The sequence below is a fragment of the Macrotis lagotis genome, chromosome 2 (assembly GCF_037893015.1).
Source record: "Macrotis lagotis isolate mMagLag1 chromosome 2, bilby.v1.9.chrom.fasta, whole genome shotgun sequence".
NCBI lineage: Eukaryota > Metazoa > Chordata > Mammalia > Peramelemorphia > Peramelidae > Macrotis > Macrotis lagotis.
This window is the reverse complement of record NC_133659.1, coordinates 193232150-193376328: the sequence shown is the minus strand read 5'-3', so window position 1 is coordinate 193376328 and position 144179 is coordinate 193232150. Positions and strand designations below refer to the sequence as shown.

At 36.5% G+C, this 144179-nt stretch overlaps 1 protein-coding gene, 1 long non-coding RNA gene and 1 pseudogene across 3 annotated transcripts; 1 reads left to right on the top strand and 2 right to left on the bottom strand.

The window, feature by feature from the left end:
* Positions 1 to 38033: 38033 nt before the first annotated feature.
* Positions 38034 to 116316, bottom strand: LOC141513908 (beta-1,4 N-acetylgalactosaminyltransferase 2-like). 2 transcript variants are annotated; one of them, XM_074224210.1, is made up of 11 exons: positions 116226 to 116316; positions 111329 to 111532; positions 105295 to 105426; positions 103580 to 103686; positions 82143 to 82180; positions 81658 to 81838; positions 81045 to 81131; positions 56435 to 56622; positions 50961 to 51101; positions 47572 to 47791; positions 38035 to 46526 (listed from the first exon to the last, which is right to left on the bottom strand). In XM_074224210.1, the coding sequence occupies exons 1-11, from the start codon at positions 116237 to 116239 to the stop codon at positions 46315 to 46317; spliced, it is 1524 nt and encodes a 507-aa protein (XP_074080311.1). In that variant the 5' UTR covers positions 116240 to 116316; the 3' UTR covers positions 38035 to 46314. The 2 variants fall into 2 exon arrangements, with proteins under 2 accessions (XP_074080312.1, XP_074080311.1); XM_074224211.1 differs by lacking the exon at positions 111329 to 111532 and having other exon boundaries at positions 38034 to 46526; positions 116226 to 116304.
* On the bottom strand, positions 84856 to 85349 carry LOC141511374 (cofilin-1 pseudogene; annotated as a pseudogene).
* On the top strand, positions 115260 to 126637 carry LOC141513909 (uncharacterized). The gene is made up of 3 exons (XR_012475903.1): positions 115260 to 116799; positions 123048 to 123195; positions 126221 to 126637. It is a non-coding gene; the product is annotated as an uncharacterized LOC141513909 (long non-coding RNA).
* The last annotated feature ends 17542 nt before the right edge of the window (positions 126638 to 144179 follow it).

Below are 144179 nucleotides of genomic sequence, written 5' to 3'. Positions count from 1 at the left end.
TTTTGTGGTTTTGAAATATTGATTCCTGATTTCTGTTAAATTCATCAATCTCCTTGAATTCTATTCCTTGTCTGAAGGATTTGTTCTCCTCAGAGAGTTTTCTTATCTCTTTTTCCATCTGGCCAATTTTACTTTTTAAACTTTGATTTTTTGCTTAAATTTTGCTTTTTAACTTTTTTGAACTCTTTTATCCAATTGATCTAAGCTGGTTTTTAGCATGCTATTTTCTTCAGCAATTTTTTGGATTTCCTTGACTAGGCTGATGACTTCATTTTCATGTTTTTCCTGCATCTCTCTCATTTCTTTTCCCAGTTTTTCTTCTAACTCCCTCATTTGATTTTCAAAGTCTTTTTTTGAGCTCTGTCATTAGCCTGAGCCCAATTTCTGTTTTTCCTGGAGTCTTTAGATGCAGGAGCTTGTGCTTCCTCATCTTCAGACTGAGTGTTTTGATCCTTCTTGGGCTCATTTGCAAAATATTTCTCAGTGGTGTTCCTCTTTTTTCTCTGCTTGTTCATTTTCCCAGCCTTAGCCTGTTTTGGGGGTGCTTTCTGAGCTTTTGGGACACTCCCACAAGGGTCTCGGTATGTGAGGCTCTGTCCTCCCTCCTGGTCTGCGAATGACTATATGTGTCCCTCTATGCCACGGGGCTGAAGTGGAGGGGGCCTCTGCTGTTCTGTGGGGGGGCCTAGACTGCGATCAGGATCTGAATGTGGTCAGAACCCCAGAGTCCTGTTCCAGGGGCAGAGCTCTGAAGTTTCTCTCTCTTCACTCCCCTCCCTCAGCTCAATGGGTTCATGCCCTGGGGGCTCCTGCTTACTGGCTCCACCTGCTTCTGTTTCCTGGATCTGGGCTGCCTTGGCCACGCTGCTCTCTGCTCTGAGGGCTGGGCTTCACGTGCTCCCTCTGGCAGAGGTCTCCCTGCTGTTCCCCCAATTTGTGCCTGGTGCTCCCTGAGGTGTAGCTCAGGACACTCCCCCGCTGCTGTGAGCCGAGGCTCCCAGCACCCTGGCGCTGCCTCCGGGAGGCTGAAGTTCTTTTGCTCTGGCGGGCCACCGCTCTGGTGGGCCACCCCTCTGGCGGGTGCCCCTCCAACCCCGGGGGGCAGAGCCTTTCTACTCTTTTCTACTCTTTCTACTCTTTTCCAGGTTACCTTGAGTAGGAGAACTGCCTCACTGTGGGTTCTGTCTCTCAAAAATTTAGTTAGAGTCCTTAGCTTATGAGTTTTATGAGAGAGCGCCTAAGACACGATCCTTTCTTGTCACCATCTTGGCTCCACCCCTGAATTTCTTTTTTCTGAGATAGAGTTATTTAGGTATTTAATTTCTTCTTCATTTAACCTAGGCAAATTATATTTTTGTAAATATTCATCCATTCCGCTTAGATTGTCAAATTTATTGGCATAGAGCTGGGCAAAATAATTCGGATTATTACTTTAATTTCCTCCTCACTGGTAGTGAGTTCACCTTTTTCATTTATGATACTAGCAATTTGGTTTTCTTATTTCTTTTTTTTAAATCAAATTGATCAGATGTTTATCAATTTTATTGATTTTTTTATAAAACCAACTCTTGGTTTTGTTTATTGGTTCAATAGTTTTCTTGCTTTCAATTTTATTAATTTCACTTTTAATTTTTAGAGTTTCTAATTTGGTATTTAATTGAGGTTTTTAATTTGTTCTTTCTCTAATTTTTTTTGTTGCATATTTAGTTCATTGATTTTCTCTTTCTCTGATTTATTCATGTAAGCATTTAAAGGTATAGCATATCCTCTGACAGCTGCCTTGAGTGAATCCCATAGGTTTTGGTATGTTGTTTCATTATTGTCATTATCTAGGATGAAATAATTAATTTTTTCTATAATTTATTGTTTGATCCACTCATTCTTTAAAACGAGGTTATTTGCTTTCCAATTAGTTTGGGGTCTATATCTCCCTGGCCCAATATTGCATATGATTTTTATTGCATTATGATCTGAGAAAGATGTATTCACTCTTTCTGCCTTTCTACAATTGATCATTAGGTTTTTATGCCTTAGTACGTGGTCAATATTTGTGTAAGTGCCATGTACTGCAGGAAAAAAAGTATATTCGTTTCTATCCCCATTTAATGTCCTCCATAAGTCTGTCATATCTAGGTTTTCTCACAATCTATGTACCTCCTTAACTTCCTTCTTGTTTATTTTATGATTAGATTTATCTAAATCTGACAGCATGAGGTTGCTGTCTATGTCTTCCTGTAGCTCTTTCAACTTCTAAGAATTTGAATGCTATGCCATTGGGGGCATAAATATGCAGTATTGAAATTACTTTATTGTCTATAGTACCTTTTAGGAAGATATAGTTTCATTCCTTATCTCTTTTAATGCTATCTATTTTTGCAGCTGCTTTGTCTGAGTCTGAGATAAGGATTGCTACCCCTGCTGTTTTCACTTCAGCTGAAGCAAAATATATTTTGCTCCAACCTTTTCTCTGCTTCAAATAAGTATCTTGCAAGCAGCATATTGTAGGATTCTGGTTTTTAATCCAATCTGCTATTTGCTTATGTTTTAAGGGAGAGTTCATCCCAGTCACATTCTAAGTTATAATTACTAACTCTTTATTGCCTTCCATGCTATCTTCTCTCTGTTTGTATTATTCCCCTTTTTCACTTTATTCATATTCCCCAGTATTTTGCTTCTGAATACCGCCACCTTCAGTGTGTTTGCCCTCCTATGTCAACCCCCCTCCCCTTTCTTTCTCCTTTCACTTTTTCCCCTTCTTCCTCCATTCCTTCTGTTAGTTCCCCTTTTTCTCACTCTCCCTGCCCTCCTCCCCCTTTCCCCTTTTAATACTTGAAAGGTAAGATAAATTTCTTAACTGAGTGAGTGTGTGTAAGTTAACTTTAAGCCAAGTCTAATGAGAGGAAGATTTCAGGTGGTTCTCATCTCCTCTCCCTTCTCTATTACAATAGGTCTTTTGTACCTCCTAATATAATGAGATTTACCTCATTCAATCTTCTCCATCCTCCTATCTCCTTACTGTCCCCCATTTTAAGAAGGTATTGTTTTTTTTTTAATTTGTTTTAAATTGTGGGGTTTTTTTTTAGGTTTTTTGCAAGGCAAATGGGGTTAAGTGGCTTACCCAAGGCCGCACAGCTAGGTCATTATTAAGTGTCTGAGACTGGACTTGAACCCAGGTACTCCTGACTTCGGGACTGGTGCTTTATCCACTGCGCCACCTAGCTGCTCCATGAGAGTATTTTTTGTTTTGTTTTGTTTTGTTTGTAGGTTTTTGTGAGGCAAGTGGGGTTAAGTGTCTTGCCCAAGGCCACACAGCTAGGTAATTATTAAGTGTCTGAGACCAGATCTGAACCCAGGTACTTCTGACTCCAAGGCTGGTGCTTTATCCACTATGCCACCTAGCCGCCCCGAGGTATTGTTTTTAAATCATTCTGAGTCATAAAAAAGTCATGAGTGTCCATCACTTCTGGCTAAATATATTGTCTCTAATAGAGTTACATTTCTCAAGAGTCTTTCTCCCAGGTAGGGATATAGCCAGCTTCATCTTATTGCATAGCAAAATTTTTTTTCTTTGCCCTTTTTTTTTAACCTTTTCATGTGTCTCTTGAGGCTCCTGTTTGATGTCCAGATTTTCTATTTAGTTCTGGTCTTTCCATCAGGAAATGTTGGAAATCTCCCATTTCGTTAAATGTCCATCTTTTCCCCTGGAAGACAAGGCTCAGCTTTTTCGGACAGTGGATCCTTGGTTGCATTTCAAGCCCCCTTGAACTTCTGAATATCTCATTCCAGGCCCTTCAGTTCCTTAATGTTGATGCAGCCAGGTCCTGCATAATCCTTACTGTGGCTCCTTAGTATTTAAATTGTTTCTTTCTGGCTGCTTGCAGGATTTTCTCTTTTATCTGATACTTCTGGAATTTGGCCACAACATTCCTTGGTGTTTTATTTTAGGATCTCTTTTAGACAAACACACCAAAGGTGGCAGTATTAAGAAACAAAATATTGGGGAATATGAATAAAGTGAAAAAAGGGGAAAATACAAACAGAGGGAAGATGACATGGAATTTGTTTTCTTGTTGTGAGATGTTAATTTTCTCTTGCAATGGGTTAATTTTCCCTTGAGTTTCTTTTCCTAATTTTCTCAACTGATTTTTTAAACTCCTTCCTGATTCCTTCAAGGAAGTCTTTTTGGTTTTGTCAATAGAATTTCTGTTAAGAGGCTTCTTTCATGTGTTTTTTGGGGGGGGGATCCAGGAGCACTTAGAACAGTGCCATCTTGGCCGGAAGTCCTCCAGATGTTTGTAATGACTGATGCTTTATCAGGGCAATTTTCCATCACTAAATCCTGTAATATTAAGTTCAGGCTTTTGTTCTCTTCAACATTTTGAGGAAGATCTAAAATTCTCAGGTTGTCCCTTCTTGATGTATTCTTGAGTTCAGTGATTTTGCTGATAAGGTATTTTTACATTTTCTTCTGTTTTTTTTTTTATCTTTTGGTTTGTTTAACAGAGTCTTGTTGTCTCAAGAAGTCATTAGTTTCCACAGATTTCATTTTTTTTAGAGAAGAATTTTCTTCATTTACCTTTTGCAACTCCTTTTCCAATTGGTCAGTTCTATTTTTGAAGGAGTTTTCCATTTGCCCAAGTGTAGTTTTGAGAGAATTATTTTCTTTTTGCATTTGCCCAATTGAGGATCTGAGAGAATTGTTCTCATTTTGTATTTTCCAATTGTATTTTCCAAGAATTTGTTTTTCTTGTTGCAAGATGTTAATTTTCTCTTGCAACAATTAATTTTCTCTTGAATTTCTTTTCCCAATTTTTCCAATTGATTTTTTTTTAGGTTTTTTTCAAGGCAAATGGGGTTAAGTGGCTTGCCCAAGCCCACACAGCTAGGTAATTATTAAGTGTCTGAGACCGAATTTGAACTCAGGTACTCCTGACTCCAGGGCCGGTGCTTTACCACTGTGCCACCTAGCTGCCCCTCTAATTGATTTTTAAACTCCTTACTGATTTTTTTTTTTAGGTTTTTGCAAGGCAAATGGGGTTAAGTGGCTTGTCCAAGGCCACACAGCTAGGTAATTATTAAGTGACTGAGGGCAGATTTGAACTCAAGTACTCCTGACTCCAGGGCCTGTGCTCTATCCACTGCATCACCTAGCTGCTCTGCCAGACAGTTTTAATATGATGCTTTATAATATAATTTTAGATCTGTTATGAGTAGGCCTCCTTCCTTTTGCTTTCTTTTTTCCATTAATTCCTTTGATATTCTTGACAATTTGTTCCTCCATATGAATTTAGCTACTATTTTTTTCTAAAACTCACTAAAGTAATTTTTTTTGAAGTTTGGTATAGCACTAAATAAAAAAAAAATACTTGTTAATTGAAAATTTACACTGACAATTTACAGGAGACTAACTCCTTACTCCATACACCTGGCATGGATGGTATAAGCAGAAATTATGGGATGCTTCTTTGGATATGAAATGGATTAGCAGTCATCACAAACAGCTGGCACAGCTTTGGTGAAGATGTGTCCTGTGTAACTACAGCTAAGGACTAACTAGGAGGAATCCAAGGAAGATCTGAGAAAATGCAATAAATTCCAGGATTAAGGGATTTGAAAAAATACATAGTTATCACCTCATACAAGCTTATCATGTAAAAGAAAAGATGTGGATGAGAACAGTTAGACAGTGTCCTGAGGTTATGTTTCTGGGTGCTATTAGAAGTCTAAGAGACTGACTGTTGAGTTCAAAAGCCTCATTTTACAGGTGAGAATATTGTGACCCAGAGCAGGTTATTTCCCTCATTTCCTCATCTCATCTAATATATCATTATCTTTGTCTTGTTCTCATACTCTTACATATGTGTGCATGTATGTATGTTAAGTATTAATATTTTAACATTGCCCAAAGATTTTTGGAATGCTCTGTGTGTCTGTGTGTGTGTGTATAAATATATTTTATTTGTGTGTGTGTGTATATATATGTGTGTGTGTGTATAAATGGGGTGCTTTGGATAGAGCATCTGACCTGGAGTCAGGAAGATTTGAATTCAAATGTGACCTCAGACACTTACTAGCTGTGTGACCTTGAGCAAGTCATTTCACCTCTATTTACCTCAGTTCCTCATCTGTAAAATGGAGAACATTGGAGAAGAAAACAGAAAACCACTTCAATATTTTTGTCAAGAAAATCCCATGGTCAAAGTCTATAGGGTCCCATGGAATAGGACACATGACTTAGCAGCAATATTATACATATATCTATATCTCTATCTATCTATCTATATATATATATGGAGATTGGATTAGATGGGCTCTGATATCCTTTCTCATTCTAAATTGATGATGGTCATTATAAAACTTCACAAATGCTCAGCAAGGTCACCCCAAGTGTTTTTGTTGTTGAGTTGCTTCAGTTCTATAAGACTCTTTGGTATTTTCTTGGCAATGACATTGAAGTGGTTTACCATTTCTTTCTCTGGATCATTTTACAGATGAGGAAACTGAGGCATGCAGGGTTAAGTGACTTGCCCAGGGTCACCCAGCTAGTGTCTGAGGCCAGATTGGAACTCAGAAAGATAAATCTTCCTGAAGCCAAGCCTAGGGCTGTAACTACAGTGTCACCTAGGGAGAGAGCTGAAATTTGAACCCAAAATAAACTACAGATCCAGTACTGTACTCATCTGGTTCAATTCAATTTATTTCAGTATTAGAGTTACTCTATCAGGATCTGGGTATTCATTCCAAGGCATGATCTAAATGAAGTATCTGGCCTCAAGGACCTAGGTGGTGCATTGGGAAGAGTCCTGGACTTGGAGTCAGAAAGAAGGACTTCACATCTGACCTCAGGCTCTTTTAAATAGGATGGGAGTCAATTAAAGCTCAGTTTCCTTAACTGTAAAATGGGGCTAATAATAGCACCTGTGTCCCAAGATTGTGAGTTTCAAATGAGATATTTATAATATACTTCATACACACACATACACACACACACACACACACGTGGCCCAGTATGCAGTAGGTGATTAATAAATGCTCCTTTTTTTAAGGAGAGCATTTGGATAATATATCTAAAAAATAAATAAATATTATATAATTTGAGTAGAGAAGGAGGCTTAACTAGGCGAACCAGAAAGACCTTCTGCAAAAAGGTGACACCCAAGTTGTATCTTGAAGGATGCCAAGGATTCTTGAGTCAGAGGGTCAGAAGGCATCAAGTTTCAGGCCTAAGGTGTAGCCTGAACAGTCTAGAGATCAGGAAGAGTAAGCTAGCCAATGTGTCTGGGATGAACAGAAGGAAAAAAGAGAATATGTGTAATGTCTAAAATGGTAGATTGGATCTAGTCATGAGGGGTTTGAAATGCAATCTGAGGAGTCTCTGCCTTACAGATGGCATGAAACTAAGAAGTGTTTATTGAATTAGCCCGGAGGTTAGAGAGCTCAAGAACCACTTGCCCAGTCGGAATATGGCCAGACCTATATTTTATGGCAATCATTTCTGTGGCTGTGGGGAAGATGTTGTTGTCCTGCATTATTAATTATTAGACTCCTTTAAACCACTCATGGGACCTTGGGCAAAGTTTTATGAACGGCCCCCTTTTTAGGTTTTCCATTTTGATGTGTCCTCAAGCCTACCACAAGAGAAGAGTTACACTGATAGATCATTATTTTGAAGCAATAATTTACCTGTCTTATTATTCCCCAATTCACAGGCTTCAATTCCATATGTCTGGTTAAGCTTGCCAAGTGTGTCTGCATTCTCTTGTGCTCATTAGAGTAGCACTTGGGATTTGGAGACTTTGGAATGGAAAGAGGGGGAAGGGGCCCCGGGTAAGGTCAAGAGAGCCAGCCTTTGCTTCTGGAACTTGCTGTTTGACTTTGGACAAATTGCTTCCCCTCTCTGGACAGGTGTCCTCCCCTTTGAAGTGAAGGGGTGGGGTCAAGTGGCAGCTGAGATTCCTCATGGTTCTAAAGTTCTATTGTTCTATTTTTGGCTGTTGCAAAGTGTCTGATCCTCCGTTTTTGGCAAAGCTTATCCTGGCATCAGGAGTTGGTGTTGGACACATTTTTAGAGTCATGCTAAGAAAAGTGACTTAATTGCTGACTACCCAACAGATTTGATCACTGTGTACAAGAATTGTCTCCTACCTGCCTTTTAAAAAGAAAATTCATTGTTAAAGGCTTGTGTAAGTGTGGGGCTTAAACAGTTTCTGGCTCTTAAAATAGCTTTGCGATATAACCTGGGGCAACTAGGTGGCACAGTGGATAGATCACCCGGCTTGGAGTCAAGAAGATTTGAGTTCTAGTGTGGCCTCAGACACTTAGCTGTGTAACCCTGGGCAAATCACTTAACCCTGTTTGCCTCAGTTTCCTCCTCTTTAACATGAGCTGGAGAAGGAAATGGCAAACCACTCCAGTATTTCTGCCAAGAACACGCCAAAGAGGGGTGAATGAAAAGGGGGTTCCAGCTGAAACCACTGAACAGCAACAAAGCCTGTGTTCTTTTGGAGGGAGGTTCCTCAGCTGTAAAAATCAAGATAATACCTGCTACACCTGCCGCCTAGGGTTGTTGTGGAGCTCATATAAGATAAAGTATAACCTAAGAGTACTACTAATCTAATAGGGTTCAAGTGAGTGACTGAAGTCAATGGTAAGTCTTGAGCACTGTATCAGAGTGTCTGCAAAATAACTATAAGAGGAAAACCTAGTTTAGGAGATCTCAAGTATAGAAAATTTTGAAATGTTTGTATGAAATAGAACATAATGTCTCATAGTGTATGTATATAAATATGTATGTATATATAATTTGACTATAATATATAAATATTAATTTCACTAGCACTTTTTAGACATCTTATATCTATCTAAACATCTGTACTTAGCTTATGATTTCATTGATTTAGAGCATTCTTGATGAAGAGATGCCTTCTACTTATTTACATTACTAACTTCTACAAATCAAATAGAATATAACATGTCTTATTTATACATATTTTTATTTGTACATCTGTGTATATATGTTGTGTGTGTATATAATTTATCTATATTATCTTTAAAATAAAATCTGAGATTTAAAATTATATTATCTATAAAACATGTGGGCCCCAAATGTCCATTCTGCAATAAAAGCAACTGAGGCAGAGCTCTGATCCAATAGCAATTTATTAAAGAGGCCCAGTTCCCCTTAATGAATTGACCACAGATCTTTCCCACAGTCTAAACTGCCCTCTTTCTTTAGGGCCTTGGTTTTATAATGTTTCTCAAGATGATATAGAGATTGCACAGATGATGCAAAGTAAAATACAGGATTCCATTGATTGACAGACCTATACCATCATTTTCCAAGAGACTCTTCAGTCCAGTCCAGGGCTGATAAAGGCTGGGGCCAAAATAGGAGCAAGGCTGATAGTTATAGGATGGAAAAGGCAAGGGTCATCTGTTGACCAAATGTTCACGGTTATTTCCCCATGTTGGGCAATAGAGAGGAATGATGAAGGGATGGAGGGACAAAAAGAAACCAGGGGACTTTCCATATTATTAGGACATCTCAGTCACACTGGACTTGCTCAATCACTAGGCAAAAAGTGTGGAGGTCCTCTAGTTAACTTTCTGTGGTTAAGCACGTGAACTTCTAAGCTGTAGTTTAAAGTTCTGAGACCTAATATAAGAAAGAATCTAACATCCCTAAATATAAAATATGTAAAATATGCACTAATATTAGTTGACTCACTAAATGATATTAATAAAAAAAGTATAATAGAAATAATCCCTACTCCTATGGAATTATGCTAAACTGAAAAATAACGATTGGAATAAAATAGATTGAATTAATCACTTGCCATGAATATAAACCACATTAACACTTTTGTTTTTAGTTTTTGTAAGGCAATGGGGTGGGCCACACAGCTTGGTAATTATTAAATGTCTGAGGTCGGATTTGAACTCAGGTACTCCTGACTCCAGGGCCGGTGCTCTATCCACTGTACCACCTAGCCGCCCTACATTAATACTTTTGCAACACATTATATTTAGGCTCATGATTTCATTGATATAGGGCAGTCCTGATGAGGGGAATGCCTTCTAGTAATATAAATTAGTAACTTCTGCAAATTATAGTCTCAGAAAGCTAACACAGATAGGTGAAGTGACTTGCCCAAAGTTACTCAAACACTATGTGTTGGGGACAGGACTTGAATCCAAATCTTCCTGACCTAAATGTTGTCTCTCTTTTGCTTTCTCACTCTTACATGTATGTGTGTGTATTATATAGTTTTAAGCTTTAGAAGCATCATTACAATAAGATTTTTTGGAATATTCTGTATGTGTATATACTCTTATGTGTGTATATTTCACATAACATATACATGCATACTATGTGTGTGCATGTATAAAAATAGTAAATTGACTATGTAGCATATTACATATATACTATAAATGCCAGCATGTACATATATAACACATAAATACATATATGGTGTGTATATAGGCATGTGCATTTATAGATATTTTAAAAATATGTAGTCATATCTATCTACAAATTTAGATATTTCTATAGAACTTTATTATGCATATTTCATTATTTATGCAATGCATATATGTATATATCATTTATGCATGCCCTAATATAGATTAATATCATATCTATATTGTACACATGTGTATATATTATGTCTATATATGCATATATATGCCTACATATATATTATATCTTTCTCTATGTCCACATATAGCAGCTAGGTGGTACAGTGGATAAAGGACTGGACTTCTAATTAAGAAGACCTGAGTTCAAATCCAGATTCAGACACTTATTAGCTCAGTGACCTTGGGCTAGTCACTTAACCTCTGCCTGCCTCCAGGTCCTTGTCTGTAAAATGGAGATAATAATACCACCTATTCCTCAAGGTTGTTGTGAAGCTAGATTGAGCTTAATATTTATAAAGCACTTTGCAAATCTTAAAGTGCCATCTAAATGCTAATTGTTATAGTTGTATATTTCTTGAGTCTTTTTGTTCAACCCCGCTGCCCCACCTCCTGACCCCAGCACTGGACATCTATGTTGCTATGTGTTTGTATAAGATCATAGGCTCCATCAAACCATGTAAGGGAAGGTCCTTATGTGTCTGTCTCTTATCACTTAGAAGGATGTGGAAGCCACTGGTCCTTTTTCTGACCCCTGTTTTGCTCTTAGATGACCCTGGGGCATAGTTCTTGAAGCAGAGGAATGAAGATCCCATTTCAGAGGGAGGAGACCCTATGGGCATAAAGTCCTACTCTTTCCCCTTCTTTTTTGTGCTTACTTTGTGTTGACACTGAATAAAAATAGGCCTCTGGGGAAGATGGAAAACCAAAAATCCAGGCGACAGAAGCAGTCTCGTTCTAGATTAGACCATCCTGTCCTGGATATATATTCTTGACTTTTGTGGGGCAATTGGGTTAAGTGACTTGCTCAAGATCACATAGCTAGTAAGTGTCCAGTGTCTGAGGTTAGATTTGAACTCAGGTCCTCCTGACTCCAGGGCTGGTGCTTTATCCACTGTGCCACCTAGTAGCCCTGTGGGCATGTATTCTTATGGGTATCACTGAATAAAAGAGAAACTATGCTAAGAGCTTAACAAATATCTCATTTGAGATTCACAACAATCCTGTGAGATAGGTGCTTATTTTTATTCTCATTTTATGGTTGAGAAAACTGAGTCACATAGGACTTTAAGCATCTTGTTCAGGAGCATATAGTTCATAGCTGAGTCTAGATTTGAATTCATGTCTTCCTGATTCTACACCCAGCATTCTAATCACTAGACCACCAGTGATCTAGGTGTATAAATTATTAGGGTGCCGAGGAGAGTTTTTACTCCTTTTTATATTTTAAATGTAGAAAGGATTGGTCAGCCCAACCACCTTGGCAAATGTTGAGTTACAAACCTGTTGCCTCTTTCACTGCAATATATAATAATAAGGTGCTTTATGATCCTGTGAATCTGTGATCCTTATATGTATTATCTCATTTGATCCTCACAACAGCCCTTTGAAAATTGGTCCTCTTAGCACCCCCATTTTACAGATGAGGAAACTGAGGTTTAGAGATTAAGTGACTTGTCCAAGATCTCATGGTTTAAGATCTGGCCTCCCAGATTAGCTTCTCTTTGCCACCTAACTGCTCTTTCTAGTCCCAAATGAACACTGGCTTCTAGATCTCTTCCGTTAACCCATGGAGGGGATCAAACCCTTTTTGATTGTTATTTCCATTTTTCAATTACATGCATTTTGGAGTAACTCAGGATATAGATAATTAAAAAAGCAACAACAAATAACTCTAGATCTCTACTGGGCTAACAGGTTATGAACACACACACACACACACACACACACACACACACACACACACACACACACACACTTATCTTTTATAGACTATGGGGTTCTTATCCTAGCTACCACTCCTACTGATAAATTGGATCACCCTGAGCAAGGCTGTATGTTCCTCTCAGGCTTCTTCTAGGATTATCCCTGAGGAGTTGGGGGTATCTTTATCCAACTTTGATCCTGACTCAAGCCCTCATTTTGGTGTTAACTCCGTAATATCAATTGTCAGTTATAATTAATATCTCTAACAGGATGCTAATCTCAATAGATTACTTGATAGATGCTCGATATATTTGAATGTGAAGCCTGTAAATTTGAAGCTAAATGATCTTTGTTAAAAGTCCCATTTTAGGGGTGGCTAGGTGGTGCAGTGGATAGAGCACCGGCCCTGGAGTCAGGAGGACCTGAGTTCAAATCTGGCCTCAGACACTTAATAATTACCTAGCTATGTGGCCTTGGGCAAGCCACTTAACCCCCCATTGCCTTGCAAAAAAAAAAACCTAAAAAAAGAAAAGTACCATTTTATATTGAAACTTCTCTGATGGATTTATGATAAAGAATGTGATCCTTCCCAGAACTGATGCTATCTGAACACAAACTGAAGTACAATTTTTTTTCCTCTCATCTTATTTTTCGAGGAATTTCCCTGTCCTTGTGAGGGGAGGGGTTGTTAATTTTACTTTTGCCACAAGACTATTTTAGTAATGTGTAAATAAATAAAATTTAAAAATAAAGATAAAAAATAAAATAAGAAGTATCATTTTATTTGTTATATTTCTCAATGTTCATCTTACTACATATAGTGTAAAAAGCTAATCTCCCAAAAGACTGTAACTTTATAAAACTGAAATGATGCATAAATGATTGTGGAAAATGGTTTGAAATTAACAATTAAATTTAAATTTAATTGTCTTAAGTTTTTTTATTTTCTCATTTTTCTAAAAAAAAGTGAAATTGTGTTCCTTCATGATAGGCAAATGCATAATCAATTTGAAGGGGGAAAAAAATCACTGGAACAGAAATTTGTTCAAGTTAAAGCAATAGAGCAGAAGTACAGAAACACAAAGTAACAACCTAAATCCAGAAAATATAACCCAATATATTTATCACTGATAGTCACAGGTACTATTAGTGATGAAGAGAAAAATTTCATTGTTTGCTTTATCTGAAAATATTTTTATTAATTTATTTGACTATTTCCCTAGTAAGAAACATTTATTTTTCTTCTTCCCTCCTTTTCACCTTTTCAATGAACAATAAAAAAATAGAGGGGCAGCTAGGTGGCACAGTAGACTGAGCACTGGCCCTGGAGTCAGGAGGTCCTGAGTTCAAATTTGACCTCAGACACTTAATTACCTAATTGTGTGAGCCGTTGCCTTGCAAAAAATAAATAAATAGAAGAATAAAATCTAAAAACAAATATGTATAGTAAAACAAAACAAATTTCCAGCAGTGGCCATATGTAAAAATGTATATCTCATAAGTCCATCACCTCTGTTAGAAAGTTATTTGCATGCTTCATTCATTTTCAGTTCTTTGGAATCAGGGTCTGTTATTTTGTTTAGAAATCTAGTCTGTAAATGTTGTCATTGCATAAATTATCTTCTTGGTTCTGTTCATCTGAAACAATAAATTGAAATGACATCTTGAAAGTGTACATACAAAATACATTGTCAAAGGAAAATAATTATTTCTGAAAAAAATAGATGCTTTAAATTAAAAAAAACTGTCAGAAAACATGTCTGTGACTTGAAAAGAAAAGCTTACATTGTGTAAGAGAGTTTACAGAACCTTGAGTTGTATCAACCCTTATTCAATAAGAGCAAGGCTGGTATCACTTCAAACAAATGAAGGGGTCAAAATAATGGTTGTTGAACTCTTTGTTAAGCAACTTTGAAAGGTTCAACTTGCAAATTACATTGAGGAAAGAAGAATTATCTATTATGTTGTAATATCTTTTCTCTTAATTGAGAAACTACTTTTCTGTTTTGCAGGCAAATGAATGAAGCAACAAATGTGGTTAAAATGCTCATTCAATTACATATGTTTGATATGTTGTTGAAACTGACATTAGGGAAGATTTTTTTATTTTACAAATCTTACTTTGAGAAAAATTTTACTTTAATGAAAAGATTTAAAAATAAATATGATATAATGTAATTCTAAAAGCATGTTTAAAGTATCTCTTTTGCACATTTCGCTGTCACTTGTAATTAAGAAATATTAATGAGGAACTGCATACAGTTTTTCCAAGTCATTTTAAGATTGGTTTTATTAAAAACAATCCATTATAAGGAAGGTTCTTTGCAATATGATATGATATGACACCTCAGAGATATAGTGCTTCAATATTTTTTAAGCCTTCATGCTGTTATTGTGAAACACATTGTTTTCTTGTGGCAAAGTACTTCAAAGAGTGAACTAAAAGAAGAAATTGCAATTGTACTTCATGATAATAATAAAGAAGAAGCAAATTCATTTTGTAATAAACATTTCATTCTGAAATTGCATATGTGGCCAATTTTTTTGGGGGGGGGAACTCAGTCCTAAATAAATCAAGGCAAAACTGTCAAATTCTTACTCTGATACAAAAAAGATAAAATGAAAATGTAAAAGCATGGATAATAAATTTAACAAAAATATTAAATTAGTTAAAAATTAAAATAGAAAAAGTATATCTGCCTTAAATAAAATGGAACAAAGTAAAGTTTTACAAAATAAAACTGCTTTTAATCAGTTGTCAGGTCTGTTGAAGTAATTTTCACTTTACTTTAAAAAATCTCAATATTTGATTAGAAAAATGCAAATTTAAACAACTACCTCACATCTGGCAGATTGGCCAATATGGCAAAAAAGGAAAATGATAAAAGTTGATGGGGTTGTGGGAAAACTAGGACACTAATACATTGTTGGTGGGGTTATGAACTGATATAACATTCTGGAAAGGAATTCAGAACTATGCACAAAGGACTATAAAACTGTGCATACCCTTTGATCCAGCAAAATATCATGTTGAGGTTTCTATTCCAAAGACACTAAAAAAAAACCTAGTTGTACAAAAATACTTATAGCTCTTTTTTGATGTGGTTAAAAATTGGAAATTGAGAGAATAGCTAAATAAATTGTGGTATCTTATTGTGATGGAATATTTTATGCTATAAGAAATTACAAAGCAGGATAATTTTAGAAAAACCAGGAAAGCCTTACATGAACTGATGCAACGTGAAGCAAGCAGAGCCAGGACAAGAGCATACACAGTAACAGCAGTATTATATATCTAGTAATCAACTGTGAATGACTTCACTATTCTCCGTAATATAATGATCCAAGATAATACTATACATCTCCAGAGACAGAACTGACACTATAGGAATACAGATTGAAAGATAACATTTTTCTTTTTTCTTTCTTTCTTTTTGAGGCTTCTTATATAAAATGAGCGAATGGAAATGTTTTACTTTATTGCACATATAAACTATAACAGGTTGCTTTCCGTCTCCTGGAGGAGGGAAGGGAAAGAAAAAGGGGAAAAAAGATAGAATTTGGAACTCGAAACTTAAAAAAAGTTAACATATAATTGGATAAAAATAAGCAATGTAAAATAAAATCAAATTAATTCTAAATATGAATGGTTACTTTTATCTGAACTAAAATACTTAATGAATTTGAACTTGAAAATCTTGTTATGTTTGAATTGTATTGTTAGTATAGGTAAGCAAATGTTTCTCTGGTTTCTTAAATAGAATAGTGCAAATTTTACATGATTTTGGCATATTTTATAGAAAGTGATTTTCTGCTGTTGCTATTATAAAGTTAAAATATTTATCTTGACTTGTGGTTGAAAAAGGATCATAAGCCACATTTTCATCAATAGCATATTCTGAGAAATTTTATACTGATAAACTCAAGCCATAGCATTCATGTTGCTGTTATGGTTATTATTTTTTGTTACAAACACAAAATTTATAAATAGTTCTATGTTACATTATTTTTATTGTGTATTTAAGATTTCATGTGTTACAATTGTAATAAGGTGTTAGTTGTATTTGAAGTATAAATCAATTAAGAAAATGATTTGTTTAGATTGTTTTATGAAAAATGAAGAAAGAACATGTCAGTATTTGTTTTAATAAGAAAGACAAGGTATTTTATACAAATCTGAGAATCATGATCCCTAGGGCTCAGTTATATGAGATAGAAAAGCAAAGGAAAAGGCAAATTTAGCATTTGTTAGAATACTATTGTGGTGAAGAAATGATGAACTTGTTGATTTTAGGAAAAAACCATGGAAATATTTGCATGAAATAATAAAGAATGAAATGAGCAGAACCAGAAAGACAGTATATACAGAATCAATAACTTTGTGTGATCAACTATGAATGACTCAGCTCTTCTCAGTAACACAAGTGCAAAGGACCTTTGAAGGAAATCCAATCAACAAGGATGTTCATTCTTCATATTTGAAGAGGATCAGCGCCTGCTATAGACCAGTAATTGGACCAAGGATACAAATAAAGGCTTTAAAAATAGTCCCTGCTCAAACTAAATATACTCTTTCAGGGAAAAAGATGGAAGTTCAATGAAATAGGGGACTTTCCAACTTTCGTGTTGAAATGATCAGAGCTGAACAGAAAGTCTGATCTTCAAGTTCAGGACTCAGGTGAAGCACAGAGAGTGTGGATGAGAAGGGTAAATTATGAGGAACTTAATGATGTTGAACTGTTTGTTTTTCTGCATGGGAAGATGATACCGATAACTCATGAACCTTCCCATTTATTAGGGCAGTTAGAAGGAGCATATATAGATAAGGCATAGGAGAGAGATGAATATGAAGGTATAATATCTTATAAACATGGAGTTAATGCTCAAGAAAGGGAGAAAGGGAAAGGAAAAGTAGAATGGGCTAAGTTATTCCCATAAAAGAGCTTTTGCAATGGAGTGGAAGGTGGGGGGAAGGTGAGGGGGAGTGAGTAAGTCTTCATTGTCATCAGAAGTGGCTCAGAGAGGAAATAATGAACTCACTCAATTTGGTATAGAAATTTATCTTAACTTGGAGGAAAATAGGAGAATAAAGTGATGGGAGAAAGGGGATATAGGGAGGGAAGAGTTGGGATGCAGGGGATAGAAGAGAGAGATGAGGGTAGTCAGATACAACATACTTTTGAGGATGGACAGGGTGAAATGAGAGAGAATAGAATAAATGGGAGTGGGGAGGAATAGAATGGAGGGAAATAGAGCTGGTAATAGCAGCTGTGGGAAAAAATGTTGAAGCAGTTTCTGTGATGGATTTAACGGTAAAGAAAGGTATCCATCTCAAAGACAGAACTGGTGGTATCTAAATAAAAAAATTAATAAGAAAAAGCACACTTTTTTCTCTCACTTCATTATTCTTGAAATTTCTCTTTGTTTTTTTGTGGGGAGCTATGTTTATTTTTACCACATGATTATTGTAGTAATGTGAAAATAATTTTAAACCAAGCCATTTCTAGCTTAGAAAAGGAAATGTTCAAATTGACAAGTGTCCATCTATGCCTTCAGACAACTCTCTATACCGGGACTATTTAAGGCAATATTCATAGAAATCTTGAACACAGGTTATAATGCATAAAAAATATAATTTTTGGCTGACATTCCCGAACAATCATTAACCCAATTTCTGCCTTGACTTCTCCCCTTCCTGTAATCAGTTTCTTAATCTTTGAGTGGAAAAGAGGACACTGCCCTTAGGTGGGTCTTGGGACCCATTACTTTGGAGTGGGGAAAGGGCAATGATCTTATCTAGAATAGAAATGAGTTTAGTTGTCACTCTTTTTTCCTTTACCTTTTACACATGTTCAAATAGGGAAAAATCTAGAAAAGGTTTTTAGACCAGAGAAATATTATTTCTTAATATTTTTGGTTCAACTAAAAGGGTTTTAAAAACATGGTTCCACAACCAATGTCAAATTGTTCTGATGTTTACTACTTTGTAGATTATTTTGAAATCTTCTACACCCTATGTGTAGTAATGTATCCCATTCCTTCCACATCCCATTCCTTCCCACTTTCTACCTATATTGTTCCTTGAAATTCTTGATTTTTTGTTCCTCCAGATGATTGTTTAATGCATTCCATGGTTATTTTTAATCGAATTTCTTTCTTCTTGCTGGATTTTATTGAGAATTTTCAGAAAGGTAGGTGATTTTCTGGGTTTAGTCTATATGTTGTTACTTTTTTGAAATTATGAAGTGTTCCAATTAATTTTAAAGTAGACTCCAGGATTTTCTAAACAAACATTTTAGCATATGGAAAGTAACAATTTTCTTCCTTTCTGTCTATTTGTGGAACCATACTGAGGTCCTCCTCCTCACTCCTTTTCTTCTTTTTTTTCCCCCCTTAGGTTTTTGCAAGGTTGGGGTTAAGTGACTTGCCCAAGGTCACACAGCTAGATAATTAGTAAATGTCTGATACTGGATTTGAACTGAGGTCCTCCTGACTCCGGGGCTGGTGCTCTATTCATTGCACCACCTAGCTGCCCCTTCCACTTCTTTAAGTTACATATTAATATCAAGACAATTCTTTCATCTGAAGTCCTTTAATAATTTACCTGAATGAAAAAAATTTTATCAATACTCAGTCAAACTCCTGGGACAACAATGGCCTTCCTACACTATAATTTTTTTCTCTACAATCTTAATCAAAATTCTAATGTTTTCATCAAAGTAGAATGGGCTAAGTTATTCTCATAAAAGAGCTTTTGCAATGGAGTGTATCTATTGATACAAAAATGGAATTTTAATTGCTTTTATTAATACTGTCTATAATTTCTAGATATACACTGAACTTTTTATATTGTATAATATTTTAAATATGTTATATCCTATCTTATAATATTTTGTTGAATATTTTTTAGAATGATATTAAAGATAATGGCTTACAGTTTTCTTGGTTTTATCTCTTCCTGGTTTATGTATCAGGACCACATTTGAGAACAATAATAAACCAGAAATTCATCTTTCCTTTTTTGGGGGAGTAATTTATGTAATATCAGAATTTTTTTTTCCTTTTGAGTGTTAGGAAGATCTTCCACAGAATTAGGGAATGAGACCAATGAAGGAATCACTTGTCTAAGGTCACATACAGTAAGAATTAAAGATCTAGGGAGCCTATCTTCTAATTCAGGGCTCTGGTCCTCTTAATAGTTTCATACAGATCTTTAACATTCTTATAAACTCCTTGATGTCTTTCCATTTACATTTTTTCTCTTCCTCCCCACCATTCCTTGTCTTGTGAGAGCTATGAACCAGACAGAAACTGATACTCTTTCTTATTCATTTTTTTCAGAGCTTCTTCCTATTTCAATTCAAACACATTCAAGAACAAAAACAGTCAGAGAGCAACTTAGACTTATCAGAGGGAGGTGGTTACAGCAAAGAGCTAAGAATGCAAGAGATGGAAGGGACCTTAGAGGTCATCAAGCTCAATTTTCTTCCTTTTCCAAACTATCCAACAACTCCCTGAGTCTCTGTAGTAAGCCACTGGTAACTATAACATAGTAAGTAAATGTTTGTTGAATATTGCACTGAATTAAAATGTAATTCCTGCTTATGGCAAGGGAAGGTATTTCTCTGGCATGTACCTGAAGAGCAGAAGTATGTGCATAGAGGGTCAGGAGGGGTGCTCTGGTTGGAATTTAATAAGGGAATCCCTCTCTATTTTGGGAATCCTTGAAAGTATTTAAACTGTTATGGAGCATCAGCCTTTAGAAAATATGCCAGAAGGCAGCTTGAGCAATAAGTTAGCACTGTGAGTTTGGGTGGACCCCAGACCCAGAGTGATGTTGGAAATATCAGAAAAGCTGTCCCAAAGATCCATCAGGAGCAAAGAATGTTTGCCAGGATGCAGCTTCTATCTCTTATGAGTAGAAGTAGGAAATCACCATCTAATGCAAGGTAAGGCTTTCTTTCTGTGTGACTTGGAGAAAGGGGAAAAATCCTCAAAACATTTCTCTGAAACACCCTCACTAGTGAAAATGAAATTGGAAACCTGAGTAGCTGTAACTCTTGTAGAATTATTTAATTTCAGACCTCACTAGCAGAGGGAGATGTCTGCCACTAGGGAATTCTAACTTATCTTCCAGATTAGTAAAAGTAAATCCAATCTAGCCTATAAGGAGAAAGAGTGTAATCCATTTGATCATACAAGGTTGAGATGAAAATCTTAATAGGAATGAAGGCAAATACAGGCCAATATTACTATAATTGTTCTAATTTCAAACCTAGACTAAACAAGACAAATAAAACTTGGGCTGAATGCTAAGGCACTAGGAGGCTGGAAGCCAGAGAGAACCTGATAGGATCCTGTACTTATTTAGAAGTCCAGGTAAATAATAGTCCACATTCTTTCATGTACTGAAAAAACTGAAAGGATCGTGATCTCAGAGTGCCACCTGTTGACGTTTAGAGAAAGTGCACTTGGAGTAGCTGTCCATTTAAGGACTTCTGTGGAAGGGAGTTTTTGTATCTCTCAGAAGTATTTGAAAGACCATCACAAAGAAGAAAGATTAGTTTTGATCTGCTTGGCAGAAAGGTAGATTTAAATTTGATGTAAAAAGATATTTCCTAACAATTAGAATTGTTCAGAAGTGGATTAGGCTGCCTCAGGAGAGAGGGAAAGCTGGATGACCAATTTTCAAGGATATTGTAGAATGGAACAGGGTGGACCAGATGACCTCAAAACTAAGCGGCCCAGGGTATAAAACCTTGGGCCTGGAGTCAGGAAGATCTGAGTTCAAATGTGGCCTGAAATACCTCCTAGCTGGGTGACCCAACAAACAAATCACTTAATCTCTATCCACTTCGGTTTCTTCAACAAAACAGGAATATTATTAGTGCTTCTCATAAGCTTATTAAGAGCCTTAAATGAGAATATTTGTAGAAGACTAAGCAAAGTTTCTGGAACATCATAGATCCTGAACAAATACTTCTTTCCTCTTCTTCCTACATTGAATTTTTTTAGTTTCTTTTTTTCAATTTTAAATAAATATAAAATAAGAAAAAAAATTGTCATGTGCACAGCAAAACATGAGAGGATTCATAATATAAAGCAATAAATTCCATGTCAAGAAAACCTATATAATAAATACTTCACATTGTGTTCAGAATTGTTCATCTTTGCTTTTTTTTTTTTTTTTAGATTTTTGAAAGGCAATGGGGTTAAGTGGCTTGCCCAAGGCCACACAGCTAGGTAATTATTAAGTGTCTGAGGCCAGATTTGAACTCAGGTACTCCTGACTCCAGGGCTTGTGCTCTACCACTGCACAACCTAGCTGCCCCTCATCTTTGCTTCTTTATAGGTTTCTTCTGTTCTCTACTGTGCACTGTTTTTCCCCTGCTACCATAGCTACAATAAAGCTTAGAGATATATACATTTGATATATAAATATATATATACACACATATGCATATATACACATACACACATACATGTAAACACACTTAAACATATACATATTCACATACACACCCATATATAGACATTTTTACACATATATAATGTGCATGCATTCACTTAGATACATGTTTTTATACATGAATACATATTCATAGATACCTATGTATCTGGTTTGTGTGTATCTCTCATTTTTATAACATTTTATAACATTTTCTGAAAACAGCAATTCCTCTTCTACCTTGCCCTCCTATTCCTTAACCTAGTGTCTTTCCAAGAATCCTTTCCCTAGACATCTTTTTATATCCTCCTCTGATTTACACACCTTTCTAGATCTCACTTACCCTGTTTCTTTACCCTCAATTCAGTACCCACCTAATCACCTCTTATAATTTTTCCTGAATTTAGAAAGCTTTTACACACACACACACACACACACACTCTTTAATTCATTCCCAATGAAAGTAGGTTTCCAGAACTACCAGCTCTCCTTCCCCATCTAATTCCTCTATATCAGTTCTTAACATACTTCATTTGTATAAGATAATTTTAAAAATCTTTTCCTACATCATTTTATTTTTAAGAATCCCATCCTACTCAGCTCTATCCTGATTTTTTCTTTGAACTACCCAATTACTAATAACAATCTTGGAATATGGTTTACATTTCCATGTGTAGATAATAAACAATTTGTCTTTATTGAGTCCCTTGAAATTAGTTTATGATGCTTACCATTTATTTCTCTTGGTTTTTATATGTCAAATTTTCTATTAAGTTCAGATCCTTTTGCAACAAAGTCCTGAAAATTTGGCAATTCATTGAATATCCATTTCTTTTTTGGTTCAGGATTATGCTTAACTTTTCTGGGTATGATATTTTCTGCCACAGTCCCAGTTCTTTTGCTCTTTGAAATGTAGTATTCCAAGACCTGCAGTCTTTTAAAGTAGCTGCTGCTAGGTCTTGTGTAATTATGTTTATGCTGTATTTGAATTGTTATTTTTTTCTTTTTGCTCTTATTTTTTTTCCTTAACCTAGGGATTTCAGAATTAAGATATAATATTCCTATCAATTTTCCCCTAGTATCTCTTTCATGTGGTAATTGGTGAAAGATCTCTATTTCTACTTTCCCCTCTTGTTCTAACACTTCGGGACAATTTTTCTTTAATTATATGATTTTACCTATAACCTTCAGATTTCCCCTCTGGTGTGGAACCAAAACTGAGAACTCAGTTCTCTTGTAAGTGTCCTTAGCTAGTAGAGTCTTAGTGTCACTGCTTCTGTACTCACTGGGTTTGTACTGGTTCCTTCTTGCCCAGGACTATATCTCGCCTACACAGCTGTGCCTAGTGTCTCAAATCAGCAGAGGTTCCCTCTCTGCCCCCCTCAGACACCCAGCTCCTCACTTGCCAACTCTCCACCCTGACCAAGAGATAAAAAATTCCTGTGGCTCAGGTGAAGGCTACCTCCCAATCTGGCTATCCCTAGGGCTTTCAGGGAGCTAGCCTGGAGGTGTTTATACTTCACTCAATTTGAACCTCAGTCCCAGGATCTTTCTTAGGATCTTTTCCAGTTGAACCAGGAGGACCACTTTTCTGTGCCGAACCTTTTTTTTTTTTTATTTTTGCCCCTCTACATTCACCAAAAGGCACTTTTTAAAATTTATTTGTGGAAGAAATCCAGAGATCTTGAAGTTTTCTGATCTACTCTTCCATCTTCTCAGAATCTTCTCTTCTACATTGAGTTTTTTTGAAATTAAATTAAAATTTTAAATGAATATAAATTTACTTTCCCTCCCAAGAGGAAAAAAAAAACTTTTGTAATACATATGCATAGTAAATTACATATATACATATATAATACATATGCATGGTCTTTGACCATGTTAAAATATATTTCTCAATATGTATCCTCTAAATCTATCACCTATCAGTTGTGAGTACTCTGAAATCATGGCTGGTCATTAAGTTGATCAGAAGTCCCAGGGTGAACTGGAATGGGTGGAGATTTTTGACAGGCCAACTGAGCAGCAGGCTATTGCTGTGGTCCTAGAGTGAAATGATCAGATCCTGTGCCAGGATGATGGCAGTATCAGAGTAGTGAAGGGGAATAGGTGAGAGATGTTATATGATCAACAGACTTTGGTAATACACTGAATGTGAAAAGATATGAGAGATAGTGAGGAGAGAGAAACAGAGATGGTAAAAGCTGAGAGAAGAAAGAAAAGGGAGGAGGGAAGAGAGAAGGAACAAGGGGGAAGGAAACTAGGTGAAACTAGGTGACTAGTAGGATGGTGGTATCCTCAATAGTAACAGGGAAATTAGGACAAAGCAAGTTTTTTTTTGAAAGATAATGAGTTTAATTTTGAACATACTGAATTTAATTTGTGTGTGGGACATGCTGTTTGAGTTGTCTAATAGGAAGTTGGAGAGGCAAGGTTAGAGATCAGAAGAGAGGTCAGGGATTGGAGAAGTAGATTTGAGAATTATCAATATAGAAATGATATCCATGGGAGCTATTGAGATTGTCAAATGAAAATGAATAGAGAGAGAGAAGAGAAGAGGATCTAGGACAGAGATCAGATGGGTAGGATGATGATTATATATGATGTGTGTATATATATATATATATATATATACATATATGTATTTATATGTATATATAACAGAAACTTTCTGAATAGGGAAGGGATACCTACTGACATTAATTTTAAAAGTTATCAGAAGATTGGATTAGCCAGAAAGCAAAAACAAAAGATGAGCTAGTCACAGATTAAATGTTTGAGACTTGGGGAAGTTAGATGTTCATTGCTCAAGATAGGCCAAGCTAATAAAATAAAAATGACAATTCTACCTAAATTAAATTATTTTTCAAAAAATTACTTCAGTGAGCTAGAAAAAATCGTAACTAAATTCATATGGAAGACCAGAAGATCAAGAATATCAAGGTAATTGGGGCCAGCTTGATGATGCAGTGGATAGAGCACTGGCCCTGGAGTCAGGAGGACCTGAGTTCAAATTCAGCCTCAGACACTTGATAATTACTAAGCTGTGTGACCTTGGGCAAGTCACTTAATCCCATTGCCTTGCAAAGATTAAAAAGACCAGTATGAGACTTGGAATGATAAGAGAACTAGAGGGAGCCCCCCCCCCAAAAAAAAAACCCATTTAAGACAGGAAAGGGACAAGGGACAGACATTATGGGATGGGCAGGCATAGATTAGTTTTCATATGTATTTTTGGAAAGAGTTCTTGGAGTGGCTAGGTGGCGCAGTGGATAAAGCACTGGCCCTGGAGTCAGGAGTACCTGGGTTCAAATCTGGTCTCAGCCACTTACTAATTACCTAGCTGTGTGGCCTTGGGCAAGCCACTTAATCCTATTTGCCTTGCAAAAAAAACTAAAAAAATTCCCACAGGGATGAGATCATTAAACCTTTAGAAATCATCAGAATTTTTTTATTACAATGAAGTCACAAGAAATTAATTTACCTGAATTAAACTATAATCTCTTGAGTGCTGAGGCAGGGGGGAGAGAGAGAGAGAGAGAGAGAGAGAGAGAGAGAGAGAGAGAGAGAGAGAGAGAGAGAGAGAGAGAGAGAGAGAGAAACAGATGGTAAAAGCTGAGAGGAGAAAGAAAAGGGAGGAGGGAAGAGAAAAGGAACAAGGGGGAAGGAGGAAGGAAAAGAGAGAAACAGAAAGGCTGCTAAGACGGATAGAGAGATAGAGGGAGGGGAGAAGGGAAGGAGGATGAAAGAGAACAAGGGGAGAATGAGAAAGAAAGAGGAAGAGCAACAGAAAGACAGGAGGATAGAAACAATTTAAACCATACTGGTGATGTACCTACTACTATTACATCCAATATATGTTTACCTGGATTGAATTGATATGAATGGAAGATGCAAGTTATAAATCTTTTGGTGTTTAGTTGTTTCAGTCATGTCCAACTCTTTGGGACCCCATTTGGGGTTTTCTTGGCAAAGATATAGCTCATTTTTCAGGTTAGGAAATTAAGGCAAACTGGGTCAAATGACTTGTCCAAGGTCACACAGCTAGTAAGTCTGAGGTCAAATCTAAATTCACATCCTCTTGATGACAGGACTGGAAGTTTATTAACCAGGCTACTTAGCTGTCACAGTTATAGATTTTGTTAAAAAGTATAAGATTCTCAAAACTATAATCCCAGTAAAAAAGACTGATTTCTTTAGAGAGTACTCAGTCATATCAGTCACCTTGTCATCTTAATAAGAAATTAATAATCCGAGTGTCTTCCCCATGTTAATTACAAGCGCAGGAGGACAATGATCAGGATGCTGGGAGACTTGGTCCTGCCAAGAAGAGACAACAGGAGAACAGATAGTATTATATAAGGATGATAATCTTGGAGCAGTTTTGGGCAGAGATATTGTGCAATCTTCATTGTCAGGTCACACAAAAGAGGTTAATAATGTTCTTTTTTCTTTGTTTTTACATAAAAGATCAACTCTTTCCCAGTTGAAATGTGGTCATTTTCCTAAACCTTAAGGTTTAGATGGTAAATCCCAGAGAATAAAACTCCATGTCTAAACTACTTTCTGTCAATTTTGTTTTAACTTTATTTTAAAGATGTTTACAGATTTAGGGTTCAGTTTTTTTTTTTTGTGTGTGCTGAGACTCAGATGGACAGGAATTTTGAGGTCTTCAGTCTGTTCTCAGACATGCTTCTTGGAAGCCCCAGCTCTATTCCTAACCAGTGTTTTAGTTGACAGATATGAGTTTATAATTTTGACTTAGAAATGGGTTAGACTACCTTTTAACAATGCTGGATATGGGATCTCTTAAAAAAAAGAAGCTAGGACAGATTTTGAGACTAGCCAAATTGACTTTGAAATAAGAAGAGGCTACCACTTTTTCAACTCATACCTTTATTTTAAAACTATTCTCTGAATTTTACCCCTGGTTTTAGGGATTATTTAGGTCTGTTTTTGACCAGATGGGTGTTGAGGATTTGTTCCTAGACCTAAATATGACACTTTCCCCCCCCAGAAAGTGGCTTGATATATTAGATCTTTGGCACCTTAGTAGGGTGTCTGGGTAAGGGGTCTTCCCTGGCACCCTTTGTATTATGTTTTGGGGACCCTCTAGTGTAAGAGCAGAGTGGATTTTCCCTGGAGTCTCTGGCACCTTTCTGGTATGAGAATTTCTTTTGAAGTGCTCTGACTCGGTTTATGTGTTTTGTAGGTGTTTGTTTAAATTGTGTGTTCCACAGGCAGAATCAAACACTAAGCTGTTGCTGCCTGGTCAATTTGCTATCATGTCTCTGGGTCGTGATTGGCCAATCTCCACTCTCTCTTCTCACTCCCCTTCTCTCATGGACCAGCATCTCCCTGACTTCTTCTCCTCCTTTCTCTGTTTCACAGCATGGAAATTCTCCAAAAATTCACAGATTCTCTTGAAAAATCATATTGTTTCTGAAGGAAAAAAGGGTTCTGTTTTTCTCTTCCTAACTTTTGTTAAGTTTTGGTCTGACAGTCTTGTGACACTGTAAATTTCATCCCTCTTTCTTTTTCTCATTCTTTGCGTTTTGATTTAAGTAAACTAAATCTCTTTTGTATTATTGTAACTATATAAGTTAACTTGAATATTTAGTGTAGGATTTTTTCTAGTAATAAAGTTAATAATAATGGTTGTCCCTTTTTTTTTTGTTTTGCAAGGCAGTGGGATTAAAGTGACTTGCCCAAGGTCACACAGCTAGGTAATTATTAAGTATCTGAGGCTGGATTTGAACTCAGGTCCTTCTGACTCCAGAACCAGTGTGCTATCCACTGTACCACCTAGCTGGCCCATCTTTTGTTCTTGAAGAAGACCATGAGAACAAGGAGGTGATGTCATGACAATTTAATGAATTAGATTTGAGTGGGGGGGTGTGTGCTAAGTCACCAGCCTCACTTTTGCCTCTAGAGTCATCTGGATCCAATGACCAGATATGGATCAGGGTGACTGGAGATGGCTTTGGATAAGAGGCAATCACAGTCAAGTGACTTGCCCAAGGTCACTCAGCTAGTAAATGTCTGAGACTGTTCGAACTCTCATCCTCCTGACTCCACCACTAGTGCTCTAAGACAAAAAAGAAAGTATTGAGTGTTGTATTGGTGAATTTTGTCATTGGCTGTCTTCTCTCTAAAGCAAAGAGACTTTTCCTTTTGTAAAGACCTTTTGACTCAAAGAAAGTGGTATTTAAAAATGTTCAAATCAGTTAGTTATTTTTTTATTATTTATTTTAAAAAAAATTTAAATATTTTATTTATTTATGTTTTTCAACCACATGTATTTTTCACTAATCCTTTTTTTTTTTGCAAGGTTTTGGGTTTTACAGTTTTCTCCCTCCTTCCCTTCCTTCCTCTTCCCCATGACAGAAAATAATCCTTATAGGCTCCACATGTATAACTATACTAAGCATAGCTCCATATTGATCATGTTGTGAAAGAAGAATCAAATCCTAATGGAAGGAAAAAAATTAGAGAGAAAAAATGACATAATACATAAGGTAACTTTTAAAAATTGAAGATAGTAAACTTTGGTCTTCATTTAAATTGCACAGTTCCTTCTCCGGATAAGGATAGTATTTTCCATCACAAGTGTTTTAGAATTGTCTTTGATTATTGTACAGCTGGAATGAACAGGATCATCATCCCATGTTGTTAGTGTGTATAATGTTTTTCTGGCTCTGCTCATTTCACTCAGTATCAATTCATTCAAGTATTTCCAGGCTTTTCTGAAGTTCTGTCCTTCATAGTTTTTTTTAAGATAATTTATTTGTTTTTCCAATTATATGCAATGGTAGTTTTTACCAATCATTTTTTACAAGGTTTTGAGTTTTACAATTTTTCCCTCCCCTCCCTCCCCTCCCCCTTCCCCTTGACAGAAAGTAATCTGATATAAGCTCTATATTTATAACCATACTAAACATGGATCAATATTGAACATAAGAGAAGAATCAGATTCAAATGGAAGAAAGAAAACATTAGAGAGAGAGAGAGAGAGATAAGACATAAAATAACTTTTAAAAATTGAACATAAAAAAGTTTTGGTCTTCATTTAAATTCCACAGTTCCATCTCTGAATAAGGATAATATTTTCTATTACAAGTCTTTTAGAATTGTCTTTTATTACTGTACTGCTGGAATGAACAGGATCATCACCCCATGTTGTTGTTATTGTCTATAATGTTTTTCTGTTTTTGTTCATTTCACTCAGCAACAATTCATGCAAATTTTTTCCAGGCTTTTCTGAAATTCCATCCCTTGTGATTTGTTATGGAACAATAAATAGTGTTCCATCATATACATATACCACAATTTATTCAGCCATTCTCCAATTGATGGGCAGCCTCTCAATTTCCAATTCTTTGCTACTACAAAAAGAAATACTATGAATATTTTTGTACATAATTCCAAAATTGCTCTCCAGAAAATTCACAACTCCACCAATAGGCATTGGTGTCCCAGTTTTCCCACATTCCCTCCAACATTTCCTTTTTCATCATATTGGTCAATCTGAGAGGTGTGAGGTTACCTCAGAGATGTTTTAATTTACATTCCTCTCATCAGTAATGATTTGGAGCAATTTTTCATATGACTATCAGTAGCTTTGATTTCTTCAAATGAGAATTGACTTTCCATATTCTTTGACCATTTGTCAATTGTGGAATCACTTGTTTTCTTATAAATTTGACTCAGTTCTCTCTATATTTTAGATATGAGTCCTTTGTCATATTACCTATTCTAATTCCTTCAATTTCTTTTTCTTCTCTTATTGCTAAAGTTAACATTTCTAGTACAATATTGTATGATAGTGATGATAACAGACATCCTTGTTTCATCCCTGATCTTATTCAAAATGCTTCTAGATTATTCCCATTTCATATAATGTGTGCTGATGATTTTAGTGAGATACTGCTTATTACTTTAAGGAACATTCCATTTATTGCTAGTGTTTTTTAATAGGAATGGGTGTTGTATTTTGTTGAAAGCTTTTTCAGCACCTATAGAAATAATCATATAATTGTTTTTAGGTTTCTTATTGATATGGTCAATTATGCTGGTAGTTTTCCTAAAATTGAACCAATTCTGCATTCCTAGTATATATCCTACTTGATCATAATGTAGGATCACTACACTTTGCTATAATTGCTTTGCTAAAATTTTATTTAAAAGTTTTACATCCATCTTCATTAGGGAAATTGGTCTATAATTTTCTGTTTTGACTCTTTTTTGGATTAGGTATCAGCACTAAATTGGTGTCATAGAAGGAATTTGGCAGAATTCCATCATCATCTATTTTTTCAGTGGTCTATATAGAATTGGAACTAATTGTTACTTGAAAATTTGGTTGAATTCCCTTGTGAATCCATATGGCCCTGGAGATTTTTTCTTAGGAAGTTCATTAATGGCTTGTTCAATTTCTTTTTCTGAGATGGGGTTATTTAATTTCCTCTTCTTTCAATTTGGGCAATTTATATTTTTGTAAATATTCATCCATTTCACTTAGATTATCAAATTTATTGGTGTATAGTTGGGCTAAATATCTTTGAATTATACTTCAATTTCCTCTTCATTGATGGTGACTTCCCTTTTTTGATTTTTGATATTGGTAATTTGGTTTTCTTCTTTCTTTTTTTTATATCAAATCAACCAACAATTTATAAACTAATTTATTGTAATAATGTGATGATATTGCTTATAGCTGTTATGGAAAAGTTTCTAGTTTTCAAGGAAATAAAAGTAAAAATTTACTATTTGTGAAACATTTTGTCATTAGATAAAATTATTTAAATTTACTGTAATAATTGTAAGTGGAAAGGCTTTTGTTGTTTTGATCTAAATTTGTTGCCATTTCGTGGCATAAGGAAGAGTTATATTGATATTTAGAAATTTCCACATACATAAGATTAAATTCCTGAACAATCTCATTTTCTTTTTGAGATTGATATGAGTTTATTTGGGTAGAAGTGAATAAACCTATGAACCAAAATGTAAAATTCATTAAGATAATGTTAAAGTGAAGAAAACCTCTTTGTTGCTTTGTTCATTCTATGAAAACTTATGAAAATAATTCATGTGACATCTTATTTGGAATTTAATGTATTTTATGTGGTTTGTTACATATGGAATTTAAAATATCTGTTGAACTATATGCAATTTATTTGAAATTCACCTAAAGATGTTCTAAATGTTTTTAAAAGAATTCTTGAAGCAATGGTTTATTGGTCATGTTTTATTTGAATATGGATAAAATAATTTGTGATATTCTCTTGCGCCAATATGATGTTATAATCAGTGTTTGATCTTGTGAGTTGAACTCATCTAAAGTTCTAATTATTTGGAATTTGCTCTTTAAGAGCTTTCAGGACTGATGAATTCACATTATGCTGTTTGCCTGCAGGATCAGTAAAGGAAAGGCTGATGGGCTAATCTTCTATTGATGCCAGTAACCCTATGGGGTTTGGGGAGATGGTACTGCAGATGACAGGCTCATTGGGACAAGGCTGAAAGAACAGCTGTTCAGCATGAACTGAAGTTGCACTCTTTTGATTTGATTTTTCAAATATGATATTTGGAAATATCTCCCTGATAGACATAAAGTGTGGCTTCAGGCATTTGGCCAGCCACATGTCCTCCGCCTGGAGACTGACATCTAAATAAATGAAACAATTTTTCCTTTTCTTATGTCTCTGATTTTTTGTGATAATTTTATAACCATTCCAGGTGATTAATATTAAGATCAAGCCATGTTCTAATAGCCAACAAGGTTAATGTAAAGTTTTGGCATCTGTTGTCAGTTGTTGTAGCCTATTTTAAAATATTTTAAAGAGAAAATACATTTTCAGTTAAGGATTTTTGATTCATTTTTAAATACTAGCAAAAGGTTAAAACTGTTTTATTTGTAAATTGCTTATTGGATACTTTCTGTTCTAAAGTGATTATCAAATGGATATGTTATAAGCTCAAAATTAATTTAGTAGATCTTAATTCTCTTTTGCTTTGGAATCCTTATTTTAAGGAAGTTTGTTAAGTGGAATATCAATCTCTAAATGGGGGAATGAATGATTAAAAGAAAAAAGATAATATCAAACACAAAACTTAGGTTAATTTCTATTTGTAATTGAATTGTCTGTGATGATCAACATGATAATGGGCAAGTCAAAATGTAAGTTGTTGTGATCTAAGAAGTTCTAGAGTTTTATTTCCTAGTGATGAAATATGTTTGACCTGTTTAAAAGCAGGGTTAAGAAGTTCTTCTAGAAAGGAAGTTCTCTTCAAGTAACCGGAACTGAAGAGGACCTCTGGAAGTCTTTTCTGAAGTCACAGAGCTGCATCAAGAGGACTCCAAGAGACATGGACCTGAATTCTCCTTTTTTGTCTTGTGTTATTTGTACAGGTCACTTAAACAAAGGGAACTGCCCCCTTTTGATTTCTGTAACTTTCCCCTTGATTCTGTAAATGCATCATCCATCCTTTTGCCTCCTGCCCTCCCTCTCCCCCTGCCATAGACAGACCTCATGCCTGTTGTCTGCCCATTCTTCTAGCAATCTTAGGTCTCTAAGAGATACTCTCTCTCCCTCCAAAATGTTCCTCCCTTTTTTTCTGTATATCTTTAGTTGATTGATAGCTGTCATAATGACATCAGCTGTGATCAAAATGGGGGAAAATATTAAAAAGCATAAGATTCTTAAAACTAATCCTGGTAAAATACTGGTAAAAAGATTGATTTCTTTAGAGAGTACTAACTCTTCACCCATCATTCACCTTGTCATCTTAATAAGAAATTAAAAATTCTGAGCATCTTCTCCTATGTTTATTACAAACTTGGGAGGACAATGATCAGGATGCTGGGAGACTTGTCCTGCCAGGAAGAGACAACAAGAGATCAGATAGTAATGTATAAGGTTGTACTCTTTGAGGAGCAGTTTTGGGCAGAGACTGTTCAATCTTCATTGTCAAGCCACATAAAAGTAGTTAATAATTTTCTTTATTCTCTCTTTTTGCATAAAAAATTAACTTTTCCAATTGAAGGGTTGTCAGTTTCTGAATGACTATCACCTATAGGTTAGAGGTAAGATCTTAGAGAATAAAACTTAAAATTGTCTAATCTATATTTTCTGTCATTTTATTTTAACCCCATAAATTTTTTTGCAGTTTATTCCACTTTATTTGGAAGGATTTCTATTTTTTTTCACTTTTTATTTTTTTAAGAAAGATTTTATATATTTTGAGTTTTACAATTTTTCCCCTAATCTTGCTTCCCCATCCCCCCACAAAGAAGGCAGTCTGTTAATCTTTACATTGTTTCCATGGTATACATTGTTCTAAGTTGAATGTGATGAGAGAGAAATCATATCCTTAAGGAAGAAAAATAAAGTATAAGAGATAGAAAAATTACATAATAAGATAATTTTTTTCTAAATTAAAGGCCTTTGGTCTTTGTTCAAACTCCACAATTCTTTCTCTGAATACAGATGATATTCTCCATCTCAGATACACGAAAATTGTCCCTGACTGTTGCACTGATGGAATGAGCAAGTCCATCAAGTTTGATCATCACCCCCAGGTTGCTGTTAGGGTGTATAATGTTTTCCTGGTTCTGCTCATCTCGCTCAGCATCAGTTCATGCAAATTCTTCCAGATTTCCCTGAATTCCCATCCCTCCTGGTTTCTAATTGCACAATAGTGTTCCATGACATACATATAATCACAGTTTGTTAAGCCATTCCCCAACTGAAGGACATTAACTTAATTTCTGATTCTTTGCCACCACAAACAGGGCTGCTATGAATATTTTTGTATAAGTGATGTTTCTACCCTTTTTCATAATCTCTTCAGGGTATAGACCCAGTAGTGGTATTGCTGGATCAAAGATTGGAAGGATTTTTTAACACAGCTATATAACCCTATATTTTTAAGGTTTTTACAGTTTAAGGTTTAGCAGAAGGTTTGAACTGGTAAACTTTTTTGCTTGTATTGTATCTCCATGAGATGAAAAAATAACCTTATCTAGTCCTAAGCTTTTCTTGGAGAAATTTACCACTTGGGGTAAAAGCTTTGGGATGATAATTGATTTTATTTTGAGGTTTAAATTCCAGTATAGTCCTCTCATGGATTGTTGTCAATAATCTACCATTTGAGAGAAATGCCATAAGCCATTCAGAGAGAATTGTTACAGGTGGAGGCAAAAATAAAAAAAAATTAAAAAAAAGAATTGGTTTTTGGCCTTAGGCCAAGGCAGTAGCCTCTGGTTTAATTTTCCTATTGTGGTTTTTTGAAAGGAATGTTTCCCATTTACTTATTTCCCAAGACTGACTTTGAGTTAGTATTGTTACTGCTTACTTTAGTACCTAAAGATGTGACTTTTCTATATTTGACTTGTTTCCCAGTTATTGGAATTGCAATTTAAAAAAAATTAAAACTTTCCCATCTTTCACCCAAGTTGTCTGCCTTGATAACAGATGATTTGAGGAGGGAAAATTCATGTTAACAAGTATTTGTTAAGCACCTACTATGTACTCGGGATTGTGAGAAGCACTTCGATTCAAAGGAAGACAAAAGATGAGTCTTCTCCTTTAACAGTAGAGGCAACATGCACAGAGCTTTGTACAAACAAACTTAAAAAAAAGGATAAACTGATCAGGAAGGATAATGATCATTGTTGGAAGGGATGTGGGAAATCTGGGACACTATTACACTGTTGGTGGAGCTGTGAACTCATCCAACCCTTCTGGAGAGCTATTTGGAGCTATGCCCAAAGGGCAACAAAAATGTGCATACCCTTTGACCCAGCAATACCACTACTGGGTCTATACCCTAAAGAGATGAGGAAAAAGGGTAAAAACATTACTTGTACAAAAATATTTATAGCAGCCCTGTTTGTGGTGGCAAAGAATTGGAAATCCAGTAAATGTCCTTCAATTGGGGAATGGTTTAGCAAACTGTGGTATATATATGTCATGGAATACTATTGTTCTATTAGAAATCAGGAGGGACGGGATTTCAGGGAAACCTGGAGGGATTTGCATGAACTGATGCTGAGTGAGATGAGCAGAACCAGAAAAACACTGTACACCCTAACAGCAACATGGGAGTGATGTTCAACCTTGAAGGACTTGCTCATTCCATCAACGCAACAATTGGGAACAATTTTTGGCTGTCTGCAAAGGAGAGTACCATCTGTATCCAGATAAGGAGCTGTGGAGTTTGAACAAAGTACAAGGACTATTCCCTTTAATTCGGAAAAAAGAAACCCAGATGTCTTATGGTTTGATCTGGTTACCTTTGAGAATTCTGTTCTCTTTAAGGATATGATTTCTCTCTCATCACACCCAATTTGGATCGAGGTACAACATGGAAACAAAGTAAAGACTGACGGAGTGCTACCCGTGAGGTGGGGGTGGGGGGAGGGAAGCAAGATTGGGGGAAAACTGTAAAACTCAAATAATATCTTTAATAAAAATTTAAAAAAAAAACAGATAAACTGGGGTCATCCCAGAGGGAAGAAACCATCAAGGACTAGTGGGTTTTTTTTTTTAGGTTTTTGTAAGGCAAATGGGGTTAAGTGGCTTGCCCAAGGCCACACAGCTAGATAATTATTAAGTGTTTGAGACCGGATTTGAATCCAGGTACTCCTGACTCCAGGGCTGGTGCTTTATCCACTGCACCACCTAGCCTCCCCCTAGTTTCTTTTTTTTAATTGATATTTTATTTTTCCAGTTACATGTTATAAAAGATTTTCAACATTCATCCACATGTGTATTCATACTTTTAAGTTACATAATTTCCTTCCAGTTTCTCTTCTTACTTTCCTCCCCTCAGTGGTGAACTATCCGGTAAATATTATATATATTTGTGTTTAAAATGTTTACCGATTAGTCATTTTCCGTATGAGGAGTTAGGATTAAAGGAGAAGAAAGGAAATCATGAGAGAGGAAAGAAATACATAAGAGAAATTTTTAAAAAGTGAATGTAGTATTCATTCAGATTCTGAAGGGTTTTTGTTTTGTTTTTCTTCCTCTGGGTGGGAATAGCATTGTCCATAGCTGGTCTAATATGGTTGTCCTACTCTCTGACCTGCTGAAAGGAGCTCATCTCATGATGTTGTTGATGTGTACATTGTTTGTTCTCTTGGTTCTGCTCCCTTTGTTCAGCATAGTTCCTGTAAGTCATTCCGTGCTTCTCTAGGGTCTGACCATTCATGGTTTCTTATGGAACAATAGTTTTCCATATCATTCATATACCATAACTTGTTCAGCCATTCCCCAATTGATGGGCATCCCCAATTTCCAATTCTTTGCCACTACAAAAAGCTGCTATGAATATTTTGGAACATATGGGGCTTTTCCCATTTGTTATGATTTCTTCTGAATATAGACCTAGTATTGGAATTGCTGGATCAAAGGCTATGGTAAGGACCAGTTTCTTGGAAAAAAGTGGGGCTTGAGAAGAGATGACATCATATTGACTCTGTATCTCCTGTGCATAGTACAGGACTCAGTTTGTTTGTTTATTCAGTCTTGCCTGACTCTTCATGGCCTCATGGACCACAGAACTCTAATACTGTCCATGGGATTTTCTTGATACTAGAGTGGTTTGCCGTTTTCTTCTCCATAGGAGTAAAGCAAGTACTGTTAAGGGTGTATTCTAGGAAGATTTAATACTTCTGATGTAGGTTACTAACCCCTTTTGGGGGCTGCTTTCCACCTTTCCTCTACCTGATCCACCTCACCTGTAACTCCAGTCTGTAACCAGTCTCACCTGTAACTCCAACAAGCTGGAGTTTGCACCAGTGACCCTATCTCACAAGACCATTTAGGAAGACAGGCTAAACCACATCGAGGGTAACTGAGGAGCCTCAAACCCTTTGGTGAGTTAGGGGGGTGTCTACCCCAAGCATGAGAAAACTTCCTGACGGAATGAGTAGATGAGAATGATTTGTCTCTGTGATAATAAAGGCAACTAAAGCAGGTATATGGAGCACTTAGAGCTTGATGAGACATTCCATTGCATCCCTAGTCATCATCTGTCATCTTGACTATCCTGCCACTGGACCATGATGACTTTGGAAAAGAGATTGAGCCCAATGACTTCTTTGAGTAAGTGCCTCACTTAAATCATTTTTTAACATGGTTTACATACAAATCAAAAGATATCACTTTTACCATGTTGTATTGATCTGATCAGCCACAGTCAGACTCACTGTAGCTTGATTCTGATGTCGGGATGTTATATTGTTCCTCTTTAAGTGAAGGACAATGACTAACCAATCAAAGCAAACATGGCTTAAGTGACTTGCTCAGGGATCACACAGCCCATCTAGTTTGAACTCAGTTCTTTATAACTCTAGGTCCAGCCCTCTATTCACTGAGCAACATAACTATCATCTTGGACTCAGTTGATAGATAATACATGTCTGTTGAATTAATGTATGCAACGTTGAGAAAATCACTTGCCTTCTTTGAGCCCTAGTTCAACACCTGTAAAATAAGAGCTTTTGTTGAGATGATCTCTAAGGTCTCTTCCAGCTTTATATTTATAATCCTATGCCTAGGTGAGTAGGTGGTTAGAAAGACCTGTGTTCAAGTCCTGTTTCTGTCACATAGGGCAAACCATTTAACCTTTCAGTGTCCTAGGCAGCCCTTTAGACTGTAAGATGGAATGTGTCAATCTTCATTGGAAGAGGAGTTTTCCTCATCTGGGAATTCCATATTTCTTGAACTCAAAGGTCCAGTTCCTACTCAGTTCTTTGATCCTAAGACTTTGGCTCCAGTTCAGTTCTACTATGTTAATTAGACATAACTTTGCTCTTGGCCCTTAGAAAAGACACCCATATCAAAGGATGTTCTATAGCTGCAGTTCAACAAGAGTCCAGGAGATGGAGAAAGTCCCCCATAAAAAGAGACTGGGGTTTTGTTTCTACCCTCTCCCTTCTCTTTTTTTTAGGCTGGAGAAGTCATTTGACTGGGCACAGTGAAGAAAGTTGGGAACCTCTGACTAATGAGAAATTATATAGTAGCCATTCCCACTCAGAGTTTTCTGTGGCATATTGTTGTAATGGTTTTCTCATGACCCAGCTACCTAAAACCACAAGTTTTCTCTTGGAATGAGTCCTTACTACAATGATTCTTGAATGTACAGTGGTAACAGATATTTCCAAGACTTTATCTTTGAAATAATCAAAATAGCTGATAGTACAGAAATAATAGCTAATAAGAAGAGCAGACAATTATATGGTACTTAAAGGTTTACGCAGCACTTTGTTTCATATATATATGTATATACATATTTACACACATTTGTATTCATATAAATACACACACACACACACATTGTTGTTTGTTGTTCAGTAGTTTTCTGTCATCTCTGACTCTTCATGATCCCATTTGAAATTTTCCTGGCAAAGATAGGTAATTATTAAGTGTCTGAGGCTGGATTTGACTCCGATACTCCTGACTCCAGGGCCGGTGCTCTATCCACTGCGCCACCTAGCTGCCTCTCCCTAGCCCATTTTTAACACATGAGGAAACTAAGGTAAATGGGTTTAAGTGACTTGTCCAGGGTCACGCAGCTAATAGTTTTTCTGAGGCCAGATTTGAACTTAGGAAATGAGTCTTTCTGACTCCAGGCCACTACTCTATCCACTGTATCACCTAGCTGCCCCTTATATACATACATATAAATAAATCTCTCTCCCCCCTCCCCCTCTCTATCTGTCTGAAATTTCATTTGAAACACAGCACAGCTCTGTAAGGTGGGTGCAATTATTCTTCCCATTTTTATAGAGGAGGAAACTGAGGTTGACAGAGATTAGATGATATGCCTAAAGACACAAAACTAACAAAATATTAGAGGCTGTCTGACATCCATTTCTAATATGCTATCCACTAAGCCACCTGTCTCACTCTCTATTTGGACTAATCGGGGTCTCAAAAGGCACTGATGAGCATGCAAATGTAAAATGAGTAACTTTGATAAACCTGTTTTTAATATTACAAATAAAAGAAATCAAATTTCTTAGATTACCAAGAGCAGTGAAAAGCATTTTATTTGTGTTCTTGCCCATAGTAAATGCTTAAAAAATGCATGTTGAGTTAAATTGTCCTGACTTAGTTTCCAAAAATTACAGTGCTCTACAAAGACCACTTCCACATATCCCAACAACATACTTGGTTAGAGAACTCTTTTAAAAGTACTTGATGGGGGTGGCTAGGTGGTGTAGTGGATAAAGCACCAGCCTTGGAGTCAGGAGTACCTGAGTATCCAGCCTCAGACACTTAATAATTACCTAGCTGTGTAGTTTGGGCTTTAACCCCCATTTGCCTTGCAAAAACCTAAAAAAATAAAAAGTACTTGAGGCACTGATTTAATTTTTTTTAACCCTAAATCTCTAGAAAGAACAAATATAGCTAACACCCTTAAGGGAAATTATCAGGACTTGTTAATGCTAATGACTGAGATGTTCTTCATACTGATTATCTGTTTGGAATTCTAAGTTTCTAAGAATTCAGCAAAAAAAAAACCTGTCTCTGAATGGGAATGAATTCTGTAGGGTAACAAAGTTTTTTCCCCTAGAGATTAATATAAATGTAATGGGAGAACTTGGTCAAGTCTAACTGCCACAAACATGCACAGTGTGTTTGTCTGTTTTATCTCCACATGGGCTTCAGAGCTAAAGGGCTTCAGGTAGTCTATGGTTATTGTTTTATCAGATTTTCTAATCATATGGAAAATAAATGAACTTTTGATCGGCTAATAAATTGGAAGCTGACATGCATTCAAAAGGCACTAACAACTGAAGTGATTCTTTCTTGCTTTTGCTATTGGCTGTGTTCCATGAGAGGGTAACTTCTCTAAGACTCTGGGTTGGGGAAAGAACTAGCACCAATATCCTATCCTTCCTATTCACACCTATCTGGAATGATGAGAATATGACTTTACTGTTGCCTCTGTCTCTGTCATGTCTATCCTTTCATACTTTCTATATGAAGGAATGTTAGGGAGATAAAAGACTAGGCTGGGACCTTGTGAATTCAGATCAGAAGAGGGAGCCATCAAAAATTCAGCAACAGGAGTCCAAGACAAACCTGGTCTTTCAGTATAGCCCAAGGAAAGAGATCTAGTCACCAAATAATAGATTGATCCCACAGCCATGATGTCTGATCTTACAAGCAAATGATTGAATCTGTTCATCATTTATACTGAATTTGGAAGCAAACTGGTGGAATAAATATTTTGTAGCAGCCTAAGATTGAGCCTACTCTCCCTAATGACTAAGGAGGAATAAGAGAGAGTGGGACCCTGGGGGTTTTGAGAAAAATATTTGTTCTACCTTAGGATTTATCCCTTTGCAAAAGTTAGTTGATATTAACTGATTAAAGGATACTGACATGTTAATCATTGGAGATAAAAGGGAGATAGTAACTATAACTTCTTTTTTTTTTTTAGGTTTTTGCAAGGCAATGGGGTTAAGTGGCTTGCCCAAGGCCACATGGCTAGGTAATTATTAAGTGTCTGAGACCAGATTTGAACCCAGGTACTCCTGACTCCAGGGCTTTATCCACTGCTCCACCTAACCTCCCATAACTTCTGAATGATATTACTCATTGATTACTATGTTGATATAACTCATACCTTGAGGATATGAGTTAATAGTATTCAAGAAGAATCCACATTGCAAATTAGGTTATACAAGTAGCAAGCATCAAAGGTCGTACAACCTAGATCATCTGTCTTTAGAGACAATGATATTTTCATTGCATCATGCTGTTTTTTTAATCTAGCCATCAGGGAAAAGCATGGAGATGAAGAATGTCATGCACGAGAGATGACAAACAGATTCAGTTGACTGGACCATAGAATGTATGAAGGAGAATAATGCTAATAAGTCTGGAAAGGTATCACGGACTCTGAGAACTGGAATGAATTTCAGGAACTATCAAGTCCAACTCACACTGGAAAGGCATTCTGATTATAGTGTATTTGACAAATAGTCATCTAGCCTCTTGTGGAAGATCTCCAAGAAAGCTCTTTCCTGTTAGTGAGTGAATGAATACAGAGGGACTTATCAACTCCATTCCTGGAAAGTATACTTTTCAATGTAGCTATTTTGCCTGTCATATCATACTTAGCATTTTAAGAGCTAGCCCATTCCATTTTTTCTTTATTGGATACCTCTAATTATTAGGAACTAAGTCTTCCACAATTTCAACCATTATTCTTGGTTTTACCCTATAGATTGAAATAGATTAAATCTAATCCTTTTTCCACCACTCTTTTTTTTTCTCCTCCAGGATAAATATTGACAATTCTTTCAACATCTTCATATGATATAGACACAAAGGCTCTTTGACAAGTTACCTTCTTCTGGACACTATTCAGCTTATTGTTGTCTTTTAGCGATGGTGCCCAGAACTGATCAAAATATTCCCCATGTGGTCTGAACAAAGAGGGGTACAGAAGGACTTTCATCTCCTCATCCTTTAAAATCTGCTTCTCTTTATATGGCTTTTCTCTTACTATATCATAATTAACTCTGTCTACTGAAATTCCTAGATTTTTTTTCACTTTTATAGCTTAACTTTTTTAAATTAAAAAGCATCTTAAATTAATCTTTCTTTCCAATAATCTTCTCCTAGTTCTACTCTGCTCACTTTTCTTTGTATCAGTTCTAGAAGTCCTCCCAGTTTCCTCTGAAATTGTCTTATGGCACCATAATATTTTATGACACAATAATCTCCTACTGCAATCATATAGTACACATAAATTATTATCCAATAATTTACAGTTGAGGGCTACTACAAAAATTGTCTTATGATACCATAATATTTTATGGCACAGTAATATCCTACTGCAATCATATAGCACACATAAATTATTATCCAATAATTTATAGTTGAGGGCTACCACAAAAAAGCACTTTTATATTTTTCTACATTTTTTTTCTTCTTTGATTTTTTTTGAGGTGGGGGAGGGTGATGGAGAGAATAGAGAGCATTGAGTGATATGGCTGGGTCAGAGTGTGGAGAGTTTGGTAACTTTTGGGGTATAGGTGCTGCAGGAATAACAAAAACACAGATTATCAAACTTGTCTTGGGGTTAATTGAATCCTCCAGCAAGGAAGCCCCATAAACATGTAAACTCCCCCGAAGTGAATTTACATGGGTCTTACAAATATTCCAATCACAAAAGAAGGGGAAGGCTTTAGGGAAAAGGAATTCGGGAAGAGAATGTTACAAGAGCCAGATGATTGGATAAGATAGTTATAACAGAATGATCAAGTTGATCCCTAAAATCTGTAAAGCTTTGAAGATATCACAAAAGATGTTCAGGGAGTCAAGGAGATCTTCAATTGGAGAGCTAATGCTTAACACTAGATAGAGTTGTGACACTTCACCAAGATGGAGGGAGTAGTGCTCAGTTTGTGATCCAAATGGATATAGTTTCAAATTGCTTTCCAAAATGGCTGGCCAAAATCTACAATTTATAGTTCTATCAACAGTGCATTATTGCACCTGTTTCTCCCAGTCCTCTCAAAAGTTATTATTTTTGCTAGTCTGAGAAAGGTCAGTTGGGATTTCTCCAATTATTAGTGATTCAGAACATTTGCTTTTATATTTTTTTCTTATTTTTTTTTTATTTAAGGCAATGGGGTTAAGTGAGTTGCCCAAGGTCACATAGCTAGGTAATGATTAAGTATCTGAGGTCTGATTTGGACTCAAGTCCTCTGACTCCAGGGCAAGTGTGCTATCCACTGTGCCACCTAGCTGCCCTAGAACTTTTTAAAAATGATTTTAATGTATTTCTTCTTTTGAAAACTGCTTGTTCATATCTTTTGACTATCTCTTGGGGAGACTGACTCTGTCATAATTTGAATCAGGTACTTATATATCTTGAATATAAGATCTTGATTAGTTAAACTTGTTGCAAGGATTTTCTTTCCCCAGTCAGTTTCTTGTCTAATTTTTATTACTTTTGGTTAATGCAAAAAAATTTTCAAATTATATAAAAGATAAAAATGTCTTTTATCTTATGTTATTTTCTCACCTATTGTGTCCTGATTGGAAAGGTAATTTATTTCATTCTCATTTAATCTTTTTATGATATGACCTTCTATTTCCAGGTCATGTATCCACTATTTTGGGTATATGGTATAAGGTGTTGGTCTTAATCTAATTTCTGTCAGACAGTAGTTAAGTTTTCTCAACAATATTTATTGAATAGAGGTCCTTCTGCCAAAAGTGGGGCTTTAGGTTTAACAAACACTATGCTACTTTGTCTGCTTCTGTATATTCACACCTAATGAGTTCCACAGATAACCTCTCATTGTCTGTTTCTCTGTCTCTTTCTCTCTACTATCAAATCATTTGAATGATTACTTTTTTGTAATATAGTTTGAAATCTGGAATTGATAGCCTCATTTTCTTTCTGCTTTAAAAAAATGTCCTTGATATTTTTGAACTTTTGTTCAAAATTTTATTATTTTTCTAGCTTTATAAAATATCTTAAAGAGTTCCATTGCTTTCATATTACCTAGATTTCCCAACATAACCTTCCCCTCACTGTCCTCACCAGTCATTTTTTATAATAAAGAATAAAAAAGGAGGAAAAAATTCAAATAAAAAAATAAAGAAATCTGATGTTATATGTGAAAATCTCTACTCCTCTATGATGACCAGCCTCTATAAAGAAGAGAGGTATCTTCTCATATTTCTACTATTGTTTTCCTTGTTCTGCTTGCTTCACTTTGAATTCATTCAAATAAGTCTTCCTCACTATGGTCATCATTTAGTACTTTAGTACTTTAGTACTCAAGCACATTTAGGAATGTTCTATTACATTATGGAACATAATTTGTTTATCCATTTCCCTGTCAGTGGGCATCTACTTTAATTTTCTATCATAATATATCTGCTATAAATAGTTTTGAATATGTGATACTTTCCTTTTGTCATTGACTTTCCTGGAGAATGTGAAATCTAGTAGTGGAATCTCTGGGCCAAAAGATAATAGTTACTTTAGTAACTGTCTTGCAAAATTCCAAATTGTGTTTGGACCAGTTCAATAATACTTTAAGAAGCTCAACATTCCACAACTCCACCAACATTGATTATTTCCATCATCTTATGGGGTTAAGTGACTTGCCCAAGGTCACACAAGTAGATATTAAGTGTCTGAGGACAGATTTGAATTCAGGTCCTCCTGACTCCAGGGCCAGTGCTTTATCCACTGTGTCACCTAGCTTCCTCTTATGTTACCTTTTGATAATTTTTCTGGGTATGATTTTTATTCTCTTTTTAGTGATTTGGAATATTCTTTCATATGGCTGCTAATTATTTTTAATTCTTTTGAGAACTGTTTTGTTTACATCTTGGCTACTGGAGAATAAATCTTGGTTTTATATTTTGCTGTTTTCTTCTAGATTGATTTCATTTAAAAATCCTTTTTTTAATGACCACTTCTGCAATCCTTGTGACCAAGCCTTTTTTCCTCCTGAGGTTCTACATGTATTTTTAAGGAGTTACTCTTTCTCCTGGGTGTCCTTAACTCTTAATATTTCTTTACTGTGTTTGGTGTTTTCTCTTTATTCATTTTTCCCCAGCCTTGGTTTCTGTATTGGGACCTTGTGCCAATGCCACACTCAGCTGCTGAGTGCACTCTTAGATGAAGGGAACACACTCTAGTCCCGCTCCTTCTCTAGTCTGAATGTCACTGGTACTCTGGGAGTCTTTACCATAGCTTGTGCTGTTTTCCACCTCCCAGGCAAAACTCAGCCAGCAACCTGTGTTTCCCCTCATCTTTTTCGGCAGTCCTGGACTGAGTAGAGAGATTTACTTATTTGATTTGGTGCCCTTTACATCTTTACATATGGAGAACTTGGGCTCCTTCATGACCTTTGGCTTTATCACCTTAACCAGAAGTCCTTGTTCTTTGTTCTTAAAAACTTAGCACCTGGAACTGAGTACTTCCAGATCCAGTAGCCAATTAATTTGAGAAAACAAGGCAAGGGAAATTTTTTTTTATTGGCTTAAGGGCAAAGATTTTTTTGCTTTTTCTAAAAGATATTCTGAAAAACTTGTGGATTTTATTTAATCTGAAAGAGCAAAACATCTACATTTTTGCCTAAGATTTTTAAAAATTAAAGACATAGTTTAGAATTAAAGAAGGTCATTAAGATGATCTTTATAGAACCAAACAGGAAAAACAACTTTAAAAAGATTCTACATCTTCCTTGATTAAGGAATTACTCACTCCCACCCTCTGGATCTACAATAATTGAGAAAGTTCTCAAGAGTTGTCCTTGAAAAGTCTAAAGTAAGGAGCTCTAAAGCTTGGGGATTCAGAAAATTTTTTAAATGAATAACTTCATTTCAATTTGATTGATTTTCTTTACAATCTTACATGTTTTCTTTTATGCATTTGAAAACATTACCCTAGATTTCATCATACTACCTGAGGATCTGGACTTGAGACCATTGAAAAATTTCTTAAGACTAACAGGTATACTTTCAGCTGATTTTTAAAAAGTGTTCATGTAATTAGAAATATTTCTTTAAGAAGAAGCCATTGCTTGAGAAATTATTCAAGTAGCATAAAATTGTCTTTACTACATAAAATTATTACAATGGCTCAAATTGTGTCCAGTAAATATTATATCAAACTTTATGCCAACATAGTTGGGTTTCTGGCATGTTGCAAATATGGGTCATGTAGTGGATACTCAATAATATTCTGTTGCAATCATTTTATATTATCTATAAAAGAAATCTTAGAACATTGTCTGTTTATTCTTACTACCTTTAAGAGAAGCCAACTTTTGGGGGTTTTTTGGTTTGTTTTTAGGTTTTTGCAAGGTGATAGGGTTAAGTGGCTTGCCCAAGGCCACACAATTAGGTAATTATTAAGTGTCTGAGGCTGGATTTGAACTCAGGTGCTCCTGATTCCAGGGCCTGTGCTCTATCCAACTGTGCCACCTAGCCGCCCCAAGAAGCCAACTTTTGAGAGGTCATCTTGATTGTATGAACTATTGGTATTAGTATTAGCATTGTGGCTGACATGTTAATAATTTTATCAATAAGTCTGATGTGGTTCAAATCAAAGATAAGGTAACTATCACTCATCTTTCTCATGTATAAAATGGGGACAATAATGATTCTACTGTTTATCTCACAGGATTGCTGTGATAAAAAACTTCATACTATATATATATATATATATATTAAATATATATATATATATATATATTAAATCTCCATATCAGTATCAACATTACTGTTATATTCCATGTTAAACCTTAACCACTAACCAATGATTGCTCTTAACTCAGCTGCCCTTCCTACCAAATCACCCATTCCCTCATTAATTTTTTTTTAAATGAATTAGTTCATGTCTCTGGCAGTCAATTTGGGCCATTCTGTTTTTCATACTGATTAGTCCATTCTGTGCCCTCTTTCTTGACTGGGGGAAGATGTATGGAAGAGTTCCGTTGGCCCATTCCATTACCCACAGCCTCATCTCTGAGTGTAGCACTGGAGATGGTTCTTAAAGTAGTGGAGAGCCAACTTGAACTTGATCTGATACTGAGTGTTAGTTCGGAACTTATTGTAGGCTTCAACCATGGCAGCTTGATCTGGGTTTGAGGCTTGAGTGTGGGGCTGGTGATTCACAATCACATTTGAGCATGATCCAACACGAAGACTTCCTAAACCATCGATGAAAAACTCTGTTAAGGGAGGGGAAATAGAAAGAGGAGATGGTGTGAACTTTGTGCCAGAAGCCTCTCTGCTCAGTTCCCAACCTTTATTAACACTTGGCTTACCAAAATCCTATGCTGAACTCTGGGTGAGACACAGTGTTGCCCTCAGTGAGTTCCTCTTTCTTACCACAAGACACAGCCTCCTAGTCTTATTCTTCCCACCTTTGAGACGAAGTATTGTCTCCCTTCTTTCTCTTCTCCTTCCCCACTTCCTTCCTCCCCCCTTCTCTCTCTCTTCCTTCTCTTTAAGGACCTCCCCAGTCTGAAGAAGGAAGAACATAAAACACTATGACAAAGACCTAGAGACACAAATAGATGCTTCTAGCTGTACAGAGCACTATACATTACACCTAAGGAATGGGGAAATGGAGACTAAATGAAATTAGTAGTGACCTTGGATGCAGTGAGTACAGATTTTCTGAAAGAAAGGGGTGGGGTGGTTCAGAGGGAAGGGCAGAGTCGATATAAATGTTCTTTTTGAAATTCGGTGGCCCAAAATGAATATAATTTTCCAGATGTGTACTGGTAAGAGAGGAGGATAGTGTTTCAAGAGAACTTGGATGAGTCACTTTACCCTACTGCCTTGCAAAAAAAAATTGTCCCAAGATGGAAAAGAGCCATTGTCAAGACTCAGAATGAGAATGGGTAAAGAGGGAAATGAAAAATCATAGGTTCACAGATTTAAGAGTTGGAAGGGACCTTAGAGGTCATTGTTCAACCCCACCCCCAATAGCTTCATTCAGTATTTCAAATGAGGAAACTGAGGCACTGACAGGTTGAAAGTTTTCCCAGGATCACCTTGCTTGTAAGTATCTGAGGCAGAATTTGAATCTGGGTCCTCCTGACATCAATTTTGGTGCCCTTTTGACTACATGACATTGTTTTGGAGTATTTTTGAAGATGTTTTGTAATAAAATATGGTGGGAAAGGTGGATGTGTTGGAAGAGAAACCTCAGCTGAATGAGGTTTAATCTGAGGTGACTCTTGCCCTCCCAGTGACTAGCCTTCTTACCTGTGTGTGCCACTCTTTGTAATCGGGGATCGAATCCAACTCTTTGGAGGCTCTCAGTGTGGGCCAAGAAGAAATTGGTCACAACACTGGTCACCACACAGCTGGGGAAGCCATCCAGGGCCTGGAAATAGCCTGGTCTCCGGTGTATGCAGTCCCCATCCTCACCTTGTTCCATCAGTAGCTTGAACTGGAACAGGTTCCCAGACATGCTGCCACCCACCTGGGAGGAGGAGAGATCAGAGAACATCTCCATCAGGAAATTCCCATTTTGCCTCTCTTGGGAAGCTTTCTCATGTTGTATTTCCATGTTGAACTATTCCCCATATGAGTCTATCTACCCACTTGTCTAAACCCTCTCAATTTTCTTTCTCCCACTGCATCGCCTCTTTCTCCACAGCCTTATCCTCCCTCTAGAAAAGCCAAACACTTTTTTCTGTTGCACTACCACCCCTAAACCATTGTTGACTGCTTTTCAGTTTCAACCCCTCCAGGGACTATCTCAGCACTCCTAGTCTGAGCTACAGGGACAAAATTCAGAGGGCTCCAGGGACCATGGAATAATAAAAGACTTGGAGAGATCTCAGACTGCACCTGCTCCACTTGAGCAGGAACAACCTCTACAGTATCTCTGATAAGTGGTCACCAAGGCTGAGGGAGAGGTTACTATCTCCTGAGACAGCTCATTCCATTCTACTTTTGGCCTGCAGTAATTGGAAGTTTCTCCTAAGACTAAGTCTAAATTTTAGTCTTTGTATTTCTCTCTGAGGTTCCAGCTCTGTAGCAGGCTCCATTATCTGGAGCAAGAATCCTTTCCTGGTACCCCATAAAATGTTGGACAATTTCCTTTCATTTGTTCTGAAAGGATTTTGTTTGTACAGAGCTGTTTGCTTGCTCTCTTCTCCATTAGACTATAAACTCCTTGATACCTTGGACTGGTTTTGTTTTGTTTGTTTTTGTCTTTATATATTCAGTACCTTATTATAGTGCCAGGACATGGTAGGAAGTTAATAAATACTTAGTGATCTTTAATTTATATCATGTTAACTTGATCCCATCCTCAGTCTTGTTCAAACTGGCCTCCCTTCAGTTACATTAAAATAGATTTAGAATCTCCAATTTGCCTTCATCCACCTTTTTGTGAAGTTGAGTTTCAGTGATTTCTACATCATCTGATCTTGGAGAAGACACAATTTTACTTACTACCCAAAGGTCACTTGACTTAAAGAATGTCACAAGACTATTGAACCTTTCCCCCTCTCATATCAGGGTCTCTCAATTCCCTCCACCAATAAGAAACCAGGCATCTCATTCCCTATGTCTTTCATTCTCTCCACATTATATATTTACTCATAGAAACTGATATTTGAGTCCTTGGAGGACTGAGAGAGCTTGGACCAGATAAGCTTCTGCATTACTAAAGAAATCATTGTCTGGATGTAACTTCTCAGTTTCTTTGACTCCACTATCACAAAAACCTGTGTTAGCACAGTGAGGAAGACAATTCACTGGAAAGGAGAGGACATGGCTGTTGCATTATCAAGGTTTTCATCTCTTCTTGGCGGATCTTACATTAGAGTATTTAATCAGGAAGAAGCAGTATTTGATAAGCCCTTTATAATTCTACCAGAAAGCTACCATGTGAGAAGAGCCAGGGAAGACTCTGTCTGCTCTAGATTATAGATGAGTTTGGGTTCCTGAGCCCTTATGTGCTGGAAGGTATCCAGGATAGGAGGTGGTAGCTTATACCTGCAAAGTGCTCTACATATATCTCACTTTATCCTTCAATTTATTTTACATATGAAGAAACTGAGGCAGCTAGCCTGCCCAGGGTATCTGAGTACCTGGTCCTCCTAACTACATGTCCAGTACTCTGTGCCCTCTGGTGCCACCTAGCTGCCAACATTACTAATGGTTCATTACCTCCATTGCTAAACCTCTATTATGATCTTTTTGTGGCAATGTTTCTATCGTGAAATAGATGCCATTCTGTGTTCTCCATATTGATTCTCTTGACCATTCCTTGCAGTAAATGTTCTAAAACCTTTATACTCCTTTGGCCTCACCCTTCTGCACTCCTTACACATTACTTAAAGCAATGATTTAAGCTCTATTTCAATGAGGAAACTGAAATCATATTCTTTAACCTCCTTGAGCTCCCTCCTCTTGTCCATTCCTTTAAATATTCTTTATCTGAGGAACTAGGATTTGCCTTTTAAAAATACTCTAATAAATCTTTTATCATAATTGGTTTCCTTTATAATTCTACTTATTTAATGTATTCAAAATCATTATTCTGAGGAGTCCAGTGGTTTCACCAGCCTTCCAAAGTCATAACAGAAAAGGTTAAGAATCTTTGCTTTAAAACTTCTGGCCATCATTAACCTTTTTCTTCTTTTTCTCTAGTCATAAATGAGGGTCCTCACTAATGTGGATCCCTCTATTAGCACTCATAATGCCATCCCTTCAACTTCCTCCCAAATCTTGCATGTTCAAGTCTTCCCAATCCTTTCCCTTGACTCTTTCTACCCCATCCAGCTACTCTTCTATTCCTCCCTTTCCTTGGAGTGAATCCTGGGGCAGAGTTGACATGAATGAGGCAAATATGCCTCACACCTCCATAGGCAATCTCTTCTCATACTCCACTTGATTTGTCTTGACCATTAGGCATGTCTTTGTCCACTGGACATTTTCCTTGCTGCTGTGTGTTTACTCTTTGTCCTTATTCCTACCCTCTTCCACCTCTTTCTTAAGGATTAATAATCAAGTCAACATTTTCAAAAGTGTTCTGAAAGTCATAATAATTTACTTCCTCATAGTTAGGTTGTCTATGTTGATATTGATCATTACTTTTTGCCCCCTCATCTTCATCCATATCAGCTCTATTTCTATGTTTTCTACCATTCCATCATGCTCTCTGAAATCTGTTTTATGGTTAGTAAAATGTTCTTTATACTAAATCTGTCCCTTCCCTTAAAAATCTCTCCATATAAACTTTATTTACTTATATTTTGCATATTATTTCCCTCTTTGAATGCAAGCTCTTTGAGGTTAGGGACTATTTTGTTTTGTCTTTGTTTTTAGCAGATATTTGATAAAGACTTGTTGAATTGAAATTAATTTATCCACATCCTGTTCAGGTGAAATAGGGCAGATGCATTATTGTCCCATTTTAGGGATGGAATAAGAGGCACAGAAAAATTAAATTATTTTCTCAAGATCTCAAGATGAATCTGTGATAGAAACAAGACTCACATCCAATTCTTCTGACCCTACCTTCAGTTTAGATTTTTCCCCACCAAACCAAATCCTCCCATCTTCCACATTGTGTACCCCTTTCTTCCCAGACCCTAGTGGTGGATAAGAGGGATGAAATAGTAAATACTACTTGCCACATCCAGGTCTGTTTTCTCTAGGATATCTACTAGTGTCTCAATCTTGGTCATTTTTGTGAAAAGAAAGTCATCATCCACCCACAGCACATACTTTGTGCTGACCTGAGACACAGCCAAATTCCTGCCAGCAAACCAACCCTGTGAATGAGAAGATACATGAATCACAAATACATGAGTCTTTCCAAAAGAAAGCATGAAGATGGGGATGATGCCTGCACTTTCACTGAACTGGAAAAAGAATCCTTTGATTGGTAATGTAGAGCTAGAAGGGACATAAGAGGATATCTGTACTATAGATAGGTACACAAACTAAACAAAACACTTTACACAAATAAAGTCAGATTTAAATAATTGGAGAAATAGTCATTGTTCATTGGCAAATAATGCTGGTATAATAAAAATAACAACTTTACCTACCCATTTATTCATCCCAATTAAATTACTTAAATATTATTTTATAGAGTCAAAAAAATGACAAAATTCATTTGGAAGACCAAAAAGTTGAGAATTTCAAAGAAACTATAGCAAAATATAAAGGAAGAAGAACCAAGAGTCCTAGATCTTAAACTGTATTATAAGGCAAGAGCATTTTTTGAAGTGTAAAATGGATAATTTCAATTATTTTAAATTAAAATTTTCTTTTATAAATAAAACCAATGTAGTCAAAAGTAGAAAATTGGGAAAACATTCATAGACAATCTCTCAGATAGATATATTAAATGATGAAATGATTAGTTTAGAAAAATATGGAAAGACTTGGAACTATGAAGGAAGATGCTATTGACCTCCAGAGAATGAAATGACAAATAGAAATAAGCATAGTATAGTTTTACATATATGTTTATGTGTGTTTATATATCTATGTATACATATATGTATATTATTATTCAATTGTAGGGGAGAGGAGTACAAAACACTAAGAAGGAAGCACCAAAAAGACTGGGTTGCTTTAAAAACAATATATGATTTATTATACAGATTTTTAAGAAATGGAAATTTATTGTTATTGTTTTATATTGATTCCTCTCATGTTCTGCTGTGTACATGGAAATGTTCTTTCCCCCCCTCATTTTATAATTAAGTTTAAAATGAATAAAAAAAATTTTGAAAATGATGAGCAGGATACTTTCCAAAAAACTTAGACTTACATGACTTGTTACAAAGTAAAGTAAATAGAACCATAACATTGTACACAGTAGCAGAAATATTGTATAAAGAACAACTATGAGTGACCTAGCCATTATCAACACTACAATGATCCAAGACAATTTTGAAGGTCTTATATTGAAAAATACTATCTAACTCCAGAGAAAGAACTGATGGGGGGGGGGGCGGAGCCCAAAATGACGACAAGAAGGGATCGAGTCTTAGGAGCTCTCTGATAAAATTCATCAGTTAAGGACTCTAACTAAACTTTCGAGAGACAGAACCCACAAAGGGACCCAGTGAGGCAGTTCTCCTACTCAAGGTAACCTGGAAAAGAGCAGAAAGGCTCTGCTCCCCGGGATTGGAGGGACGACCCGCCAGACGGGTGGCCCGCCAGAGCCAAAGAACCTCAGCCTCCCGGAGGCAGCCCCAGGGCGCTGAGGGTCTCAGCTCACAGCAGCGGGGGAGTCTCCTGAGCTGCACCCTGAGGAGCACCAGGCACAAAGTGGGGGAACAGCGGGGGACCTCTGCCAGAGCCAGCACCAGGAGCCCAGCCCTCAGGGCACACAGCAAGCAGCATCCTCTTTCCCCAGCCCTGATCCAGGAAACAGAAGCAGGTGGAGCTGGTAAACAGGAGCCCCCAGGGCATGAGCCCATTGAGCTGAGGGAGGGGAGTGAAGAGAGACTGCCTAGCTCTGTCCTCTGCCCCTGAAACAGGACTCTGGGGCTCTGACCACATTCAGATCCTGACCACAGTCTAGGCCCCCCCATAGAACAGCAGCCCCTCCCCACATCAGCCCCTTGGCAGAGGGGAACACTTATGGTCATTCACAGACCAGGAGGAAGGACAGAACCTCACACACTGAGACCCTTGTGGGAGTATCCCAAAAGCTCAAGAAACACCCCAAACCAGGCCCAGGCTGGGAAAATGAGCAAGCAGAGAAACAAAAGGAAGACTATTGAGAAATATTTTGCATATGAGCACAAGAAGGATCAAAATACTCAGTCTGAAGATGAGGAAGCACAAGCTCCTGCATCTAAAGACTCCAAGAAAAACAGAAATTGGGCTCAGGCTATGATAGAGCTCAAAAAAGACTTTGAAAATCAAATGAGGGAGTTGGAAGAAAAACTGGGAAAAGAAAGGAGAGAGATGCAGGAAAAACATGAAAATGAAGTCAGCAGCTTAGTCAAGGAAATCCAAAAAAATGCTGAAGAAAATAGCATGCTAAAAACCAGCTTAGGTCAAATGGATAGAACAGTTCAAAAAGTTATTGAGGAGAAGAATGCTTTAAAAAGCAAAATTGGCCAGATGGAAAAAGAGATAAGAAAACTCTCTGAGGAGAACAAATCCTTCAGACAAAGAATAGAATTCAGGGAGATTGATGAATTTACCAGAAATCAGGAATCAATACTTCAAAACCAAAAAAATGAAAAATTAGAAGAAAATGTGAAATATCTCATTGAAAAAACAACTGATATGGAAAACAGACTTAGGAAAGATAATTTAAAAATTATTGGAATACCTGAAAGTCATGATCAGGAAAAGAGCCTTGACATCATTTTCAAAGAATTACTACAGGAAAATTGCCCTGATATTCTAGAAGCAGAGGGCAAAATAGAAATGGGGAGAATCCACTGATCCCCCAGAGAAAGAGATCCTAAAAAACCAACCCCTAGGAATATTATAGCCAAGTTCCAGAACTCCCAAGTCAAAGAGAAAATATTACAAGCAGCCAGAAGGACACAGTTCAAATATCGTGGAGCTGCAGTCAGGATCACACAGGACTTAGCAGCAGCTACATTGCAAGCTCGTAGGGCTTGGAATACAATATACTGGAAGGCAAGAGAGCTTAGAATGCAGCCAAGAATGAACTACCTAGCAAGGCTGAATGTCTTCTTCCAGGGAAAAAGATGGAATTTCAATGAACCAGGGGAATTTCAAAGGTTCCTGTTAGAATGGCCAGAGCTGAACAGAAGGTTTGATCTTCAGATACAGGACTCAAGTGCAGCATGGAGATTGGAGGAGAGGGGGGAAATATGAGGGACATAATGAGGATGAACTGCATGTATTCCTGCATAGAAAAATGACACTGATAATACTCATATGAACCGTCTCAGTTAATAGAGTAGGTAGAGAGAGCTTTTATAGTTGAAGCACAGGAGAAAGCTGAATTCGAAGATAAAATATGGTGTAAAAATGGAGTCAATAGAAAAAAAGGGAAATGGAAGGGGAGAAAGAAAAAGGAGAGGGGGAATAGTCCAAGATATTTCACATAAGGTTTTTTTTTTATTACAATGAGCTATTGCAATGATATGGAAAGGGGGAGGCAAGGGGGAATGAGGGAAACTTTGCTGTCATCAGAGATGGCTAGGAGAGGAAACAGCAAATATACTCAATGGGGTATAGACATCTGGAGTAAGAAGGAGGGGGGGGAGCAGGGGGAAGGGGTGGGGATGTGAATAAAGGAGGAGAGGATGGACCATGGTGGGAGAGTGGCCAGATATAACACATTTTCTTTCTTACTTCTTGCAAGGGGCTGGGAATGGAAGGCCTGCCCAGGACCACAGGGCCAGGTGGATTCTGGGCCTAAGCGGTGGTATGGGGGCTCAGGGCTTCTTGGCCCCAGGACCAGGGATCTGTCTGCTGCACCACTCAGCTACCCTACAGCAGAGTCATAGTGAAAGGAGAGAGAAAATAGAGTACATGGTAGTGGAGAAATAAGAAAGGAGGGAGTTGCGATCAGCAATGGCAATGGTGGAAAAATATGGAAATAACTTTTGTGATGGACTTATCATAAAGAATGAGATCCACCCCCCCCCAAAAAAAAAGCATTCTCACTTCTTTTTCACAGTTGGGCATTTTGGGGGGAAAATTATAAAATTCAAAATAAATAAAACCTTTCTAAAATTAAAAAAATAAATAAAAACATCTCTTTTCTTTTTTCTTCTTCTTTCTTCTTTTACTCCTCCTACTCCTTCTTCTTCTTTCTTCTTTTGCCTAATTAGAAATTTAATGTACTCAAGCAAACAGAGTTCAGTGTATATATCTGTTCAATCAGTTATTCTCTCTTTTGTTTCTTTGGCATGAAACTTTCACTGTAGATGAAAGTGAATTCATTTTTTTCTATTCTACTGATTATTTCTGCTGTGAAGATCATAAATTCTGCCTTTGTAATTCTTGTTTCTCTTTAAACTATTCAAGAACATCTCACTGTGGTTCTAAATTGTGTTGGGAATCCAGAGAGTCCCGTATTTCATCAGTTATCAATTCATTTTCATGTCTTATAATAAGTTTTCATAGATGCTTGAACCCTTTTAAATATCTGGAGAAAATAATTCCATTCTTTTAATAATATTTTCTCTGTTGGTTTATTTTGATTAACTTAAGATTTTTAATTAAATTGTTTTATTTTGTTTTGTTTAAAAAAAGAAAGAACTGATGGAATCTGAATGCAGATTGAAATAATTTTTTTACTTTGTTTCTTTGATTTTTTTTAGTCTGTTTTTTCTTTTACAACATGACTAATGTGAAAATAAATTTTGTATTAATGCATATGTATAACTTGCTTGCCTTCTCAATGAGGGGGCAGAGGAAAGAGGGAGGAAGCGAGAAAATTTTAATTCAAAATTTAAAAAATGAATGTTAAAAATTGTTTTTATAAGAAATTGGGGAAAATGAAATTTTAAAAAATAAAAAAGAAAAGGCCTAGCTAAAAAAAGATCTGTAAGGATTGAATATGATTGATAATCTTTGACAAATGAATTCTCTATTCCTTTGATGGGGAGGGGGCTCTTTCCCCAGATTTTTCTAACTCTTCTCAGTACCCAGGGAAAGTCTTGGGCTGGCCTTTGAGCTTAGAGAAAGGATAACTGCTAAGGATGGAGCTATGTCCAAGCAAATAATGATGCCATCCAATTCTCCACAGAGAGGAAAAAGAATAAAGTGGGAGGCAGGCAATGAAAATAGTTTTCCATCCTGCTCTCCAGACACAAATCTTATTAGCATCTCTCTAGACTTCACTTCTTTGAATGCACAAAACATTAGATATCCAGAGTCAAACACCTGGACTAAAATGAATTCTACAGACCAAGAGGAGAGAGACCTTAAATTAAGCACATGATTAATGCAGATTTGGGAGTGATCTTTTACTCAATCTTTGAAGGGTGGGAAGAGGGAGAAAAGAACCAGAATTTAGGCTAGAAATAGTCTTCAGTTTCTTCTGTCTCTATAACCTTAACTTTGTCTCTCATCAAAAAGACAGTTATATTATTCCTATTTATGGTGAGATTTGGAGATTCAAAGGTCTGGTGCCTTGGATCTGTACCTTTCCAAAGGGCATGATGTAGTGCTCCACATAAATGTCATCAATTTTCTCTGGATTCTCACTGTCATCAGCCACAATCACAGTAATATCTGGGTAATATTCTCGAATACTCTTAAGTAAAATCCGTAGTTTGTGGGGACGGAGGAAAGTCTTAGTAGCAATGGTCACCAGGTTCCTGAGCTTTCTCTCTGGAGAAAGAAAAAGAGAAAGAATTCAGTACATTTTCTTATTCCTCTGCTGCACATCTCTTCAATAATCTCCATCCTCTTGTGGTGGTAGAGTTGAATAACCATAGGATGTGGTCTCCCTCATACCAGATTTCATCTCTCATCTCTACACCTTTGCCCTGATTGTGTCTCATACCTAGAATGTCCTTCTCCCTCACTTATACTTATTATATCATGACCTTCCTTCAAAGTTCAGGTTAAGTGTGGTTTTATGCATGAGCCTTTTTAAAATTTCCCATTAGAGTCAGAATTGCTTCATTTTTCTGTATTTTTATCTTTGTTCTTGGTATGTCATAGAAGCTTAATAAAGATGCTCCTTTTTTGTAAGCGCTTACCCTTCTCCCCTCAAATGATGTCCTTATGAAATGACTATTGATTGATTGAAGTTGGAGTCAAGAAATGGTTCTAATCCCAGATGTTAATTATTAGACATGTGACCTTCATCAAGGTTCATAAAATCTCAAGACCTCAGTTCGCAGATTTATAAAATGAAGGGTTTGAGCTAGATGATATCTAAGGTACCTTCCATATATAATTCCCAGCTTACTGTGACCTTTCTTGATCTGGAAACGATGCTTCTGTTAATGATGCATAATTATGACAGCCAGTCTTGGCTTGGGAGAAGAAATGAGGAAATGTATCCTCTTCCTTTTCAAATCAATGAAAATTTATAAAACACCTACTAGTTGAACTTCCGGCCAAGATGGCAGAGAGGAGACAGGCACAGTTCTAAAGTCTCCTGATCTCTTCCCCATCTATCACATGAAACAAACCTCTTAAAAGAAATCGGAACCAGGAAACCCAGAAAGAAAAGCCAGGAGAGGAAAATCTACCTCAGGATTTGTCTCCCGCAGCAGCCTTGGCTGAGTACCGGCAGGTGAGTCTGAGCTCCCAGGGAAGATCAGCCAGATCAACAGCTGAATCGGAACTGGGAGTATGAGGGCCCCAGAGCTGGACCTGCTGGATCAGCGGTGGGGCTGGACAAAGGGGGCTTGGGTCCGCAGGGAAGCAGAGGCGCTGGTGTTGGTGCTATCCCCCTGGAGCTTGGGGAAGGGGCTGCGGGGAGAGGTCTGGTGCAGGAGAGCTGCAGACACCATCCCTGGGCTCCTCAGGTCTGAGAAACTCTGAGCCCACACCTCCATTGCACTGAGGCCTCCTCCCAAACAAATGCAAATTACTTCTGCCTCAGGCCCAGGTGTGTGAGCAAAAGAACCAGCCCAGCTGAGGAATCACCTCAGGCCAGGGTAAAGCCCACCATTGATTGAAGGCAAAAGAATTCAATAGCTCCAATTCCCTCCCTCAAGCAAAGGGAGAAGGCCGCCCAACCAAGGTCACAGACACTCCAGAGAAAGCAACCAGCACCTCCTACTGGCCAGCCAGAGAAACTGCACTCAGTAAAGCCTTTAGAGATCCCAAGCCCAGGTGAACCAGCCCCACCCAACTCAAGGTCTTAGCATAATGAAGAAGGGTCGGCGGAAAGGTGGATCCATAGAAAAATTCCTGGAAGGGAAAGAACCCAACCTAGAGAGACCTGGAACATCTGAGGAGAATACAATCTGGTCTCCAGCACAGAAAGACTTCCTTGAAGAAATAAGGAGTTTAAAAATCAACTGGAAAATTTGGGGGAGACAATTAATACCTTGCAACAAGAAAACAAAACCTTAGAAAGTAGAATTGAACAAACACAAAAGGAGAATAAATCTCTCAGATCATCAATTGGACAATTACAAAATGAGAATAATTCTCTCAGATCCTCAAATGAGCAAATGCAAAAAGAAATGAATTCTCTCAAAACCTCAATTGGTCAAATGGAAAGCTCTTTCAAAAGTAGAATTGACCAATTGGAAAAGGTTAATGAAGAAAACTCCTCCCCCCCCCCAAAAAAATAATGGAGTCTACAGAAACTAATGACTCCATGAGACAGCAAGAGTCAGTTAAACAAAATCAAAAAATAGAAAAAATAGAAGCAAATGTGAAATACCTCATCCACAAAACCACTGACCTCAAGAATAGATCAAGGAGGGGAAACCTGAAAATTATAGGACTTCCTGAAAACATTGAAGAGAAAAAAAGCCTGGACTTAATATTACAGGATCTAGTGATGGAAAACTGCCCTGACATCATCGAATCGGAGGGCAAAGTAGTTATTGAAAGAGTACATCGATCCCCACCAGAAAAAGATCCTAAAATGAAAACACCAAGGAATGTTGTGGCCAAACTCCAGAACTATCAGATAAAAGAGAAAATCCTGCAAGCAGCCAGAAAGAAACAATTTAACTATCAAGGAACCACAGTAAGGATCACGCAGGACCTGGCTGCATCAACTTTAAGGGATCGAAGGGCCTGGAACGAGATATTTCGAAGAGCACGGGAGCTTGGAATGCAGCCAAGAATCTACTTTCCTGCAAAGCTGGGCCTTCTCTTCCAGGGAAAAAGATGGACATTTAACGAAATGGAAGAATTCCAAAAATTTCTCAGAAAATTTGGATATCAAACAGGAGGTTCAAGAGACACATGAAAAGGTAAAAAAAAAAAGGGGGGGGGGCGGTAAAAGGAAAAAAATGCAATCCAGCAAGTTGAAACTGGCTATATCCGAGCATGGGGGCAGGAGTAGAGACTCTCATAAATCCTGAGAAATGTAACTCTAACAGAGAGAATATACCTAGCCAGAAATGATGGACATCCATGACCTATCCATGAGACTGATATCTAATGGGATGTAACTGGCTTTAACTCCACTGGGGAGAAAGACTCTAATAACTCTCAGGAATTTTGATTCTATTCAACAGAATATACTGAACTAGAAGGGACAGACACTCAGAATTTTCTATGACTTAGATAGAATCATCTAAAAAAAATACACTACCTCCCTAAAAAGGGGGACAGGAAAGAGACGGGAGGAGGGAGGGGATTGAATGGGACAAATCTCATTACACTAATCGGTACAAAAAACCTATGGTAATAGAGGGGAAGAAGGGAGTAGAGGAGAAACACCTGAATCTTCTTCTCATCAGACTTGGCTTAAAGTCAACCTACAAATACTCAGTTAACTTATAAAACATCTAACCTTTCAAGAAGTAAAAGGGGAAAAGGGGAGGGGGAACAGAGAAAGGGAAGGGGAATGGGGGAAATAAAGAGAAATAACAAAAGGAAGGGAAGGGAAAAGGGAAAAAGGGAAAGGGGAAAGAGTGATATAGGAGGGCAAACACACTGAAGGGGGTGGTATTCAAAAACAAAATACTGGGGAATATGGATAAAAGGGGGGAAAGGGGGAAAAATACAAACAGAGGGAAGATAGCACAGAGGGCAATAAAGAATTAGTAATCATAACCTTGAATGGGAATGGGATGAACTCTCCCTTAAAATGTAAGCAAATAGCAGAGTGGATTAAAAACCAGAATCCTACAATATGCTGCTTACAAGAAACTCATTTGAAGCAGAGAGATACATATAGAATAAAGGTAAAAGGTTCGAGCAAAATATATTTTGCTTCAGCTGAAGTAAAAAAAAAGCAGGGGTATCCATCCTTATCTCAGACAAAGCAGCAGCAAAAATAGATAGCGTTAAAAGAGATAAGGAAGGAAACTTTATCCTCCTAAAAGGTACCATAGACAATAAAGTCATTTCAATATTGAATATATATGCACCCAGTGGGACAGCACCCAAATTCTTAGAGGAGAAGCTGAAAGAATTACAGGAAGACATAGACAGCAAAACTCTACTAGTAGGAGACCTCAACCTCCCGCTATCAGATCTAGATAAATCAAATCATAAAACAAACAAGAAAGAAATTAGGGAGGTAAATAGATTGTTAGAAAAATTAGATATGGTAGACTTATGGAGGAAACTGAATGGGGATAGGAAGGGATATACCTTTTTCTCTGCAGTACATGGAATTTATACAAAAATTGACCATGTACTAGGACATAAAAACCTAATGATCAACTGCAGAAAGGCAGAAATAGTGAATACATCTTTCTCAGATCACAATGCAATAAAAGTCATATGCAATACTGGGCCAAGGAGATATAGACCCAGAGCAAATTGGAAACTGAATAACCTCATCTTAAAAAATGAGTGGACCAAAAAACAAATTATAGAAAGAATTAACCATTTTATCCTAGATAATGATAATAATGAAACAACATACCAAAACCTATGGGATTCATTCAAAGCAACTCTCAGGGGATATATTATAGCTCTAAATGCTTACATGAATAAATTGGAGAAAGAGGAAATCAATGAACTAAACATGCAACTAAAAAAATTAGAGAAAGAATGAATCAAAAATCCCCAAATACCAAATTAGAAATTTTAAAAATTAAAGGAGAAATTAATAAAATTGAATGCAAAAAACTATTGAATTAATAAATAAAACCAAAAGTTGGTATTATGAAAAAACCAATAAAATTGATAAACCTCTGGTCAATTTGATTTAAAAAAAGAAAGAAGAAAACCAAATTACTAGTATTATAAATGAAAAAGGTGAACTCACCACCAATGAGGAGGAAATTAAAGTAATAATTCAAAATTATTTTGCCCAACTTTATGCCAATAAATTTGATAATCTAAGTGGAATGGATGAATATTTACAAAAATATAAGTTGCCCAGGTTAAATGAAGAAGAGATTAAATACCTGAACAACCCTATCTCAGAAAAAGAAATTCAACAAGGCATTATTGAACTCCCTAAAAAAAATCTCCAGGGCCTGAATGATTCACAAGTGAATTCTACCAAACATTTAAGGAACAATTGGTTCCAATCCTATATAAACTCTTTGGAAAATAGGGAAAGATGGAACTCTGCCTAACTCTTTCTATTAAACCAATATGGTACTGTTACCTAAACCAGGAAGAGTTAAAACAGAGAAAGAAAATTATAGACCTATTTCCCTGATGAATATAGATGCAAAAATCCTAAATAAAACCTTAGCAAAATGACTACAACAAGTCATCACTAGGATAATACATTATGATCAAGTAGGATTTATTCCAGGAATGCAGGGTTGGTTCAATATTGGGAAAACTGTTAGTATACTCAATTATATCAATAACAAACCTATCAGAAACCATATGATCATATCAATAGATGCTGAAAAAGCTTTTGGCAAAATACAGCATCCATTCCTATTAAAAACACTAGAGAGTGTAGGAATAAATGGACTGTTCCTTAAAATAATTAGCAGCATCTATCTGAAACCATCAACAAGCATTATACTCAATGGGGAGAGGCTAGAGGCATTCCCAATAAGATCAGGGGTTAAGCAAGGGTGCCCATTATCACCACTACTATTCAATATTGTATTAGAAATGTTAGCATCAGCAATTAGAGAAGAAAAAGAAATTAAAGGAATTAGAATTGGGAAGGAAGAGACAAAACTCTCACTATTCGCAGATGACATGATGGTCTACCTAGAGAATCCCAAGAAATCATCTAAAAAAACTACTGGAAACAATTAGCAATTTTAGCAAAGTTGCAGGTTATAAAATAAACCCCCATAAATCCTCAACTTTCCTATATATGACTAGCAAGAAACAGCAGGAAGAGCTAGAAAGAGAAATTCCATTCAAAGTAACCCCAGACAGTGTAAAATACTTGGGAGTCTATTTGCCAAGACAGACTCAGAATCTTTTTGAAAACAATTATAAAACACTTCTCACACAAATTAAATCAGATTTAAATAACTGGGCAAATATCAACTGCTCATGGATAGGTAGAGCTAATATAATAAAAATGACAATTCTACCAAAACTAAACTATCTATTTAGTGCCCTACCAATCAAAATTCCAAAAAATTACTTTAATGAGCTAGAAAAAATTGTAAGTAAATTCATATGGAGAAATAAAAAGTCAAGAATTGCCAGGAGCTTAATGAAAAAAAAGAGCAAAAGAATGTGGCTTAGCACTACCTGATCTAAAATTATATTATAAAGCATCAGTCATCAAAACTGTTTGGTATTGGCTAAGAAATAGAGTGGTGGACCAGTGGAATAGACTAGGTGTAAAAGCAGGAGAGGATTATAGTAATCTGCTGTTTGATAAACCCAAAGAGTCAGGCCACTGGGATAAAAACTCCCTCTTTGATAAAAACTGCCAGGATAATTGGAAGTTAGTATGGAAGAAACTTAGATTAGACCAACACCTCACACCCTTTACCAAGATAAGATCCAAATGGTTACAGGACATAGACATAAAAAACAATACTATAAGCAAATTAGAAGATCAAGGACTAGTCTACCTGTCAGATCTATGGAAAGGGGAACAGTTTATGACTAAGGAAGAGTTGGAGAACATCACTAAAAACCAATTAGATGATTTCGATTACATTAAATTAAAAAGGTTTTGCACAGATAAAACCAATGTAATCAAGATCAAAAGAAAAGTAGTAAATTGGGAAACAATCTTTACAACTAATGATTCTGACAAAGGACTCATTTCTAAAATATACAGAGAACTGAGTCATATTTTTAAAACAAAAAGCCATTCCCCAATTGACAAATGGTCAAAGGATATGCAAAGGCAATTTACAGATGAGGAGATCAAAGCAATCCATAGCCATATGAAAAAATGCTCTAAATCATTAATTATTAGAGAAATGCAAATTAAAGCTTCTCTGAGGTACCACCTCACACCTCTCAGATTGGCCAGTATGACCAGGAAGGATAATGATCATTGTTGGAAGGGATGTGGGAAATCTGGGACACTATTACACTGTTGGTGGAGCTGTGAACTCATCCAACCCTTCTGGAGAGCTATTTGGAACTATGCCCAAAGGGCAACAAAAATGTGCATACCCTTTGACCCAGCAATACCACTACTGGGTCTATACCCTGAAGAGATGAGGAAAAAGGGTAAAAACATTACTTGTACAAAAATATTTATAGCAGCCCTGTTTGTGGTGGCAAAGAATTGGAAATCCAGTAAATGTCCTTCAATTGGGGAATGGTTTAGCAAACTGTGGTATATGTATGTCATGGAACACTATTGTTCTATTAGAAACCAGGAGGGACGGGATTTCAGGGAAACCTGGAGGGATTTGCATGAACTGATGCTGAGTGAGATGAGCAGAACCAGAAAAACACTGTATACCCTAACAGCAACATGGGATTGATGTTCAGCCTTGAAGGACTTGCTCATTCCATCAGCGCAACAATTGGGAACAATTTTTGGCTGTCTGCAAAGGAGAGTACCATCTGTATCCAGATAAGGAGCTGTGGAGTTTGAACAAAGTACAAGGACTATTCCCTTTAATTCGGAAAAAGAAACCCAGATGTCTTATGGTTTGATCTGGTTACCTCTGAGAATTCTGTTCTCTTTAAGGATATGATTTCTCTCTCATCACACCCAATTTGGATCGAGGTACAACATGGAAACAAAGTAAAGACTGACGGAGTGCTATCTGTGGGGTGGGGGTGGGGGAGAGAAGCAAGATTGGGGGAAAACTGTAAAACTCAAATCATATCTTTAATAAAAATTTAAAAAAAAAGAAAAACAAAACAAAACACATAGGAAAAAAACCCCAAACCTTCCAAATCTGATGAACACTTGATAAAAATTACCTTTTATCTACTCTTTCCCTTAATCCTAATTCCTCGTGACCAAAATTACTAATTTGTAAACATGTTTATCAAAATATGTATGGAAAATGCCAACCTAACTTCCCTTCTGAGGGGAGGGTGGTGGGAAGGGAGGGTAGAAGGAAATTTGTAACTTGGAAATATGCATGTGCATATGGATGAAAATAAACAAGTTTTAAAAAAAACAAACAAAAAACACCTACTAGTTGTTAATGGCTATGTTATGCCCTGGGGTTTACAAAAAAAGAGAAATCCTTCTTCCTATCCTCCTCCCCATCACCAAACCCTATCCATATCCTGTTCTCAAGAAACTCACAATCTACTGGGGTGACAACTCTCAAACCACTAGGTCCAAATAGATATATTTAGGATACTGTATTTCCTCACATATGAGACATACCCTTTTTCAAAAAATTTTGGGTCTAAAAACTGGGAGTGTCTGATACAGTGGTTATAGATTTTTTACTTGCATTTTCTGCTTTTATTTCAAATTTATTTATTTATTTTCATCCATTTGCACATGTATATTTTTAAGTTACAAAATTTCCTTCCACCTTCCCTTCCCACTTCCCTTACTGGTGAACAGCCAGGTTAGCATTTTACATATATATATTTATATGTGTGTGTGTGTGTATATTGGATAAACATGTTTACATATTAGTCATTTTTGGTATGAGGAATTAGGATTAAAGGGAAAGAGAAACATTAGAGATTTTTTTTAAAGAAAGATTTTATTTATTCTGAATTTTACAATTTTCCCCCTAATCTTGCTTCCCTCTCCCCATCCCCACAGAAGGCAGTCTGTTAGTCTTTGCATTGTTGCCATGGAATTTATACATTGATCTAAGTTGAATGTGATGAGAGGGAAATCATATCCTTAAGGAAGAAACATAAGGTATAAGAGATAACAAAATTACATAAGATAATGGGGGTTTTTTTTAAATTAAAGGTAATAATCTTTGGTCTTTGTTCAAACTCCAAAATTCTGTCTCTGGGTACAGATGGTATTCTCCATTGCAGATACCCCCAAATTGTGCCTGATTGTTGCACTGATGGAATGAGCAAGTCCATTAAGGTTGATCATCATCTCCATGCTGCTGTTAGGGTATACAATGTTCTTCTGGTTCTGCTCATCTCACTCGGCATCAGTTCATGCCAATCCTTCCAGACTTTCCTGAATTCCCATCCCTCCTGACTTCTAATAGCACAATAGTGTTCCATCACATACATATACCACAGTTTGTTAAGACATTCCCCAATTGAAGGACATTCACTTAATTTCCAATTCTTTGCCATCACAAACTGGGCTGCTATGAATATTTTTGTATAAGTGATATTTTTACCCTTTTTCATAATCTCTTCAGGGTATAGACCCAGTAGAGGTATTGCTGGATCAAAGGGTATGCAATTTTTGTTGCCCTTTGGGCATAATTGCTCTCCAGAAAGGTTGGATGAGTTCACATCTCCACCAACAATGCATTAGTGTCCCAGATTTCCCACATCCTTTCCAACATTGATTATCCTTTCTGGTCATATTGACCAGTCTGAGAGTTGTGAGGTGGTACCTCAGAGATGCTTTAGTTTGCATTTCTCTAATAAGTAGAGGTTTAGAGCAATTTTTCATATGATTATTGATCACTTTGATTTCCTCATCTGTAAATTGCCTTTGCATATCCTTTGACCATTTGCCAATTGGGAAATGGCTTGTTTTTTTTTAAAAAAAATTTGATTCAGTTCTCTGTGTATTTTAGAAATGAGTCCTTTGTCAGAAATACTGATTGTAAAAATTGTTTCCCAATTTCTTTTGATCTTGGTTACAGTGGTTTTATCTGTGGAAAAGCTTTTAAATTTAATGTAATCAGAATTATCTAGTTTGTTTTTAATGGTATTCTCCATCTTTTCCTTGGTCATAAACTGCTTCCCTTTCCAGAGATCTGACAGGTAAACTATTCCTTGATCTCCTATATAAGAGATAATTTTTATAAAGTGTTCATCAGATTCTGAATGGTTGGTTTTACTTTTTTCTTTTCTTTTTTGTTTTGTTTTTCTTCCTCTGGATGGGGATAACATTATCCATAGAGGATCTAATAGGGGGTTCCTAGCTCTCTGAACTGCTGAGAGGATCTGCTTCCATTAAGGGTGATCATCTCACAATGTTGTTGTTTATGTGTACATTGTTCTCTTGTTTCCTGCTGCCTTCACTCAGCATCAGATCCTATAAGTCATTCCATGCCTCTCTAGAGTCTGATCATTTATGGTTTCTTATAGAACAATAATGTTCTATTGTATTCATGTACTATAATTTGTTTAGCCATTCCCCAATTGATGGGCATCCCCTCAATTTCCAATTCTTTGCCACTACAAAAAGAGCTGCTGTGAATATTTTGTAATATTTGTAGGACTTTTCTCAATTTTTTATAATTTCTTCTGGATATAGACCTAGTATTGGAATTTCTAGGTCAAAGGAATTGCACTTCAAATTAGTTGGATTCATTTACAACTCCACCAGCAATCCTCCCACAATCTCTTCAACATTGATCATTTTCCTTTTTTCTCATCTTGGCCAATTTGATAGGTGTGAAGTGATACGTCATTGATTTTTAATTTGCATTTCTCTAATCAATAATGATTTGGAACATTTTTTCATATAATTATATATAGCTTTAATTTTTTCATTTGAAAATTGTCTATTCATATCCTATGAACATTTATCAATTGGGGGATGACTCATAACCTTATAAATTTTCTGCAATTCTCTATAAATTTTAGAAATGAGATCTTTATCAGAACTCCAGGTTGTGAAGATTGTTTCCCAGCTTTCTGTTTTCCTTCTAATTTTAGCAGCATTGATTTTATTAGAGTAAACCCTTTTAACTTAATATAGTCAAAATCATTAATTTTGTAGTTTATCAATGTACTTTAATTCTTCTTTGATCATAAATTTATCCCCCTTTCTATAGATCCAATAGCTAGAGTATTGCTTGGTCTATTAATATATCTAAGGTGTCCTTTATGTCTAAATCCTGTACCCATTTTGACCTTATTTTGGTATAGGGTGAGATGTGGGTCTATGTCAAGTTTTTACCATACTTTTTTCCAATTTTCCCAACAATTTTTGTCAAATAGTGAGTTCTTATCCCAGAAGATGATGTCTTTGGGTTTGTCAAATAGTAGATTGCTGTAGTCATTTACTGGGGTTTCTTTTGAACCTGTCTAATCCTCTCATCCATTACTCTATTTCTTAACCAGTACCAGGCAGTTTTGATGACTGCTGCTTTATAGTATAGTTTTTAGATCTGGTAGATCTAGGCCACCTTCCTTTACATTTTTTTCATCAGTTCCCTTGCTATTCTTGCCCTTTTATTTTTCCAGATGAGTTTTGTTACTATATTTTCTAGCTCGGTAAAATACTTATTTGGTAGTTTGATTGGTATGCACTGAATAAGTAATTTAATTTGGGTACAATTATCATTTTTATTATATTAGTTTGACCTAACCATGAGCAATTGACATTTTTTCCATTTATTTAGGTCTGACTTTATTTGAGTAAGAAGTGCTTCATAATTGTGTTCATACAGTTTCTGGGTTTCTTTTGGGAGGTAGATTCCCAAGTATTTAATGCTGTCTGTAGTTACTTTAAATGGAATTTCTCTTTCTATCTCTTGCTCATGGGGATTTTTTATTCATATATAGAAATGCTGATGATTTATTGGGTTTATTTAATATCCTGCTACTTTGCTGAATTTGTTAATTGTTTCAAGCAGTTTTTAAGGTGACCTTTCTCAGGTTCTCTAAGTATACCATCATATCATCTGCAAAGAGCAAAAGCTTTGCTTTCTCATTGCCAATTCTGATTCCTTCAATTTCTTTTTCTTCTCATTGCTACAGCTAGCATTTCTTATATTATATTAAATAGTAATGGCAATAATGGGCATCCTTGTTTCATCCCTGTTTTACTGGAAATACTCTGTTTATTCCCATTACATATAATATTTGTTGATGGTTTTAGATAGATACTATTTATTATTTTAATGAAAACTCTATTTGTTCCTAAACTTTCTAGTATTTTTATTAGGAATGGATGTTGTATTTGTCAAAGGCTTTTTCAGCATCTATTGAAATAATCATATGATTTGTTGGGTTTTTTATTGATATATTTAATTATATAGTGTTTTCCTAATATTGAACCATCCCTGTTATTCTGTGCAGTTTGTATTTTTGTAAATATTCATTCATTTCACTCAAGTTATCCAATTTATTGGCATACAGTTCAGCAAAGTAGCTCTGAATTATCTCTGTAACTTCCTCTTCATTGATGATTAGTTCACCCTTTTCATTTTTGATACTGGTAATTTGGTTATCTTCTTTCTTTTTTAAAATCAGATTAACCAAAGGTTTGTCTATTTTATTGGCTTTTTCATAAAACCAACTCTTAGTTTTATTTATGAGATCAATGGTTTTCTTGCTTTCAATATTATTAATCTCTCACTTGATTTTCAGCATTTCTAATCTGATATTTAATTGAGAATCTTTAATTTGTTCTTTTTCTAGGTTTTTTAATTGTATACCCAATTCATTGATCTCCTTTTTTCTCTATTTCATTCATATAGGCATTTAGAGATATAAAGTTTGTCTTCAAAACTGCCTTGGATGCATCCCATAAATTTTGGTATGATGTCATTAGTATCATTTTCTTGGATATAATTATTGCTATTATTTGCTGTTTGATCACCCATTGTTTAAGATGAAGTTATTTAATTTCCAATTAATTTTTGGTTTATCTTTCCATGATCCTTTATTACATGTAATTTTTATTGTATCATGGTCTGAAATGTGTGTATTATTTCTGCCTTTCTGCATTTAATTAAAAGGTTTTTGAGCCCTAGCATATGGTCAATTTTGGTATAGGTGCTATGTAATGCTGAGAAAATGATATATTCTTTTCTATCCTCATTAAGTTTTCTCCAGAGGTCTATCATATCTAACTTTAATAAGATTTCATTCATCTTCTTAACTTCCTTCTTGTTTATTTTGTGGTTAGATTTATCTAGTTCTGAGAGGGAGATTGAGGCCCCCCAATATAAAGTTTTGCTGCCTTGTAATTCACTCAGCTTTTCATCTAGGAATTTGGATGCTTATACCAGTAGGTGCATACATGTTTAGTAATGATAAAACTTCATTACCAATGGTGCCTTTTAAGAAGATGTAGTTTACTTCCTTATCCCTTTTAATGAGATTGAGTTTTGCTTTCACTTTATCTGAAATCAGGATCACTACCCCTGATTTTTTTTTACTTCAGCTGAGGCATAATATATTTTGCTCCAACCTTTTACATTTACCCTGTGTGTATCTCTATGCTTCAAATGTGTTTCTTATAAACAACATATTGTAAGATTCAGGTTTTTAATCCATTCTGCTATCCACTTCTGTTTTACAGGACAGTTCATTCCATTCACATTTACAGTTAAGATTACTAATTCTGTATTTCCCTACATGCTATCTTTCTCCAATTATTTTTTTCCTTTCTTTTCCTCTTATTCCTCCTCACCGAAATTTTATTCCCTTTTCCCTTTGACTTTCCTTTTTACAATTTAACTTTCAGTTTATTTTCACTTTTACCTTCACTTTCCCTTTTATCAGTTCCTTTTTCCTTTATCTTTCCCTTCTTCCCCCTCCCTCCCCCCCAGTAGATTAGGATAAAGTTTTTAAACCCAAGTAAGAATGTATCTTATTCCCTCTCTGGGCAAATCTACTGAATCGAATTTATTCAGAGTTCACACTCTTCCTTCTTTCCCTCTAAAATTATAAATCTTTGTGCCTCTTCACCTGGTGTTATTTATTGCTCTAGTACTATTAATCAGGTATTATCAATCACAGTTTGATTATTTGATTGCTTGATAACTCATAATGTTATCAAAGTATCATCACAGATTGCTTGCTTGATAAGCAGCATTGTCTCAAGTTATATCCAATTATATTTTAATCATTTTTTGTCTTACCCCCTTTACAAGAACTCTCCAAGTACATATAGTCGTCCCCATAAGCCAAAATAACATCCAAAGCCAAATCATTTCTTGAATTATTTGTTCCCCCTGACCCCCTCTATTTTCTCTTACATTTTCCCCACCCCTCCACCCCCAGGGTACTTAACCCCTTTTTAAGTGATACAGGGCCTATTTTTTCTCCCCCCCCCCCCAATCCAGGGTACTTAACTCCTTGTTAAGTTATTGATGGCTTACTTTCACACCTTACCCCCCCCCCCAGACACACACCCAGGGTATTTAATCCCTAGTTAAGTGAAGCAGGGACTATTTTTTTCTCTCACACTTTACCTCTCCCCCTCCCTCCACTTAACTCCTTGTTAAATAAAGCAGGGCCTATTTTCTCTCACATTTTACTCCATCCCCACCAGGGTATTTAATTCCTTATTAAGTGAAGGTTGGATTAGGTCAAACATCGATCTATTTAACTACAAGAATCTTAAAAGACTCCATGTATTGGGAGGCTCTGGAGGTCCTCTCACCTGAGAACTTCACAAATGATTGTAAGTTATAGAGACACTGACTCAGGACCACTCAGCTTATGATGTCCCCATTAGACAAGGTGCTAAGCTTTGTCAGCACAGCAGAATTGAAGTGGGTCAAAGGATAATGAGACACTTAAAGTTAACACCCCTGCTTTTCATCAGGGCTTTTTGTCTCAAAGATAAGGAAGTCATCTTGGACCTCTTCACTGCAGAAAGAAGACCCAGCTATACTCTTATCCTTTTTTTTAGATGATTCAACATTCTTTTTGTTTTCCAATTATATACAATAGTAATATGTACCCATCATTTTTGCAAGGCTTTGAATTCTACAATTCCCCCACACACAAGGCTGTCTGATAGTCTCTACCTTGTTTCCATGCCATACATTGATGTAAATTGGATATATTATAAGAGTAAACATAAGAATAAACATAAACCCCTCCCCTCCCCAAGAAGATGAGAAACCTCACGAATAGAGAGAGAAAGAGAAAAAATTGTACTTCAGTCTGTGTTCAGATTTCAATGACTCTGTCTCTGGGGTGAGATGCTTTCTTTATCATAAGTCCACCAGAGAAGTTGCTTCAATATTTTTCCCACAGTTGCTATTACCATCTGTACTTCCACTCTATTTCTCCCCACTCTCATTTATTCTATTCCCTCTTTCCTTTCATCTTGGTCCTGTCCAAAAGTGTGTTGAATCTGAGTACCTGCTCCCTCAGTCTTCCCCCTATTCTATCATCTATCCCCCCCTTTCCTCCCCCCATTCCCCCTTATCCTATCCCTTTCTTCTTATTTTTCTCTAGGGTAAGAGAGATTTCCTCACCCTATTAAGTGTGTATGTTATTTCCTCTCTGAGCCATTTCTGATGAGAATGAAGGCTCACTCACCCTTGCCTTCCCCCTTTCCACTCCATTGAAAAAGTTTTCTCTTGACTTTTATGTGAAATTTCTTAGCTTCTTCTTCATCTCCTTTTCCTTCCTCCCAGTACTTTCCTTTATCACCCATTGACTCCATCTTTTTACTATATTATACCATTATATTCCGCTCCTTCCTGTGTCCTGTCTATATATATGCTCCTTCTAACATTTCTTATAAGACAGTTCATATGAGTTATCAGTATCTTCTTCCTATGCAGGAATACAAACAGTTCAATATCATTAAGTTTCTCATAGTTAGTCCTTCTCATCTATGGTTCACCAGAGTCCTGTATTTAGAGATCACATTTTCTGTTCAGCTCTGGTTGTTTCAATAGGAAAGTTTGAAAGTCCCCTGTTTCATTGAAAGCCCATCTTTTCCCCTGAAAGAGAATGTTCAGTTTTTCTCAGTTGTAAACCAAGATCTTTTGCCTTCTGGAATATCATATGCCAATCCCTAAGAGCCCTTAATGTAGATGCTGCTAGATCCTGTGTAATCTTGACTGTGGAACCTCAGTAGTGGAATTGCTTGTTTCTGGAAGCTTTTAGAATTTTCTCTTTGATTTGGGAGTTTTGGAATTTGACTATAATATTCCTGGAAATTTTTCTTTTGGAATCTCTTTCAGGAGGTGACAGATAGATTCTCTCAATTTCTATTTTACCCTCAGCTTCTAGGGTTTCAGGGCAATTTTGCTGTATTATTTCTTGAAAAATGAAGTCTAGGCTCTTCTCTTGGTCATGGCTTTCAGATAGCCCAATAATTTTTAGATTATTTCTCTGGATCTGTTTTTGAGGTTGGTTGTTTTTCCAATGAGATATTTCACATTTTTTGGCTTTTTTTCTAAGTTTGTAAGTTTTATTTCTTCCTGCTTTCTTGCAAAGTCATCAGCTTCCTTTAGTTCCATTTTGCATTTGAAGGAGTTATTTTCTTCAAAGAGCTTTTTTTATCTCCTTTTCCAGCTGGCCAGTTCTGCTTTTTAAAGTATTCTCATTTGCCTTTTGTTTTGCTTTTTCCATTAGGCCTACACTATTTTTAACATATTATTTTCTTCAATTTTTTTGTATATCTTTCACCAAGCTTTTGATTTGGTTTTCATGATTTTTCTGCACCACTCTCATTTCTACTCCCAATATTTCCTCCACCTCCCTTAATTGCTTTTCAAAGTCTTTTTTGAGCTCATCCATAGTCTGAGCCCATTTTCTATTTCTCTTGGAGGTTTTGGATATGGAAGCTTTGATTTTGTCATCATCTGAGTATATGTTTTGATCTTCCATGGGACTAAAGTAATTCTGTATGGTCAGAGCCTTCTTTTTTCTGTTGTTTGCCAATTTCCTCAGCTCAAGACTAATTTACAGCACTTCCAAGGCTTTGGGTTTTTTTTTGGGGGGAGACACCCCCACTGGGACCTTTATTCTTCCAAGGTCTCATGCTGTCTTTCCTGTGCTTTGATATGTAGATGGTCTCCATACTTCCCTCTGCCCTTGGGCTATAAGGAGGGATCCAGCTTGGTTATTTAATATGGAAGCCCAAACTGCAATATCTGAGTATAGGTAAACAGCAGAGTCCTACCCCAGGGAGAGCAGAGAAATCTCTGCAGACTTCCCTTACCATCTCTGGGGGTGCAGGCTACTTTCTCCAGATTCTCACTGCAGATTCTGCGGCCTGTGCTCCTCATTCCATACTCATTCTGGTGGAACAGAGTTCTCTCACAGCCCCTTCAAACTGGTGCTGGTGATCTCTGGGTTAGACTGGGCTGGACTGAGCTGTGGCCATGGCCTCGGCTTTTTTCCCAACCCCTGGTTCTGGTGAAACACACCTTTCCTGCGGAACTTCTAAGTTATCTTGGACTGGGAAAATGTATCACTCAGTCTTTTTGTGGGTTCTGCTCCTCAATTTTTGGCTAGAGCCATCCTTTGCTTGTGTTTTTAGAGTTTTATATCCTTATCCTTTAAGTTCAATCTTTTCAATTAGATTCAGCCCTTTAATTATTTTAAGAGAAGTAAAGTTCTCAAGAATTGGGAGTGTTGTATCTTCCCTTTTAGGGTTGTATATAATTCTATGGTCTTGAGTAACATTTTTTTGTTTTGTTTTGTTTTTACCATCTCCTTTTCATTTACCTTTTTATGCAACTCTTGAGTAGTGTATTTGGTGATTGAATTTTCTGTTCAGTTCTGATCTTTGTGACAGGAAATTCTAGAAGTTCTCTATTTTGCTGAATATCCATCTTTCCCCTAACAGTATATGCTAAATTTTGCATTCTGGGTTGAAATCCCAGGTCCTTTGCTCTCCAGTATACATTATTCCATGTCTTCTGATCCTTCAATATTATGGCAGATAGGTTCTATGTGAGTCTGATTGTGTTTCCTTTCTATGTGAATTGTTTTCTTTCTGTTGCTTGCGATATTCTCTCTTTTATTTGAGAGTTCTGGAATTTGGCTATTACAGTCATTGGAGTTTTTATCTTGGAGTTTCTTTCTGGAGGGGTTCTGTGGATTGCTTCAATGGTTATATCGTAATCTTGTTCTGGTAGATTTGGACAGTTTTCCCTTATAATTTCCTGCATGATGTTTATCAGGTTCTTTTGTTGGTACAGGCTTTCTGGTAGTCTGACAATTTGTAGATTGTCTCTTCTGGATCTATTTTCCAGGTCATTTGTTTTCCCCTTACATTTTTACTTTACATTTTCTTCAATTTTTTTTCAGCCTTTTTATTCTGTTTGATGGAATCTTGTAGACTTGTAGATTCATTGATTTCCTCTTTGTTCAATTCTAATTTTTAGGGTTTTATTTTCTTCAATTAGCTTTTGTGTTTCCTTTTCCAGTTGGCTATTTTTATGTTTAATGAGATGATTTCTTTGGTTAATTTTTCATAATTTTCCTGCATGACTCTTGCTTCTTTTTTCCATTTTCTTCTTCCTCTCTTCTTTGGTTTTCAAATTCTTTTTCAAGCTCTTCAATGAACTTTTATATTTGAGTCCAATTTATAGGCTATTTTGATACTTCCCCTGTGGGTGATTTTTTTCACTAATTTCTTCTTCAGACATGGCATTGCTGTCATTTTTATCTATAAAATAGTTTTCTATAATGAATGCTCTTTTAGCTTTTCTGCTCATTTTAGTTGTTTTAGCTCTGTTCCTGGGGTATAGGAAGTATAGATCCAATTTTTTTTGTTGGGGCTGGGGTCTAATCCCTGGCTTGTTATTGGCCAAGATGTTGCTTATACAGTCCAGGCCTTGCCTTTGCAGAGGTTTGTTTCCTCCTTATGTTCAGGTTCTGACTTAGCAGTGGTTTGTTCCTGACCCAATCCTGTCTTTTACCCTGGTGTTCCCAGGTTTCAGACTTTGTTGGGGTTGGGATCCTCCTGGCTGGCTTGCTATCTTGCTGCCTGGACCTCTGCTGTTACCAAGCTGTTGGGACCTGAATTGCTCTGTGGCTAAAAGCCTCCTGCTGGCTTTCCAGCTCTCCTGACTCCTGAACTTTACTTCTCCTTTACCCCCAAAGAAATAGACCTTCACTGAAGATCCTCCATGATGTCTACAATTAAAAACTTCTTTGAATCCTCCCCTTTTCTTGTTGGTATCTATAGCTTGGATGTCATAATAGAGGCTTATCTTTGGTAGGGAAAAGCTCCAGAAGTCCTTTCATACTTGTTTTTCCACCCATTGTTGTAGATATTTTATTTGCATCTCTGCTTTGTTATGCTTGTTGTATTTATGCTCATTGTTTTACATTTGTTATTAGTATATTAGGTTATGTTTTTACCATGTTCTTCCCAACAATGGCTCAGAAAACATTTTCTACAGTGCTGAATTCAAGTTCAAAGTGATCCAGTTTGCAAAAGTGAATAGAAATCATGCTGCTGAATATCAGTTAGATCCTCCTCTAACTGAAAAAACAATCTGAGACTGACTCCAGGAAGAAAAAACTCTACTGAAAATGCCATGGCAAAAGAAGACCATGAGAGGTAAGTCTGCAAAATGATCTGATTTAGAGAAGGAATTGAAGAGATGAATTGAAGAGCAGAGGGCCATTGGAATTCCTGTGTCCACAAAGATGGTTCATCAGGAGGCAAAGAAAAATTGCTGATGAAAAAAGAAGTTGCTGATTTCTTTTTGTTTGTTTGTTTTCAAGGCAGTGGGGTTAAGTGACTTGCCCAGAGTCACAGAGCTAGGCAATTATTAAGTGTCTGAGGCCAGATTTGAACTCAGGTTCTTCTGACTCCAGGGCTGCTGCTCCATCCACTGTGCCACCTAGCCACCCCAAAGTTGCTGATTTCAAAGGACACAATTGATGCTTCAGTTTCATGAAACAGAATGGACTAAGCATGTGTCCAATTAAGGACATTCACAGAGCAAAAGCACTAAGATGAAAACTTTCTGAAGAAGATCACCCTTTAGATGATGTTTGAAGGAAGCCAGGAGGTAGAGCTGAGGAGGGGGAGAGTTTCAGGGATGTACAGTCAATGAAAATGCTGGGAGTAGGGGCAGTTAGGTAGTACTGTGGTTAGAGCACCGGCCCTGGAGTCAGGAGGACCTGAGTTCAAATCTGGCCTCAGACACTTAATAATTGCCTGTGTGACCCTGGGCAAGTCACTAAACCCCATAACTTTGCAAAAAAAAAGAAAGAAAGAAAATGCTTGGAGTCCAGAGATGGAGTGTGGGGTTTGAGAACCATCAAAGTCAGTGTCACTAGACAGCAGAATCTATACAGTCAGGTAAGGTGTAAGAAGACAGAAAGATAGGAAACAGTTGAGTTATGATGTGTTTTTAAAAACCAAACAGAAGGGGCGGCTAGGTGGAGCAGTAGATAGAGCACTAGCCTTGGAGTCAGGAGTACCTGAGTTCAAATCCAGCCTCAGACACTTAATAATTACCTAGCTGTGTGGCCTTGGGCAAGCCACTTAACCCCATTGCCTAGCAAAAACTTTAAAAAAAAAACAAACAGAAGATTTTACTTTTGATTCTGGAGATAAATAGGGAGTCATTAGGAAGATTCAGTCAATTGCTAAGTGAAGGTTGGACTGGATGAGTAAGACCTTTTGGTTGTACTGCTGGTTTTGATTAATATTCCCTGTGGTGATGAGTATATTAAAAATGCTATGATCTGAAAATGAAATACATCAATAATGCTTTAAAAATGAATAAATGAATGAATGAAGGAGGTCAAGTGTTGCTATTAAGATACCCAGGAAAAAGAAAGCAAAACACTGCTTTCTTAATTGAATAAATTGGGGAAAGATCATATGATCAGTTCAAGAACACTTCCTGGAACCCCCCAGAATAATCTATCAATATTCTTGCACCCTTGACTGGACCTCAATCAATCAACAAAGATTTGCTGAGCAATTAGTAAATTCTAGGCACTTTCTTAAGTGCTGGAGTTACAAATAGAAATAAAACCTAGCCCCTGTTCTCAAAAAGCTTACATCCTAATGAGGGAGGTGACTTGAACATAAATTGGTACATTTAAGATAAATGCAGAGTAGATGGAAAGTATCTCAGAGGGGAATGCTTCACCACAGGTTGGGCACAAAGAGTTCATTTAAACATTTGGGGTGGATTCTCTAAATTTGTTTATCTTATGTTTCTTTTGAGATTTTTTGCTAATAGAGCATAGCATCTCTGATGAGGGCATATCATGCTAGTAATCTCTCTTGTCAGGCAATCAATTCCAAAGTTCTTAAGAGACACCTTGAGAGTATCCTTGTATCACTTTTCCTGACAATCATGTGAGTACTTCATAAAATAGTATTTTAGGTAAAAGCATATTTGGTATTTGAATAAAGTGGACAGTCCATCCGTTGTGCTCTCTGTAGTAGAATTTGAATGCTTAGCAGTTTAGCTTGAGAAAAGACCTAAGTGTCTGGTAACTTATCCTTCCAGGTGATTTTTCAGAATCTTCATAAGATAATTTAAATGGAATTAAAGCTTTCCTGGCATGATATTGGTATCTACCAAGATTAGCACAACAGCTCTTCAATTTGGTAGTCAATCAAATACCTTTTCTCTCCCATAGCTTCCTTTGGAGCCTCTTATGTGTAGGTCCCTCCCTGGAAGTAAACTGCCATGTTAATTCAAAACTTCTTGTAACTGAGGGTTACCTATATGGATGGTGTGGTGCTGCCTGATGGAATATCTGTGTTTTCTTGGTATTAACTGTTAGGCCAAAATTAGCACAAGTAGCAGAGAATAAGTTCATACTTTGCAGCATCTCAGTTTTAGAGACTGTTTTGAATGCACAATCTTCTAAGAAAAATCATACATCAGTACTCCCTCCACTTTTGTCATGGCTTGTGGCCTTTTCAAGTTCAGTGTGGGAGCTGACCTACCATGTTCATCCTCATTGAAAGTGTTTGCCAACATGGTTGAAAATATCTTGTTAAAAATGAGAGCAAGCCCACAGGTTTGTTTCACTCCACTGGTGACTGGGAAAGAGGGAGAGCATTTCTATTAACCTGAACAAGCACACCATCATGAAATTGACATACAACACAGGTGAACTTCTCTGGATCTATGATATCACTGATCCTCTTTGAAGGACAAACAACAAAAACTCACATTGTTTCTCAGAAGTACAAATACCAGAATGTCAGTCAGTTCTCAAACATCTATTTCAATAGGGAAGGATCAGGTTGCAGAAAGGGCAAACAAATGAGTTTCTATATCCTAAGGATAATGGGGACACCAGCATTGGTGTGGCAAATGAATGGATGAGATGGGGATAAGCTCTGATATAGTACCATTGTATTATATATAGTCTGAATGAGAGGTGATAAAGTCCTGACCTAGCCTGTATATGAGAGATATACATTCTTTCAAGGATGTAGGGGTGGGTATGAGGTATATTCCTTCAAAATTTTGCCATTAGAGATGAGGCTCAGTTCTGTCTCACTTGCAGTCTCTTTATTGCATGTCCCTGTTTTGAGCAACCCAAATGTCAAGATTGAGGCAATAGGTCTTGCTAGAACTTAAACTGCTATAGTTAATACTGCCAGAGTAGTAGTACAATTTCTCATAGAATATCTAGAGGGTTTCTCTAATTATAACACTAACAACTCTCCGGTTACCCCAAGCACTAGAATTTGGTGTCTTAAATGCTCACACAATCCCTCCCACAGAAATGTGAACTCCTTGATGGCAGAGGAAAAAGTATCAGTTCAAGGGAGGATTTAGAGGTAGAAGGAATCCTAGAGATCATATATTCCTGTTCACAGATTGTTGTTTTTGAAAAGAATCAATGGGGGCAGCTAGGTGGTGCAGTGGCTAGAGCACTGGCGCTGGAGTCAGGAGAAACTGAGTTCAAGTTCAAATCTGACCTCAGACACTTAACAATTTCCTACCTGTGTGACCTTGGGCAAGTCACTTAACCCCATTGCCTTGCAAAAAAAGAAAAAAGAAAAGAATCAATGACATCAAAAGGGTGATGTCTTGACTTGCAAGTGAATTGGATTTAAGTGAGCATAGTTCTGCAGAGTCATCAACTTCACTCTCTCCTCCAGAATCATTGGAGTACAGTTGCAAAACCAAACAACATACAAAAAAAAGTCTGACATCTTATGCAGGACCCCAAATTCATGAGTCCCCATTTCTGCAAAGCAGCAAGGGAAGGAGGTACCTTCTCTTATCTCTTCTTTGGGGCCAAGTTTGATCATTACAATTCTGCTGCTTCCAATCAGTTCATATGCCTTTCTATGTATGTCTATACTTTTTAAATGCTATTTTTCCCAATTATATGCAAAGATAGTTTTCAATATTCATCTTTTTATAAGTTTCTGAGTTCCATATTTTTTCTATTTCCCTCCCTTCCTTCCTATGAGAGCAAGTAATCTGATCTAGGTTATACACATCCAATTTAACATATTTCCGTATTAGAAATGTTGTAAAAGAAGAATCCAAACTAAAGAGAAAAAAGCTTGAGGAAGAAAAAAAACCCCATAAAACAAGTTTTAAGAAGTGAAAATAGTATGCTTTGGTCTGCAATTAGACTCCATAGTTTAATCTGTGTATGTGGTTGACATTTTCCATCACAAATGGCACAGTAATAATTCATTACATGAATGTGCTATAGTTTTGCTACCATAGGGTATTGTTATAAATATTTAGTGTATTTGGGTCCTTACTTTTTGTCAATGACCTTATTGGGAGAATATATCTAACCATGAAATTCTGGAGTGATTGCTTTCCAGGATAGTTGTATCAAAACACAGTTCTCATATCAATGCATTTGTGTGCCTGTCTTTCCACAACTCCTCCAATACTGACTATTCCTATCTTTTGTCATTTATACCAATTGCTGTGGTGAAGTGACATTCCAGAGTGGTTTTAATATGAAATTCTCCTTATAAGTGATTGGCAGCATTCTTTTACATGATTTTTAACAATATAAAAGTCTTTTGAGAAATGCTTTTTCTCTACTTTGACCATTTATCTATTTGGAAAAGCCTATAACTTTTTAATTCTTGGTGGCCTTTTTTGGTTCTCATGTTCCTTGATCTGACTACCCCATCTCATAGATACTTTTCATTTGGTTTTTGCAACTGCTCTGTGCTGATTGCCCCCTTGCCTTTCTGATCATTCCTCATTCTTCTTTGCTGAATAATAACAACAAAAACAACAATAATCACTTCACACATGCTAACTCATTTGATCCCCACCACAACTGCAGGAAGTATATACTCTTATTTTTACAGATAAGGAAATAAAAGCACAGAAATTCTTTGACTCACCCAGGGTCAAAGAGCTAGCAAAATTCTGAGTTAGGTTTTGGACTCCGGTTTTCTTGACTCCAGTTCCACTGTCTACTTAAGCCATCCATCTTCTTCCTCCCCCCCAAAAACTGGGTAACCTTCAATCTTATACTCTTTCCTGGGTCCCTTTTTCTATAATCTTTCCCCTTCTATAACCTTTCCCCTTCATGTACTCTATTCTAAGATGGACTACTAAGTGTTCTTGGAATGCTCTCTTTCTAACTTCTGTCCTTCAGATTTCTTCCTTATAATTTTTCAAAATTCAGTCAAATGACACCTCATTCTAGGGACTTTGCTTGACTGGCCCATATGTTATTTTTTTTTCTTCAAACAGACCTACAGCACTTTGTTTAGCTCTCCTGTGTTACCTTTATTCCCCTTTATTCATATCCTATGTTGACTGTAAGCTCCTTGGTACTTTTTTGCTTTTGTAATCTCCACTATCTAGCAGAGTAGATTAATAGATCAATAAATAATACATGAAATAATAAAACTGAAGATGAGTAGCAACCTGTAAATGAGTTTAGATATTTAAACTACATGATCTAGAATATTTCCACACCATTTCTGGGGTGCCATTCTACATATCTCCAAGGAGTTAAATGGACATAGGACTTACCTGGTCCAGGGTCAAATAACTTGGGGATGCGGGGCTGGTTGATTTTCACAGGAAACTTAGCCACTGAGCTCCCAAACTCAATACTCACTGAAAGGAGAAAGAGGAGGTCAGTGTAAGATCCCTTTCTTTAGCCTTGGGGAGCAGCATCCTACTCTATCTCAGGGAAGTCTGATTGATAAGGGAAGAAAAGATATGAAGAATGAGCCCATGTTTGAGATTCAAGACTCCTGACTTCATTTTGCCAGCAGTTTGTCTTATGATCTTGAGAGGATGGCTTAACCTTATAGGTCTCTGTTTCATTCCGTATACAGATCATGACAGAATTCATCTCATGGCAAAAAAGATGATGTAAGAAAGCTCTCCTTCCCCTTCAGCAGGTATTAGGAGATATCATTCTTCCTTCTCTCTAGAGTTTGACTTGTGAGCACTGTGCCTTGTGGACAGCATAAAGTGGGAAAAGCCACCTGTACAACAGGTGGAACATGTCTTGCTAGCCAAAGAAAAATCATTCCCTCTCTCTGCCTACATATTTCCTCAAGGAGAGTCTTTGAGAGAGTCCTAATGGTGGCTTTTCTTTTCTGAAGAGTCCTGGGATCAAATGATGGGTTCTCACCAATGTCCACAGCTCCTGACTGGTAGATAGTGCTGGTATATGTCACATGCTTCAGGATGAAATTCAGGTGATTTTGGGAAACTGTCAATATAGTCAGCTGCTTCTGTCCTCTACCCAGCACCTCCTCATCTTTGGTGTCAGCAAGAGTATTTAGGGTCCCTAATAAGGCCTTCAAGGTAACCTGGGGGTGAGATAAACCAACAGTGAATTTGATTATTGTATAACCTCCTTTCAAAGAGATGGGCAAATCCCCAGGATATTCTTGTAATGGGATCTGAAGGCGTGGACCTGGAAATATAGATACATAATGTCTTCTGAATCCTGAAGGCCACTTGGTTCATATCTGAGTAGACAACTTGTAATTTGGCTTTCTTTAGCCCTGAGATAGTGAGAAGATAATAAAAAAGAACATGAGATGAAGACAAGGGACAAAGAGATGAAAGGGTTTGGTGCTATAGGATGTGGGGAGGGATAATGATACTGACCTTGTACAATGGTACTTCTGTGCCATCAAACTGTAGGCCTTGGAAACAGAGAAGAGGAGACAGAGACATCAGAACAAGTACTGTGGGTTCTTCAGACCTAGTTCAACTTATAGTTAGATGGTGTGGTACTGAAGGACACTTAGGCTCAAGCACTTCTCTGATTGTCCATAGAATTTCTCATTCTTTGAACATATCCTGTGCTCCCCATACTTTTGCTCAATCCATTCCCCTTCAATCTGGAATGTCCTTACCATGTCAAGGAATATAAAAATCCTGCTCATCTTCCAAGACTCCTCCCTCCTCCACCCCTTAAACACCACAGATTTTGGTATAGAATGGAAGGAAAAATTACTTTGTATGGAAAAGAAAGAGAAAGTATCCCTGTGAAGCTTGGAGTCCCAGCAGCTGTATAAAAGTAGTTTAGTTTGAAGGAGAATGAATTGCTAAAACAAGTGTGGAGACTACTGCATCCCAACTTGTGCACTAAGATCAAAAGAGATACTGTACTAGATCTTACTGTCCTTGCAGGAAGAAATACAAACATCTGGTACTGAGATGATAGGGTCCTATATTAAATGTAAAATTCTGTATTATGCTTAAATACTAAGTTTCTAAATTCCCTGTCATTACTATAGAGGAAAAAGAGTATAGGGTTTTGGTTGAGATTCAAAAGGACTTTGAATTTGGGTATGGGGATAGGAGGTGGGGAGAAGGTTACATGGAGAGTGGGGGTGGGGAGGGTGAATCATTGATATGTTTGTAGGCAATAATGAAAGGAGGAAGTGTTTCCTTTCTTAACAGGGAGAAATAATTATGAATCTAAAGGGAATGTGACAAGAGTAAAGGAGATTTCTAGGCAAAATGCTATGAGAAACTGAAGGAGGAAGAAATTACCTTCAACTTAGAGAAAAGGGAAGCCTTATGGAAGAGATGGTGCCTGAGAAGATTCCTGGAAGACAGGAGGGACTCGTCAGGTAGAAATGGAGAGGAATTCATTGCAGACATGAAAGAGAGTGTAAGAAGAGACCTGGAGAAGGCAAGAAAAGAATAGGAGAGAAGGATGAGGTCAGAACAAGAAGCAGGAACGGTTCATGGTTCACTTTATCTTCAGTGTAGAGTACATGAATGGAGAGATAGTATGAAATAAGGCTGAAAAGGTCTGTTGGATTTTATCCCCAAATGCCAGATTAGGAAGCAGTGGGATGGGAGGGATAGAAATGTTAACTATTTTAGGCAATGAAAGGCACCCAAAACTTTTATTGAAAGTTTCTGAGTTGAAAAGAGAAAATTATACAGGGAACACTTGTAAGGACAGATTAGATGGTAGGTAGGCAGATAATTTAATAGGTTATTATAATATGCTAAGCAAGAGGAGTTGAAATCCTAAACTAAGATGGTTAAATAGGAATGGAAATGACAGGATGGATTTGAGAGTTATTTCAGGGGTAGACCTGACAGCACCAAAACACTGATTGGATATGGGAAAGGGAGAAGAGAAAGATAAGAGGCAAAAATGACTCAAAGATTATGAGCCTAGGTTGAATAAAATCATAAAAAAAAGAAAATTGATTAATATTAGAGAGGATGAAGGAAAACTGGGACACTGATGTACTATTGTTGCAATTGTGAACTTTTCTAACCATTCTGGAGAACAATTTGGAACTATTCCAAAAGGGCAATAAAATCCAAAAAGGTCAATAAACATGCCAAAAAGGCATACCCTTTGATCCAGCAACCCCACTACTAAGTCTATACCTCAAAGAGATTACAAGAAAGGGGAAAAGACCCACATGTACAAAAATATTTGTAGCAGTTCTTTTTGTAGGGGCAAAGAATTGGAAATTGGAAAAATGGCTAAACAAATTATAATATATAAATGTGATGGAGTACTATTGTTCTGAAAGAAATCATGGACAGCTGGACTTCAAAAAATTCTGGGAAGACTTGCATACTGAGTGAAGTAGGCAGAACCAGGAGAACACTGTACACATTAACAGCAACATTGTGAGATGAGCAACTATGATGGCTGCAACTCCTCTCAGCAGTTCTGTAATCAAGGACAATTCAAGAAGACCTGTTATGGAGAATGCCATCTATGACCAGAAAGAGAACTGTGGAGTCTGAATGTAGAGCAAAGTATACTATATTCACTTTTTTTTGTTGTTGTTGCAGCTCACCTTTTATTTTATTTGTCCTTTTTTAAAAATTGAACTTTCTTTTTTACTGGTGCTGTAACTTTCCTTTTACTGGCCACATGAGTTACTTGGGGGTGGGGTGGGGTGGTGGTGAGGAGAGCCGGCTGTGTAGGGGAGGAGGGGGGTCTCCACAACATTCCATTTATACACAAAACTAACAACAAGCACAAAGCCACTATTGCGGTTAGAAGTTGGCAGCACCGGGGAAGGGGAAAAACCTGGGGATGTCAGTTAAAAAAAATACTGGAGAATACTGGCCTTCCCCCCATCTGGGAGTCCGGGAGGTGCTTGGTCTGCTACAACTCATGAGGAATGAGAAGAACCAATACGGTTTGGGAAGGCCAGGGCCATCGGGTGAAGTGGGGGAGGTCAGGGGTCGGGGCGGTTTGGCAAACGGGTGAAGGGATTTGCCCTGCCCCTGCAAGGATCCCCCCCAGCCCCTCGGGTCTGGCAGGCCGGGGGCAGCCTGCTCCCCCACCGGGCTCGGGCGGCCTCGGGGCCCCAGCAGGAGAGCCGGAGGTGGGAGACTCACAAGGGCTTCCCCTCCAAGGAGATCACGGCATTGCCCCCCAGCTTCTCGGCCAGGGTCAGCGATCCTTCACCTCCTCTTAACAGTTGGCTTGTAACTCGTGTTTGATTCCTGTCAGTTTCTTCTTGATGGCGTCCTTGGAGCTCGCGTACATCATTTTGCTCTTGATGGGGGCACACTCGGGAGCGCAGAAGATGAAAACCAGGTCCTCCTTCTTGCTCTCCTTGGTCTCGTAGGTGGTGTCGTAGAGGGCGTAGCGGCAAGTCCTTGTCCGGCAGCATCTTGACGAAGGTGGGTGGTGTAGGGGTCGCCCACGGTCTGGCCCACGTCGCCCACCAGGATCTCCTTGCCCTCCTGCAGCACGATGTTCTTCTTGTCCTCGCTCAGGCAGAACAGCACCGCCTTCTTGCGCTTCTTCACCTCCTCGGGGGTCGACGACTTGCGCACCTTCATGTTGAACACCTTGATCACCCCGTCCGAGACAGCCACCGGGAGGGAGCGAGCGAGGGAGGGAGGGTGAGGGTGGAACGAGGGCCACAGGAGAGGAAGGGAGCCGCTGCTCCGCCGCCGCCACCGCCTGGAGCCGACTGAACCTATATTCACTTTTTTAAACTTCTTTTATATTTTTTCTTTCTTCCTCATTCTTTCCCCCCTTAGTTCTGGTTCTTATTTCACAGCATGGCTAATATGATGATATGTTCAACACAACTATACATGTACAACCTGTACTGGATTGCTCCCTGTCATGGGAGCATTGGGAAGGGAAGGGAGGGTGTGTGGTAGAAAAATGTGAAATCTCAAAAGCTTGCAAAAGGATGAATATTGAAAATTATTTTTGCATGTAATTGGAAAAAATAAAACAAAAAATTAAAATGTAGGGAGAGAGAAAAAATGAAGATAGAAGAGAAATGGAAGACTACTTTTAAAGATTTCTTTTTTTTTAATTAAAGTTAAGGATTAAAGGCAAAAAAAAAAAGATTGTGAGCCTGAGTGAATATCAGAATGTTGATGTCCTTTGGGACTTTAGTTTCCTTATCTTTATGGAATGGGAGGGACTTAGGGATATTTTAGCAAAAAAAAAAACCCGAAAACTATAGATCTATAGAGAGATCAAAAGATAAAGAAGAAAGTTTTCAGATTTAAAAAAATGGACATTCCCCAAATGCTGTATAAGGTTGAACATCTTAATTGCTTAGGAAGAAATCAAGAAGACAATGAACTGCCTCCAGGACATAGACTACATCTCAATTTTCTCTAGCCTCTCATCTACATAAGATTTCCAAAGGAGCATGGGTGGTAAAAAATACTCATCACCTTAAGGAAACATGGAGTCACAGAAGTAAAAAGTTTTTGATAAGGAAGAATTACAGAGCAAAACCAATGCCCTCATTTCTTGTCTAGAAGTGATTTTAACAATCCCACAACTTGGGATATGAGTGAGTTCAAAGGAAGGATTTTTTCCCTAGCTTTAAGGTAAGAACCATTGCTTTAGCTGAAAAAACAAAAACAAAAAATATTTTTGCTGTGCTCCAGTTGAAAGTGTATAATACAAAAAAAAAAAAAGAAAGTGTATAATACTCCTGTCTAGGATAGTGCAGTGGATAGAGCACTGGTACTGGAGCCAAATAGACCTGTAGCTCAAATCCATCCTCAGAATTTATTATCTATGAACCTGGGCAAGTCACTTAACCCTGTTTACCTCAGTTACCTCATCTGTAAAATGAATTGGAGAAGGAAATGGCAAAACACTTCAGGATCTCCGCCAAGAAAACCTCAAATGGGGTCATGAAGAGTCAAACACAACTAAAAAGGACTGAACAACAATGTACCAAGCAATATTTTTAAGTGCTTTTTCACAAACAAACCTCATATTACTGTTGAGAAAACTGAAGGAAAAGAAGTTAAGTGACTTGCTATGGATCAGAGGACTAGAAAATGTCAGGGGTCAGATTTGAGCTCAGGTCTTTCTGATTTCAGGCTCACTGTTCTATCCAATGCAGAACCTGCTGAATCTAGGACATGGAAAAGAGTTGAACAACATGAAAAGGCATGAACAGATTGCAAAATAAACCTAATAGGATGGGGACTGTGTGCTTTTTTATGACATTACAGATCCTTTGACATATCTATATCTATCATCTATTTATCTATAGATATACCTATATAGATATATAGATAGATAGATTGATTGATTGATTGATTGATTGATAGATATATCTATATATAACATTAGTGGCATTGGTTCCCCTGAGTTGTGGGGAACAATGATCTTTGCTTTTATGAGGGGTGCAAGAGGTAGGGTAGAGTAGGCAAGAGAGGGAGAGAGGAGAGTTCTGCTCCCTTTGAACTCTCTTTGAGTTTTGAAGCACATTTCAGGAGTTTCTGACTTCTAGCTTCAGGAGATAAGAAAGCCAAGTGGATGAAGGGAGAAAAAAATTTGGGAAACAAGCTAACATGATAGAAGCCATCTGCCTTTATCATGCTCTTCTCCCCAGCTAGCTACACTAGTGACTTTAGGGGAGTATCTTCTTTTGAGTAAGATCTGGATAGATCTCTCTAGGTTTATGTACTTTATATATTTCATTCTTTATGGTGTATTTTCTTATGTATACTTTCTATGATTTTTGGTTTTTTATCAACTTGGATAAATGTGTTGCATTATTATTTGATCTGTGTGTTCATTGTGGAACTAGTATTTGGTGTGGAGGAAATCAAGTCTTGGATTTAAAGATTGGGTCTTTCTTTCCCCATTTAGAACTAATGATCAGGAGCAGCTAAGTAGCACAGTGGATAGGGCCCTGGAGTCAGGAGGACCTGAGTTCAAATCCAGCCTCACTTAATAATTGCCTAGCCGTGTGACCTTGGGCAAGTCACTTTTAACCCTATTGCCTTAAATAATTTTTTTAAAAAAAGAACTAATGATCAGCAGGAGAATCAAGATGGTGGAGTTGGACCAAGAACTAACACAAACTCTCCCAATTTTCCATCCAAACTACTTCAAAATAATGCCTCAAATCAAATTCTGGAGTGGCAGAACCCCCAAAAGTTTGGGTGAAATGATATTCCAGCCTAAAACAGCTTAGGGAGTTGGCAGTATTTGGTCTGGAGTGCAGTGTAGGCTGTAGTTTGGTCTTGGAGTTAGTTGCATTAGCATCATCAATAGAGTGAAGAGTTCTCAGCCAACTGATGGTAAAAAAAAAGTCAAACAACTAGTCAGAGCGTAGAGGGGACCCATTGCTGATGCTGAGTTCAGGACCCTGATGCATTGCCCATAAACAGTTCTGAGTCACAGTTCCAAATAGAAGAGCATTACTTATACATGTGACTACAAAAGAATTCTCAGTTCTAAGGCAATTCAGCAGGGGACCTGGTTACAGGTTCAAAAGAACTACTAACACTTGTGACTACAAGGGAACGAAGTCCCTTCCTGGGTAAAGTCTAGAGAACAGACAAGGAAATCAGGACCTACACCTCTCCTTCAATCATACCACCTTGGAAGTACTGAAAAGTCAGAGATCCCCAGAACTAATTCTGAAAAAAGCTGAAGCTTGAGACAGTGCTTCTTTCATTCCTGGAAAAGATGAGCAAATGACTACAAAAAAAGAACCAGACCATAAAGATTTACTACAATGGCAGGGAAGAACAAGACAAAAACTTCCAAAGAAAACAAAGATGTCAAAACAGCTATAAGAGAAGCCTCAAAGAAAAAAATAAGAATTAGACACAATGTCCAATAAAAATTTCTGGAAGAGCTCAAAAAGGAGTTTAAAAATCAATTAAGAAATGTCAGGAAAAAATTGGGAAAAGAAATCAGAATGGTGCAAGATCATGAGAAAAGAGTCAACACAAAAAAATACTGAAGAAAATAATTTTTTATAGGTTTTTGCAAGGCAAAGGGGGTTAAGTGGCTTGCCCAAGGCCACATGGCTAGGTAATTATTAAGTGTCTGAGACCATATTTGAACCCAGGTACTCCTGACTCCAAGGCTGGTGCTTTATCCACTACGTCACCTACCTGCCCCTTCTCAGGAATATTATAACCACATTCCAGAGTCCTCTGGTCAAGAAGAAAATATTGCAAGCAGATAAAAAAGAAATAATTCAGTCAGGATCACACAAGATTTAGTAACTTTCACATTAAAACAATTAGAGGACATGGAAAAGGAGTTAGGATTACAATCAAGACTAGTTTACCCAGAAAAACTGAATATAATTTTTGGTGGGGTAGGGGGAGGGAATGAATATATTATGAAAGAAAGGACTTCAAGGTATTTCTGGTGAAAAGAGTAGCGCTGAATAGAAAAATTGACTGTCAAATATAAGACTCAAGAGAAGCATAAAAAGGTAAATATGAAAGAAAAGTCATAAGAAATTCAATAAGATTAAATTGTTTATATTCTTATGTGAGAAGATGATAATTATAATTCCTAAAAACTTTCTTTGTGGCAGAGTATACATAGACAGGGCTTAAATATGAATTGATGATGATAGAATGATTGAAAAAATAAAATCAATGGGTGCTCAAGAGAAATGCACTGGGAGAAGTGGGAAGGGAGAGGAAGGATTGGGATAATTATCTAATATGGAAGAAGTATGAAAGGAAGAAAGTAGAGTGGAAGATGGAAGTAAACCCTTATTCTCATTAGAATTGACTCAGAGAAGAAATAATATAGACATTTATTTAAGCATAGAAATATATTTTTCCCTACAGAGAAGTAGAAGAGTAAAAGGAAAGAGAGGAGGGGGTAGGACTGATAAAAGGAAGAGTACATTAAGGGAGTCAGTGGTCAGAAGCAAAGCAGACTTAAGGAGGGACAGGGTTGACCAAAAAAGAGGGAGAAGGATAAACAAGGTAAAAAAATAGGATGCAAGGAAATATACAGTAATCATAATTGTGAACGTGAATGGAATCAATTGATCCATAAAAAAGAAATGCATAGAAGAATGGCTTAAAAATTAGAATCCAATAATATGTTGTATACAATAAACATACCTGAAACAGAGAGACACACAGTGAAAGTAAGAGGCCAGAGCAAAATCTGTTATGCTTCAGTTGAAGATTTAAAAAAAGGGATAAAAATCACAATCTCAGACAAAAGAAAAGCAAAATAGACCCAATTAAGAGATAAGCAGGGAAGGTACATTTACTAAAATGTATTGTAAACAATGAAATAAAACCAGTCCTAAATATATATGCAACAAATGGCATAGCCATTTCACATTCTTAAAAAAAGTTAAATGGAATCATAGGAGGAAATTGACAGTAAAAATATACTAGTGAAGGAATGTAACTTTCTTTTTTTTATAAATAGATAAATCTAACTACAAAAATAAAGAAGAAAGGAGTTAAGAAGATGAATAAAAATTTAGAACAGTTAGAAATGGTAGACCTCTGGAGAAAATTGAATAAAGATGAAAAGGATTATACCTTTTCCTCAGTGGTACATGATACCTACACAAAAACTGACCATGTATTAGGGCATTAAAAAAAAACACAATCAAATGAAGAAAAGCAGAAATATTAAATTCATTCTTTTCAGATCATAATACAATAAAATTATATGTAATAAAGGGTTATGGAAATTTAGATTGAAAATTAATTGGAAACTAAATAATCTCATACTAAAGAATGAGTGGATCAAAAAACAAATCATAGAGACAGTCAATTTCATTAAAGAGAATAGTAACATACCAAATGAGACAACATGTCAAAATTTATGGGATAAAGCCAAAGCAATCCTTCAGGGAAAAATTATATTTTTAAAAACTTACATTAATAAAATAGAGAAAAAAGCTCTTCAAAAAATTCAGCATGCAACTAAAAAGCTAAATTAGAAAAAGAAAAAATTTAAAATTTCTAATTAAATGCCAAATTGGAAATCCTAAAAACATCTAAGGAAAGATGCATAGAATTGAAAGTAAGAAAACCATTAAACTAATAAATAAAACTGGGAATTGGTTTATGAAAAAACCCAATAAAATTGATAAACCATTGGTTAATTTGATTTTAAAAATTTATCTTTTCACATTACTACAATAGTCTTCTTGTAAAAGTAAACATACCCCACCCCGAAGATAGAGAAACCTCAAGAAAAATAAAGTTAGAGGGGGGAAAAAGTGTGCTTCAGTCTGTAAGCTCTGTCTTTGGGATGGATAGTATTATAAGTCCATCAGAGAAGTTGCTACTGCTATAAATTCCTTTATTTTCCTCCATCCTACTCCTCCCCACACTCATCTATTCTATTCTCTCTCCCCTTTCACCCTGTCCCTCCTCAAAAATGTCTTGGATCTGACTACCCTCTCCCACAATCTTCCCTCTCTTCTATCATCTACACCTGCTCCTATCCCCCTGTCCCCTTTCTCTCATCCCTTTCCTCTCTTCTTTTCCTCTAGGGTAAGATGGATTTCTATACTCTTTTGAGTGGGTATGTTATTTCTTCTGTGAACCACTCATTCCCCCTCACCTGCCCCCCTTCCACTCCACCGCAAAAGCTTTTTCCTTGCCTCCTTTATTTTTTTTTATTTTTATTTTTTGCAAGGCAATGGGGTTAAGTGGCTTGCCCAAGGCCACATGTCTAGGTAATTATTAAGTGTCTGAGGCCAGATTTGAACTCAGGTACTCCTGACTCCAAGGCCAGTGCTCTATCCACTGTGTCACCTAACTGCCCCTTCTTGCCTCCTTTATGTGAAATATCTTAGCTCCTTCTACCTTTCCATTCCCTTTCTCCCAGTACATTCCTTTTGTGCACATTAACTCCATCTTTATAAAAAAAAATCAAAACTTCATATTCAGCTCCCTCCTATACCTTATCTAGATATAATCCTTCTATCTACCCTAATAAATGAGAAGATTCATATGAGTTATCATTTCATTCAGTATTCAACATCAATCAAATCTCTCATAATTTTCCCTTCCCATCCACCCTCTGAGTCCTGAACTTGAAGATCAAACTTTCTATTCAGCTCTGATCATTTCAACAGCAAAGTCTGAAAGTTCCCTATTTCATTGAATGTCCATCCTATCTCCCTGAAAGAGGATGTTTAGTTTTGCTGGCTAGTTAATTCTCAGTTATAATCCAGTCTTTTTTGTTTTCCAGAATATCATATTCCAAGCCCTACAATCCCTTAATGTAAATGCTGCTAAATCCTGTGCAATCTTGACTGTAGCTCCATGATATATAAATTGTTTCTTTCTGGCTGCCTGTAACATTTTTCTCCTTGACTTGGGTGTTCTTCCTGGGTGTTTTTATTTTGGGATCTCTTTCAGGAGATGATAGGTGGATTCCCTCAATTTCTATTATACCCTCTGCTTCTAGGGCATCAGGGCAATTTACCTGGAGAATTTCTTGAAAAATGAAGTCAAGGCTGTTTTCCTTGTCATAACTTTCTGGTAGCATGTAATAATTTTTAAATTATCTCTCCTGGATTAGTTTTCCAGGTCAGTTGTTTTTCCAATGAGATATTTTTCATTTTCTTCTAGTTTTTCATTATTTTGGTTTTGTTTTTATTGTTTCTTAATTTCTCACAAAGTCATCAGCTTCCCTTAGCTCCATCCTATATTTGAAGGAATTATTTTCTTCAGAGAGCTTTTTATATCTCCTTTTCCATCTGGCTAGTTCTTTTTAAGGCATTCTTCTCCTCATTGACCTTTTGGACTGCTTTTTCCATTTGATTTAAACTGGTTTTTAAGATGTTATTTTCTTCAGTATTTTTTATATCTTCTTCACCAAGCTGATAACTTGTTTTTTCTGCTAACCTTCCAAGTTATCCTTGGCAATCCCTGGAGGTCTGGAAACTGCCCACTGCCATAGATCCAGTTGCCCCCAGGGACCCAGACACACCATGGGCTGTTCCTAGATGACTAGAACCAATTTGCTCTGGTGGCCTTGGCTGCACTGTGGCCATTTCCAACCTGGTGAAGCAGAACCTTCTTGAGAATCTTCCAAATTGTCTTGGGCAGGAAAATTGTTTCACTCAGTCTTTCTATTGGTTCCACCTTCTAGAATTTGGCTAAAGTCATAATTTAAAGGCATTTGGAGTAGTCTGGGAGAAAACTTTTGGAATTTTCTGCCTTCACTCTGTCATCTTGGCTCTGATTCCCCCCACTATTACTTTGATTTTAAAAAAGAAAGAAGAAAAACAAATTACCAGTATCAAAAATGAAAAGTATAAATTTACTACCAAAGAAGCTGAACTTCAAACAGTTATTAGGAGATGTTTTGTCCAACTATATGTCATAAATTTAATAATCTAAGTGAAATGAATGCATATGTACAAAATTATATATGTCTAGAATCATATAACAGGAAATATGAAAACAATTAGAAAAAGAAATCGAATAAACCCAAAATGAGCTTTCTATGAAAAAAAATCTCCAAGATGAAATGACTTTACATGTGAATTCTTTGAAATTCTAATAGAATATGGGTCAGCTAGGTGGCTCAGTGGATAAAGCACCAGCCCTGGAGTCAGGAGTACGTGGGTCCAAATCCAGTCTCAGACACTTAATAATTACCTAGCTGTGTGGCCTTGGGCAAGCCACTTAACCCCACATGCCTTGCAAAAAACCTAAAAAAAAAAAGAAATTCTAAGAGAATAACTAATTCCAATACTGTATATAAACTATTTGGAAAACTAGCCAAAGTGGTTCTACCAAATTCCTTTTATGGCAAAAAAGTATGGTGGTAATAGCTAAACCAGAAAGAACAAAAACAGGAAAAAAACTTCCAACCAATTTCCCTAATAAATATTGATGAATAAATAGTAGCAGGGAAACTATAGCATTAAATGACAAAGTTCACACACTTTAACCAGATGAAATTTATATTAGAAATTCATGCCGGTTCAATATTAGGAAAACTATCAGCATAATTGACCATCTATCAATAACAAACCAACAGAGATTATATGATTATCTCAATAGATGCTGAAAAAACTTTTTGACAAAAAAACAACATTCATTCTTATTAAAAAACACTAGAAAGCATAAGAATTAAATGATGTTTTCCTTAAAATGATAAGTAGTATCTATCTAAACTATCAGCAAGTATTAACTGTAATGGGGATAAGCTAGATGTTTTTCCAATTAAGAATTGGGACGAAGCAAAGATGCCCATTATCACCACTATTATTCAAAATTGTGCTAGAAATGCTAGCTATAGAAATAAGAGAAGAAAATGAAATTGAAGCAATTAGCATAGCAATGAGGAAAAAAATTATTATTCTTTGCAGATGATAAGATGGTTTGCTTGGGAAATTTTAGAGAATCGACTAAAAAAACTAACTGAAGAAATTCGTAACTTTAGTAAAGTTCAGGTTGTAAAATAAAACCACACAAACCATCAGCATTTCTCTATATTGACAACAAAACACTGCAGCAAGAATTAGAAAATTTTCATTTAAAATAATTGTAGGCACACTAACTGCAATATGAATAATGAGCGTTCTGACTCCTCTTAGCAGTTCAGTGATCAAGGACATTTAGAAAATGTCATCCAGCAGAGAAAAAACGATGAAATGCAGATTGAAGCATACTATTTCTACTTTTTAAAACTCGTCTTTCTCATCCCTTTTGCTCTGATTCTTCCTTCACAATATAACTAATATGGAAATTTGTTAAACACAATTGCACATGCATAACTTATATCAGATTATTTTCTATCATGGGAGAGGGAAGGGAAGGGAGAAAGAGAGAGAAATGTGGAACTCAAAAACTTAAAAAAAGGTAAATATTGAAAAATCTTTGCATGTAATTAGAAAAAATACATTAAAAATAAAATAAAATAACTGTAGACAATATAAAATACTTGGGAGTCTACCAATAAAGATAAACCCAAGACGTATATGAATACAATTACAAAGCAGTTTTCTCACACATAAAGTCAGATCTAAACAATTGGAAAAATAGTAATTGCCTATGGATTATTGTTCATTTGTCTCAGGTGTGTCTGGCTCTTCATGACTCCATTTGAGATTTTCTTGGCAAAGATACTAGAGTGGTTTTCTATTTCCCTCTCTAGGTCATTTTATAGATGAAGAAACTAATTCAAACAAGTTTGAATAACTTGTCCAGGGTCACACAGCTAATAAGTCTAAGGTTAGATTTGAATTCAGGTCAGGAGACTCCAGGACATTATGTCATCTAGCTGTCCTTACTCATGAGAATGTCAAGTCAATATAGTAAAAATGATAAGTCTACTTAAATTAATTTACTTATTTTGTGCTACACCAATCAAACAACCAAAAATTACCATATAGAGCTAAAAAAAATAACAAAATTCATTTGGAAGAACAAAAAGTCAAGAATATTAAAGGAATCAATAAAAAAGGGAGAAAAGTGGCCCGATTATAAAACAGTAATCATCAAAACAATCTGGTGTTGGTTAAGAAATAGAATAGTGAATCAATGTAATAGATTAGGTACACAAGATGCAGTACTAAATGACCATAGTAATTTAGTATTTGATAAATGCAAAGATCCAAGCTTTTTGGAGAAAAAAAAATCGCTATTTGAGAAAAAAAGTTGGGAAACTGAAGAAGTTTGACAGAAATTAGCTAAAGATCAAATCCTTACACTATATACCAAGATAAGGTCAACATGGGTATATGATTTAAACATAAAGGGCGATATCACTAACAAATTAGGGGAGCATGGAATAGTTAACTTGTCAAATTTATGCAAAAAAAATTATGACCAAAACAAGAGTATTATCAAATGAAAAATGAATAATTTTGATTGCATTAAATTAAAAAGGGTTTGCATAAACAAAATGAATGCATTCAAGATTTGAAGAAATCTGCTGGGGGGTGGGGGAGGATCTAAAGCAAGTTTCTTCAATAAAGATTTCATTTTTCTTTAAGAACTTTTTCATATCACTTTTTTAGATGAAACTACAAATTTATTATGTTTGACTTGCTATTTCTTTTAAATATATAATAAGGCTATTGTGTAGCTTTCCTTTTTTTTTCTTCTCCCCCACCCTATAGATGGCTACCATTAGACACAAATATGTTTACATATGGAAAACCATTCTATATATATTTCTATTTATCAGTTCTTTCTTGGGACTCAAAGCACATCTTCCTTCACATGTCCTTTGTAGTTAATTGGGGTTATTAGTCAAAATGATTTAGTCATTCAAGGTTGTTCTTATAACTATTGTTTCTAGTGTTTATAATATTCTCTTGGTTCTGTTCATTTCACTCTTCATCATTTTGTGTAAGTTTATCCATGTTTTTCTAAAATCGTTGAACAACCGAGTCAAATTTATAAGAATACAAGTCATGTCTCCATTGACAAGTGGTCAAAGAATATGAATGGACAGTTTTCAGAAGAAATAATCAAAGCTATCTATAGTCATATGAAGAAATATTCTAAATCACTATTAGAGAAATGAAAAAATATAAACAACTCTGACAGCTAACACCTCATATCTACCAGACTGGCTATTATGACAGAAAAGGAAAATGACAAATGTCAGAGGAGATATGGGAAAATTGAGATACTAAAGCACCATTGGTGAAATGATGAACGAATTAATGATCGCTGGAGAACAATTTGGAACTATACCCAAAGGGCTATAAAACTGTGCCTACCCTTTGATCCAATAGTATCACTCCTAGGTCTATATCCCAAAGAGATATGAGGAAAAGGAACTATGTATTCAAAAATATTTATATAATACAAAAAGCAGTTCTTTTTGTGGTGACAAAGAATTGAAATTAAGGGGATGTCAATCAAATGGAGAATATAAATGTATGTGAGTACTATTGTGCTATAAGAAATGATGTGTAGGATACTTTTAGCAAATCCTGAAAAAACTTACATGAGTGAAGCGAATAGAACCAGAATGTTGTACACAGTAACAGCAATATAGATGAAGATCAAATGTGAATGACTTGAGCAATAATTATACAATGCTCCAAGACAATTCCAAAGGACTTATAATTAATAATGTTATCTACCTCTCTGTGGATCCACCTCTTTTGTGCCACTCTATAAGCTTACTGTCCAACATCAATGATGCTTATTAGCTAAATGGGTTTGTATGGACACAGGGAAGGCTTGAATAGCAGTGGGCTATGTCTTTTGGCTGTCTAGACATGTCTCAGAAGCCCCTGAAGCTCCATGGCACCTCCTGGGCCCTTACTTCATTAAATGATGAATGATTCTCTTCATTTTTCACCTTCAACTATTTTCTGTGCTACTCCCATCTGACTTCCTGATAAAATCAAAATTTGTTACTGGTGAATGCATCTTATCCACGCTATCCTTTGCCCTACCCCACCCCCTTTTTTTTCTGCTACAGATTATTTCATTGGCACAAATCAGGACTTGGAACTCAAAATGCTTCATTGAGTACCTGGATTCCACCAACTCCCAATATGTTATTGGCTTGAATATTCCTTACCTCTTTTCCTCCCACTATCCATGAGAGATTTATCAAGGTCTTTTGATCTTCCAAGTTAATGAAGAGCATTAGCAAGCTGACCTACAAGCCTGTAGCTATATTTGAAGGACTAGACAATGTGGTTTGTCCCCTGAAAAGGAACAGCAGGAATTCCTAGCAGTGAATCAGTGGTATTTCTTACCTTTGTTCAAATTAACACTCTTATTCTCTATGATTTCCTTGTGTTTTCTCAGGGTAAATGTCAAAAGACACTGGTGTTCCTGGGGAATATGTATCAATCTCACACACAGATTTGGAGTCAAAAGGGGTAGAAATCAGGTTCTGCCCCTTTCTAACCATGGGACCTTGAGTAAATCAAAATTGAGAAGAGGGGTTGAAATTGTTGATCTCTACAAGCCCTTCTGCTTTAAACTCATGATCCTATTGATGGGGGTTCCAGTTAATGAGCTCCCCAACATTCAGATCTGCTCTGAGTGTTCTTCTGGATGTGGTTCAGGAATTCTGGCTATGATTTAATTACTGGCTACACAGTCCTTATATCTGCTTTTGCCCAAGGCCTTTTTGTCTTCTGATAATCTATTATCAGTGCCCTTGGCTTAGGGTCATCCTTGCCCTTTTACCTTTTAAGTGAGTATGGGGATTGATCTGTCTAGAGTTTTAATCAGTTATTATCAGCACTAGGGATCTTCTTTGATGTCCAAAAGTCCTCCTTAACAAGCACATTTATGACTTAATTATAAATTCTGTCCCTTCTAATTGTCCCTTGGTGACCTTAACTTCTGACATCCAGATCTACTTCAAAAGTATTTATCTGAGATTATTTTTTTCCTTCTTCCTTCTTTTCTCCCTATATAAATGAGAATATGTCAGATCCCTCTTTGATAGAATATTTCCCAACTCTCAATTTACTGGCCATCACAGTGCTCAATAAAATGGCAACTTGCCTGCACCTCATGAATTCTTTCTCAGACACCCAACACTGAACCCCAATATTTTAGAGATGTGAACTCCAACACTGATCTTTCTACCACTTTTTGGCCTGAAAAATGGCCAGAAAAAAATTATGATCTGAATTCTAGTGAAGGCCCAAGCACAAGTAATACCTGGTCTAATTCAGTGATACTGGACTTCTTGATGATCTCCAGACACTACATTCTATCTTCTGCTGCCTTTTTTTTCACTGACCAAACCCAAACCTGAAACACTCTTCCCTTTTTAACTCTGCCTCCTGCTTCCCTGAAATTCAAGACTCAGATCAAATTTCATTTTTTACAAGAGGTTTTTCTTGGCTTCTTCCACTACTAGTGCTTTCTCCTCTAAAATAACCTCTACCAGAAACTCCATGCCCCAGGTCCAAAAGCCTGGCAGCAGTAGATCTCTTTATAACTATGATGGTGGGGTTATAGATCTAGAGCCAGACATCCCGGAGAATGAAGGCAAGTGGGCTTTAGGAAGCATTGCTAACAATAAGGCTGGTGGAGGTGATAGAATTCCAACTGAGCTAATTACAATTCTAAAAAATGATACTGTTGGGGTGGTTAGGTGGCACAGTGGATAGAGCACTGGCCTTGGAGTCAGTGTACCTGAGTTCAAATCTGGCCTCAGACACTTAATAATTACCTAGCTGTGTGGCCTTGGGCAAGCTACTTAACCCCATTGCCTTGAAAAAAAAATCTAATAAATAAATAAATGAATGAATGAATGAATGAATGAATGAATGAATGAATAAGCAAATAAATAAGCAAATAAGCAAATAAATAAATAATGATACTGTTAAAGTTTTCCTGGTAAATTTAGAAAATTCACCAGTGACTATTGGTTTAGAAAAGATCAATCTGCATCTCAGTCCTAAAGAAGAGCAATACCAGAGAAGGTATATTACACTTTTCCCACATGGCAAGAGACAAATGTAATCTTTTCCTTTCTTTGTATTGTTCCTTACAAGCAAACCCCTTATAAACAAGGAATGTACCTAAGGCAAATAGGTACTCTGTTAATCTTTTGACTCTGTACTAGTCAACTATGTAATCTTATGTAAGCTAGTGTCTCCAAGTTATCTCACAAGTCTCCTAGTTATACTTCATAAATTCCTTAAGGCTACTTTGTGTTAACAAAGCTCCGAACTCCCAGTCAGCTGACACCTTCAGCTAAAATATTATAAATTCATTTTTGGTTTCGTTTTGTTTTGTTTTTGCAAGGCAGTGGCAGGGGGTAGTCCAGGGCTAGTGCTCTCTCCATTAGGCCACCTCGCTGCCCCCTGTACTACAAATTCTTAACCTTAATTTAAGAATTTAAAGTTAATCTATAACCTCGAACTCCTGCAGAACTTTGTAGGGACACAACCTTATGTTATGTAATAAATCACTCCTTAATCTGTCTAGTACCACTCTAATCCCTCCCCTAACTCCTCCTTGCATAGGAGGTGGGCTTCATTTTCTATAAGAGCTCTCTGTACAGCTTCTCCAAATTGCTGAATTTAGTTGATTTTAGTTAATCAGTCTGGCTGTTTAGTTACAGTTGTATTTCTTTCCCCTCCCCCCCCTTCCCCATACTTATCTGATCAAAGTTCTCACCAACCCAGTTTGTAGTTGTTTCTTTCTTTGCTTTAATTTACAATCTTCTTAAAAATTCACCCTCTTTACCTTGCTAAAGAACTTGTCTGTGTCAGATTGAGCTGGATACTGGAATGTTCTGAAGATAGAAGTGAGACAATGGAGAATTCATATCTCTAAGATGTGGGCTACAGACAGCATGACAAAGAGTATTAAATAAGAGGAAATAGAAGAGAGGCCTTTATTGACAAAAGACTTAACAAAGAAAGAACTGAAAAGAAGACATCTTCAATTCAAAGCAAAAGCTAATTCCTTAAACCAAAAGGGAGAGCAGAAACACATTTTCCACATGTTTTGACTTCTGGAAGTTTGTCAGTTCCCTTTCCATCTATATGGTAAAAGGCATGTACAATTTTTTGCATGTTCCTCCACTGTCTTCCTCCATTAGAATGGGAACATCTATCTGCTCCACGTCTGAGTTTTCACCTTCCTTTGTATCCCCAGCACTTTAGTACAGTGCCTCACACATACTAAGTATTTTATACTGCTGCTCTTCCCCTAACCCTAGATAATAAAAGGAAAAATGACATCTCCAAGACTTCTAGGTCAGAGGCTATCTAGAAATTTCTAGTGAGAGTGAATGATGACTGGATTAATAAGTGAAGAGTGATTAAATGTATGTAGCCAGACCTAGTTTTTCACCCAAGCATTGATCCCAAATCACAAACAGTCAATTGGACATTTTGAACTCAGGGTGTTCAAAGCATTTCAAATTCAACATGTCTAAAACAGAATGAATGCCTCATTTTTTTTATTGCTCATCATCTTCCCCTCTTCCAAACTTTTCTATTTTTAGGCTACCATAATTTTCCCAGTTACTCAGATTTACAACCTTGGAACCATTCTTAATTCTTCACTGTCACTTACCCCACAATCCAGTTTCCAAATTTAGCTTTTTCTATCCCTGAAACACCTTTGAAACACCTTCTCTCTACTCACATAGCCATTCCTTTCATTTGGACTCTCATAATCTCATAACTGGCCTACTGAAATAGCCTCCTAATTGGTTTCCCTGCCTCAAATCTCTTCCTATTCCAACCAATCCTCTGTATGGTAGCTAAGATGATTTTCTTGAACTGTAGGTCTGATTTTGTTATCCCCATATCCAACAAACTGCACAGGTTCCCTATAATATCTAATATCAAATATACATTTCCTCTGCTTGGCATTTAAACACTTCACAATCTGATGCCATCTTTTTTTTTTCACTTATTACTCCATTTTCTGTCTCCATACTTTTGCATACCATGCCTGTAATACATTCTCCATCTCCACTTGATGAAATCCCTGGTTCCCTTCCCAAACTAACTTAAGTGATACCTTTTACATGAGACCATTCCTGCTGCCTCCATCTTCTGGTACTTCCCTCCACCACAAGTTTATATGTGTTTGTCCTTAATTTTTGAAGACCACCACATCAGGGAAGTGATGCCATGACAAGCACATGAATTTGGATTTGAACGAAGGAGGTTGTGCTAAGTCACCAGCCTCATTTTCTCTTCCAGAACCATCTGGGTCCAGTGGCCAGAAATGAATCAGGAGACTGGATGCAAGGCAATCAGGATTAAGTGACTTGCCCAAAGTTACATAGCTAATAAGTGGTAAGTGTCTGAGGTTGGATTCAAACTCCCATACTCCTGAATCTAAGGCCAATGCTCTATCCACTGCACCCCCTAGCTACTCCCACCACAAGATTAACTTATTTCTTTCTGTGTATATGAAAGAGAGACATAAATCTTTTTGTGAAAATCAGTTGCTGAGTTGTCTGCATTGGGACAAAGGTTGACACAGAATTCAAAGAGAAGCAGTTATAAGTTGAATCTGATGGAGTTCTGATACAACAGTTGCTTATTTTAATAGGACAAACTATAGAGTGCTGTAGTGAATGAAGAAGAATGCAGAATGCTTCAGTTAGCTGCTGCATATGAAGAATTAAAGAATTAGATCACTTTTAGGATGTATGGATGTCAGAACTGTTCTTTGCTTAAAGGACAAATATACTTTGCTTGATCAAAGACAGCAGAAAATCATTTTTTACTAACTATTCGTTAAGGTGGGGTAAATCACAGGAAACCCAGCAAGATTAAAAAAAGTGAAAGGAAAAATTGTGTTAGAGACCATAACCCCATCTCTGTACTGACACTAGATGCTAAGCCAATTAATTTACCAATTAGAGTCAGACTCCTCTCCACAGTTACATAATGCTGAAAGGATGAAGGAAGAGAGAAAATGTACTATGTTCTCTATTATAATTTGCTGCTAGAAAGATGGATAATAAGGAGTAGGGAGCATATACTTTGCTACTTAGTTGTGTTTTTCTGCTGAGACTAAGAAGTAAAAAAGGTCAGAATCTATTACTCTGCATTGCTACTTGTTGCTCAGAGGTAGAAGAGAATAATCCTGAGAAATCAGTTTTCTTTTTTTCTAAACATAATTCTAAAAGTCATTGCCTTTTTCTAAAAGAGTGTAACATGTGGCAGCTAGGTGGCGTAGTGGATAAAGCACCGGCCTTGGAGTCAGGAGTACCTGGGTTCAAATCCGGTCTCAGACACTTAATAATTACCTAGCTGTGTGGCCTTGGGCAAGCCACTTAACCCCATTTGCCTTGCCAAAAAAAAAAAACCTAAAAAAAAAAATAAAAGAGTGTAACACTACTTTAACTGAAGGGCATCAGGTAAGCCTGAATCTGGAAGTGATAGATACTACAGTGGCTATTGAAGAGTAAGTGCAACTGAGAAGAACAGCTAGAAGTAGAGAATTGAAGAAATCATTCAGTAGATTGATTAGGGTGGACGAGATGCTAGTTTGAGCAAAGCAAGGTGTGGATAAATTTCAGATTATAAGTAGAATCTTCTGTTAAATACAAAAGCTACCTACATTCATTAAACACTCTTAGGAAGAGCTCTTGAAACAAGAAGAGGATAATGAAGTTTTCAGTTCCAGAGCTGTGTTATGTCAAGCTCATGGGTTTTCCTTACTCAAATCTCCCCTGTCAAGTTGGACCCACTCTTTATACAGGCACTAAGTATATTGGCAGAAGGGTATGAACCAGCTTTATGTGCAAACTGTATTTATTATTCTTGACTTTGCCTTACATGAATAATTGTAATGATATTTTTGTTTCTTTTACTTTATTGCTGGGTAAACAATTATATTTACTGTCTAATGTGCCATTATTGTGAGTGGTTAAATTTATAAAAATGGAAGTACATAGGTGAGAGCATGAGATCTGTGATGACTATGGGGAGTGTACTCCCCTACAAAAAGGTTACCTTAGAATCCTAAGAGAATCTGAGCATAGGCAATAGTGGTCCTTCTCTGGGAATTCAGATTTGACCATGTGAAGTCAGGTTGAGGTGAATGATCCAAACAGGAGATTGAATGTGGAGGTGGGGAAATTTCTATTTTCCTATATCCATTTCTTGTAGAGATAAACTATATCAGGTATTTCATTCAAGCTTTGTATATATTTATATGTGGGTGTTTGTTCTCCTTCATTATAATGTAAGCTCCTTGAAGGCAGAATCTATTTCATTTTTTTCTTTGTATCCCCAGAACCTAGTAGGCAGTTAATTGATGATTGTTGATTGAAAGTGAGAGAATTAAATGGTAAATTATTCATTGCTCAACTTTGGGAGCAAGTATGAAAAGAAGGAAGGGGGATAGAACCAAGGAAATAGGCAGACACCTACCTGGAATTAGAATTGTGTGAAGAGGTATCACTTCCACCCCATGGACAGGATACCCAAAAGGAATGTTTGGTTGGGCCAGCACAGGTGGAGGGTGGGGCAACCCTTCTCTACAGAGGAAAGAGAAATATTAGTGTAGCTTTGAGGTCTTCTTATCCCATTTGTTCTCACCTCCAACAAGCAATTATAAAACATTTTCTATAGGTAGTGACTAGTGATAGCCTGTGGGAAGAGAGACCATGGGGAAACTTTCCATCTGATGGCAGAAATGTGGCTCCACTATATTAGGGGAGACACAGTACCTTCATTTGGGAAGCATCTAACCTAATTGTAGGAAATAAAGTGTGCACACCAAATATAACTTGAGAACGCCTATAGTGTTTTGCAACAGTGGGTTGAAGTGTAATATAATGAAAACTTTTCCAGATTGCTCATTGAATGGAGAGAGAGTTTGAAGACTTAAGTTTCCAAGTGAGACTCAGAAAATTTTCTTGAACCTGAAAAATTTAAGAAAGGATTTTCAAGGATTGTGATGATTCTTCCAGGAGTCTTTGACAAATTTCCATCTAATAGTTATTGCAAGACCCTTTGATACTTTGATGGAGCAGTGATTTCACAAGCATGAGTGTCTATTGATTGAAGTATCATGGATATTCACTCTATCCAGTTCTTGTCCATGTTATCCACAAATTCCATAGTGAAGATACAACTTACATTCATTGGACTTACCTCTGATTCTTATTCTATATGAAGGAGACTATCTTTCATTTCTGATCCATAAACTATCTAGTATTCATTGGGGAGAGTTCTGTTTCCTGTAAATATTAATTCTGAGAGGTAAATTATCACAAGTATGAGTTTCCTGATTGTTTATGTAAAATAAAAGCTAACATTAAGCATAAGTAGCTCTTTAAGGTGAACAAAGAGTTGGTTATGGGTTATTTCATTTCATCCTCACAAAAATCCTTTAAGATAGGTGTTCAAAGACTTTGAATGAGAAAAGATCCCAGAGTTCATTTAATCCAACTGATCTTTAATAATTTGCCTAAATTATCACCCAAAATTCAGGTTCCAAATGAATTCTCTATCTCTATCAATGGTGGTGAATGATGGTCACCCTTGAATAGGATCTGAATATAATTTGTCTAAATTCAAGTTCCAAATGGATTATATATCCCTTTGATGTTGTTTAGTCATGACTCCATTTGATGTTTTCTTGGAAATGATACAGGAGTGGTTTACCATTTCCTTCTTTACCTCATTTTACAGATGAGGAAATCAAGGCCAACAGGGTTAAGTGACTTTTTCAAGGTCACACAGCTAGTAAGTGTCTGAGGTCAGATTTGAATTCATGAATATGAGTCTTTCTGATTACAAGCTTAGTGCTCTATCCACTGGGCCACCTAATTGCCATCTCTGTCCCTTTATATAACCCTTTCCCTCACCTTCATAGGTATTACCTGTTTTTGACTCAATTCCATTTTCCTAGTCCCTCAGATTGAACCAATTCCCCCTCACCAATGGCATATGACAAAGGAAGGATCACTCACAAAACCAGGAAAAGGGGAATATACAATTGCTACCAGGAGTTGTATTCTACAATGAGCTCAAGAAAGATCTTACCCCAGGATCTAACTGAGATGTAGACCCCTGAAAACCCCCGCCTAGGACATGACCAGAGAACTTTTTAGAGCTTCTTCAAGTAGAATATGCATTACCTCTTTTGGAAGTGTTCAAATTCTGCCTTTCTCCTGACTTTTACTGCCTCAAGTTCACTTGCATTGTAGGATTCTTGAAAGATGAAACTCCCTGGTTGCTTATCACATTCACATTGCCTTTGGGGGGACAACCTGCAGAAAGAAGGCACACTATAAACATGATTCATGTGAAGGACTGAAATAGTGGGACCCTAGATTCATCCCAGTAAAAGAGCACCCCCATCATTTCTTCCCTTTTGTTCTTGGAGGTGGTCTAGTTAGATTAAAAGACTAAGAACTAAATGAGGTTATCTCCTTTGAAATCTAAATCTCCAAAGAGATGTCAAGATTGGAGATATGAGAGGAGCTATGAATTCAGTATCACTGCTCATTTATCATGTGATGCTAATCTACTTGAGCCAAGTCTTCATATTTAGAATTCAAAAGAAGAGGAAGGCAGAGCAGTCACAGATATGGTTCTTCACATATGCAGTATAATTCCAAAAGTCAGTCCAACTCTAGGAAAGGGAACATAAAGAAATCTCCTACACTTAATAGAGGAGACAGGAAATGATGGCAAGAGAAGGAAAGCAATTACCAAATGTACAAACCCCAAGTGAAAACCTGGCTTCACCTTCCATATCATGCACTGAGCTATGCATTAAAGATTCCAACACAAAAAAGTCCCTGTACAGAGTCACACAAGGAGTTTTATTCTATTGGAAGAAAAACATAAATACAGATTATTAAATATAAAATATGTGCACGATAAATACTGTGTAGAACTCTAACAACAAGGAAAGATGTCTTGGAAGAGACAGTAGTTGACAGAGGAAGTTAACAGGTTTCCAGAGGCAGAGATGAGGAGGAAGAACCTCATGAAGAAAGAGCTTATGTTGTATAGTAGGAAAGGATTGTGCTTAGACTTTAGAAGGAATTATTTTTTAATTTTTAAAAGTATAAATATAATTATAAAAACATCAAAATATGTAATATTATGCATAATATTATTTTGGAAGAGTTTTAGCAATGGAATCCTTGGGTCCAAAGGTATGATTGGTTTCAGGACTTTTCTTGCATGTTACCTCATGGAAACACTTTGCACCCAGTTACTGTCTCCCCAGCAGAGTTAGAAAATTCCTGTTTCTCTGTAGTGCCACCAACTTAATATAAATTACTGCTTATATCAACAACTTTCTCTGCATATTTTTGTATAATCATACCATCTTAATTTTTTCTCTTGTTCCTATATTTATTTATTTCCTATATTAAAATATCTTTGCATTCTGGTTACAAAATCTATTTGATCACAACAGATAATTTTTATTTATTACTTAATCAATGCTGTTTATGATTGTTAAGGCCTTTAATTTTCTTTCTCAGTCTAATCTTTGTTTAGTTTAGCAATCAAAATCCTATTTTCCTCATAGAAGGATATGGGTATTTTCTCCTTTGTGATCAGAAAGAGCCTATATGAGATAAGAATTACTTGATCTTTAAAAGTTTTGTTTAATTATTTTGAGAGTCCATCTGAACCCAGTTTCTTTTTTTATTCAGCTATGATTGTTTTTCACAAGTTCTATAATTTGTTCTTCCAAAAGGTCTTGATGGTTCTGTTTAGCTTATCTAATTCTTGATTTGTTAATCATGATATTTAATAGTTTTAACAATAATCTTGAATTTCTTTTAGATTTTTAAATTATAATTGTGTGTCCTTTTATATAATAATAATAATAATGATATAGCATTTACAATGTGCCAAATATCTGTGCTAAGCTCTCTACAATGACCTCATTTGATCTACACAACAACCCTAGAAGGTAGGTATTACTGTTATCCCTGTTTTACAACTGAAGAAACCGAGATGAAGAAAGTGATTTGCTCAGGGTCACACAGCTGATAAGTGTCTGAGGCTGAATTTGAGTACAGGTTTTCCTGACTCCAGGTTCAGTACTCTAGCTACTGAAGCATCCAACTGCCTTTCTTGGTGAATTACACATAGCATGGGAAGATATTCTTTGTCTTGTCTGTAATCCAATCATGTAAGGAGCCTTGGTGAGATACTTTGGTTGATAAATGATTTGGGGACTAGTGCTGTCTTGACTTTTGGCTGGCTATGGACTGAGGAACCAATGACTCAGAAGATACTGAACTGAGACAGTTCAAATACAAAAGGATTAATATGCTTCAGTTTCAATCTCTTTTCTTTTCTTTCTTGGAAGGTGTGAGTTAAGAATTCCTCTCCTGGGAGGAAACTGCCCCATTTCCCACCTAGCCATCATGTGTCTATAAAAACAAGACTTTTCTCCATCTGAAGTCCTTATTCTTTCCTATCTTAGATGAATGAGTATTCTTAGAGAGGAGTTACCAGGTGACCAGTGAGACTGCACAATACATAAAACTAATAGGGGTTCCTCTGGCTACCAGAAGCTCTAGTAGCAGTAGCCAAGGTCAATGAGAAGAGCCAGCTACAGTCTAACCACGTGATTAACCCATAAGTGGAGTGACACATCAGCTGGGTTCTGCATTGAGACAGAGAACCTGGAGGCAGCTAGGTGAATAAAGCACGGGCCCTGAAGTCAGTAAGACCCCAGTTCAAATCTGGCCTCATACACTGTATGCCTACTTAGCTCTCTGACCTTGAAAAAGTCACTTAACCCCAATGCCTTGCAAAAATTTAAAAAAAAAGAAAAGACAGAAAAGTTAAATTGCAGTCTTCCTGATTGTGTCAGAAATAAAAACATCATACCAAAATCCAAGAAGAGGCACAGAAAGGTTGAGACTTTTTACGTTATTTTTTTTAGGTTTTTTTGCAAGGCAAATGGAGCTAAGTGGCTTGCCCAAGGCCACACAGCTAGGTAATTATTAAGTGTCTGAGACTGGATTTGAACCCAGATACTCCTGACTCCAAGGCCGGTGCTTTATCCACTATGCCACCTAGCCGCCCCTTTTACCTTATTTCTTGAAATTTGTTTACACTTCAGCCAAAGCACCTTACTAAAGTTCTTAATAATCAGTTATTAATTTTTAAAAGTTAAAATATTTTACAACTATTTGACCAATCACTAATACATTCTTAGCAATTTACCTAACCCCCAAATTATTCTACTTATAATTTCTTACTTATCATGCCTAGCCCTGTCTTATCTTCTTCTATTTTCTTCTTTCCCTTTAATCTATCATTCCAAATTGTACTCTACAGTCCCTCTTTATCTTCTTTAATCCTTCCATATTCTTTCAATTGTTTTTTTCTTTTTCAGGCTCAAAGTAGAAACTGAACCAGGATCCGAACCTGGAGATTGTTTTCCTTCAAATTTTCTTCAATTTCTTCCAAATTTGATCAAATTTTTTGTCTCCTCATATTAAACTGCTAAACTTCTACCCTATTGTGCTAGTTCAAACTCGTCTTAGTGCTGAAATGATTTTCTTCTCACTTTGTTCAAATCCTCCTTTCAAGACGGAAGTATAATCCTAGAAAAGTTGAACATTAGAATCCCTCAGAAGGAAACTATACTAACAGAGATTAAACACAGAAAAAACAATTAAATACAAGAAAACAGTGCAACACCCAACTGAGACTATAGACTCATCAATCATTAACGGTCATCTAGACATCCGGAATAATTCATCCAGAAGATGAACCCCGCCCAGGAGGAATAAGGCTCACTGAGGGCTGCATGATGACATCACCAGAAGACAAAGGTCATCCTACAGCACACCACTGTTGGGACTGATCATCAAAGTAAAGAAAAAAGAAGGATGGAGGGCCTCTTGTTAGCTGCAAGTGAACTTAAAATTTGCAACTTTTTTTTTAGGTTTTTACAAGGCAAATGGGGTTAAGTGGCTTGCCCAAGGCCACACAACTAGGTAATTATTAAGTGTCTGAGGTCGGATTTGAACCCAGGTACTCCTGACTCCAAGGCCAGCGCTTTATCCACTGCACCACCTAGCCGCCCCTATAATCTGGGGCCTAAAATACAGAATATATCAATCATAGCAAACTGATTAATACTGATTGTAATAGAGTAAGGGTCTAAATGAATTATTTCTTATAACCTTTCCCAGCTACCCAGTAACAGAACTGTCACTGAGCTACTCAGAAAAAAGTCATTCAGAAAAGTATTATAGACCTACAATGTATCAGACACTGTACTAGGAACTAGGGTAAAAGACAAAGAAAATAGTGAGAGAGGAGCTCATATTCTATTGGTAAGGGTAGAGATTGGGGATGGAGTTTGTGACAGTATGAACACACATGTTTGTGTGTGTGTGTTGTATATATATACATATATATCTGTGTGTGTATATACATACATATATATAAATATATATACATATATATACATATATGTGTGTATACATATATATATATATATATATATATATAAATATATATATATATTACAAAACAATTTCTGGGATGAGGTATGACCCTCAGAGTGCAGTGGTACTAGAAGCAGCAACTGGAAGAAACGGAAGAGGTTTCATGTAGTCATTTGGAGCCCTAAAGGAAGCTAGGGATTCTAAGAAGTAAAACTGAAAAGAAGGCATTCCAGGCATAGGGGACAAAGGCACAAAGATGGGGGGTGGAATGTCATATCTGGGAGTCAGTTTGTTTGGAATGTGTGGAGAAGAGGAATGTGCAATAAGTCTGGGAAGATTTAAGAGTGGAGGCAGATGGTGAATGTCAAACAAAGGGGAGGTTTCATGGACTTCAGAATATTTGAATTGCACCATGGAACTTGCAAATGAATAAATTTTGAAAACTACCTTTGCATGTATTTGAAAATAAAAAAAAAGAATAGACAACAGGTAGAGATGGGGGAGGTGGAGACATTACCAAAATAGGAAGGAAAGGAATGAGCATTTATTAAATATCTAAGACACACACATAGACACACAGACACACACAGACACACACACACAGAAACACACACACCCCACGCAGTGTGCTAAATTCTTTACAAATATTATCTTATATGATTCACAACAGTCCTGAGAAGTATTATCATCATCATCTCCATTTTACAATTGAGGAAACTGAGGCAGATAGAGACTAAGTGACTTGCTCAGGGTCACACAGCTAGTAAATGTTTGAGACTGGATTTGAATTCAGATTTTCCTGACATGAGACTTAGCACTTTATTCATTATATTACCAGGATTTGCCATGGAAACAAGAGAATAAAATGATAGAATGTGGTAGAGTTCTATAGGAGTTCAGAGAAGGAATGGAGAATTTAACAAAGAAGGGTTCTTGAACTCAACTTTGCAAGACTGATTAGGACTTGGATAGACTATGGTGAAGATGAGGGAAGGCAATTTTAAAAAGAATCTTGTAAACACCAAAGCAAGAATGATTTTCCAGAAGAATATTATACAATTATGTTTGGGGATTAAGTGTAAACTCGCTTAAGAGATGAAGTAAAAAAGACATCTGTTTTATATAGTTTGAGTTAGTCCCTGAGACATGAAGATATTTTCTTGCCTGAGATAGAAAAGAACTAGCCCATGAGAAATTGATGCTCAGTGTTTTATTTAATAAGTAAAATTTTTTTGATCTGTCATGACTGATTACAATAGGAAATGCATAAACAGAGGGCAGTAGTCATTTTGTTGAATTTTTTAACCTTAGAAATTGTATCTTGTTTATCCTTGTCATTACAAAGGTTATTTTTATTGTATTTAATAGCTCATGAGTGCCTTACTGAATTTTAACCCTATCTAAATCCCTAGACTGGCATGAAGGTGACTGGATAAAGGAAATCTGGTCTTTTACAAAGGACTTTGGATTTCAGGATTGCCTATCCATAAATTATAAGAGGAGCACTCTCAAATAATTTGCAGGGAATGAAATTTTTTTTCATTGACAAGAGAATATAGAGAGTATGCCCAATAGTTTGATAAGACAAAGTTAGCTCTTTAATGAGGTGTGAATTATTCTGGTCCTGATTATTCCCTATCCCTTTAAATACCTTAAAGTATTAATTTTTCAAGAATGAGTGAGCAGAACAAGGGCTCAGGAGAGAGGAGTGGAATAAGGGGCAACATCTCACCAGAGTCCATCATAGTTAAAGAGTTTCTTGAGTTCTTTCTGAGGCAATATCTTCAAGACAAGGGGAGTTGGAAAGTCTGACCATGGTAGTTTTTCCTGGAATTCGTTGAGATTTCTGAAGCCTTTCAATAGAAAACTACTAGCCAACAAAAGAGAAAATGCCAGTAACCATTTGAGACGATTCCATTGCCTGAGAGATCTCCAGCTGTTGAAAGAAAAAAACAACTTCTTACCTTACAGATTCATCTTTTCCTCACCAAACTTTGACTAGGTGGCTAAGTGAACTGGGTCTGAGCAATGTAATTGACAAAGACTTGACCCCATTCTCAGGGAATGCAGTCTAAGTTAAACACATGAAAAAATAAATACTAAAGCACGGGAAGAAATAGCAGAATATCACCTTCCATCTCTCTGGAAAATGTGCTCCCAGGATCTGGGGAGTGAGAAGACCTAGGTATAACTGAAGTTGGGGATATTAGCATTAATCTACACTTTTTAATCCTTGACACCAGTGGTGTCAAACTCAAATGGAAATGGTGCCAGTAAGCCATACATAAGGCTCCCTAGGAGTCACATATTGAGTTAGTTTTTTAAATATATTATTTTATTGTATTTCTATATATTTTGTTAAATATTTCCAAATTACATTTTTCTTTTTTCTTGATTAATCAGTCACACTAACAACAAAAGATAGCATGTATCTTATTTAAGATCTTTTTTGATCTTTTTTAAAAAATTAAAAAATTTAAATTTAAAAATATATTAAATTACAGAATAAAACAAGCATTTCCATAACATAGTACAACAAAAAAGATGAATGTGCATGATACTGAAAATCTACTATGGACAACTGGCTATTCCTTTCAAATTTACAACAAAATCATCATGTAAGTTTCTTTTTCGCCCTTTTTTTCTTCCCTTCTTCCCCCCTTCCTAGAGATAGCTACCATTAGACATAGATACATACATACATACATATATGTAAAATTATACTATGCATACTTCTGTTTACCAATTCTTTCTCTAAAGGAAGATAATATTTTTCTTCATATATACTTTATAACTAATTTGGGTATTTAAAATAAACAAAATAACGTATTCACTCAAAATTGTTCTCAAAACAATGGTGCTGTAACTGTATATAATATTTTCTTGGTTCTGTTAATTTCATACTAATTACATTTTAATCCGGTTGGACAGCACTCAAGGATGTTGTAGGCCTAGGCTCTTCCGTATTTGACATCTCTGCCCTCCACTTTAAAGTTGAATAGATATTTTCAGGGGATCTTTATCTCCCAATCTTTCATCCTTTCAGGTCAATAAAGATAGGACAGTTTGGTGGATTCAGAATTGACTGGAGGAGTCATTTGAGGCATGATGTCAACTTGGACAGAGGGGGCTCTAGTAAATTACCCCAGGGATTTTGTACTTGCCCTTGTGTTATGTTAAACACATTTAACAATGCCTTGGATAAAGGAAGAAGTGGCACGCTTATAAATCTGCAGCTAGGAGACAGAGCTTAACATTTAACAATTCAGAAAGACTGTAACAGACCCAAATGTGTAAAATCTTATTAGATGGGTTTTGGCAGAGGCAAATGTAAATATTTCAGAGGAAGAGAGCAAAGTTCATCTGAAAGAGATATAGGAATTTTTAAGGGTTGTAGGTTCAATTAGGAGTCAATACTTTAACATAAGAGCCAAAGAAACTCAAGAGATTTTAGGATGCATGGACAACATGTAAAGAACAAGAAGTAAGAGTTCCCAAACCTATAGAGAACTGAGTCAAATCCATAAAAATAAAAATTATTCTCCAATTGATAAATGTTCAAAAGATATGAACAATTTTCAGATGAAGTAAAGTTATCTATAGCCATATGAAAAAAATGCTTTAACTCACCATTGATTAGAGAAATGCAAATTAAAATAATTCTGAGGTATTATCTCTTATCTATTAGATTGGCTAATAGGACATACAAAAAAATGACAAGTCTTGGAGGGGAGGTGGAAAAACTGATACATTGTTGATGGAGTTGTGAACTGATTCAACCATTCTATAAAGCAATTTAGAACTATACCCAAAGGACTACAAAACCATGCTCATTAACAATACCTCTACCAGGTCTGTATCCCAAAGAGATTTTTTTAAAAAAAAGAAGTCCAAAAGGAAAAGAACTGTGAACAAAAATATTTATAGTATCTCTTTTCTAGAGGCAAGGAAAATGGAAATTGAGGGGATGCCCATCAGTTAGGGAATGGCTAAACAAATTGTGGGATGTCATTGTGACAGAATACAATTGTGTTATAAGAAATGAGTAGGATACTCTCAGAAAATTTTACATGAGATGATGCAAAGTGAAACGGACTGTGTACAAAAATAACAGCAATATTGTAATATTATTAACTGTGAATGACTTAGCTTGCTTAGCTATACAATTATCTAAGGCAACTCTGAAGAACTTACGATGATAAATGCTATCTATCCCCAGAGAAAGAATTGATAATGTCTGAATACAGGTTGACAGAACCTTTTTAAAACTTAAGAGCTTGGAGGGGCGGCTAGGTGGAGCAGTGAATAGAGCACCAGCCCTGGAGTCAGTAGTACCTGAGTTCAAATCCAGCCTCAGACACTTAATAATTACCTAGCTGTGTGGTCTTGGGTAAGCCACTTAACCCCACTGCCTTGCAAAATCCAAAAAAAATAAATAAATAAAACAACCCAAAAAACTTAAGGGCTTGAGGCAGCTAGGTGGTGCAGTGGATAGAGCATCAGCCCCAGAGTCAGGAGGACCTGAGTTCAAATTCAGCATCAGACACTTAATAATTACCTAGCTGTGTGACCTTTGGCAAGTCACTTAACCCTATTGCCTTTGGAAAAAAACTAAAAAAATAAAACTTAAGGGTTTGTTTTTGTTTTTTGTTTTCTTTCACAACCTGACTACTATACAAATGTTTTGCATGACTCTCTCTCTCTCTCTCTCTCTCTCTCTCTCTCTCTCTCTCTCTCTCTCTTCCTCCATACACACACACACACACACACACACACACACACACACACACACACATAACCTATTTCAAATTGATTGCTTCCTCTACGGGGGATGGGAGGGAGAAAATTTAAAAGTTTTCAAAATGAATGTTAAAAATTGTTTTTACATGTAAAGGGGATGAGAATAAAATCTTAAATTTTTAAAAAGTGATTCTTATTGTACTTTGCTCAGACCACATCTGGAGTGTTATGCTTAGACCTGGGTACCATATTTTAGGAAGATTATTGTATAGTGAAGGGCTTGAGACACAGAATGAACTGGGAATATTTAACCTAGAGAAGAAAAGGCTCTTCAAATACTTAAAAGAGTACCTGTTGCAGAGAGGCAGATTTAGGGAAATGTGTGTGTGTGTGTGTGTGTGTGTGTGTGTGTGTGTGTGTGTGTGTGTGTGTGTAAAAATAAATACAAAAATAAGGAAAAATTTTCTGACATTCAGAGTAAACCTAAATTAGAATGGGTTCCCTGGGAGATGGTAAATTCCTCTTCCCTTTAGGTTTCCAAGCAAAGGTTGGAAGACACTTAATTGGAGAGCAGGAGAAGGAATTCTTGTTATGGGATTGGAAGAGATCAAATGAGATTACATTACATTGCAAAACCTTAAAGCATTATGTAAATGCAATCTTTATCATCATCATAAGTTTTTATTTAACCCTGGATATTTTTCCAACTCATATTCTGTGACAGAACTTGACGGAGGAAAATGACTACAATCTAGGCAAAATTCTATCATTCAGTCTTCTTGAGAGTCCTAGAAGGGGCATTCAGGGAAGAGACAATAATCGTGGTTATATAGATGAGGAAACAGGTTCAGAGAGCTAAAAAAGCCATTAAGGTTATTTAGTTTAACGACCTCATTTTCAGAGAACAAAACTTTGGACTGGAACAGGGAACTGCCTCCCAGGGCCGGCCATGTAGCTCAAGTCTCGGAACCTTTGTTCCATACTGCACAGAGAACAGAACTGATGGCCATACCTTCTTCCTCTCTTCTCAGTCATGGATGAAGGTAATGGATGGAAAGAAGGAAAAGACTGTTGTGAGGAGTAAGTACGTGGTCAAGGAGTTTCTTTTCCAGACTTAAAGCAGAGGACTCTCTGGGCCCAAAGGTCTCTCAGAAACCATAAAATGGGGCGAGGTTTTACTTCCTCCTATCAGGCAACAGCTTGCTTCTCAGCTTTTGAACTGGAGGGACTCTGGTGCAAAGGGTCTGACACCGCAAGAAATGAGGAAATTTTAGGTGGAAATTTCCAAGGATTATACGGGAATTTTATCAAAGTCCGTTTTGGAAATTCTTAAGGGAACATTCCAAGTCGAACATGCTAATAAACTTGAGTGCTCAGAACTGAACATTACAGGCAAAAGATGAACTTCCAAAAGAGCTGGAACGTTCCAAAATGATAGTTCTTGAGGAATTGGAGAGGTGGGGAGAGAAGAGGGCAAGACTCTGTTAGCTTCTATAAAAACCTGAGAGGTACTGGATTCTCCTCCCTCCAGGTCTGGTTTTAAATCCGTGTGGCTCCAAAGGCGCAGCACCTGACTACTCCGGAGAAAAATTAGCTGGAGCCAGTGTGTACTTTTTACCCATCCTCTCCCACATCCCACTGAACAAGGCAGTGGTGGGGCGTAATGGTAAAAGTACAGGGAATGGGGGAGGTACCAATTGGAGGTTTAATCTTAGCCAAGCCCCTTCCCCTCTCTTTGCCTGTTGCCCCTCTGGAAAATGAAGGTTTGGACTAATTGATTTCTAGAGGTCTCAAATCCAGAGATCTGCAGGCAGTCACTTCCCTTGCTTTCCTCTCGCAGCTTTCTTCTATGCCCCTCCAAGCCCCTCGCCGCCCGAATTCTTACTCACCCACAATGTTCCATCTGAAGTCCAGCAGACAAAACGAACTAGACCCACCTCCCGTATCCAACAGTGCTGGGTCCCTGGCACTCAGCTCAGGCTCCGCCCGCCTAAATCCCTCCCTATAAAAACACCTGCATTATTGGACTCTAGCCCTCCCATCCTCCTCAACAACTTTCCTTCTGCCTCCTTGTTCTGGAACCAGCTCCCTCATCGGAACTTGGACTCCTCCTGGGTCGTTCGGAAGTTCCGAGGATGAAGAGACCCTACAGGAGGAAGAAGTCTGGGACGTGGTCTCTCCAGGGCCTCTCTCCTAAGGACGGCAGGTCATCGAGGGGGACCCAAAGGCGACAACTGATGCCCTAGCTGCTGCTCAGGGATCGCCACCTGAGTACCAGAGGCGGCTCGGTCCAGGGGTAGGGGAGGTGGACCGACGGTTAGCAGACGGTTACTGATGCTGCTGGGATGCGTTGGATGCTTTGGGAAGGCTGGACCTGGTCGCCGCTACTGACCCACTCCTGCAGTAGCATCTTTGCTGCCCCTCTCTGACTGGCCTTTACCTCAGATTAGTCAACTAGACGGAGTAAGTTGGGGTGTTGCCTCAGGGTAGCCGAGCCTCTTCCTTCCTCAAGGTCAACTTTCCCTTAGGGAGCACAGAACTGAGAGAGTCAGGAGACCCGGCGTCCAGGTCTGGCTCTGCTCCGCCCCCCCCCCACAATGGACCTGGTGACCTTTTGCAAGTTGTTAGACCAGTTTCCTCATGGACTGAACATGCCTACTTCACTCAGGAGGCTTTTGGGGTGATATAGTAATAGGAAGGTGAAAGTGCTATGCAAAGTTAAAATTTCATAAAGGAGGTGTTACTACTCTTAGCCCTCATTGTTCATCATCCGTAATTCCCAGAGCAGACTCTTATAATGTGACCCTGCTTTTTCAAAGTGTGAAAGCTATAGAAAGTAATGTTGATCATATTTTCTGAGGTCCTGACCATTAAATATCACCCAGATTTTCCCTAGGAAAATCTCTAAATATAAACATCCAGATCTCCAAAGATGTGGGTCAAAGAGTCCCCAGATCTAGCACTTAATTTAACAATGAATATATTTGATCAGGACATCTTTTAGTCAATCTTACAGAAAATGTAGAAGACATTCACAATATAATTTATATGGATTCATGTTTAGCATGGTTATAGCCTATATCAGATTACTTTCTGCCAGGGGGAAGGGGAGGGGAGGGAGGGAGGAAAAAAATGTGAAACTCAAAATAATGATTGTTGTAAACTACCCTGGCATATAGTTGGAAAAATAAATAATTTTTTTAAAGTGTAGAAGACAATTTATTTACAGTAGCCTGTACAGATTTTGCTACCTTTATGGTAGCAGAAACATGCTACCATATGTTAGAAACACACACACACACACACACACACACACACACACATATATATATGCATACATACATGTATAGATGGATTGGTGGGGTAGAGAGTAGAGGAAGCAATACCTATAAAGAGGCTACTTGGGAAAGGATTATAGGGTTTGTGGCTCTTGGTGATAACTGGAGGCAATGAGGATAGAGAGGAGGATTGATTTGAAAGATACTATTGAAAAGGAATATATAGAACCTGGATATTTTTTGAATATGAGAAAGAAAAAAGAAGAGTCAACAACTCCAAGATTATAAACACTCAAAACTGTTGAATTATCATTAATTTCTCATTCTCCTTTGTGCTTATAACCACCAATAAGTTGTCAAATCTTATTTATTCTGCTTTCACAACATCTTCCACATCAATTTTCTTCTAATTGTGACAAATGAAAAAACTAAGAGAAAGTTGTAATTAATCATCAATTTATTATTTAGGCTAACTAATTATCAATTAATTGATGATCACTGGTTTCTCTCAGTAATCAAAGACAACTAATGGAGACACTTTTTTAAAGGGAATCATCCTGATAGGTAGCTATTTCGATGAGGAGGTGAGCTAAAATATCTTTAGCTCCTCCTGAGACTCAGTTGCTTCCAACAATCTAGACAGAGGAATCAATCTCTAACCAAGTCCCTTTGGTTGATTTTCTGCTTCTGGAACTCTAAATTCATTGGAGAAGTGAAAGAACATAGGCTTATTTCCTAAGGGCAAGAATTCATATAGATTAGATTCTGTTTACACTCTAAAAAGAAGTAAAATTCCTAGTTTGGAATTTTATCAACTGTGTCCTTCAGAGACTGACCTATAGGAATTGTTTCTGAATAAGGAAATAAAGAAAATAAAAACTTAATGCTAATTTAATTGGTTATTAATATAGCAGCAAAATAATTTCTTTCATAATTATTCATATTGGCATGAATTTAATGCAGTATTTCAACGCTTGTCTCATGGACAATTGCAACTGCTCTCCCCGGTCCAATTTATTCTTTTCCATACAGATAACAAATTGAGATATCTAAAGCATGTTGGCCATGGCACCCTCTACTCAAAAAGCTTGAGTAATTTATTGGATAAAGTACAAGTTTTTTAAATATTTAAAGTCTTTCACAATTTGATCCCAGCCAATTTTTCCAGACATTGCATATTTCTTTTCTTCCAAATACTTTATACTCTAGCCAATGGCTTACTAGCTATTTCTTGTTCACAATGTTCCATCTCCCACTTCTAGTTCAATTTGACCAGGTTCAAATGAACAATTCAACAAGCATTTATTAGATAATATAAGCCAAGTACTCTGCTAGGCACTGAAGATACAAAGACAAAAACAACAGTCCCAACCATAAGACATTTACTTTCTATTGGCAGGCAAGTGGTGTGTGTGTGTGTGTGTGTGTGTGTGTGTGTGTGTGTGTGTGTGTGCATATGTACATAAATGTTTTTGTATATAAAAATGAATACAAAATACATTCAAAACAATTTATTGGAAAATTAACAATCAGGATGGACTTTCTTCATAGACTTTCTGCAGGAAGTATGTGACAAGTAATTTTGGACATAGATAATGTGGGAATTTGTTTTCTCAAATATGCATTTTTTCAAAGATTTTGTTTTAAAATGGAAGAGGGCAGCAGATTGCATTAGAAAATAGATTATATTGTTTATGAGAAACACACTTAAATATAAAAATTCACATGGAGTGCTGGAGCAAAATCTAATGTGAATTCAAAAAAGCAGAAGTAATAATTATGATTTCAGATAAGGTTATAAAAATTAGAAAATTTAGACAGGATGAGAAAAGAGGTAAACAAGAAAATGCAATTATACTTAAAAGCACCACAAATAACAAATCAAAATACTATTTTACCGAATAGAATCTAAATACTTAAAAAGTTCATTGAATTTGGAGAAAATCATAAAAACTAAAACTACAATAATGGTGGACCTCAATGTATCCTTTTCAAACTAATATAAATCTAATGAATAGATAAATAGGAAAGCTAAGGACCTCAATAAAACTCCAGAAAATTAGAGGTGATAGATCTTAGACAATTATAGGTTGAGAATAGAAAGAACAAACATTATACATAGGGGGAAATGTTAGAGGTTTTTGTAATAAGATCAGAAGTGAAACAAAGACATTGTCACTATTATTATTTAATACTAGAAATATTAGTTAAGCAAAGAAAAGAAAAAGAAATCAAGGGAATGAGCCTTGATAAAGAGAAGGTAAAATGATTGTTTTTTTGCAGATGATATGATTTACTTAGAAAATTTAAATGCGTTAACTATAAATTAATTGGTATAATTAACGAATTTAGCAGTTTCAGGCTATAAAATAAATCTACCTAAATCATCACCATTCATTTACCTTACTAACAAAAATCTATCAAGAACTAGAAAGAGAAATTCTACTAAAATAACTATAAAAGATAAAAAATATTTTAGAGCATATCTCCCAAGTTACATCCAGGAAATATATGAATCCAACTATAAAAAAGCTCCTTGCAGAAATAAAGACCTAAATAATTAGAGAAATACAGGTTAAATTAATATAATAAAAGCATTACTTCTGAAATTTAATTCATTGCTTTGCCAAGGAACTATCAATTAGTTACAGAACTTGAGGAAATATTAACAAAGTTCATATGGAAGAAAAAATCAAGAATATCAAGGATAATAATGAAAAAAGTGACAACACAGTGACAACAAAGAAATTTTGAAAGTTTTTGCATAAAAATTAAGGTCTAAATGAAAGTAAATAAAGCTAGGCAGGGGTGGCTAGGTGGCACAGTGGATAGAGCACTGGCCCTGGAATCAGAAGTACCTGAGTTCAAATCTGGCCTCAGACACTTAATAATTACCTAGCTGTGTGGCCTTGGGCAAGCCACCTTAATCCCATTGCCTTACAAAAAACTTAAAAAATAAATAAAACTAGGTAGCCAAAATGATTCTTGGTTGTAATCTTTTGCCTTCTGGAATATCACATTCTATGATTCTTTAATGTAAAAACTGCTAAATTTTGTGTTATCCTGACTGGCTCCATGATATTTAAATTGTTTTTCTGGCTACTTGTAGTATTTTCTCCTTGACTTGGAAGTTCTGGAATTTAGCTATAATATTCTTTGGGGTTTTCATTTGAGGATCGCTTTCAGGAGATGATAGGTGGGTTCTTTTCGATTTCTATTTAATCATCTGGTTCTAGAATATCAGAGCAATTTTCCTTGAAAAAAATTTTAAATGATGATGTCTAGGCTTTTTTTTAATCATGGTTTTCAAGTAGTCCAATAATTTTTAAATTATCTCTCTTGAATCTTTTGTCCAGGTCAGTTGTTTTTCTAATGAGATATTCACATTGTTGTTCTATTTTTTTCATTCTTTTGGTTTTATTTGATTGTTTCTTGATTTCTCATTTGCTTTCATTTGCTCACTTCTAATTTTTAAGGAATTATTTTCCTCAGTGAGTTTTTTTTAATCTTTTCCATTTGACCAATATTTTAAGGGATTTTTTTCTTCATTGAATTTTTGTGCCTCCTTTTCTAATTGACTAATTCTGCTTTTTAAGGCATTCTTCTTCTCATTGCTTTTTTTTTTTTGGTCCCTCTTTTACCATTTGGCCTAATCTGATTTTTAAGGCGTTACTCTCTTCAGTATTTTTTTTGTCTCCTTTACCAAGCTGTTGACTTGTTTTTCATAATTTTCTCGCATCACTCTCATTTCTCTTCCCAATTTTTCCTCTACCTCTTTTACTTGATTTTCAAAATTCTTTTTGAGCTTTTCCATGACCAGAGAGCAATTCACATTTTTCTTGGAGACTTTGGATGTAGGAGCTTTGAGTTTGCTATCTTTTTTCTGTTTGTCTGTTTTTATCTTTCCGGTTATCAGAGTAACTTTCTACAGTCAGATTTGATTTTGAATTGATTTTTACTGTTTGTTAAAGTGTGGCTCTACTTCCAGGTGCATTGTCCCAAGCTTCAAGGGGTTTTTGTGCAGCTGTTTTCAGAGATACTCCTGAGGACCACAAGTTTTCATTTCTTCCAAGGTGGTATGATCTAAGGAGAGGTGTTTACTATGTTCCTGGCCTATGAGAAACCTAAAACACTCTTTTTTTTGACTTGGAACTGTGAGGAGGGTCCCAGGTCTCCTCTGCTCCCCTGCAGCTGCAAGCTCTGGTGTAATAGTCTTTTCTCCCTAAGTCTGCCACCTCAGATTCATATAGGCAAAATAGTAGAGTCCCTGTCTCAGTGCTAGCAAAGAGATTCCTGTAATCTTTTTCTGACCAGTTTTTGAGCTCCCTTACCATGAGGCTGAAAGCTATGGAAGCAGCTGCCACTGTTGATTCAGTGGCTCCAAAAGTTGGCACCTATTTGCTGGAAAGGGGGCTGTGCCATGCTGGCCTGCCCTGTTGTATGCTCCACTCTCACCCAGGTGAGTCAGACTTTTCCTGTTGACTTAATCTGTCTTTGGCTGGAAAATTGTTTCCCTCTGTCTTTTTTGTAGGTTTTGCCACTCTAGAATTTATTGAGTCATCCTTTAATTGGAATCATATTAATTTGGAGGGAAACCGGAAAATAAGGAGGTGCCTACATATTTGTGAATGGCTAAATAAATTGTTGCATATATAAATGTCATTAAATATTACTGTTATATAAGAAATGACAAAATGGACAGTTTCAGAGGAAATGGTGAAGATCTCTATGGATTGATGCAGGTGAAGAGAGCAGAATCAGCAGAACAATTTATACGATGACATTATTATGAGAAAAAACAACTTTTAAAATCTTTAGAACTCTAATTAATGACAATGGTAAAAATCATGAGTCCAGAGGGCTGAAGATTAATCCCATCACCTGCCTGGTGGATGTATATAAAATGTAAAAGGAGTTATCCATTTTTGAACATGGCTAATATGGAATTTGTTTAGTTGAATTATGCATATCTTCCTTGAAGTTTTTTGTTTTATTTTAGTTTTTCATTTGGTGAAGGGGACAGCAGTGTATGAGAGTTAATAAGTAATTTAAAAAAATTTTAATAAGTTTTATTATTATTTTATTCCTTTCTCAATTTTGGGGAAAAGAGGTAAGAAAGAAAATAAATGGTAGCTATTTGGAAAAAATAATTAAAAAGAAAAAAAGGAACTACTGAGGTAGGCATTAAAGAAAGCTATGGAACTGAAGTATTGTAATTGGAGCAGCCACTGCAGGCAAGTTGGGTTACACAGCCTTTTTTTACTATCTTTGTTTCTTTGCTTTTCTTTCCTTTTTTTCAATCTTTAAAGGGTCCTTAGAGATTACCTAGTCAAACTCTCTTGTTTTATAGATGAGGGAACTGAGGCTTAAAGAGTTGAAATGAATCGCTAAGAGTCACTATTCACATCTTGCCACCTCTGCACTTTTTTTCAGCATCTAACACTTCAGAGAAGTGAAGTAGATGCTTCTGGTGTGTTGAGCAAATCTCTTAACTTCTTGGACTTCTGATGGACCAAATGACCATTGAGGATACTTCCAGTTCTAGACCTTTGAATCTATGTGAATAAGGACTGATTGTAAGGTAAATATAGATTAGGATGCAAGGATGCACTTTTTATTATGAGGTGGCAAAGAAGAGATATTAATAGCTAGAGGGATTTAATGTAGGAAAGGAAGGACAAAGAGAATCCTAAGAATGGAAAAGAGGGGGCAGCTAGGCGGCACAGTGGATAAAACACCAGCCCTGAATTCAGGAGGACCTGAGTTCAAATCTAGCCTCAGACACTTAATAATTACCTAGCTGTGTGACCTTGGGCAAGCCACTTAACCCCATTGCCTTGCAAAAACCTAAATAAATAAATTAACTAAAATTAAAGAATGGAAAAGAGTCAGTGGCATAAGATACAAGGAAAACTCCCTATTAGAGCAATTCAAAACAGGCATGAACTTTGAGAGATAACTTGAGTTGCTTTCTTCAAAGAAGATTGTCAGAGATATTATCAAAGGGATTCTCTTCCAGAAGGAATGAACTGGAAGACCTCATTCTTCTTAAGAATCTTGATTCTCTCATTTAATAACTCCCACTATTGTTTTATCTAACTCCAGTCAGATAATATTCCCACTGTGAGTTTTGATGGAGGGGTCCTAGCACAAGGAGATAGTTCCAACCCACAATAGTCAAGCCAACCAATTAATCTCCCATCAACCTACAATGCCAAGCTAGTCAACTCATCCTCAGTGGCTAAGATCTAGTCTAAGTCCTTCCAAAATGATCCCCATCCTGTAGGCTCATCAATTTGATTAACCCCCTACTCAGGTATCGATAATTGTTTTCAACCTTCCTAAAGTCTCCTTCCACAGAAAAGAATGCCAGCTATGATTAGGAAGGGACATCCTACCATAGCTCCAAGCTTGACTTTGTATGTGGAACTCTTAGAAAATAAATCAGTATTATGAAACAGGTTCTAAGTGCCATCTGCTATGGGAAAACTCCTTTTTGAGCTTTATTTATAATCACCACCCTACCCCACTTACTATAACCCTTTCCTTTCCTAGGACAGAAGATTGAGTTAAATCTGAAGATGATAGAAACTTCCCTTTGTAATTGCCTCCTGAGCCTGTTATATTATTATACTTTTTACTTTCCTGTTTGGAAATTTTCTGATTCATTTTCAGTGTTGTTGCTTCTCTCTGCTTTAGCTAGAACAAAACACATAATTCTTTCTGAGAAGATTGTCCAAATGAAAGAAAAATTGGATGGGGCGGCTAGGTGGATAGAGCACTGGCCCTGGAGTCAGGAGTACCTGAGTTCAAATCCGATCTCAGACACTTAATTACCTAGTTGTGTGGCCTTGGGCAAGCCACTTAACCCCATTTGCCTTGCAAAAACCTTAAAAAAAAAGAAAAATAAGATTCAGGATGAATCACTTCTGTGGTGGTTAATTAATAACTGAAGAAACAATCAGAGTAATACTATTTGTTAACAAAACAGGCATAATAAACTGGTCAGTGGACTTCTCAATCAGTTCAAAATCCCATAGTTGGAAACTCTAATCATAGAATGTGTAGGTCAGAAGGAACTTCAGTGGCCAACTCATCCACAAAAGGAATCCTATCATAATAGAAGATAATATTTGTATTAAAAATAATTAAATTAGAAATCAATTTAAAAGAAGTCAATTAATTAAAAGAATTAAATCAATTAATCAGGATACAAAATCTGATTTCTAGTTGAAGGAAAGCTTAAGGACTTTCCAATTTGAGAGGGAAGAGTAAAAAGTTGCAGTTTCCTGAAATCAGTGTCTCATTTGTCCCCCATAATCTGTATTCAATCAAAGGAACATGGAAACCAATGATTGTTTGACCAATATGGGATAAGTTTTCAAATAAGACATATGAGTTGAATCAGATGTACAATTGTGAGAAACCTCTTGTATCAGTCTTCAGATCTAACTGGGTTTTTGGTCAGTATATAACCTATGCTCATAGTTAAGAGTCTCTAAGTAGCAGGTAGAGGCCATCAAGCATCTCAGCCATGCAAGGGTAACTTCAGACAATGCAGTAAGGTTTTCCACCTTTGAATAAAATTCTCTCACAAGACAGAAGTTGGGTAGACCCACAATTGAATGAAAAGGGAAGGAGCTAGCTCTAGTATTGAATTACAAGGTGTGGTTCACTTAATTCCTCCTTTTGATTCATGGAGAAAGGGATCATGGGGGAGGGGACCAGCCCACTTCCCCCCATTGGATCACTTACTTATAAACCAATTCTATAAGGTTTTCCATATATTCATAATCAGAATTACATAAGTCAAGCTACAGATCAAACTACTTAGATTCTGAAAAGGGAGATTTACATGTCACTAAGAAAACCCAACATAAACATAAATACCATGAAACAAAAAAACTATAGCTATAAGAAAAATTTTGATACCTCTACCTAATTAAATCAGAATTTACTCAGTTAATTGTGATCTAGGTAAACCAATAGGTTAGAATTACTTTGAGTTAGGCAACATTGCTGGAATGGGAAATATGTCAGAATTATTAACCTATTATGTATTAATTATTATACTTTTAAAGATTTATACTGACTTAGGTATTAGTCTTGCCCTACCCTACCCCTATGAAAGTACTATGGGATCTATGTTCTGAAAAACCAGTTTCCCTATTTTCTCTAATCTTTCATGCCTAATGTTTGTAACTGCTTGTGAAAAGTCCCAGAGCTCTGGTGACTAAACACCAGTGATTGATGGACATGTCTCTTGGCCAACTATATAGTTTTCTCCTCTTCTGGAATAATTAATCATAGATTATATTGTCCCATTCTGTTTGTAGTAATCCCTCAATGTCTATAAAAAGCCCAAGCAGAGCAATCCCTGACTGCAAAGGAAAGTCTTGGATCCAGCTTCTTAGGGACTACCAGTCTCCCTAACAAATTGAACATGTGCTTGGAGCTCTGCCTTAAATGCCTTTGTTAAACATTGGATTTTTTTGCGGGGGGGACAAAGCAATACAATAATGATCATTAATATTACATAACATCAAGTGTCCTTGTAACCCACCACCAGTGTCTATTTAATCATTTCATCTTGTCTTGAATCCCAGATATCCCATGTAATCATCTAATCCTTGGAAATATGTTCTCTTGGACATTCTGGAAGAGGCCTCATCATCAAAGCATCTCTGAAAGATGCTCTGTTTCTCTGGTTCCAAATCACTTGTAGATATTACTCAGGTAATTTTGTTAAAATCTGCTAGAAGCAAGATTTAATATAATTTAGATAATCTTTTAAATTTGTTTTTCTTGTTCTAATAACCAATTCAAGCCATTTGGAGTAAATCTGTCAACGGAATTGCTGTAAGAACCTCAAATTAGGAACTCACAATTCATATGAGATTTTAGAAAATTTATATCTATCTAAACCCTGTACCTGACAAAAAAGTCTAAACAAAAGTTTCATGGGGTTATAACCTGTAAAATGAACTCTTTTCTAAACAGACAGATGCTTTTCAAATGGAAAAATAAACTCACTTTCTTTACAATTATCAATGCAATTTTATACATAAAATTCCTAATCTAATTTTGAGAACTTGTTACTAAAACATAATTGAAATCTAAATTCCATACTAGATGCATTTGGAAGTGAATCATATACATATGTATGTTCCTTTAGAAAACAGTCTAATATTGTTGTTTTCTCAAAATCCACTATTTTATTTAATTAGAAATTTTTTACATTATATCTTTGTCTTATTACTTTGTCTAATTGCCCCTATTTAGGGGAATGTCATCCCTATATGCCACAAATACAGATTGAAACTGTAAGATTTTTAATACTTGTATCTTCTAATAGCAATTTAAAGATGTTCCAATATCAACCTATTAACTAATCGATTTAGCATTGTTCTTACAAAATGTATATTGTTCAACTGTTCTAATTATAGAAATTTGTTCTAAGAGGAAAAGGAGGGATATAGTCATAGTAATGTCAAGATTTATCCCCTCAAAGGCACAGACTGATCTGACATATACCATAATGGGGAAAACTCTTTTAACTCTGTTTCATTCTAGACACAATCATGTCTGACAGTCAATCATGCAGTCAAAGAGTAAGAAAAACATGGTTTAGGATTAACCAGCGAGGACTTTTCTGTTTAGAAAGAAAATAGCACAATGGGGAAACTGAGTCAAGACTATCCTATTCACAATCTGTCCCTCAACCTTTCCCAGGGTCAGACATCTACTTGTAACAGTCATCAGACTACAGCACATGCCATTTTCTACTATTGGCTTCATGAAAATTCAAACACTCATACCTGTTATCAAAATCCAAAACAATAGTTAACTCTAGTCCCAAGAATTTTTACCTCAAACAGCAAAATTTCACTAACCACAGCTTAGGGCTTTAAAATTATTAGTTAGCTTCTGTTTCCCTAACAGTTATTTTTCATTCATTCTTTACTTATAAATTAAAACTAATCATATTCTAAGATTTCATACATACAGCACATACTGTTGACTTATATTGAGATTTTATCTTTAAACCACACTATACATTTTCATAATTTTTATAAGTAATAGCCAAAAGTTTTCAATGAAAACTTATTCTTTTATGATAGCAAAATCATCAAATTTTAAAACAAAATATATTCCATTAAATATTTAACAGTTTTCAAATATCCATTTTATCCCATTCTTTTAAAAGCTCAATTTATAATCTGATAGAATGCAAGTGAAAAAAATTATTTTTCTAACAGGATTTGTGATACAATAATTTCCCAATTTCTACAATATAAGAAAATTTAAAAATACAATAACATACACAATATCATTTAATACATGAAACAAAATTTATTATCAAATTATATCAGTTCAGTTTCCAAGTTACCTAACATAGAAAATTATTAATCTTATTACTTTTGGTATTCTATACAAATCACACCTAAAATTCAGCATGCAGCCACATTCAGTTAAAGAATGTAGTGGAATCATCATCATCATCATTATCATCATCAACATTTATATAGTGCTTACTCTATGCCAGTCATGATATTAAGTGCTTCACAGTCATTATTTGATTCTCATTATTATAGCAGTCATAATTATGTCTTAAAACAAAATATATTCCATTAAATATTTAAGTTTTCAAATATCCATCTTATCCCATTCTTTAAAAGTCCAATTTATAATCTGAAAGAATCCAGGTTTAAAAAAAAACAGCATTTCAAATACAATAATTTCGCAAATTCTACAATATAAGAGAATTTTAAAATACAATAACGTACACAATGTCATTTAAAACATGAAACAAAATTTATTACCAGTCAAATGATGTCAGTTCAGCTAAATGCATTTCCAAGTTATCTTACATAGAAAATCATTAATCTTATTTATTACCTTTGGCATTCTACACAAATCACATCTAAAATCCAGTATGTAACCACATTCAATTAAAGAATAGCAGTGGAGTCGTCATTGTCATCGTCATCATCATCATCATCATCAACATTTATATAGTGCTTACTATATGTCAGTCATGATGTTAAGCACTTCACAGTAATTATTTGATTCTCACAATAACCATGGGAAATGAGTACCAATTTTATTTTCCTCTTTCCAGATCAAGAAACTGAGAAATTTGCTTAAGATCACACAGCTAATAAATTTCTGAGTTCAGAATATAATTCAGGTTTTCCAACATTTTTACAGAAATTTATTTTGGGGAAAATTTTATAGAAATTTTTTGTGGGAGTTCAAAGGGAATCTCTGATCTAGGATGGAGGGGCACAGGAGGTCACTGATCTGGAATAGAGGTCTGAAAGTGGTTCTCTTAGCTGGGGTGGGGAAAGGTTCAGGGGGTCCCTAAACTGGGATAAGGATAAGAAAGGACTCTCTAAGCTGGGATAGAGGGATCCCTCCTCATAGCTCTCTTGTTGATTTAAACTACCCTTTCTATTCCTTAATTAAATTTACTCATATTTAAGTTGCTCCCTGATTTAAGCAATTTTTTTCTTTTCACAATCAAGGAAAGGTTAACAAGAGGCTGTGTAGAACACAAACCATATATCTTCATATGACTATAAATATCTTTGATTACTTTTCTGAAAATTGTCTGTTCATACTATTTGACCATTTATCAATTGGGTAATGATTTGTATACTTATAAATTTGACTCAGTTTGCTATATATTTGAAAAATGAGGTGATACATTTGTACCTATCTTAGGGTGGGGGTAGGAAAGGGTGGGAGGGAGAAAACTTTACGAAAATGAATGTTGAAAATTATCTTCACAAATAATTGGAAAAATAAATACTTTTTTAAAAAATTCAGGCCTTTATCAAAGAAATTTGCTGCAATTTTTTATCATTATTAACTGGGCATTTCCTTTATCCTACTTTCTCCTTGTTTCTCCATTTCTTTCTCTCCTTTCATTCTGTCCCTCCTCAAAAGTGTTTTGCTTCTGACCACCTCCCCCAGTTGTCCTCCCTTTTATTAGCTCTCTCAATTTCTCATATGCCTGGCACTCCTACTTTTCTGTAGATAAGATAGATATCTATACCCAACTGAGTTGGTATATTATTCCTTCTTTTGAATCAATTCTCATTTTCCCTTTCACTGTAAAAGGTCTTTAATGCCTATTTTTTCTAAGATAATTTACCTTCATCTACCTTTCCCTTTCTCCTTCTCCAAGAGCATTTTTCTTTCTAACCTCTTAATTTTATTTTTTTGGATAATATCCCATCACATTCAAATCATACCCATGTCCTCTGTTTATATGTATTCTTTCTAGCTGCCCTAATAATGTAAAAGTTCTTAGAAATTAAAAGTATCACCAAGGAGGAATGTAAACAATTTAACTTTATTTAGTTTCTTATTATTTTTCTTTTCTGATAAAATGGTTCTCTTGGGTCTTGTATTTCAATGAAAAATTTTGCTGGGAAGGTGATTTTTAGTTATAATTCTAACTCCTTTGTTTTTTAGAATATCATATTCCAAGTCTTCTGATCCTTTAATGTAGAAGATGCTAAATCTTGTGTTATTCATATTATAACTCCAGGATGTTTGAATTGTTTCTTTCTGGCTATTTGCACTATTTTATATTTGACCTGGGAGTTCTGGAGTTTGGCTATAATATTCCTAGAAGTTTTCATTTGGGATCACTTTAAGGAGATGATTGAAGAATTCTTTCCATTTTTATTTTATATTCTAGTTCTAGGACATAAGAGTAGTTTTCCTTATTTCTTGAAAGATAATGTCTAGGTTCTTTTTTGATCATGACTTTCAGGTAGTCTAATAATCTTAAATTATCTCTTTGTTGTCAATCAATTTTCCAGGGCAGTTATTTTTTGATGAGATATTCCAAATTTTTTTCTACTTTTTTCATTCTTTTGATTTTCTTTTATTGTTTTTTGCTGTCTCAAGCTTCTCTACCTAATTAATTCTAATTTTTAAGCAATTATTTTCTTTAAATTTTGCATATTTTTCTCTTTGACCAAATTTGCCTTTTAAGGAACTCTCGTCAGTGGATTTTTGTGTCTCTTTTACTATTTTACAATTTTTAAGAAATTCTATTTTTAAAGTATTATTTTCTTTAGTATCTGTGTGTATACATATATATTCTTTACCAAGCTGTTGATTCTTTTCTTATGATTTCCTTGCAAAACTCTAATTTCTTTTCCCCAATTTTTTCTACTTTCATAGTTTAATTTTAAAATACTTTTAAAGCTCCTTCATGAATTCTTTTTGGGCCTGAAATCAGTTCACATTTTTCTTGGAGGTTCTGGATGTAACAGTTTTGACTTTTGTTGTCTTCTGAGCTTGTATTTTGATCTTCCCTGTCATCATAGTAACTTTCTATGTTTAGATTCTTTTTTTGCTCACTTTCCCAATCTAATTCTTGACTTTTAACTTTGTTATAGTTGGGCTCTGCTCCCAGAGTGTATTGGGTACTGCTTCAAGCTTCAGTTTTTGTGTAGTTCTGAGGGTAAGCTTTCAGTTCTTCCAAGGTAGTATGATGTAAGGAGAGTTGTGCTTATTCCTCTCTTGAGTTGTGCTCTGGTCTGTGAACAACCACAAGGACTAGGAAAAGGAGGAGGTACACTCCTCACTTATCACTGCCATGTCCAGACTATTCTTTTGCCAATATCACTCAGTTTCCTCTCACTTTTAGGTTTACTCCATCTCATCACTCCAGCTGTCAGTCATTTACTCTTCCACTAGGTCATTCTCCTTCCTTTCTCAGAAGTTGGTGCTGCTTTATATGCTTTCTCCCTAATTCACCATTTGCCTTTACATACAACAGGGCATTCAATGTACATATCAATGACCCTTGATGTTTATCAGCCTTTTTAAGTCCCATGGCCTCCAATTTCATTCTATCTCAGTCATTCACAGAGATGGAAATACCCTTCATCTCACCATTACCCATAATCTATATAACTCCACTGGCACTATCTCTCTGTGACCCATTACTCTGAAGTTATCTCTGATCAAAAGCTTCCATCTGTTCCATTTTCTTTTTTCTCCAATCTTAATTAAATTCTTTATTTTCTATTTGACCCCCAGGAGTTCCATCTCTCTCATTCTTCTAGTCTATCACTCGTGCTCTAGTCACATGTATCCCTTCACAGTCTTGACCCTATGTTTAACAAGTTGAACTATACAGTATCTTCTTATCTTGAAATCCTTGATGACTTGATGCCTCTTATTGACACTCATGCCTTGCCTAACCTTGGATTGCCTTTAAAATGTGCCTTCTCAAATGTGACTTCAGTATTAGTGAACATTGCTAGAGGAAGTCAAATCAAAACCAAAGAAACCAAGCTCCTATATCCACTACAAATTTATATTCTCTAATCTTGACTGAGTCCACATTTCTCCACAGGTACTGTAGCTCCCACATCCTCAACATCCAAAGTCCAGAAAGGAATTTTTACCACCAAAATCATTGACATTGTCAAATGAGTCAATGAGTATGGTTTTTAATCAATGGAAATAAAACAAAACAAACAGAATTGTCATATGCCTTGCAGACTGCAAGGACTACAGGATCATTTCTAACTGTTTTGGGTTGTTTCCCCTTATTGGAATGTGATCTCCTTGAAAGTAGGGACTATCTTGTCTTTCTATATGTATTCCCATACATAACACAGTTCTTCAAACATAGTGAGATTTTTTTTATAGATGAAGAATCTGAATCCAAGAGAAACTATGATTTGTCAAAGTCTCATTAGCTAATAGAGCATTTGAACCCCTTATTGGAATGTGATCTCCTTGAAAGTAGGGACTATCTTGTCTTTCTATATGTATCCCCATACATAACACAGTTCTTCAAACATAGTGAGATTTTTTTTATAGATGAAGAATCTGAATCCAAGAGAAACTATGATTTGTCAAAGTCTCATTAGCTAATAGAGCATTTGAACCCAATTATCTTGTGTCTAAGAACCCAGTGTTATTTGCCAGAAAAAAAAATGGGTAAAATTTCTAGCAGGCACATTCTAGTTGCTAAAAGACAATTCAATTAAACAAACATACATTAAGCACATTTTATGTGCAAAACCCCATGCCAAAGAAATATACATGTAAGGTTGTCCTTGCTATCATGTCTTAAGAATTTGACTTTTCTCTTTTGTATAAAATTGACGTTTTTAATCAAAATTAGTCCTTTTACTTTTGCACAATTATCAATGTCCCTTCAAATTCTAATTTGCCCCACTATGAAATGAAGTGGATTTCAGCACCATGGACCCTTTCAACTATTTCAACACATTGTTGTACTCTTCAAGAATCCATTTGGGGTTTTCTTGGCAAAAGTACTGGAGTAGTTTGCCATTTCCTTCTCCAGCTCATTTTACAGATGAGGAACTTAGCTAGTAATTATAGGCCTGATTGGGGTCAGGGTAGGGATAGGAGTGGGTTGGTGGGGGAAGGAGAAGACACCATTTATCTCACTGTTATGGGCACTTTCCAAAAGAAATTCTATTGTTTGGTCTAACAGAGAAGGAGAAGAAAAGACAAATTAGAAACTTCCCAAGATAGAATGGCTGTAAGTAGCTTTGTTATTTTCTACTGAGCAGACTCAAAAGGAAGAACCCATTGTTTCAGATTTAAGTCAGTCAAGTGCTCCATGATATAGTGTAAAGATAAAGAACTGCACGGGGTTATCAGGAAGACTGAGGTTCAAATCTAGACTCCTATAATTACCAGTTGAGTGAACATAGGCAAATGGCTTAGCCTAGCTTTTCTCAGCAGCAAAATGGCATTGGGTTCAATGACCTTCAAGTTCTCTTCTAGCTCTAAATCTATAAACCTAGAGAATGTAGAAAAGAAAGGGGGGTGGCTAGGTGGCTAGGTGGCTAGGTGGCTAGGTGGCTAGGTGGCGTAGTGGATAAAGCACCGGCCCTGGAGTCAGGAGTACCTGGGTTCAAATCTGGTCTCAGACACTTAATAATCACCTAGCTGTGTGGCCTTGGGCAAGCCACTTAACCCCATTGCCTTGCAAAAAAAAAAAAAAAACTGAAAAAAAAAGAAAAGAAAGAGTTGGAAGCATTAAAAATAAAAGCTGAAATCTTCTTTAATCTAGATGTTTTTCCTATCTCCTGGGATTTAAAAAATATCTTAATAGTATTTTATTTTTCCCTAATTACATGTAGAAATAGTTTTCAACATTTTCCATCTTTCTCTTCCCTCCTCAAGATAGCAAGCAATCCAACAATGCTAATACATGCATAATCATGTTAAACATATTTCTATTTTAGTCATGTCATGAAAAAAAGAATCAAGACAAAAGGGAAAAACCACAAGATATAAAAAAACAAAAAAGCAAGAAAAAGAAAGCAGTGTACTTTGATCTACATTCATAATTCTTTCTCTTTTTCTAGGATCTTGACAGGCTGCAGTTAGAGATCACTTGATGTATTTCCCAAGAAATAGGGTCAGTTAAATGTGGGATTGTTACAAATATCTCCCTGTCCTATCATGGTTGTCCACTTTTTTTTTTAGGTTTTTACAAGGCAAATGGGGTTAAGTGGCTTGCCCAAGGCCACACAGCTAGGTGATTATTAAGTGTATGAGACCAGATTTGAACCCAGGGACTCCTGACTCCAGGGCCAGTGATTTATCCACTGCGCCACCTAGCCTCCCCGGTTGTCCACTTTTGAAGGAAAATAATCACTATCTTAGGTCTGAGGCAATATATTTGATGCAAATGTAAATTTGCTTTGGGAAATCCATTCAGCTAGAGATAAGAGGAACCAAAATAGAGAAGTACAGAAAAGTTTAATATGGGAGATGAAGGAAAAGAAGATCAAACAATAATGAGGAACTGGTCATTGAAAGCCTAGTCCTGGCAACACATACCTGTATCTACCTGTTGCCATACCCCAGAGGGTGTGGTCTTGCTTGTTAAAGTGAATTATGATGTTGAATGCAGATACCTGATCCAGTTCACAAAATGTGCAGTTTTTATGTGACTTTCTTGTTTGCTTAATGTATAGTGAGGAAAACTCTTTTAACTGTTCTGAAGTAGAACTGAGGATGCATAACAGGTAAAAGTCATTAGTTGGTTAGACAGATCTGACTTTTCTTCCTATTATCCATTAGTTCATTGAATTCCAAAGACCAGTTAGGGGAATGCCTATTTGGAGTAATAAAAATAGACAAACAAGAACTACATGATTACTTTTTTGTAGATGACCTGATGATATACTTAGAAACCCCACAAAAATCAATTTGAAGATTAATTTGACTAATAACTCCAGCAAAGTTAAGGCTATAAAACATCAACATGTAAGCATTATTGTACTTTACCAACCAAACCCTGCATAAAGATATAGAAAGAGAAATTCCATTTAAAAATTACTTCAGAACCTAAGGCTATCTAATAAAATAAACACAGGACAAATCATATAACAACAATTACAAAACATTGTCTAAGGAAATAAAAAGTGAATAAATATTCTACCATAGGTCTACTATTTTAAAAAATGTATTTAAGGCAATGCCTAAGGTCACACAGGCAATTAAGTGTCTGAGGTCAGATTTGAACTCAGCCTCCTGACTCCAGGGCTGGTGCTCTCTTCACTGTACTACTTAGCTGCCCCCATAGGTCTAATTTTTAAAAAATGACAGTGCAATCTAAATTAATTTACTTATTCAGTGTCATATCAATCAAACTATCAAAGAATTAATTTATAGAATTAGAAAAACAATGATAAAATTCATCTGGAAGAATAAAAGGTCAAAAATCTCAAGGGAAATATTTTTTTTAAAGTGGGAAAGAAGCAGCACCAGATTTCAAACTATACTACAAAGCAATAATTACAAAATGATTTGATAATAGTTATAAAATATAGATGTCTATCAGTGGAACAGATTAAGAGCACAATGTACCAAGAAAATGAACTGGATAGCCTAACTTTTTTTTTAAACAAACTCAAAGAACCCAGGTACTGATGCATGTGTGAAATGATTATTTATGTTTTCTAACTAATTATTGAATCACAACCAAGATTTCCCTTTTCTACTTCCTCATCCCAAAATCAACTAGTATAGGAAATATTAGACAGAGATCTACCCAGGACAAGTTCTAATTAGACAGCAAAATAAGTTTAGGTTAATAGATACTTTCCTACTTACTGTGTTTACTTAGACAGGTCTGGGAAAATGCTAATTCTTCCTTTTGTCAGACAGGTGATATGGAAATTGATGTCTCTTTCACCAAGAATTGTGAGACCCAAGTCCCTCATTGTAATATAGCCTACCCTCTCATTTTGTAATATTCATTCTTCCATTAATTGTTAACAGTTACCTGGGGGGGGGGGGATCTTTGTCAGGAGTCTCTCTTATAAAGGCCTCATTTTGAAGATATATATAGTGAAATAATTTAGATTTATAAGAATAAAAAATGATTTCCCAACTGATAAATAGTGAAAGGATATAACAATTTTGGGGAAAAGAAATACTATAATTAGAGAAATGAAAATTAAAGGATCTCTACCTGGGATAAGAGAATTTCTAACAACTTCCTTACCAACATTTACTTAAGAAAATACATAGGGACAGCTAGGTAGTGCAGCAGATAGAGCCCTGGCCCTGGAGTTAGGAGGACCTGAGTTCAAATTTGACCTCAGACACAATAATTATTTAACTCTGTGACCTTGGGCAAGTCACTTAACCCCATTGCTGTGCAAAAACAAACCAAAACAAAAGACAGGCTAGCTAGAGCTACAAAATCAAGGTTGAGAAGGAACTCTAACTCTGGTGTTTTAACCATCAGTTTTCCTGTTTTACCTGATACAGATCTTCTTCAGCCACATATTCTTTATTTCCCCCTAGGATTCTTTGGAATTTCATTATACTCATCCTTTTTGCATAATCAAAGCATACCTAACCTAAAATTCATACACTGAACTGGTATGCATTCACTGAAATTTGTGCTTTGAGAATAGTAAACTGCAGTTCTTTTTTTAATCTCTGCGTCATTGGTGATTGATAACAGTACCTTGTCATCAGATTCCTGATCAATTTTGTCATATACTTCTTATCCATCAGAATGACAAAATTACCAAAAAAATAAAATGGCCATTGATATACTGTTAATGGAACTGTGAATTGATTATAGTCATTTTGGAAGTAAACTTGAAACTATTGCTCAGAAGTTATTAAATTGTGAATAACTTTGTCCCATGAATATCACTAGTAGGCTTATACCCTAAGGAGATCAAAGAGAAAGGAAAAGGTCCTTTATGAACAAAACGTATTTATAGAAGTTCTCTTTGTTATGGCAAAAAACTGGAAGCTAAAGGTATGCCCATCAATTGAGGAATGCCTGAACAAATTATGACTTGTAAATGTAATAAAATACCATTGTACTGAATTAAAGAAATATTTTCAAAGAAATGTGTTAAGATTGGCCTGGACTTCTGTGAAATCCAGTGAACAGAATAGAACAATTTATACTCTAGCAATGACATTGTGAAAAATGAATAGGTTTAAAAGACTTAAAAAATACTATCAACTCACTGGATCACTATAGTTTCAGAGGACCTATTAGGAAACATGCTACTCATCTTTTGATGGAGAGATGGATGATACGCTGACATGCAGTAGGAGACAATTTTTTTACTAAAAGATTTTATTTATTTTGAGTTTTACAATTTTCCCCAATCTTACTTCCCTCCCCCCACCCCCCACAGAAGGCAATTTGCCAGTCTTTACATTGTTTCCATGGTATACATTGATCCAAATTGAATGTGACGAAAGAGAAATCATATCCTTAAGGAAGAAACATAAAGTATAAGAGATAGCAAGATCAGGCAATAAGATATCAGGTTTTTTTCCCTAAATTAAAGGGAATTGTCCTTGTTCTTTGTTCAAACTCCACAGTTCTTTCACTGGATACAGATGGATATTCTCCATTGCAGACAGCCCCAGATTTTCCCTGATTGTTGCACTGATGGAATGAGCAAGTCCATCAAGGCTGATCATCACCCCTATGTTGCTGTTAGGGTGTACAGTGTTTTCCTGGTTCTGCTCATCTCACTCAGCATCAGTTCATGCAAATCCCTCCAGGCTTCCCTGAATTCCCATCCCTCCTGGTTTCTAATAAAACAATAGTGTTCCATGACATACATATACCACAGTTTGTTAAGCCATTCCCCAATTGAGGGACATTTGCTTTATTTCCAATTCTTTGCCACCACAAATAGGGCTGCTATGAATATTTTTGTACAAGTGATGTTTTTACCCCTTTTCATCAGGAGACACAATTTTTAATGTGACCAATATGGGAATTTGTTTTGTCTGACTAAATTTATTTCTTATAAGGATTTTCTTTTTCTTATTTTCAGTAGCAGGGGAAAGTGAGAAGGGAGAAACATAAATGCTTGATAACTGAAAAATAAAATTTTATTTTTAAAAGGCCAGTATTGGTGGATCTCATAGGATAGGGGGAAGAGGTAAGAAGATTGTAAAGACAGAAGAGGGACAGGGGTGGCTAGGTGGTGCAGTGGATAAAGCACCGGCCCTGGAGTCAGGAGTACCTGGGTTCAAATCCGGTCTCAGACACTTAATAATTACCTAGCTGTGTGGCCTTGGCCAAGCCACTTAACCCCATTTGCCTTGCAAAAAAACCCTAAAAATAAAGATAGAAGAATTATGAAGGAGGAAAAAAATAATGCCAAATATAGCTTATTATTTGATCCTAGAAGTAATAGGGAACCACAGTAAAAGTCCAGAGTTTTGTTACACACAAAAAAAAGATCAGAAGTATTCAGGCATCTAGCAATACAGGAAGGGAGACTGAGTAGGACAGCCTAAAGGAGAGAAAGAAAAAATAAGATAGAAATTCTAGGAGACAGGGAGTCAGAATGAGGGGGATTTCAAAGAAAATTTTCACTATGTAGAAAACTAGAAAACAGTGGTCACCTCTGAGGTTTGAACTTCCTGAGGAGAAAAGTTTTGCACCAGCCATAGACTATGCTTAGAGAACTTACAAGAAAAGACATTTATTCCTCAATGTCCATTTGAACGGTTAAGGGAGGAATGTGATAGAATTGAGAACAGAAACAAAATGGAAAAAAGGAGACAAATTTGGATTGTATGGTGGAATAAATTGACCAGAAGGGTACAGTCACATTAACAGCTGAGGGAAATCACTGACCTATAGTTTCTGAGCAAAGACCATGCAGCCATCTAGCATCTTACTCTTTGGTCTAAACTGATCTCCAAAAACTGTGCCCCACCCTCTCCTCTCAGATCTGGAAAATCCATTCAGTTTTGGAGCTCCTTAGGAATAAGGTGCCTTTATGGTTGACTGCATCAGCATAACTAGTCTTAGAGCATGCTTCATCATGTTTTATATTTCAACCATCTATGCTGGGCATCTTGCCATGTGCTCTGCCACCTTCTCCTTATCTGGAGAATAACCTTTCTGAGACTACTTGCTCACATCCCTGGCCCCAAACCCTGTTCTGGGGGTGTTAATTTATTAGTTGACTCAGTTGAGGACCTCGTTTTGGGAAGGAGCTGCCTTAATTGTGGTGCAAGTGAAATTCATCAAAACCATGATAAGTAGCAGGTCATCTACCTGGCACATCTTGTTACCTATTCTGCATCCCCTTTCCCAAGGGAATACTACTAAGTGTTTAACAACTAGCTCTCTGGGGGAAAATGTACCCATGACATAACATACTTTTAAGGGTTTTTTTAAATGGATGTCTTCTGTTTCTTTTATCATCAATGCTATCCCAAGTATCACCCCCTCCCTTCTCTCAGAGAGCCATTTCATATGTGGTACATCCAAATTTCATATATATATACATATATATATATATATATATATATATATATATATATGTATATATATATGTATATATATACATATATATCAGCACACATATATGTATTACATATATGTACACAAAATGTATATATATGTACATTCCAAATAATACATCTTGGGGGGAAAATCAATACAACTGATTGATACATTGAGAAAGACTGAAAATATGTGCAATGCATATGACACCCATGGACTCCACCTTCCTAAAGGGGTGGATGAGGAGTATTCTCTCATATCTCTTCATTTGAATGGTTATGATTTTGTCAAAATAACTACTGAATTTTTTGCTTTGTAGTTTCCATGATTATTGTTTTCTTGGCTCCACTTCAGTTCAATTCAATATACTTTTATCAAGCATCTATTATGTCAGGTACATCATATTATATCCTCTCTAAAAAAATAAAACAAGCATCATATACACCAGGAATACACTAGAATGTTTCAAAATAAATACATGAGTGAAATTTATTTTCTAGTAAATACATAATACCCACTTTCCCTACTACTAAGAAAAATAAAGACAATTCCTGTCTTTAAGGAGCTTATAATTGAATGGGGTGCGTGGGGTGGGGTGTGTGAAATAACACATAAGAGGGGGCAGCTATGTGGCGCAGTGGATAAAGCACCAGCCTTGGAGTCAGGAGTACCTGGGTTCAAATCTGGTCTCAGACACTTAATAATTACCTAGCTGGGTGGCCTTGGGCAAGCCACTTAACCCCGTTAGCCTTGCAAAAACCTAAAAAAAAAATAACACGTAAGAGAAAACTAGAAAGGGGGAAGAGAAAAGAAACACCAAGAGGGATTTTGTACCTGAACTTAAAACCAAGCAGAGCTACAGATAGAAAGTGGAGTGAATTGCAAAGTCCAAGTTCTGCCCTCTATAAGAGAAAGCTTTGGATTGTATTAGTACTCTTTCTTTAGCTTTTCATTGATTTACATAGATCTTTTCATGCTTTTCTTCATTCATCACCCACATGATTTTTTAAAAGTATCATAGTTATACTCATTTGTGAGGGCAGCTAGGTGGCACAGTAGATTAAGCACTCTGACATCAGAAGAATATGAGTTCAAATCCAGATTCAAACACTTACTACCCATATTCTGGGCAAGTCACTTAATCTTTTTTTGCCCTGGAAGCTGGCCTGTGCTGTGGCTGTGGCTGCACAGCCGTTTTTTCCAATGCCCTGATACTGGTGGAACAGACCTGTCTCAAAGCTCTTCTAAGTTGTCTTGGACCAGGAAATTGTATCACTCAATCTTTTTTTTTTTAGTTAAAGTTTTTATTTTGAGTTTTACAATTTTTCCCCCAATCTTACTTCCCCATCCCCCCCCACAGAAAGCAATTTGTCAGTCTTTACATTGTTTCCATGTTGTACATTGATCCAAATTGAGTGTAATGAGAGAGAAATCATTTCCTTAAAGAAGAAACATAAAGTATAAGAGATAACAAGATCAGACAATAAGATATCATTTTTTTTCTAAATTAAAGGGAATAGACCTTGAACTTTGCTCAAACTCCATGGTTCTTTATCTGGATACAGATGGTATTCTCTATCCCAGATAGCCCCAAATTGTCCCTGATTGTTGCACTGATGGAATGAGCAAGTCCATCAAGGTTGATCATTGCCCCCATGTTGCTGATAGGGTGTACAGTGTTTTTCTGGTTCTGCTCATCTCACTCAGCACCAGTTCATGCAAATCCCTCCAGGCTTTCCTGAATTCCCATCCTTCCTGGTTTCTAATAGAACAATAGTGTTCCATGACATACATATAACACAGTTTGTTAAGCCATTCCCCAATTCAAGGACATTTACTTGATTTCCAATTCTTTGCCACCACAAACAGGGCTGCTATGAATATTTTTGTACAAGTGATGTTTTTACCCTTTTTCATCATCTCTTCAGGGTATAGACCCAGTAGTGGTATTGCTGGATCAAAGGGTATGCATATTCTTGTTGTGCTTTGGGTGTAGTTCCAAATTTCTCTCCAGAAAAGTTGGTTGAGTTCACAGCTCCACCAACAATGTAATAGTGTCCCAGATTTCCCACAACCCTTCCAACAATGATCATTGTCTTTCCTGGTCATATTGGCCAGTCCAAGAGGTGTGAGGTGGTACCTCAGAGAAGCTTTAATTTGCATTTCTCTAATAAGTAATGATTTAGAGCAATTTTTCATATGAGTATGGATTGCTTTGATCTCCTCATTTGTTGTCAACTGGGGAATGGCTTTAAAAAAAATATGATTCAGTTCTCTGTATATTTTAGAAATGGTCACTCAGTCTTTCTGTATCACTCAGTAGCCCTGTGGTGAGTGTAAGGGGAAGCTCTGGACCGAGGCCACCCATGAGGGTCATATGACCTGGGCCGTGAGACGCCTGGAAGTCTGAACCTGCCTTATAAGGTAATCTTATAGGGTACTGGGACAGCTTCACTAACAGGATGTGGCTCCGCCCATGGGTTGGAACTTGGGAGGAGCATTACCCCGGGGAAGAAAGGGTTACTGTATAAAAGAGTGCTGCGCAAAAGTTCGGGGGGCCATTTTCTGCTGTTCATCAATAAAGATGCTTCTGCTGTAAACCAGGCTCGTGTGTGGCTGTGAACTTCCTTCCCATCCCCCAGGTCGGAAGCCGGAGTGCACCCGAAGACCTCGGAGAGAGGTAAGCCCACGGCTAGGCTCATTCTCAAGGCAGAAGTAGGTGCTCGGGTGCACGTTTCAAATGTGCACGTTTCAGTGAGAACCTGCAGCGGGAATCAGAAGTCACCCAGCAAGTCCAGAGCTCCCAGTCAGTAGATGGTAAGGTTCTGCTCTCCCTGGGGCAGGACTCAGCTGTTTGCCGACATTCAGATCCAGGTTGCATTTTGGGCTCCCAATCACAGTAGCTGAGCAGGGACCATCCTCACAGCTCCAGGGCAGAGGGGAGGGCCTGAGCACAGGCAAGAGAGCCTCTCCTAAGACCTTGGAGGAATTAAGATCCCTGTGTGTTATCCCCAAACTCCCTCCCAAAGCCTTGGAAATGCAGTAAATCAGTCATAGGCTGAGGAAATGAGCAAACAACAGAAAAAAGAAGAATTGGACCATAGAAAATTACTTTGGTCCCATGGAGGACCAAAATACTTATTCAGATGATGACAAAAATAGAAGCTTCTATATCCAAAATCTCCAAGAGAAACAGAAAAATGGGCTCATGTTATGCATGAGGTCAAAAAAAGACTTTGCAAAGCAACTAAGAGAGGTAGAGGAAAAATTGAGAGGAGAAATGAGAGTGATGCAAATAAATCATGAAAACCAAGTAAGCAACTTTGTGAAAGAAATATAAAAAAATACTGAAGAAAATAATATGTTATAAAACAGTTTAGGCCAAATGGAAAGAGCAAAACAAAAGATAAATGAGGAGAAGAATGCCTTAAAAAGCAGAACTGGTCAGCTGGAAAAGAAGAAAAAAAAGCTCTCTGAAAAAAATAATTCCTTCAAATGCAGAATGGAATTAAAGGAAGTAGATGACTGTGCCAAACTATACCAAAAAAAGAAATTATAAGAAAATGTGAAATATCTCATTGGAAAAACAACTGACCTTGAAAACAGATCTAGAAGAGATAATTTTAAAATTATTGGGCTACCTGAAAGTCATGAACAGGAAAAGAGCTTAGACTTCATTTTTCAAGAAATAATACAGCAAAATTGCCCTGAGATCCTAGAAGCAGAGGGTAAAATAGAAATTGAGGGAATTCACTGATCATTTCCTGAAAGAGATCCCAAAAGAAAAACTTCCAGGAATATTATAGCCAAACTCTAAAACTCCCAAGTCAAAAAGAAAATACGAAAAGCTACCAGAAACAAACAATTCAATTCAACTACAATTCATATTTATATTTTCCCATCTCAAGCCTGACTCTATAGTCAGGATTACACAGGATTTGGTAGCATCTACATTAAGGCCTTGTAGGGCTTAGAATATGATATTCCAGAAGGCAAAATATCTTGGTTTTCAACCGAGAATCAACTACCCAACAAAACTGAACATCCTCTTTCAGGGGAAAAGATGAACTTTCAATGAAACAGGTGACTTTCAAACTTTCCTAATGAAACAACCAGAGTTGAACAGAAAGTTTGATCTCTGAGTACAGGACTCAGGTGAACCATAGAGAGGGTGGACCAGAAAGACTAACTATGAGGAACTTAATGATGTTGAACTACTTGTATTCCTGAATGGGAAGAAGATGCTGATAACTCATATGAACTTTCTCATTTATAAGAGCAGTTAGGAAGAGCATATATAGACAAGGCACAGGAAGGAGCTGAATATAATGGTGTAATATAGTAAAAAAAGATCGAGTTAATAGGTGATAAAGGAAAGTACTGGGAGGAAGAGAAAGGAGAGGAAGAAGGGGCTAAGATATTTCACATAAGAGTCAAGAAAAAGCTTTGGGGGTGGCTAGGTGGTGCAGTGGATAAAGCACCGGCCCTGGAGTCAAGAGTATCTGAGTTCAAATCTGGTCTCAGACACTTAATAATTACTTAGTTGTGTGGCCTTGGGCAAGCCACTTAACCCCATTTGCCTTGCAAAAACCTAAAAAAAAAAGCTTTGGAGTGGAAAGGGGGAAGGCAAGGGGGAAATGAGTGAACCTTCATTCTCATCAGAAATTGCTCAGAGAGGAAACAACATACACACTTAACAGGGTATAAAAATTCATCTTACCCTAGAGAAAAATGAGAGGAAA

Excerpts from the sequence above, each read along its gene's own strand:
- LOC141513908 (XM_074224210.1), bottom strand. Across the intron at positions 81,839-82,142 it reads CAGAAGTACCATTGTACAAG|GTTACCTTGAAGGCCTTATT; the intron begins GTCAGTATCATT and ends TCTCACCCCCAG. Across the intron at positions 56,623-81,044 it reads GTTATTTGACCCTGGACCAG|AGAGAAAGCTCAGGAACCTG; the intron begins GTAAGTCCTATG and ends TTCTTTCTCCAG.